The 144179-nt window shown below is 33.7% G+C and overlaps 6 protein-coding genes and 2 long non-coding RNA genes across 9 annotated transcripts; 5 read left to right on the top strand and 3 right to left on the bottom strand.

The window, feature by feature from the left end:
• The first annotated feature begins 2344 nt into the window (after positions 1-2344).
• Positions 2345-3918, top strand: LOC135119436 (uncharacterized). 2 transcript variants are annotated; one of them, XR_010278221.1, is made up of 4 exons: positions 2345-2652; positions 2703-2841; positions 2893-3327; positions 3378-3917. It is a non-coding gene; the product is annotated as an uncharacterized LOC135119436 (long non-coding RNA). The 2 variants fall into 2 exon arrangements; XR_010278220.1 differs by having other exon boundaries at positions 2703-3327; positions 3378-3918.
• Positions 3919-6788: 2870 nt separating this feature from the next.
• LOC135119441 (uncharacterized) lies at positions 6789-7871 on the bottom strand. Its single transcript, XM_064043857.1, has one exon. The coding sequence runs from the start codon at positions 7869-7871 to the stop codon at positions 6789-6791; it is 1083 nt and encodes a 360-aa protein (XP_063899927.1).
• A 7317-nt stretch (positions 7872-15188) lies between these two features.
• On the bottom strand, positions 15189-17143 carry LOC135119442 (uncharacterized). Its single transcript, XM_064043858.1, has 4 exons — positions 17116-17143; positions 16002-16075; positions 15928-15949; positions 15189-15712 (listed from the first exon to the last, which is right to left on the bottom strand). Exons 1-4 carry the CDS (start codon positions 17141-17143, stop codon positions 15189-15191), a joined length of 648 nt encoding a protein of 215 aa, XP_063899928.1.
• Positions 17144-36963: 19820 nt separating this feature from the next.
• LOC135119439 (uncharacterized) lies at positions 36964-49507 on the top strand. The gene is made up of 11 exons (XM_064043854.1): positions 36964-37120; positions 38139-38290; positions 39333-39395; positions 41348-41512; positions 41564-43105; positions 43165-43408; positions 43461-44818; positions 48581-48673; positions 49093-49179; positions 49232-49436; positions 49489-49507. The coding sequence occupies exons 2-5, from the start codon at positions 38149-38151 to the stop codon at positions 42430-42432; spliced, it is 1239 nt and encodes a 412-aa protein (XP_063899924.1). The 5' UTR covers positions 36964-37120; positions 38139-38148; the 3' UTR covers positions 42433-43105; positions 43165-43408; positions 43461-44818; positions 48581-48673; positions 49093-49179; positions 49232-49436; positions 49489-49507.
• A 4274-nt stretch (positions 49508-53781) lies between these two features.
• Positions 53782-54813, top strand: LOC135119437 (uncharacterized). Its single transcript, XR_010278222.1, has 2 exons — positions 53782-54038; positions 54129-54813. It is a non-coding gene; the product is annotated as an uncharacterized LOC135119437 (long non-coding RNA).
• Positions 54814-78754: 23941 nt separating this feature from the next.
• Positions 78755-81769, top strand: LOC135119444 (uncharacterized protein K02A2.6-like). The gene is made up of 4 exons (XM_064043859.1): positions 78755-79324; positions 79374-79523; positions 79679-79771; positions 79874-81769. The coding sequence occupies exons 1-4, from the start codon at positions 78755-78757 to the stop codon at positions 81767-81769; spliced, it is 2709 nt and encodes a 902-aa protein (XP_063899929.1).
• An 8911-nt stretch (positions 81770-90680) lies between these two features.
• Positions 90681-93587, top strand: LOC135119445 (SET and MYND domain-containing protein DDB_G0277331-like). Its single transcript, XM_064043860.1, has 3 exons — positions 90681-91052; positions 91103-92007; positions 93506-93587. Exons 1-3 carry the CDS (start codon positions 90723-90725, stop codon positions 93585-93587), a joined length of 1317 nt encoding a protein of 438 aa, XP_063899930.1. The 5' UTR covers positions 90681-90722.
• A 28188-nt stretch (positions 93588-121775) lies between these two features.
• On the bottom strand, positions 121776-123627 carry LOC135119446 (uncharacterized). The gene is made up of 4 exons (XM_064043861.1): positions 122952-123627; positions 122160-122804; positions 121855-121943; positions 121776-121811 (listed from the first exon to the last, which is right to left on the bottom strand). The coding sequence occupies exons 1-4, from the start codon at positions 123625-123627 to the stop codon at positions 121776-121778; spliced, it is 1446 nt and encodes a 481-aa protein (XP_063899931.1).
• Positions 123628-144179: the final 20552 nt, after the last annotated feature.

Here is a 144179-nt window from a genome sequence, read left to right on the forward strand (position 1 = left end):
CCGTCATCTTCTATGGCGCCACATCTAACTGCAAACATAAGTGATGCGTAGACATCTCTGCTAAAAATTTGCGTTGCAAGCTTCACTTTCATTTTTTGCCGTCCTTCTGGACGAATGTGATTTTCGGTAAGTTTTCTACATATTTTACTGTCTGGGTTTACACCATCTAATTCAAATAATTTAGTTAAAGTACTCCACTTTGCACATTTATTATCAAAATAAATATCTTTAACTAGGAAATGATTCCTGAAACATTTTACCAGGTGAGGGGGATCAAAAATGTGTACAATTTTTTGTTCACCAATGGTATAAACAAAGTCATCCCTAAAACCACATTCTTCACTTAAGGAATGAATTGCCGCAACGTTTGCTGAACCCTGATCGCATATAGTCGCCAATACGCGGAAGTCGGTTTGTTCATGAAGTTTACTAATAACTGTTCTAATAAGATGTTTTAAGTCATATGTTTTAGTTGCACTCTTCACAAAATAAAAAGCTATTGGTTGTTTCCACCGCTGATTAATGCCACGCAACATAAAAACAAGTGCATGATTAGCAATATTTTTGTTAAAACCAGTGCCCAAATTCTCCAGACCACTAATCGATTTTGTTTTCATATTAAGTGCTATATGTGGTGTAAGGTATACTTCATCAAACAAAAGAACACAAAATTTTTGCATTTGTTGCATTTGTTTTGATTTAGTGGCCAAGTATGAAAAAATGCTTTCATTTAAACCTGGCACAATTTCTATATTACCTAATTCACGCTGCAGTGTCCTCTGAGAAGGTAATTTGAAGATTTTACGCAAGAACCGGTAAGATCTAGGACCTGATTTATACATGGCTAGTGCAAGTGCTTTTTCCTCTTTGGACCACATAACTGACCTTTTTGGTTTGGCGCAATGTTTCAGTTGAGACGCTACAAATATTTTTGCAGCAGGTGATAGTTTATCCAACAAAGTGAATTCTGGATCTTGTAGAATCAGTTTTGCTTTTTCAGGTGACAAAATTAGTTTTTTTCGACACTTTAATTTTTTTTTCAAATTACCTGCCAACCTTTCATATTTTTTCAAATTTTTATACAACCGTTGTTTCTTTGGAGTAAGTTGGGTTGTTCTAGTTGCCCCAAGGTCCTGCAGTCTTATTGTCGGTGATGATGTTTCAGGAAGAGAGGCAATGGGCTGCAAATTTCTTCCATCAGTTGTAGAAGACACGCCATCAAGATGGATTTGCTTCGGACAGACCTGATGGGACTGTTGAGTAAATGATGTTGAAGCAACCGGAGATATATGTTCTGTGTCCATCAATACAGCTGCATCAGTTGGAATTTCGTCTGGAATGAAATGATGAATATTCCCAGTAGATGAAGTGGATGAAGTTGAAGCCACTGATGATACATCTGGTGATAAAAATCATAAGTGAATGTGAAGTTATTAATTAAATGTCATTACCTTGAAAATTATGCGTTGAAACTGTATCCTTTACTTCAGAAGTAACATCTGGGGAGTGAATTATTTGTAAGGATGGGATAGCTCCTCGGTTTAATTTTGCTCTCTCCATTGTTTGGAACTGACTTGTGTCGAAATGAATCCCACACACACAGTACTTGTACCTTATATTTTCATATGACACGCCCTGCAGTAGTGGATTGCCAATTGTTTTCAACCACACATCTCGTAGTGGTTTATTTCGAGGGAACATAAAATATCCCACTTTGGGATTATTGTGATAAGAGTTGTTGCATAAGGGCACTGCACACTTTTTATAGCTCATTGTGACCTACAATATAACACAATTTTATAATCATGCTTTAATATTTACAGTGAAATACATCATTTTATTTAAATAGGATTCAACTTATTTTTTAAAATGTTAGCCAGTAAGAGGAGAATAAGTCTCACAGCATTTCTGCAAGCTTAATTTTGTGTATTTGATTATTCTTTTTCTGAACCATTTGAAAAAAATTCACTTACCTTAAATTCTTAATAAAATGCACTGCACTAAATAATTCACAAATTAAAGTTCTAATAACACTCTAGTTCTAATTGTCAACACTATCATCTAATTCTCAACACTATCATAAAAGTTTTTCTACTAAAAATCAACTCTTAAATTCACTATTCTATCTCTAGTATCGCACGAAGAATTTTTTAAACTGAAATTTTCGAATAGTTTAAAATTTGCTGATCTGTTTTTTACCGGTCTAGTGTGGGTAAAGTAGGTATCTAAATCAGTTTATTAAGGCAACTGCAATCTCGTATGCTCTCAGCGCCACCTACTATTGGTGAATGTAACTATATTGGTGATTTTTATTGGCGGTAAGGTTGTCATAGACGTGGTGTATCCACATAACCTGTAATAAGTTTTTGTTCGGTGCAGAAACAACCATGGAAAACATTATATGGAGAATATCTCATTTTGCATACGAGTATTTCGCTGAAAAAGAAAATTCTGTGAAATCAACATTTTGGGCTACATAGTCGTTGTTAAAGTCAACTCTGTTAATATAAAACAGCATAGGTATAATCTAAGTACACCAAGTTCTCAAGCAAAAAATATAGGTTATGTTTCCCAGAAATCAAATATATTTACAAGAGAAAACTTACGAAAATTTTTAACAGAGGCCCGTGATTAATGTACCTAATGTCAAAGGTAATCTCAAAGAAGGTCAATCACATTGTCTATAAAACATAATGTTTTAGGTATATTTTTTATTCGAAGTTGTAGGAGTATGCGGAAAGGAAGAATTTGAACAATTTTCTTGTATCTACATAACCTATAATAAGCTTTTATTATTATTACAGAACAGATTATTAGCTTACATGCCCATTTTAAATGAAAGTATGAAGCATACCTCTTATTTTTCGGCACTTTTAATATTTTTGCTTGCAGAAAGATCTGCAGCAATTGCAAAATAGAGATGGATAGCAATAATAACAAGCAGTTTACATGCATTCGACCGAACTTGCAAAAACTGGCAGATAATATATCAAATTTATTACCTAAAAACTCAGCCACAGTTTATGAAAAGCGGTATGAATTTTTTTTTTGCGCAGAAACAACCATGCAAAATATATGGAGAACACCTCATTGCATACGAGTATTTCGCTGAAAAAGCAAATTCTGTGAAATCTTTAACACTTTGGGCTGCATAGTCGTAGTTAAAGTCAACTCTGTTAATAAGAAACAGCATAGATATATCTAAGTACACCAAGTTTTCAAGCAAAAAATATAGGTTACATTGCCAAGAAATCAAATATATTTACAAGAGAAGACTTACCAAAATTTTTAACAGAAGCCCGTGATTAAATGTACCTGATGTTAAAGGTGATCTCAAACAAGGTCAATCACATTGTCTATAAATCATTATGTTTTAGGTTTATTTTTTATTAGAAGTTGTAGGAGCATGTGGAATGGATAAATTGAAAAATAATGACGGCATTCAAGACAAAAACGATACGCTAATAATTAAAATTCCAACGTCTAAAACTGGCAAAGCACGAGAATTTACAAATATGTGTAAAAATATTTATCCAATTGAAATATAGTAAAAATACCTAATTTTAAGACTGCACCATACACCAGACAAATCATTATTTATACATTACATTTGGATAGTCAATGCAGCAGCTGCTGCATTGTACAAATATACCTGCAAACACACTGTAACAAATTATGCAGACACCTCTTTTGACTAAAAGATATATATTTAACTTTATCCATACGTTGTCAACTTTGTTAATAATTGCAATCTCTAACTTCATAAGAAATATGAATAATCTACTTTGGTGTTTTATAGTAGTATTAAATGTTCATAGAATATAATTGCACTTACTACGAAGTAAGCTTTCCTAGTTTTAAGTTGTTTTCTTTTCTCTTTGATTATCTTAATTTCTTCAGCCTCTATGTGGCTGTTTTAATTCCAAAAAATTATTTCTGAATAAACTGATTCATACCACCTTTTCTTTCTTTTACTCGAAAACAGTGTAAACTATAACTCCAAATATTTACCTACTTTAAAACGTGTCAAGCATTCGCTTGTTGTAAATGATGCAACCATAAATACAAATTTGAACACTGATATGACAGGTTTGAGGCTAGGATGTGGTTTTCATATTCTCCCATTACTTGTTGCCTAAATCTGGCGCGAGGCCAAAAGTTATTATTGACGTATATATATATATATAAAATATATATATATATATATATATATAGTATACTGTTTGTTTTCATGGATAATCTCTTATCCATCCAATTCCGGGAACACAACTACCATGGCCGCATATCTTGAAAACGGCTAGAAATTTTGAAATTCCATAAATGCCAATCGTATTTAGAATGGAATAGAATATGTTTATTGGTACTTTACATGAAAGGAAATGTTTGTACAAGTTAAAAGATAATACAACAACAATTTAACAATATTCGTACATTACATGAATAAAAATGTTTGTACAGGTGGTATGATAACAACTTAACAATAAACAATAAAGATAGTATAACCGAAACAGTGCAATGAAAGTTAACAATTTAAAACTTGAACGCAAAGACTTTTTTGGATTTGCATATACAGGGTGACTCAAAAAAATTAATGAATGCATAAATTTATTTTATTGATTTACTCAGGAACTACAAAACCGAATGCTTTGAAATCTTGCAGATGTTTTAAGGTTATAAAGAGCATAATAAATGTTTAGTCAAAATATATTTGCTTATCCCCTCCAAAAAATTGATGACGTCAGCTCGAAAGTTTGCCGAATAAATCCTATCTAAACTGTAAAAATATGATGAGTCTGTACTTGTAATTTATCACTCCATTCATATTCTTTGGATTTGCATATACAGGGCGACTCAAAAAAATTAATGAATGCGTAAATATATTTTATTGATTTAATTAGGAACTACAAAACCGAATGCTCTGAAATCTTGCAGATGTTTTAAGGTCATAAAGAGCATAATAAATGTTTAGTCAAAATATATTTGCTTATCCCCTCCAAAAACTTGATGACGTCAGCTCGAAAGTTTGCCGAATAAATCATATCTAAAATGTACAAAATTTGATGAGTCTGTACTTGTCATTTATCACTCCATTCATAATAAATTTTTAGTCAAAATATATTTGGTTATCTTCTACAAAAAACTGATGACGTCAGCTCAAAAGTTTGCCGAATAAATCGTATCTAAAATGTACAAAATATGATGAGTCTGTACTTGTGATTTATCATTCCATTCATACAGACAAGAATTAAAATAAAACCCAATGTTTTATATAATAAGCGGAAGTCGAAGTAATAAAACCGATGGTCGTTTTGTTTACAGTTTCACTGTTTGACTCTCACGTATGCTGTTACGCTTGTCATCTTAAATTAAGAATGTTTATACATAAACGATTTTCAGTTGCCTTTCATATTACTAGACAGCGGATTTTTGTCGGGCTACGTCACGATTATAGGTGGGGACGCGCTGGATCGCCGGGACTCAGTAGCGGGTGATAGCTAATCACTGAATTTAATCGGTACTAATTCCATAAATATAATTAACGATTTATTAATCAAACGGCTAAGTAAATGAGAACGGGAATTAACAGCAGAGTGCAACGAAACAGCGTTATTCTAATCTCAAATAAACGAAGTGCAGTCCGCAACCGCAATGAATTCGCATCCCGTACATACGAGCCGGACCGAGTTTGGCCTTGCCTAGCGCGACAGAAATCCGCTCTCTAGATATTACACACCGGCGCCGTATACGTGAGTAAATTGTTTCGTTATTTTATTGATTATAAGAAATCAATATTCAAAACGACCCAATTCATTTTCCCGAAAATTTGGGAATACAATAATTTTATTCTTAGTATTACACTACATCTATCCCAACTGATATACGTGTCCTTGCAAAAATGTTGATGACGTCATCACAATTTTTTTTTAAATTCCCACTACAAAAATGTAATGAGAAAAAAAAACACAATAGGCATGCAGTCGTCAAGTTTCCGACAGCGAGGGAAGTACTGTCTAAACTCTTTAGACCAATTTTTTATTCTTCCGCCAACTCTGATAATGTTATTTTGATCTAGAAATGGACTTAAACTTAACAGTTTACTTTTTTTACTAACCTCACCACCTGCTTTCAAGTCGCTAAATTCGTTACTAAAAGCTTGTTTTTGAACAAATCTGACGATTTTGATGCGCGCCTCATCGAAGTCTTGTGGATGTAATGATCTTTTGTTAAAATTATTTTTTGACGGCGAGGTAATGAATTCAATAAACCGAAAAAAATACGCTACACACTTAATGAGTCTATTGTAATTAGAGAAAGATTCAATTAACGTGAACGATCAATTATTATTTGTTATCGTTGTTGTTACTCTTTTACGTGTTTCGGGAACATCTTGTAGCATAACATCGAGTTGAAATTTACCTGGCCAATTGTTTGAGTTTTTTGTTAACCAATGTGGCCCGTGCCACCATAGAGTACATTTTGACAATTGTTCTGGGGACATGCCTCGTGAAACTATATCGGCGGGATTATCGACACCGTTAACAAGACGCCACTGGTCAATGTTGCAATTAGATTGTATTTGCGCTACTCGATTACCTACAAAAATTTGCCAGTGTGTAGCCGGTTTAGACAACCAATGTAAAACTATGGTCGAGTCCGTCCAAAAGAATTTAGCTGATATAGTGATGTCTAATATTTGAGAAATGCGATAAAAGTACTGTCGCCATTAGCTCCAATCTTGGAATTGTCACTCTTTTGATTGGCGCGACGCGCGATTTTGAGGTCAATAATTAAATTTGAACATTTCCGTCAATGCCGACAGTTCGTAAATAGATAGCTGCACCGTAAGCCTTTTCGGAAGTGTCCGAAAATCCATGTAACTCTATATTAGTGACGTTTGGAGGTATTGTTTTGCGACTGATACGAATTTTATCCAGATGTGTTAAATCGTGAATGAGATTTAGCCATTCACCATGAATGTTTTGGGCAACCCTCTGATCCAAGCTTAAATTTGCCGACCAACATTGTTGTAATAGCAATTTTGCCTTTACTACAATGGGACTTATTAGACCCAAGGGGTCAAACACCTTTGAGATGGTTGACAAAATGTGTTTTTTTGTTATGTTTGTAGAAGATGTGTTGGTGTTAATATTGAATTTATACCCTAATGTATCTTGACTAAAATTCCAATATAAACCTAGTGTTTTATTTGTGTCATGCTTGTCGAAATTAAAATTGTCGGTAAAGATGCGATCAACTTCAGGTATTAAATTTATGTCATTAAATGCCCATTTTGTTAAATGAAAACCTCCTGAGCGTAAAATGTTGTCAATTTGTGATTGTAATTCCATGGCTTGTGGCAGGGAATCAGCACCTGATAGTAAGTCACCAACATAAAAATCTCGAATGATTTTGGCACTTGCATTTGGAAATGACTCCCGGTTTTCGTGTGCTAATTGTTGAAGTGATCGTATTGCTAAAAATGGGGCACTGGTGGTCCCATATGTGACTGTTGTCAAACGGTAGACTTGCATGGGATCTTCCCTGTTTTCACGCCAAAATATTCGGTGGTAATCGCGATCGGGTGTATTTAAATAAATTTGCCGATACATTTTAGCAATGTCAGCGTTGATAACGTATTGAAATGTTCTGAACCTAAGTGTTATGTCGAAAATGTCCTGCTGAATAACTGGACCCGCAAGTAAATTTTGATTTAAGGCCAAACCGTTGTCGGACTTCATGCTACCATCAAAAACTACCCGAATTTTTGTTCCCTTGAAGACCGAATGATGTGGTATGTAATATGTATTTGGATTATGTAATTGATCATTTGGAACCTTTTCCATGTGACCAAGTTCCTCGTATTCACGCATGAACTCAACGTATTTTCATTTTAAATTTGGATCCTTATTTAGTTTCTTTTCTAAACTGAGAAATCGTTTGCGAGCCATTTCGGAGGAAGACCCTAATTGCATGCAATTGTCTTTTATGGGCAGGGAAACCCAAAAACGACCGTTGGCGTCCCTTTTTGTGTTTGCCTTGAAATGTGATTCACAAATAATATCTTGCTGGACGGGTACTGGTTTATTAGTGTGATAATCCTCTGTTTCCCAAAATTTTGCTACCTGTTTAGATAAATTTTCGAGATCAGAATTTATGGTCACTGTATTGTTATTGCAGGAAGTATTATTAGAAGCTGGGAATTCCTTAGAAAATCCTACACTCAAAGGCCCCGACAAAATCCATCCGAGGGTGGTATTATGCAGATAAAGTAACGGTTTTAATAGGATTTTACCGGATGTTAATATATCCAAGAATAATTCCGAACCAATGAGTAAATCGATAGGACCGCTAATGTTAAATGTGGGGTCGGCTAGATTCAAGGTATTTGGAATACTTAATTGTTGAGCGGAGAATCAATTTAGGGGTAGTGGTTCTGTTATTGTTTCTAGAATTAAACAATTAATGTTGGCTGTATAGTCACTCAACCTTGTTTTTAAACTTACGCTTGTCATTTCTGTAACCTTGGATTCAGACTGATTGACAAAAGTTAGTTTGTGATTAGTGAAGCCTGTTTTTAGTCCTAGTTTCTTGGAAAATGCTCTAGTTATTAGATTATATTGCGAACCACTGTCTAATAGTATTCTGCATTTGTGAAAATAACCAAGGTTGTCCATAATAAATACCACTGCCGTGGACAGCAAATTTTCAATATTGTTAATAAATGATGACACATGATTACTAGTTGATTGAACTATCACTTGATCTTGATGGAGTAAGGTATTATGACGTGAATTACATGTGCGACAATTATGTGATGATCTACAGTCTGAGATATTGTGTTTTCCAGTGGCGGCTCCTCAGAGGAGGCAGGGGAGGCTGAGCCTCCTCTATTTTTTGGAGCTGAGCTTCCTCTAATTTTTTTCGATGAAAGAATTTATATTTTTGTAGACATTTGTTATTTTTCAGAATATTTTCTTGGATTTCATTTACTTTCATCATATATCAGGTTAAAATGTCGGAAAAATTTATATTTGCGCCCTCACAATCATAATTCACATTCACACCACTCCGCGTTTGGTTTCAGCGGCAGAGGCTTGCTAGCCGCTAGCCTCCGAACGACGATGCATCTGAATAATGAGACCGTAACCTTGACGCACCGTCAGTGGGTATTGCATTGGCTAAAACGTTGCTGGGACTGCCGCTCCAAGCCGCTAGCCTCCGGCTGTTCATCTCTTTTCAGATCAAGTCGTACAGATAACTTTATCTCTTTCTTATTAGTTGGAGCAATCGGGTGTAAGTAGGAAAAACATTGAGGTGGTTTCGCGAGCTCCCTGTTCAGTGGTGGTGGTGTTTAGGCTTTACGTAGGTAAGGGTATAAAAGGGAAGACCAACACCATCACTCCCATTAATGGTATTGACAGTTACAATTAGAAACAAAACAGAGCATTTCATGAAAATAATTATAATAAAACTAAATAGTTAACGTCTTCGGTTTTAAGAAACAAATTATACTGCTGGAATTGTGTATTATTTATAAGTGATAAATTGATAAATCTTCCCCTTGGGGTAAAACAGGCTATAATAATTTACAAAATTTGTCACTATAGAAAGGCATGAAAAATCACAGGAACACATATTTTCTTCGATTAAATTAGAAATACAATGCAAAATATTGCCAATAATTTAGATTCGGCTCATAAAAGGGAGAACTATTACGAGAAAGTTGGTGAAAATTGGGCAATTTTGAAAAGACTAATCAATGCAATATAATTTATCTGTCAACGCAAGAGTGTTCTTTTCGTAGGCATGACGAAAAAAATTATTCAGATAATAAAAGATATAAAAAGTAGTGCTTTTCAAATTTGAGCCTCCTCTGAAGAAAACTTCACGAGCCGCCACTGGTGTTTTCTGAGACAATTAGAACAAAGTTTCAACTGTTTTGTTTTTTCAATGCGATTGTTAATATTCATCTGCAGAAATTCATTACACTGATGCATAAAATGATTCCCCTTGCAAACAAAACATGAATTGTTTTTTACGGTAACATGTACTGAAGAATGTGTCTGATTTGTATGTTTAATATTGAATTTGTTTGATTTGAACATAACTGGAATATTTGGACGTGCTTTGCTATTAACAGATTCAAGATAACGACAACGAGTCTCCAAAAATTCTATTAATTCGTCAAATGTGGGAAGGTTAGTTGTTAATTTACCTTGCCAATCTCGATTCGATTGAAAATCTAATTTATCACCCAAGCATGTTACTAAAATTGCATCCCATTCATGAGTAGGAAGTTGTAAAACCTTAAGAGCTTCCAAGTTAATTTTTACGTCGTCAATTAATTTACGTAAAGAGTCATAAAAACCTTTTGTTATTGTGGGAGCATTTAAAATATTTCGTATATGTGCCTCTATCAACAGATGATGATTTTCAAAGCGTTTTGTTATAAGATCCCAAGCCGAATCGTAATTAGCACTTGATATTGTAAGCGCCTCGATAGCACGGAGCGCTTCGCCTTTTAATGTTGAGCGTAAATAGTGCATTTTTTCAAGATTGCTGAGATTTTCATTATTATGAACGAGAGATTCGAAAACATCTCGGAAGGACAACCAGTCTGCGTAATTACCGTTGAACTCAGGTAATTCAATTGTGGGTAGGTTGATTTTTAATTTTGGATTCGTTTGTCGTTCCGATTTGCTTCCAGAACTGACCCTTGCATTTTTGGCCTCATTAAGTTGTTCAATTAATAATTCCATTTTGGCGATAGTTGAAAAGTAAGTATCTTCAAATTTAACTCTTTCCAAATTCTGTGCAGCAAAACTGTCCAATGGTACTAGTTCTTCAATGTTGTCCTGAAGAACATTAAATTCTTTGAATGTATCTAGAGGTATTTGATACCTAGCCTTAATTAAACTAATGTCATTACTTGTAGAAACAAATGAAGCGATTCGCTCGAGACGATTGATAATTTGTGCCCGTTTGTTTATATATGATTCTGACATGATTACGATTTGAAGAGATTATGAATGCGTTTGTTGACACCAAAAGAAAGGTACACCGTGTAAAATAAGGATGATGAAAAAAGGATCTGACCTGTGTTGTTTCTGTTGACCTGATGCTGGCCTCGTGGAACTGTTGTTGATATTGCGGTAACGCGAACTTGCTTTTGCAGATGTTGGGGTAACGCGAACTTGCTGTTGCTGATGTTGCGGTAACGCGAACTTGCTGTTGCTGATGTCGTGGTTACGCGCACTTGAATTTTGCAGAATTGATTAATTACACTAACACGTGAAACTTGCACGTTCGGCTTGCATATCCGGCTCGAAGGACCAAAATGATGTTAGCGCAATAATCACGAAAACGATGGAATGTGCTTTTATATGTTTATTTACAACATCAACAACTATTTGCTATATACAAGTGCACTCGTCGTACTGTTCTCGTCGGTTGTTCGGAGACGACTCTGGTCACACCCTGGTCACTTCCCCGAAGCATTGATTAAATACATATAGATAGACCCATGCTATTATTTGGAGCGAACAGGCCAACGGCCGGCGAACAAGAGATGGCGCACCAACAGTCAGCCGTCAAACGCCGGCGAAAAGCTTGGACACCAATCGCGCGCGTAGATAACCCAAATCACAGCAACAATACATTTAATAAAGCTACCACTCGACAGAGGGCGACGAAAACAATGTGTAAAAATCTCATAGTAAGCATTTATATAATTTGCAACGTTGCCAGATGAGCCTAGCACAACTTTGCCGTTATTTCTAGTCGATTAGATTTTATTTCGTTTAAAAGTTTCTGGTGAATAAATGGAATTATTATAATGAATAAACAATACAAACAAATTATTACTTGTTATTTTAAATACTTGTTAGTGTTGATGAAAACATAAATGGTAATTAAAGTTATTCTAAATACGGTCCGGTCCGGTAGCTCAAATTTTACAGTACGAGTGATATGTTTCAGGACGAGTAGGTAGCCGAGTCTTTAATTTCGAAACGAGTACTGCGAAAAGAGTTACCGGACGTATGTTGTTATGTATTTTATTTCATACTGTCAACATACTTTTTTATTCGATAATATTATTATTATTTTGAGAAAAAATCCAAATCGAGTCACTTTTTCTGACATCGTTAGCAACCGCTCTTTGGTAAATGTTTTAATTTGTTTATTCGTGCAAATCAGCATCATATGTTTAAACACATAGTACTTATAACACTTTACAGGACTTATTGTTTTGTATAATCCGACTCGATGGACGAATGTTTTGTGCAATCCGTCTCGAAGGACCAATGTTTGTGCAACTCGGCTCGTCCTACCAGTATTTTTTGTAATCTGGTTGATACGACAATGTGATACCGAATTGTACTTTGATATTGCTCCAAGGACCTTTGTTTTCTTGCGTGCGAGATAATAGACAGCGTTTGGTTTCGATGTTTAATACAGGACGGTTGCAGAAATACTAAATTTACATTTGTATTTACAATAACAGGTAAAGCAAAAGAGACCCAAAAGGGTCAGTGGCCGCTTCCGGAAATGGAACACTTGTCCTTTTTGGCTCAATTTTATGGGACTTGTCCGTTTTTTTGATTTTACCGGAATCGTTCGATCCAGTAAAACGTCAAACTTGACATAGTATAAAGTAAAATAAATAAATTTTATTCAATTTTGACATGTAAACAAACGTTTATTTTGCCGTCAGTAGGCCACTAAAGCTTTGGTTTATCCGGTAGCACCATAAAATTTTTAAACCGCTAGCGAAATAAAATTTTTATTTTACTGTTTTAAAACCATGGTTACCATTTCTGTAATTTCTCTAATGCCTTGCTGCTCTTTCCATCTAAGGAACTTTTGATACACTTTCTGATTTGCTCTTTTTTGGTAGCAAGTTTAGTTTTGCCGTTGGAATCTTGCATGATTTTGCAATTTTTCGATAATTTTAGTTTGTTTAAAATAAACAAACACCGTCGCCAGAGTCACATACTACACACACACACCTGATATTGTAACCTAAATTCTACGCATATAAAACTTTTATTTGGTCGCTGTCAATTCTGACTTTTCTCGAATGTGAACTTTGAATCACCAATTTTTTCACAATTTGGGACTTGGGGTTGTCAAAATTGAATAAAAATTACACTCGCGGTTAAAATGAATGTGTAATTCGTGGTCTTAAGGCGCTCGCGGCATACGGCGCTCTCGCCTTAAACTGGCCGCTCATTAAACATTCACTTTAACCGCTTGTATAATAAATAACTATTATGATGTAAATACAATTAAGTATATCGATAATTCGCTACTGAAAATTTATTGAAATATAATTTGTGTTAAAAAAAGATTTTTGTGGTTTTATGGTTTATTGACATAATTTACTTATTTGAAATTAAATATTTTTAATACATATCACAAGTTCTTGATATTCTTTATTTTTATTCCAAGTAATAATTGTGTTTCCTTTAGTTTTAATCAAGAAAATTTTTCGGTTATTATCTAACATATTTTTGTACATTAAGAAACTCCATTCCACGTCACAGGACGTTACAGGACAATATTTAAATAAATAAAGAAGTCGTTTTATGTGTTTTAAAATTCACTCTGATTTCCGGACTTTAGACTTTTTGGTGTTTCACTTCGGCACAAGAACTAGTCGTATCTCAAAGAAAACAAACAGTGGAATATACCGTATTGTACCTATATTTCATAGTAAAAATGTCTAAATTTTTTTATGAAGAGACAGACTGTTCTAGGAAACTTTACTAAATCTTTTCATTTACGAGCCATTGAAAGTCCGCCGGTCTCACTGATACTTCTTACTTGGCTCCTACGAATGAAGCGAAAAATGCACAGATTGAAAATATAGTAAATGGGGTAGTATGTATGCGTGATATGTCGTTAGACATTAGGTATTTTGCAAATAAAATTTATTTCATTGAAAACAGAAACAATAAAAAACATATCTGTACAAGTTTGGAATCGATATGGCCAGTTGTTTAGAATATGCAAATATGCTTTTGTTCGAAACAGGTTATCAAATAATCTATTTTCACATGGCGAGACTTTCAAGCGGCCGAAGAATTAAAAACCATAAATTTTCATTGAAGAAACAAACTCTTCCAAGAAAATTACCAAATCTTTTAGTTTACGCACTATTGGACGAGCACTCCTTAAAACGGTCAGTATATCTAATCGCATTATTCCATTGATACCTACCTACCGAAAACGTTGCCAGATGAGCCTAACACAAATTTGCGGATATTTCTCGTCAACCAGATATTATTTCATTTAGAAGTTTCTGGTAAATAAATGAGATTATTGTAATGAACACATAAAACAAATAAATTGTGATTATTATTTGTTGTTTTAACCCATTAGACGCTTATAGGCTTATAAGCATACTTTTCTTGAAAAATCGGTAATAAATTCAGTGAAACATCTTTGTGCCTTAATTCCTATTGGTAAACTGGGATTTTGAATAGAGGTCGCAGGAAAATTTTGTATGGTTTTATGGTTTATTTACATAATTTTCTTATTTACAATGAATGTTTTTGATATATAATACAAGTTCTTGATATTATTTATTTTAATTACATTTAATAAACCATAAAACCACAAAAATCTTTTTTTAACACAAATTATATTTCAATAAATTTTCAGTAGCGAATTATCGATACACTTAATTGTATTTACATCATAAAATTTATTTATTTTACTTCATACTATGTCAAGTTTGACGTTTTACTGGATCGAACTATTCCGGTAAAATCAAAAAAACGGACAAGTCCGATAAAATTGAGCCAAAAACACGGAGGTAGAAGAGACACTCTTCTAAAGTCGTCCAGGTCGTACCCCGTTTTTATGGCACTGCAATAACAATTACCGCAAGCATTTGGTGGTCTATTGAAAGTGTGAACAGCCGTCTCATAAATCGTCTTAAAGGTTTTCGAGAGCTACCTATGCAGGACCGGATCCGCTTTCATTCACAGAAGTGTGGGATGTGGACAAAAATCAGCCTAATGGTGAAATAAATATATTTATTCAGTTTTTCATATAATATAAACAAAATATTTTAAACAGAAGAGAACAAATTAACAATATTAATAAGTAAATAAATAATTTACATACTATTTTCAGATCCACATATAGTGTTATTTTATAACAAAAAATGTAGTTGCAAATCAGTCGTTATCACTATCAAAAAAATAGTCTACTAAATCGTCGTCATTGTCTTCGTCCTCTAAATGGACAACAAACTCTTGAAAATTAGGTGAAACATAGCTGTTTTCAATGTCTATTACATGCTTTACACAATTTTTCCACAAATCTATTGTTATGTTATTAACCTCTTGTCTAATCAGATCCACCACTTGAGCGCTTAAATTAGGGGTTGTGTTATTTCGTCGAATTGATCTTTTCAGACTACTCCATATTAATTCAATGGGATTCATAACACAGTAATGCGGCGGAAGTCTCAACACAATGTGTCCATGTTCTTTGGCTATTTGATCGATTCGATATTGTTTTGGCATATTCAGTTGTTTTATACAATTTAAAAGATCTTTTTTTGTTGCTTTACCTGCCGGGATGTCTATGTCATTGTGCCTCATAAAATGTATAATATCATCTTTTTTTGTGGACGTTGTTGGTATTTTGTTTAATAGTTTTGAATGATAGCTGGCATTGTCCATAACTATCACCGTTCCTGCAGGAAGATTGGGAATTAATTGTTGTCTAACTCAAGATTCGTACAACGTCGCATCCATATCACAATGATAGTCAGCTGAACAATTCTATAAGTAATAATAGTAAGATAAGGTACATATTTTAACAACATGCTGGGGGAAAGTACGGCCCTGTGTAGTGTAGACAGTTGGTCTGTTGATGGTTTATGAGCGCTGGATCACTTGCGGCACGGACCCATTGTGAAGGGATTTAACTCCTACACAATAGGGTGCAGTCATAAAAACGAAGTACGATCTGGACGACTATACCTCCGTGGCCAAAAAGGACAAGTCTTCCATTTCCGGAAGCGGCCACTGACCCTTTTGGGTCTCTTTTGCTTTACCTGTTATTGTAAATACAAATGTAAATTTAGTACTTCTGTAACCGTCCTGTATTAAACATCGAAACCGAACGCTGTCTATTATCTCGCACGCAAGAAAACAAAGGTCCTTGGAGCAATATCAAAGTACAATTCGGTATCACATTGTCGTATCAACCAGATTACAAAAAATACTGGTAGGACGAGCCGAGTTGCACAAACATTGGTCCTTCGAGACGGATTGCACAAAACATTCGTCCATCGAGTCGGATTATACAAAACAATAAGTCCTGTAAAGTGTTATAAGTACTATGTGTTTAAACATATGATGCTATTTGCACGAATAAACAAATTAAAACATTTACCAAAGAGCGGTTGCTAACGATGTCAGAAAAAGTGACTCGATTTGGATTTTTTCTCAAAATAATAATAATTTTATCGAATAAAAAAGTATGTTGACAGTATGAAATAAAATACATAACAACATACGTCCGGTAACTCTTTTCGCAGTACTCGTTTCGAAATTAAAGACTCGGCTACCTACTCGTCCTGAAACATATCACTCGTACTGTAAAATTTGAGCTACCGGACCGGACCGTATTTAGAATAACTTTAATTACCATTTATGTTTTCATCAACACTAACAAGTATTTAAAATAACAAGTAATAATTTGTTTGTATTGTTTATTCATTTTAATAATTCCATTTATTCACCAGAAACTTTCAAACGAAATAAAATCTAATCGACTAGAAATAACGGCAAAGTTGTGCTAGGCTCATCTGGCAACGTTGCAAATTATATAAATGCTTACTAGAGATTTTTACACATTGTTTTCGTCGCCCTCTGTCGAGTGGTAGCTTTATTAAATGTATTGTTGCTGCGATTTGGGTTATCTACGCGCGCGATTGGTGTCCAAGCTTTTCGCCGGCGTTTGACGGCCGACTGTTGGTGCGCCATCTCTTGTTCGCCGGGCGTTGGCCTGTTCGCTCCAAACAATAGCATGGGTCTATCTATATGTATTTAATCAATGCCCGAAGGAAGGGGTAGGTTAGCGGGCGATTACCTGGTTGGTCGTAAAAGCGGTACCACATGGTAAATTTTTTATCAAAATGTATTTGCTCTTCCCCCCTAAAAAATGTTGACGTCACTCCAAAATTTTGCTGAATAAATACTATCTAAAATGTACAAAATATGATGAGTCTGTACTTGTGATTTATCATTCCAATAATATTTTTTGGATTTGCATATACAGGGTGACTCAAAAAAATTAATGAAAACGTCAATTTATTTTATTGAATTAATCAGGAATTACAGAACCGAATGCTGTGAAATCTTGGAGATATTTTAAAGTTATCATAAGCATCTTAAATTTTTTATCAAAATTTATTTGCTCATCCCCCCCTAAAAAAATTGATGACGCCACCCTAAAATTTGGTGAATAAATCCTATCTAAAATGTGAAAAACATGATGAGTCTGTACTTGTGATTTATCATTCCATTCAAATTTATTCGATTTCCATATACAGAGTCACCCAAAAAATTAATGAATGCGTGAATTTATTTTATTGAGTTAATCAAGAACTACGAAACCGAATGCTCTGAAATCTTGCAGATGTTTTAAGGTTATAAAGAGCATAATAAATATTTAGTCAAAATATATTTGCTTATCCCCTCCAAAAACTTGATGACGTCAGCTAAAAAGTTTGCCGAATAAATCATATCTAAAATGTACAAAATATGATGGGTCTGTACTGTGATCTATCACTCCATTCATATTGTTTGGATTTGCATGTACAGGGTGACTCAAAAAAATTCATGAATGCGAAAATTTATATTTATTTTATTTATACAAAACCGAATTCTTTGAAATCCACTGCGAAAAAAATTGGTCTAAAGAGTTTAGACAGTACTTCCCTCGCTGCAGGAAACGTGACGACTGCATGTCTATTATGTTTTTTTTTCGCAATAGATTTCATTATTTTTTTGAGTCACCCTGTATATGCAAATCCAAAAAATATTAATGGAGTGATATATCACAAGCACAGACTCATCATATTTTGTACATGTTACATAGGATTTATTTGGCAAACTTTTTGAGCTGACGTTATCAAGTTTTTGGAGGGGATAACCAAATATATTTTGAGTAAAGATTTATGATGCTCTTTATAGCCTTAAAACATCTGCAACATTTCAAAACATTCGGATTAGCAGATTCAAAATTAAATTGCATAATGTTGTTTTATAATTTTGATTTTTTTTCCAAAAATCTGGACGTTTCGGGTAAAAACTCAATTCGGAGTCGTAAACTACATGTTTAGGACTATATTATTTTGTACAATTTAAAACCCATTTACTATGTACAATTTTGAAGTGACGTCATCACATTAGTGGTGGGGATGATTAGACAAATTTTGGTTAGCGTTTAACCATCTAAATACATGATATTCCTAATATAACTAGAAAATTTCACAACAATCGGTCCAGTACTTTCGGAGATTATCTGTCTAATAAAAATCCGGGACGGCAGACAGACGGACAGACGGACGGACAGACGGACAGACAGACGGAAATGGGAGACCTATTTCCTCGTCTTCTAGGGGTCATGAAAGATCGAGAAAACGTAAAAGTAGAGAGTCGGCCGACGGAATCGATTACAATACTTGCTTACGCTCGGGAAGTAATAAAACCCAATGTCTTATATGATAAGCGGAAGTCGAAACAATAAATATCTCTAGACGACTATCGGTTTTGTTTACAGTTTCTCTGTTTGACTCTCACGTATACAGTCTCAGCAAGAGTTACGCTTGTCGTCTTAAATTAAGAATGCTTATACATAAACGATTTTCAGTTGCCTCTCCTAGTACACGCCGTATACGTGAGTAAATTACACTACATCTATCCCAACTGATATACGTGTCCTTGCAAAAATGGGAAGTAAAAAAAACACAATAGGCATGCAGTTGACAAGTTTCCGACAGCGAGGGAAGTACTGTCTAAATTCTTTAGACCAATTTTTTGGTATAAGAATATTACCATTGAAAATGTGATTTTTGTGTTAGTGAGATGTAAAAAAACACTTTATAATGCGAATTATGTATCTTTCATGACCCCTAGAAGGCGAAAAAATATCTCTCCCATTTCCGTCTGTCTGTACGTCTTACCGTCAGTTCGTCTGTCTGCCGTCCCGGAGTTTTATTAGACAGAGAATCTCCGAAAGTACTAGACCGATTGTTGTCAAATTTTGTACTTACAGTAGCGGTCATTTCTACGGAACCACTCGATAAAAAGTCAAGTTGATAGCCCTGTCATCTAGTACTTTACGCCGAACGCGGTTGGTAGCGGTAGTTGATATGGCAATCGAAACTAGCACAACACGAATGTTTCGGTTGCCCTCAAATATGCCGCACTGTATCCCGTGCAGACTGTATGTTCTGTTCATCTATTTATTAAAATAAAATATCTACATTAACAATGGGGCCATCTAACCTGTCAAATTTTTGACACATATGTTTTCCCCCAGAAACCCGTCAAGGTCACTTACACCAAACAAATTTTGAAAATTTACACTAGGGAGTGGTTCTATAGAAAAGATCGCGACTTTATATTAGGAATATCATCTTGATGGTAAAACGCTAACGAAAATGTCTCTGGTCATTATCTCTGAGTCAATTTATTTTATTGATTAAATCAAGAATTGCAAAACTGAATACTTGAAATCTTGCAGACGTTTTGAAATTATTGCAAGAATCTTAACTTTTTAATCAAAATGTATCTATTTATCAACCCCAAAAAGTTGGTTACGTCATCTCAGAATTTTTCTGAATAAATTCTTTCGAAAATGTGCAAAAGATGATCAGACTATACTTGTAATTTATCATTGCATTAATTTATTTTAGGTCTGCTTATACAGGGTGACTCAAAAAAATTAATGAATCAGTCAAGTTATTATTATTGATCAAATTACGAACGAGCCGTGACTTTCAGTGTGAAAGCGAATTTATTGAAATATCCCATCACAGAACTCTAATGAGAAGAATCTATGACATACATAAAGATTCGGTTCTGAAAGCGAGGGAAGAACTGTCTAAACTGTTTAGACCAATTTTTTTTACCAAGTAGTAAGCTGAACTTTCAATGAAATGGTAATTATGTGCATTAGTATATATTAGTATATATGGCTGCCATTTCGTCTTATGTTTAAAGGGAGTAGGGACTTTGCTATTCACTCTCCCTCTCCAGTTATACTATTACAGCTCAATTAGCCAATAACACGTGACGTCACGCTGTGGCGGGAACTCAGCGTTTGACAAGCGCCGTGAAACTCCATAAGTGACAATGTTAACATTTTCGTAATTTATTTAAAAATTTGGGTATTTATCTAGAAAATAAACACGTGAATAGCTTCTTTCATATCTTTTCTGTGTATCAGGGTGCTTTTTTTGGCGATTTGAGTTTAAAAATACATAATAAAAATAAAAATACAGAACGCTGTTTTGGTCTGAATTCCTCGTCACCCAAAATACATCCGTGTTTTAAGCGGTAAATCGGAAATTAATATTTTCGTTTGAGGTTAATGTGACGGGTTTAATTGAAGGTGTGTGATTTGTTTTTAAATTATGGATAATTTAAGTGATTATGCGCGGTGTCTTTCCCTCAAAGAGAAAAACAGATATGTACAAAAGTTCAACAATTTAAACGGCGTAGATCCTTATATAATGAGTGCAAGTGATTTTAATTTGTGTTTAGACGATATCCCTACCATAACAATGAATACCATTCTAAACTTTTTCATTTTTGGAATAAGTAAAATAACCCACAATGAAATTCGTGCATTCAAAAGTCTAGAGGCATTTATTCAGTTTTCTCTTTTTTAAACGACTGTGTCTTTCAACATTACAAGTATTATGAGTGGATTTATTTTGATATCCTAAATTTTGTGATGGAACATAATCAGGGTGGTCCACATCCGACAAATCTGCAGGTTTACCTAAAAGAGTACCAATGTAGTAATTTATTAGAAGCTGTAAATCTAATAGGTAGTTACTGTACCTAAAATAAAATGATCCGAACAAATATAGGAATACTTTACTTTGGCTTCGTTAATTCCACTTGTTTCAAGGCTTTTAACCAAAGCTTCCGCCTTTTCTCCCCATCCTGTATATATTTACCTTTATTGTTGCTAGTTGCTGGGAAAGGAAAATAAAATTTGTCCGCATTTCTGGTGCTTCGATTCGCGCAATCCACAACAGCACAAAATTTAGGCATTTTCTCCTAAAATACAAAATATTATACCTAATATTAAGATGCTAGTGTATTTAAAAAACATTGATGTACATTAACACAGAATTAATTTGCAAAACAAATAATATAAGATGCAGCGAAGTTAACCTTACATCACATTGGAAAACATTATTTTTTACGGATATTCAAACGTTATGGTGCGTTTTACAGATATCTACACAGTCGAGAAACTGTAACAAACTTACCAAACTACAAAAACACAGTTGACACACTCTCAGATTTAAATGAATTCCGAAAATATTAGCATTGACTCTTATGAGAAAACCGCCTATTTGTCAAACGCTGCCATTTTGATGACCTCGGATGACGTCAGTGTATTTGGCTAATGTTACGTAACCGTATCTAACTCGGTTTTACCCATTTATGCTGGTTTCACGCAAAAATTTCCTTTTTGTTACTCTTTTTTTTAACGTTTGACGTTGACAAATGTTGGCGACCCTGATTTTGGGAAATAATCAGAATTTACAGCAACAGTTGTGGAATATTTCAAACCTTTATAAAAAAAAAAACGGGTTTTTATGTAAATTTTCCATCACATGATCAAAACGACCATAATTAACCATAGTTGAATTTATCAATACCCCCAAAATGGATGAGATGGAAACTATCTTCCAACAAGTAAAATATAGTTTCGAAAAGTGTGCATGTAACCTCCAAAGGGTAAACTTATTGCTCAACCAGAATATCCAGTGGGAAATGTACGAAGAGACAATGCTGACGAGCAACAAAAACTATTCAAATTCGACAGAAATACGAAAATGTGGCAACGTTCATTTCAAACAGTATAGGTATGTAGAAGCGCTTGCGAGCTATACCACAGCCATGGCCTGGGCCAAAAGCAAAAGAATCACAGCCTTAGCTTATTCTGGTCGATCCGCAGTATTGGCAAAAGTTGGCTTGTATCAAGAAAGTTTAGTTGTGAGTACCTAGTAATTGTTCTGTTTTCACACTTCATCCAAATATTCTAGGACATTGAAAGAGCGTTTTATAACGACCATTCGCAGGAATTTACCCACAAACTGGCATTTCGACGCTCACAAGTCATCAAAAAACAAAACTCCAACCATAAAACGCAAGTACTTGCATACCCAAACTATCATGAACAGGCAACTGCATGTGATAATACTTCCTTCAAAATCCACACTGACAACAAGTTTGGTAGACACGTAACGACCACACGAGATATTGAAATCAGCGAAGTAGTACTCGTCGATAAACCGTACACTGCAGTATTGACACAAGACAACTACATTTACTGCTCAGAATGTTTAAAAGTATGCTATAACTTAATATCGTGCGACGCATGTGCTAAAGCTCTCTACTGTAGCACATATTGCAAATTTGTAGCTAGTAAAACGCACAAATATGAATGTTGCCTGTCTGACGTACTTGATCGCCTAAAATCCATCAAAGACGGCCTCGCCTTGGGCCTTAAAATAACTTGATTAGTATTAATCCAGTTCCGTCAGAACAAATCACATGACCTTGAAGAAATTATAAAAATGGAGGCCTACACTAATTCGCTGTTATTGAGGATGCACTTTACTATTGCATGGGTTTCTAGTATAATTTATGTTCTACTGAAAAAACACACGGATTTGTTTAATGATTTGGAGGGCATGGAGGAGATGTTTAAGGGTTTGTTGCCCTTGATCATACAAGTTGTTCATATTAATGAGGTTGTAATAAATCGACTAGAGCCTACAGTGGAGGGATACGAAATGATTACGTACGCACGCGGATTATACTTTTTGTTCAGTGTATTTAATCATTCTTGTTACCCTAACGCTTTTTTCTATCAAGAAGGACCGAGACTTGTCGTGAGGGCACTGGGAACCATAAAAAAGGAAGAGCAATGTTGTATTTCTTATGGGTGAGTTCAGTTTTGTATGAGTAATTAAACTTACATGTTTTCTCGAATTTTCATGACCGCTAGAGTATGAAAAAGTGGTCTCCCGTTTTCATTTGTCTGTCTGTCTGTGCCCATTTTTATTTGATCAATAATTTCCGAAAATCCTGAACAGATTGTTGAAAAATTTTGTATGTATATTAGAAAGATCATGTAGACGTTAAATCGCTAATCAAAATTTGGCTAATCATTCCTATCAACAATTTGATGACATTATCTCAAAAGATTCTACTTCAAAATGATTTAATTTTTGTACAATAATATATTCACTCCTATACTTGTGATGTACGAATCCGCTTTGAGTTTTTCCCGTAAGGGTTTTACAAAATGGAGAATAGGTTCTAGAAATTTTTACAAAAAAAATTTCACAGTGTAGTAATCTCGTAAGAGTAAAGGTGAATATCAAGTTTTGTGGCTGAGTGGGCTTCAGACGAGCACGCGGCCCTGCCCTTATCTGTTCAATGCCAAACGTAGCCGTTTATTTTTTTCTCAATGTGTTGGGCTGTGACTAGTATTTTATTATCTCTATATTTCTATTACCCGAGCGTAAGCTGAGGAAGTATTGTAATCGAATCTATCGGGCCACTGACTACTTTCATATTTACGAGTATGAAAAAATAGGTTTCCCGTTTCCGTCTGTCTGTCCGTCTAACTGTCTGTCTATCTGTCCACCGTCTGTATCAATTTTTGTTAGACAGATAATCGCCGAAACTACTGGATCGATTGTTGTCAAATTGTATATATGTGTAATGTATATCATGTAGATGGTAAAAAGCTAACGAAACTTTTTGTAATCATCCTCATTGACAGTTTAATGACGATACCTCAGAGCAAACTTTTAATTTATAACCTTCAGTTCGTCATTAAACAGTTACTTTACGAGAGCGCCGATTAATGAAACATTTTGTTAAGACAGGATCTACTAACTGGGGGAATGAAAATTACATCTAATTTAAATGTGTAGTGTCCCGGTTCAATTTAAATTTAGCGCCATGAAGAATGACAGTTTTGTAAGGGCCTTCTTTGTGGAGTGGGCAGCTTTTGTTACTCACTCTAGATTCACATCAGAGACATTCAAGCACTGTTAGCGAAAGAGGCTGCAATTCTACAATGTGTCGAAGTCACATGTGTTTGAAATTTGTATTCCATTTTATTTGTAAAATTTAACCAAAGGGCAAATCTGTTATAAATCAAAATCTTAGAATAAAATTTTACGGTATAGAAACCGAACTCATAGTTTTCCCTTAATTGACAGTTTAGTATGAAATCAAGATCCCTTTATAGTGATTAGGTTAGGGTATATCATGACCCTGAAGAGACATCTTGATGACGTAGAAAGTCCCTCCTACGCGGTTAATTTTAAATCTAGTTACTTTTCCAAGAGCGATTTTGTTGAAACTGGTATTGTGTTTACAAAACGTTTGTAGCCAGGACGTAATCACGGTCAGGGAAGTTCACAAAGATCCCAAAAATCCTAGCGAGGTACTTTCTACGTCACAACCGAGTGGTGGCCCCCCTTCCCCCTGTAACAGGTCTGTCCACAAACTCGCTGTATACACTAACATAGTCACTATTAAGGATCCTCGGTATGAAACAGACTGTTTTAAGTGAATGCTCGTTCAAAGTAACAATATTATAATCAATGTTCGCACACAGTAACCGTAATATTGTCCATGCTTGCGTAAAGTAACCGTAAAATGGCCAGTCATACCAATATTCATTACATGTTATATTCATTCTAACCAATTTGCAGGACATGTCTTAATCAAAGGTTTTGCTATTATATGTGTAAAGTGTATAAAAATGGGCGAAACGCTCGAGAAACCTCTGTGCTGTTACTGCAGTAATCCTGCTGTAAAAAAATTGGTCTAAAGAGTTTAGACAGTACTTCCCTCGCTGTCGGAAATTTGACGACTGCATGCCTATTATATGTCAACATTTTTGCAAGGACACGCATATCAGTTGGGATAGATGTAGTGTAATACTAAGAATAACGAAACAATTTACTCACGTATACGGCGCCGGTGTGTAATATGTAGAGAGCGGATTTCTGTCGGGCTAGGCAAGGCCAAACTCGGTACGGCTCGTACGGGATGCGAATTCATTGCGGTTACGGACTGCACTTCGTTTATTTGAAATTAGAATAACGCTGTTTCGTTGCACTCTGCTGTTAATTCCCGTTCTCATTAACTTCGCCGTTTGATTAATAAATCGTTAATTATATTTATGGAATTAGTATCGATTAAATTCAGTGATTATCTATCACCCGCTACTGAGTCTCGGCGATCCAGCGCGTCCCCACCTATAATCGTGACGTAGCCCGACAGAAATCCGCTGTCTAGTAATATGAGAGGCAACTGAAAATCGTTTATGTATAAACATTCTTAATTTAAGATGACAAGCGTAACAGCATACGTGGGAGTCAAACAGAGAAACTGTAAACAAAACGACCATCGGTTTTATTGCTTCGACTCCCGCTTATTATATAAAACATTGGGTTTTATTTTAATTTTTGACGGTGGAATTCACAATTGGTTGATTATAAACATGTCTATTCCACATTCGCGGAACCTAGTGAGCGCATAAAACAAATGCAGGTCTGTAATGTTAAAGTCGATGTAAATAAGCGTGCTACCTTAATGTTTCAACCGAGTTTTTACTTTAAAAAATTTTGTGTCTACCAAACTGGGTTGGTCCAATGTAATACTAATAATAAGTGTTGCCTTTAATTTAATCAATAAAATAAATTGACTTCATTAATTTTTTTGAGCAACCTCTTAAGAAAATCTAAAAAATATGAATGGAATGATAAATCACAAGTACAAACTCATATTTTTTGCATTTTAGATAGGATTTATTCAGCAAAATTTAAGGGTGACGTCATCAATTTTTTTAGGAGGGATGAACAAATATATTTTGAACAAAAGTTTACCATACTTATAATAACTTTAAAATATCTCCAAGATTTCAAAGCATTCGGTTTTGTAATTCCTGATTAAATCGATAAAATAAATTGAAGCATTCATTAATTTTTTTGAGTCACCCTGTATTTGAAAATCCAAAAATATGAATGGAATGATAAATCACAAGTACAGACTCATCATATTTTGTACATTTTAGATAGGATTTATTCAGCAAAATTTTGGGGTGACGTCATCAATTTTTTAGGGGGGATGAGCAAATACATTTTGATAAAAAATTTACCATGCTTATAATAACTTTAAAACATCTCCAAGATTTCAAAGCATTCGGTTCTGTAATTCCTGATTAAATCAATAAAATAAATTGACGCATTCATTAATTTTTTTGAGTCACCCTGTATATGCAAATCCAAGAAATATGATTGGAATGATAAATCACAAGTACAGACTCATCATATTTTTCACATTTTAGATAGGATTTATTCAGCAAAATTTTGGAGTGACGTCATCAATTTTTTAGAGGGGAAGAGCAAATACATTTTGATAAAAAAATTACCATGCTTATGATAACTTTAAAACATCTCCAAGATTTCAAAGCATTCGGTTCTGTAATTCCTGATTAAATCAATAAAATCAATTGACGCATTCATTAATTTTTTTCAGTCACCTGTATATGCATGGTTTTAGGAAAAATTTAGGTGTGGACACAGCCCTAAGTAAATTTATTGACACCATCCACTCGTCCATGGATAACAAATTGGTTACCCTAGGTCTATTCATTGACTACTCAAAGGCATTTGACACTATGTCGCATCAAATTTTACTCCAGAAACTGCAAAGGCTCGGTTTCCATGGCGTGGCCCTTCAATGGTTTACCTCTTACCTTTCTAATCGTACACACAAAGTATTATATGATAATTCATCTGTATCTGACTCAAGAACGGTCAATATCGGTGTCCCGCAAGGGTCCATTTTAGGACCTACTCTTTTTATTTTATTCACGAATGATCTGGCACGATATATAGAAACAGGCTGTAAAGCACTGCAGGTGTACTATGCGGATGATGCTAATTACTTAATAACCGAGTCGGATGTCGTCACAGTTATTAGTACGCTTCAAACTTTATATGAAAGAGTCCTTTTCTGGTCGGTAAAAAATAAGCTAATTGTAAACAACGATAAAACTGCATGTGTTTTGTTTGATAAGAGTAGCCATAGTAAAATATTGATCGATGATGCACTCAAATCTATTAATCATAATCTTCAAGCACAAGCTTCTACAAAAATACTTGGTGTTTACATTGATTACAAACTTTCCTGGGCACCTCATATTGATATCATCTGTGGAAAGCTTTCTCATGTTTGCTATATGTTAAAAAATGCATCGCTGCACTGCAGTAAAGAAATCTTAAAATCCTTGTACTTTGGTTGTTTTCAGAGTATCATTATGTATGGAGTAGAATACTGGTTTAGATCTTCAGAAGCCGAAACAGTCAGAGTATTTAAGCTTCAAAAATGGGCAATAAGAATTCTAGTTAATATAAGGAAACGAGACTCCTGCCGACATCATTTTAAAAATCAGAAAATTTTGACGCTTCCTAGTCTGTATATTTTCAAAGTGTTGTGCTTTGCTTTTAAAAATAAAAGCCTTTTTACTACGTGTGGGGATAACCACAATTACGAAACACGTAACAGAGATCGTTTATTACCAGAGAAACACTCTACTGCTTTGTATCAGAAAAGTTTGCATTATAATGCCTGTAAGTTCTTTAATGCATTGCCTCAGGTAATTAAGGATGTAAAAAATGTGCACACCTATAAGAGAAATGTAAAGCAATTACTCTTTGAAAAAAACTGCTACTGTTTATCTGACTACTTTTTGTAATGTATGTAACTATACGTAAATCGTCTTTCTTTTTTTCGTTATTCTGTATTGTATTGTTTTGACGCATATTAGCATATATATCTGTTGTATATGTTTTTTATTAAATATATTATTATTATTATTATTATTATGCAAATCGAAAAAATTTGAATGGAATGATAAATCACAAGAAGAGACTCACCATATTTTGTACATTTTAGATAGGATTTATTCAGCAAAATTTTGTGGTGACGTCATAAACTTTTTAGGGGGGACGACCAAATACATTATGGAAGTCACAAAGTAAAAAAATCGCTCAGAATGATTTTCAACACAATCGTTTTTTGTTTATGACTATGTATCTCAGAAGATACATTGCCCAGTTTAGGGGGTACTGGACTGTATCTGTGGAGATACATTGCCAGATTTTAAGGATACAGCATAAATTCATCGAAACCTGGCAGTGTGTACTGTGGGATACAACCACAATTTTAAGCAATCTTGGCGATGTATCTCCTAAGATACAACTAAATTTTTATGTTGCTGTGATCTAATTGTACTAAAATAGCAACAAAATCTGAGTAAATATAGATAAAAAATAATCAAACTAGATCCAGAACACCAAATTGAAACAACTCACGAATTTTTTACAAATATACTTATATTCATTATTTGACAGAATAAAAAAAAAAAACATAAATAACATATAACAGATAAAATATAACATAATTTAAATAATAATTCATTGTTTTTATTATTATTTGGCTTTATGATGAAAATCAAAAAAACAATTTCTTTTCTCAACAAAACAAAGTCTAACATTACACTTCACGCAGAGAACACTTGTTTGTCCCGTGGTGCAAAATCTGCAACGACCTTTGTTTCCAAAAACAGGGTAATGACTCATATCATCATGACGCACGTCGTTTAGTGGCTTAGGAACAACCGGATTTTTAATCATCCTGGGACTTCTTGACTCTTCAGATTCGGAGTGCGAGGGTCGTCCAGGTCTTCTTAGCTATATTTCAAAGAATATTAAGTAACATAATAAGAAAACATAAATTATCAGATTTTGCAGTCAATTATATAGACGACATACTGATTTTTTCAAAAACCTTCGAAGAACACATTAATCATTTGTCGCAATTACTAGAAGCAATAATGAATGAAGGTTTCCGATTAAAATTTTCTAAATGTACCTTTGCCTTGGATTCCGTGCAATATTTAGGACATGTAATAGGGTACAAATCAATTTCTCCCCTAAAGGATAATTTGATTTCAATACGAAATTTTCCGGTTCCAAGAAATCAGAAAAATGTTCGACAATTCTTGGGGAAGATAAATTTTTATAATGAATATGTACCGAAAATTTCTATTATTCTGGAACCTCTACATAATTTATTAAGAAAAGGTCAAAAATTCACCTGGTCTACAGAATGTCAAAAAGCCTTTGAATATATGAAAAATTTCCTCTGCCAGCAGCCGGTCTTAGCTATTTTTGATCCGGAATTACCAATACACATTTACACAGATGCAAGCTTACAAGGTATAGCAGCTGTGATGAAACAACCACAACTAAATAATAATTCGGAAATAGAAAAACCAGTAGCATACTTCTCCAAGAAACTTAATGAATCTCAGAAAAGAAAGAAAGCTATTTACCTAGAATGCCTAGCAATAAAGGAAGCAGTACAGTATTGGCAACACTTGCTCATAGGAAAACACTTGAAAATGTTTTCGGATCATAAGCCACTAGAAAAATTGAATATTAAAGCTAGAACGGACGAAGAATTAGGGGATCTCACTTTCTACTTAGAACAATATGACATGGAAATAATATACCGCCCAGGCAGAGATAACTTGGAAGCAGACTGCTTAAGCAGAAACCCAGTATTGGAGCCCCAAGAAGACGAAGAAGATCAATTAAAAATTGTCAATCTAATAAAAATAGAGGATATCATACAAGACCAAGAGGGTAACGAAAATTTAACAAATAATAAAAATAATCTAATATTTGAAGATAATATATATTATAGAAAAGAAAGGAAGGAGAAGAAAATTGTATTATCAGAAGAGTTTTGTAAAAAACTAAAAAAAAATATCCATAAGGAATTTTGCCACATAGGCATAAAACAAATGCAAAGCAAAATACTACCTTACTATACGGCAGAAGATATATCAAAAAATATCGAAAAAGCTTGCAAAAATTGCGAAATTTGCATACAAAATAAATCAAGAAGACATAGTAAAATTGGCCTAATGTCACATCTCGGTCCTGCAAAAAAGCCGTTTGGAGTGGTTTCCATAGATACAATCGGTGCATTCGGTGGTTCACGATCCACTAAAAAATACTTACACCTTCTAGTTGATCATTTTACTAGATTTGCATACATAGTAACATCAAAGACACAAAGCGCGAGGGATTTCATTAAACTGACAGAAAATGTGCTAAGAAACCATAACATCGAAATACTTTTAACTGACCAATACCCAGGCATAAATTCTAAAGATTTCAAAAATTTCCTAGAAGAAAAAAATATCACAATGATCTTTACAGCAGTTAACGCACCATTCTCGAATGGTTTGAATGAAAGACTCAATCAAACTTTAGTAAATAAAACTAGATGTGTACTAAATGAAAAAAAGAACAAATGTGCACGGACAAGCATAGCACATAACTGTGTAAATAAATACAATGAAACAGAGCATACAGTAACAGGGTTTAGTCCAAAATATTTATTACTAGGTAAAGATACATCAGTATTACCAGAGGAATTGAAAAAAAAGAAAGATAGTAATGATCTAGAGAATGATAGAGCAATTGCCATTGAAAACAGTAAAAAAAATCACGACTACAATAAAAAACTGTATGACAAAAATAGGATAGATTATAATTTCAAGGTCGGAGAACTAGTATATGTTGAAAATGGTAACCGATTGAACCGAAAAAAATTAGATGTATTAAGAATTGGACCTTACAAAATCCTAAGGAAAATATCAAATTCTATATACGAAATAGATACCACACATAGAAAATCAGAATCAAATTTATTTCATATCTCCAAACTCATTCCGGCTCCAAGTACTTCAAAGGAAGAAACCACCACAGGCACTTAGCTATTAACTGCTTTTGCTTATGTATTATAATTTGTACCAAAACTTTTGTACCAAAATTTTTATCTAAGGGGGGGAGATGTAAGGATAAGGATTAATTATCCTCACTCTTATTGAATCTAACGCGCAATTAGGTCGGTAAGTTAGATCTCTGAATGCGATGATTAATTATGGCATGTCGCAATGAGTGACGAAGCAAGTTAGATTTCATGCAATAATATAAAAGATTGTGAATAATAACTTTGAATGTTGTTTCGTTGTTACAGGTAGGATTAGGAATTAGATTGAGTACATTAATAAAAACGTTGTTACAGTTACAGAGAAACAATTCAAGTTTTATTCCCTTCTAAAGAAAAGAAAGAAAAAACGGAAATAACCTCGCATTACATACATACATGTAATATAATAAGAAATATATATATATGTATGTACAACGAACAGTTTGACTTCAAAAAATAAGTCTAACATACAGTTTGGATTCATATTTTCAGTTCCACCTCATGAAGCTGAAGTGGAAACGTGTCTAACATACATTTTGGACTCATCAATTATTCCCTCCAAAATAATCCCTACTACCATTTCCGGTTTATTAAACTATGAGATTAAGAATATGAAATGTTGTTTGCCTATAATACAACGCAATGTTTTACACGAGCAGTGTGCTGATGACATGCATTAAAGGCGCTAACTTATTTAATTTTAATGATAAGTACTAGGGATACTTAGCGATGAGAAAAGGACTTTTATTAGACATAAATGTAGAATTGCATAATCATAAAACAGTAACAATAATAGTAAAATTTGATCAAATTTGACCCTTGACGCGAAATTGCACTATGCAGTTGACTACAATTTGGCATCATAAAATTCGAAAAGTGTTTTATTAACAAATTTATATTTCTTGGAGAGGGGGAGGGGAAGAGAGAGGAAGAGCAGAGAAAGTTACGGTTTATAAAAATCATAAACATTCTTAATTTGTGAATCTGAATTTCAAAACGAAGTATTTTCAGTGGGTAATAGAGTTGACGTTATGAATCGGAACAGAACACTTTTTGATAAATTCCGTCATATTTGTAATTCTTAAGTTCTGTGTATGTGATTTTGTCCATTTGAGTTCAAAATGTAAATTTTGATAAATATATTTTCGAAGTAGTAGATAGGTACAGTTTGGCGTCATGAATCGAAATTAACAAGTAACAAAATTTCATTCGTTTTTGTGTTTAAAGTTTATCTAAATATTTAACGATATTATCAAAGTTTTTATATTTAGAGGCTGCTATGATTCGTGCTATAATTCATATGAAATCAATTTGAAAGTACTTACTATGAAATTGATTTTTGTAAAGTGCTATATCTATACTAATGGTTTTAAAGGGCTGAAAAAATTAGACAAACCCGCGACAGTGATATACTCTTCATATGATTTTTAGCAATACACCACCCAAAACAATTTTTTAAATATTCTCAAAAAATTTAAATACAGTTTGGCGTCAGATATCAAATTAACAAACATGCAAATAATTTACGTTCTTTTTGTCCCTGGTATCTCAAATTTAGCAGAATCTTCCCTAAAAAATTGACATATACTATACACATTTTCTTTAGAAACCGCAATTGTTGCTTTCGTAACCTCACTTCCATCAAATGAATTTGGAACGACTGTCTAATAGAACGGTTCTCGTACGATGCAATATTTGCAGAAAAAGTGTTAGAATGTTGATAAATTTATAAAAATCCACGAGAGAGAATTTTGCACATGTGATTTCTGCTACCATAATATAAACAATTTGAATATTAAAAAAAAAAGTCAAAAATCTAAACACAGTTTGGCATCATCAATCGAAACTAACAAATAACCAAATTTACCCCTGCCGTTCCTTGTACTTGACATTTCGAATACTTTTGCTAATTTTGAGATATTTAACGATCTGGTGAACATTTTACTTCCTGAGAGTAAGGTAAGAAAGTATTGTAATCGAATCCATTCGACGCATTGCTAGTTTTATATCTTCTCGACGTTTCATGACACTTAAGAATACGAAAAAGCGGGTCTGCCGTTTCCATCTGACTGTTGTCTGGCGTTTGTTGTCTGTCGTCTGTTGTCTGTCGTCTGTTCTCTGTCGTCTGTTGTCTGTCGCCTGTTGTCTGCCGTCTGTTGTCTTGTTGTCTATCGTCTGTCGTCTGTCATCTGTCGTCTATCGTCTGTTGTCTGTCGTTTGTGTCAATTTTTATTAGACCCGTAGTCTCCGAAACTACTGGACCGATTGTTCTTAACAGTTTGGCATCATGAATCGAAATTAACAAATATAAAATTTGTTGAATTTATATTTTTCGAAGATGTAGGATTTGTTGAACTGTACTCCAGGGACGAGAAAAGTTTTGTCTGATTAATTTTAAACTTTTTATACTTATTGCAAATATAATACTTAACTTAAATAAAAAATTTGTGGTATCGATTTAGACTATTTATAATATTTTGAAATTATTGAAATTTTGTCAGTTCATCTACAGTAATTCACGAAATTCGCATTAGTAGGTTAAATCCTAATTTTTAAGGAAAAGATAGTTTAAGGCAATAAACGAAAGGAATTGAAATAAATATTCTTTTAAGTTTAAGCACAAAAAAAAACAAATTATACCTACATCTGTTTGTAAATTTTCATAAATGATGCCCAACTTGGTAAGTAATACTTCGTATTTAAATCTTTAGTATTGCGTTGTCACCCTTTACTTTACTTCTGTGAAATTCTGTGAAATTTTGAACAAAAAAAGAAATGTAAATGAATTATATGGATATTAGTCACTTTCGATTCATGATGCCAAACTGTACCTAAATATTTGAAAAAAAATTGAAACTATCTAAATGTTTGGTATTGTGTTGTTAGGAAGAATATCTACAGTGTTTACTCCCGGGAATTAGATGGATTTATCAACATTTTTAAACAGAAAATAGCATTTTACAACAACCGATCTCCTAGTGAAGCCTTTTAAATTCATTTGGTGTGAATGAGTTCATACAAGTAAGAATTGCGGTTCTTAAAATAATATTCATAACGTAGTTCTACTTTAGCATTTATGGTGAATAATTTAGAAGTACTGTGTATTTGATTTTCGCCAATTGAAGTTCAAAATATAATTTTCACAAATACATTGTCAAATTTGTGGATACAATTTGACGTCATGAATCGAAAGTGACCAATTTTAAATGTATGCTGTTTGTATAGAAAAATTTGAAGGTACTATTGAATTTAGTCAAATTCAGAAGTACTGTATATGTGATTTCTTTCAACTAACAGCTCAAAATGTAAATTTGGCATGTATATTATAAAAATTGTGTATACACTTTGGTGTCATGAATCGAAATTGACAAATTTTCAATTTATGCTATTATTTAAGAAAAATCTAAAAGTATTGATAAATTTTGTAAAATTCGTGATTCAGGAGTGGCAGTCCAAAATGTAAATGTGACAAATGTATTCTCAAACTTGTACATGCACTTTGGTTACGATGCGAAAGTAGCTAGAATTTTTGAAAAAAATTAAAAATAAGTATTTAAATCTTTAGTATTGCGCAGGTATCCTCTCCTGTACTTTTGTGAAATTTTGTGAAATTTTAAACAAAAGAAATATATAAATGAATTATATGGATATTAGTTAGTTTAGATTGAGATGCCAAACTGTATCTAAATTAAAAAAACAAAAATTAAACTATATACATTTTTAGTAGTGTGTTGGTAGGAAGGGCATCTGCAGTACTTACTCTCGTGCATTGTATGAATTTATCAACCGTTTTAAATAGAAAATTAGCATTTTACAAGAACCAATTTCCTAGTGTGTTCTTTCAAATTCATTTGATGTTAATGAGGTCACAGAAGTAAAAATTGCGGCTCCGAAAATTAATATCCACAACACAGTGCCATTTTAGCATTTATGGTGCGTAATTCAGAAGTACTGTGTATTTGATTTTCGTCAATTGAAGTTCAAAATGTAAATGTGACAAATAAGTACATTGTTAAAACTATAGATACAGTCATGAACAGAAACTGACAAATTTTAAATTTACATTAATTTTACACTGATGTTCAATTTAGTCAACTTTATCATGCAGAAGTACATCAGTATATGTGATTTACGTCAACTAACAGTTCAGAATGTAAATTTGGCATGTATATCGTATAAAAATTGTGTATACAGTTTGGCGTCATGAATCGAAATTCGCAAATTTTCAATGTATGTTATCATTTAATAAAAATTTTAAAGTATTGATAAATTTAGTAAAATTCATAATTCAGAAGTGACAGTTCAAAATGTAAATTTGATAAATGTATTCTCAAAATTGTAGATACAGTTTGGCATCATGAATTGAAAATGCCAAATCTTCAATACAGGTTATGTGTGCAAAATAAATTTAATAATACTAGAGGAGTATCAATTTTTTTCAAATTCGTGATTTGGAAGTAATGTGTATGTGACTTCCGTCAATTGACAATTAAAAATATAAATATGTCTAATATATTCTGAAAATTGGAGATAGAGGTATTTGGTATTATTTTTGGCGCCATGAATCGTAATTAATAAATATCAAATTAATTTATTACCAATTTCTTTGTTTTTTTTTTGTTTCAATTTTCACAGAATCCTCTCTAAACATTGAGGTTTTAAGGATACCTACTATGAATATCATTATTTTCTTAGTTAGGACTGTGATTCTTTCACACAGGTTTAGCTGAAAAAAATGTTAAAGGATTAAAATATTTAGGTAAATCATCAAAGCGAAAATTTGAATGTTTACATAATCATCTCAAAATGCATAAGCTACAGTTTGCCTTCATGGATCGAAACTGCCAAATTTTTAATTTGTTCTAATATTTTAAAAAAATAATTAGAAGGACTGATAATTTTGTTAAATCTGGGATTTGGAGGTACCTACATATTATACAACTGCCGTTTTTAACGATGGCCTTAGGGATTTACGTGCTAAAAACTTTGGTTTATGTTAATTAGTTTTCTAGTAAAATTTGGCAGAATCTTAGACAAGTAATTTATAAATCAGCTTAGTACATTTCATTACATACAGCAAAATAATTACGAAATTTCAGCAAAAATGAATGCATTAAATTCGCCACAAATTCACGAAGTAGTTTCTTCACGTATGTAACTAAACTAATTAATGTTCTTTTTTTGTTATAATTCTGTAATTATTTTGTTCTGTACACTAAAATGAACTGAAGTCGATTTATAAAATACTAGTTCAACATTCAGCAAAATTTCACTTGAAAATTACGGCTACAAAACTTACTTAACACGACCCACAATTTTTTTTAATACAAATCACTGTAGTCTGCTTTAAAAAAGGCACTGTACATGTGATTTCAACAAACTGACTACTTACTGAAAATTTTGCGCAAATATCAGATATTCCTAAAATTGTAAAGACAGTTGTTGGGCATCACGTATCGAAACGAAGAGTACGAATCTTTTCATTTAACTGATTTATTTTTTTGTAAAAATTGAGCCTACCAATTGAGAAACCAGTGATATTTTATAATTTTGCCGGATCGTGCCAAATTGTTAAAAATTTAACTTCATCTTTTAAATATCTACTTATAATTGTTTTTTCCATTTTTTACTCACAATTCGTTTTTAAAGCCAACCTAATGATTCTCTATTAAGAATTATACCTAATAGATGAATTGATAATACTGCAAGGTTGTAGTTGATTTCAATTTCGCTCGTTTTTATGACGCATGCACTATGCAATAATATGCATTTCTCTGTCTAAATTCCGCTGTTTTGTGTCGCAATAACACCTTCGTTTCCCGCGTAAAATATTATTTGGACTACAATACGGTGGCTAAGTTCGTGGTCCATTATTGGGTTTATACTCTGTTTATAGTGTGCTGTTTAATTAATTTGTTACAAGATTGTGTGATTCGTGACGGCATCGGCAGTTTCTTCAAGTAAGTTGATTTCATTTAGTGTCGGTACTGATAGAGAATTTACGATATCCTAACCAAAACAAAACAAAAGCCGCCTAATTTTGCTTTTGCAGTAAAATCACAGGTCGTTCACAAGTACATATATGGCAATTTTGATTAAATGAAACTCTTGTCCTTAAAATACTTTTTTCTGCTTTATTTCTTATTCTGCTCATCCGGTATCCAGTGGCGTGGTTAATTTCAGAACGCATTAATTTTTATATATTTTTTAATTAGTAATTTTTTAACGGTTCACTGTACTAATGCTTCGTGATATGTTATCTTACGTAAATATACAGGGTGATTTTTTTGAACCTGAAACTTTCAAATATCTAGAAAAATAAACACTCCAAAAAAATGTCCATAATCAAAATTTAATTATGCCCCGGGGGAAATACATTAGTGGTAAATTTAGCCCCCCGCTTCCTCTCCTTATAGGTGGGGGAGGGGTTTCGAAACTTTAAACAGGAACTGCTGTTTGTTATTGCAGATTCGGAGTCTACGGCAAAAAATACATATGATTTGTTTGAAAAATTTTTTTTTCGATTCGTGGTAGATGGCGCTGAATCGACGAAATTCAAACTTTCTCGATTTCTCCCACTGAGAACCTATGCATACGATTTTGCAATACATTGGCACTAAAAAATACAACATTTTATGGAAATACTCGAAATTCGTCTTCAAAAAAGTTGTACCTTTACCCGTAGATTTCGATTCTGTAATAAAAACTGGTAGTTCCTATTTAACATTTTTTTGTAGAGTACTTATTTTCCGAAATATTTGAAACTTTCAGGTTAAAAAATTACTCTGTATAGTAAACGTCTTCTTATTAGTACGGTATTTTAAGATTTATTTGTGAATGTATGGTACTTCATAAAAAGTCTAAATCTATTTAATAACCTTTCCAAATAGATCATTTAAATATTTGTCCAGTTTGATTACATTTTAAATGTATTGTTGAAAATGAATGTTTATTAATAATTTTAATTCTCCTTTTTAGCCGTGGTATTATGTGTATAAGGTTTGCCCTTATTCGTTACTCCAATGGGGTATTCGATGTATGCGACGAAAAAATTATTAAGAAAAACCAGAGAAGAATAGAGAAAGGATCAAGTAAAGCATTTTACAATGTTAAGGTTATATGTATTGATGGTAAGTATGAAAATCGAATTTACGTAACCACCTATAGTTAAAAATTTAAATTAAAGTAACGTTTCTATCTTTGACTTTCAAGCAATAATACTTAATTTATTCAACTGGTCTAGTGCAATGATTGCAGGGTTATAAAAGTTACCTAGTGTTAAGTCTTATATTCTTGATGCATTACATCCGTATCCTGATATATATAAATAGGGCTGTATTTTCATAAGTGACAGTGGTTGTGAGCTTCGATCCCGAGTAGGTAAAAAGGCAAGGACGTATTATTTCAAATTGAGTAAAATTTCAAGCAGAAAAATTTTCATGATAACGAAATGACTTTATTAATTATAAACACGTCGCTACATGTTTAAATAAAAATTAATTAAACATAAAATTATTATAACAACGCCCAGTATAATTTCATTATATATTATTATTACTTGTGCTTATAAACTTGCAAAAATAAAAATCTGCACAAATGAATATTTTTTTAACTGTTGCTGTCAGAACTATTTACAGAATTACTGTCACTTATTTCGCTGTCAGAATCGCTGCTTCCGGTATTTGCAGTGATAATAACATTTTATTGTTGTTTTTTTTTAATGGATTTCTCCACCTTTTAAACGTGCAGCATACACACCTGATGTGTTTCATAACGAGAAGGGAAAACCGCTTCGTACAATTTTAAATTTAATGTGAAATTTTAGATATATGATCCATCTAACCCTTTGAGAGTACGGAATGCCTAGCTGCTGCTGATATCCGCACAACAATAATAACAGCATGCTTGATAACGACTATTGAATATAATTTTGAACAAATCTTTATTTTTTAAATATCCAGAGATTGAAACACTCTTAAATCTGAACCCTCTCTGTGGGCCAATTTTTAAAATTACCCAGAACAGATGTGACAAGAATCCACAGAAGCCGACCACATTTACGGGGTTGTTAAAAATCATAAAATATTATTTGGTTACAAATGAAATGCACCAAGTACATATATCTTTATAAGGACAAAGTAAATATAATTTTTGTTTTTTTTTATCTTTCAGGAAACTTTGAAGCCTTAGAAGACTTGAAACAACAACTAAATAAAGAAAAAAAACTACTAATTGGTAAGAACGAAATAATTTTATTTCTCCAGCCTGAACTAGTGAAGTAATGAAATAGGGTCCATTTGACAAATGACTGCTTTTATGTTTTCTCGACGTTTCATGACCTCTGAGGCATAAAAAAGGTCCCACGTTTCCGTCTGTCTGTCGTCTTCGTCGATTTTTATTAGACTCGTCGAGCCATATTATAGGTACACGTTGAAATTATTTTTCGCATTTTTGACTTTATTTTTGAATCCACATGCTTGCCACGTAGACATAGCGTAATCGTATTAGGTATTTAATGTATAATGTGGGTGTGTAATTTTAAAAATATGCAATTTTTAGAAATAATGTGTCTTTATGTAAAAATTACTCTTTTAATTTAAGTAGGGCATGCTGATATTTCAAGCAATAGAACAAATAATGTGGAATATCTATCTAGCACACAGGCTCAAAGTGAATGTAATCATCTTGTTTTTAAATTCTTTATACTGAATTCTTGCTCTATAAATGGCTTGAAATAACATTTACACAATGGAATACCTCCATTGTTAACAGGCTTATTTTTATGAAATTTTAATATAATATGTCTACAATTTTCTATACATTACACAAGGGTAGTTTTTTTAAACAGGTTATCATCACTTTTAAACAAAAGCGATGTTTGACTGAAAACATTTCATTAGTTAATGAAAGTGGCAACACAGAATTATTTATAAAAATTAGTATAAAAAAAACACTAACAAATTTTCTTTTGAAAAGTAGTACATACTAATGTTTTGTGCTCAATTTTGCTTATTAAAAATATTTGTACCCCTAATTCTAACACTTCAACGATCTTAGTGTATAATATGTTTAATTGTGTGCGCAGTCATTTGGAATGGAGATAATCTTCGCGTTGTAAAAATTATTCTTTACTATTTCATTCTCTGTGATTCCAAATAAAATAAAGCCCTTTACCAACGGTCGAAGATTATTTTGCCACAACTTCACTCGCCCGTGAAGTACTGTCGAACAAATACGGCTTCTTCAAAATTTAATTTGCAAATTTTATTTCTTTATGATAACCGCTATAAATTAAATCAAAAATATGTGTGAACTGTTACAGTACAGGTAAAGGAGCATATTGTGCGTGTGTTTTAAGTGAGTTTGTCCATCACAAAATGTTTGTGATAACGTCATCAACGTTTTAGGAAACATACGTATATCAATTTGAATAGGTGCAATCTAATATTAATAATAACGGTGCTGTATACTCAAATTTTCGAGAACATAAAGTGAGTCGTGCTTACTGTGATCAATAAAATAAATTCCCTCATTTATAAATTTTTTTAAGCCAGCGTTTATAAGTAATTCTAAAAACTATTAATGCATTGCTAAATCACAAAAATAGAGGCATAGGATATTGCGCATTTTAGATAAGATTTATTTGACAAAATTTTGAAATGTCATCAATTTTTTGGGAGGGGGTAAATGGATAAGTTTAATATTGATTACCGATTTATATTGCTTCCGATAAACGTAATACGTTTGTAACATTTTAGATCGTACGGTTTTGCAGTTTCAAAGTTCAATTACAAAATGTTATAAGATTTTGTTTGTGGAGGAGTATGTTATTTTATAAATTTTAAAGATGACGTAATCCTATTGTTGGTGGAGATGATTAGACAAATTTTGGTTAGCGCTGTACCCTCTACATCATAAATTAACTATGTGCTAAGAATATTATGTTAAACGTGATATTTTTAACAAACATACAAAATTTGACAACAATCGGTCTAGTAGTTTCGGACATTATCTATCTCATAAAACTCTTCATAGAAGACAGACAGGCAGACGGAAACGTGGACCACTCGTACTCAGGTGTCATGAAACGTCGAGAAAAGTTCAAAGTAACAAGTCGATCAATGGAGGCAATTAATGCACTAAATAATACAATGTAAAATATGTTTGTCATTATTGTTTTATTTCAGTATTCGAACGTCTAGCAACAAAAAATTATGGAACAAACTCACGCTATTCGTGCAAGCAGAAGTTTTGCATTTTTTGCAAAACTCTCAAAACTAATTTAGCACGTCATTTTGAAATTTGTCACTCAGAAGAGGCAGAAGTAAGAAAATTCTTAAGTTTCAATAAAGGTTAGTTATCAAGTTAGTTGGAATGTGTAATTAAGTAAGTTTAAATTGCAGGTAGTCCTGAACGTTGTGAAATTATAGCAAATCTACGAAAAAGTGGCAATTATAATTACAACAAGAGCAATAAAGAGAATCCCATTCTTATCAGACGAGTGCAAAAAGGTTCACGAGACTCTTTACCATGCCCTAATTGCAAAGGATTTTATTCACAGATAACACTATCTCGTCATTATGCCTACTGCTGCAAAGATCTGAAAGATGAAAATGCTAGTAGATCTGTTTTAAGAGCTGCTCGTGCCGTGGTTAGTAAAATTCATCCGGCGGCATATTTGCAACTAAAAGAGAAAATTTTGCCGCCAATGAAACAGAATATAATATTGGATACTGTCAAAAAAGATATGCTGTTAATTTTGATTGGCAAATATTTAGTCCCCAAATATAGAGAACACCAGGAGTATATGATACGGAACAAATTGAGGTTTCTAGCGACATATTTTTTAACTGTGAAAAAAATTGATAATAACATTGACGAATTTCATAAGTTGTTCTACCCTCAACATTTTGATTTGGCACTTGAAGCAGTAAAACAGATGGGAGAAATTGATAATAATTCATCAGTGTACAGTAAATCAACATCCGCATTGACCATAACACATTATCTAAAAATTTGTTGTAATATTTTGCAAAGTCATTATATTCGAGGAGGAGACGATGGAAACGAACAAGCTGTTAAAAGATTTTTTAAACTCCTGAAAACAGAAGTTCCTGGTAAAATAAATAAACCAGCCCATAGAGATCTGTGTGAAATGAAAAGAAAAAAAATGATGACGAAAAGAAGTATCATTCCAACGACAAAAAATGTTGAAAATTTTAAAATTTACATTTTAAAAAATGCAGCAAAAACTTACAAGACTCATGACTGAAGAATTTTATTTTACACACTGGAAGACTTTAGCGGAACTCACACTGATGTATATCAGTGTTTATAATAGAAAACGAGCTAGTGAAGCCCAAAGAATACTTGTGGAGGATTTTCGAAATATACAGACTTTGCGTGATACAGTACTCCCAGAACTGCTCAACAATTTAGGTGACAATAGAATAAAGAAGTTGATTGCACATACAAATTAATGATCAGAGGAAAACTTCACAGAACGGTGGCAGTTATAATTCCCCATTATATAAAGAAATATTTAACATTTATTAATGACTATAGAAGTCAGGCTGGAGTATCGGACGATAACCCTTATATCTTTGGCTTGCCGGGGAAAATGGTAGGACAGCGATACAGAACTTTAGAAACGTGTCGAATAATTAGAAAGTATACAGCTATGGCAAAATTACAAAATCCATGTTCTATAAGAACAACCCTTCTACGAAAACAGTTTGCAACAAAGACCTCAACAATGAACCTTCAGGATTATCAAAAAGAAACCGTCGTTAATTTTATGGGTCATCAACGAAATATACACGACGAGTATTACAGGCAGCAGATAGTTGTAGGTGATTTAATGATAAAGAAAATCTTAGATCAAGAAAGCCAAATGACCATGGACGAAATTTGTGAAAGAAATGAAGACAAAACTATTGATCCAGGTATTTTTGGAAAAGAAATAGGCATTTTGTTATAACACTTATGTTTTTTTTTTTTTTAGATATAGAATGACCTCTTGTCACAAATTGTTCTGTTAGGACTTGCACTGAAGGTAATCACTTAATACTAAATTCACAAAATATTGCTAAGTTTTTTAATAAAGAACTTAGGAGAGAACTTTTTAATTCCTGAGCATACGCTGGGGTTCATTCTGATGGCTGATTTTATTTTCTCGATGTTTTATTTTTGTTCAAGAGGAAAAAGTCTCTGGCTCGTTTCTGGCTGTCTATCAGCGACTTTATTAGGTAAGTGATCTCCAAAACTACCAGAAAGATTGTTGTGTAGATGATATTTTAGCAACCAAACTTTATTCTTTTATTCCCACCAACAATTTGAAGACATTCACATTTTTGGGAAAAAATCACTATTGTGTAACAATATAACTTTAAAGCTGCAATTCCTAATGCTTCTGAAATCTTGCAAAGATTGTAAAATTATCATAGCCAAGATAAGCTGTTAATCAAAATGTATCTGCTTATCCCCTTTCAAAGAATTGATGACGTACTTTCATAATTTTGACAAATAAATCCTATCTCAAACATGCAAAATATTATGAATCTATACTTTCACAGGCTCTTGTAAAAATTATGAATGCCTTGGTAAACTACTTACAAGTGTAATAGTGATATCTGACAAGAACGCACGTGTTATATGTGCTGTCTGCGATTCGGCCGAAGACGACACTAAGGCCTTAATTACGTGCTCTGTGTGTACCAAAAGCTTCCACCCCCGCTGCGTTAATGTGAATCTACGAGGTTTCCATAAGAAGAAGAACTGGATATGTAACACCGCTGTTTGCCGTGAAACCTCCGAAGATTCCGAGGATATGGAATTCAAAAGTGACATTTTCCTGGACGCAGATGACAAAGTAGTAGATTATAAACTTTTCCATTACATTTTGAAACAGAAAGATGAGTTAATCCTCGAATTAAGAGGTGTTATCAAATTAATGAAGAGTCACATTGACCTACTACACTATAAAAACCCTGAAAACACCGACAAGAAGGTCGGTAAGAAACCTGATAACGATATCGCCAACAGCGCTGAAGGCGAACCATCAAGAGAGACAGCAGCTATGGTCGACACGATTGAACACATAAAAACGAGAAGCGACACTACAATCAAAACAAACTCGAAATTGCCAAAATCGACCTTAAACAACACAAAAAAGGACGCTAAACATCATCAGACCCAAGATACGTGAACGACTTCCCGGAAATGATCTGTGAACTACTTGAAAACAAACACGAAGAAAACCACGCCAGATTCAAAGTAACCATTAATTTTGAAAACCTTGAAAAAATTAACAAACCGGAATATTGGCCAAGCGGAGTTTTAATATCAAGATATTTTCACCCAAAGAAGCCACCGCAGCACCACAAATGACCTCGATAACAAGTGAGAGGAAACGTAGCAAATTGTCCCAGGAACGTTTAACAACTGACAATTGGTTGAATATTTTCTACATTAACATTCAGTCATTGAGATGTTAAATTAACGCAATAGAATTATTTTTTCTAGACAACCCTTTTGACATTATCTGTTTTAGCGAACACTGGCTGAAGATGGAGCAAATGGAGATTCTAACAATACTCAAATATAAGGTCGCTGGTAGTTTTTGCCGTAGCAACGGATATGGAGGATGCGCGATATTGGTAAATACTAGCATAAGATACTCGGTTGTAAATTTAACATCGGTTTGTAAAGAAAGAGTTTTGGAAGCAGCCGGAATATACTTAGTCGGCAAGGGGGTTTATATCATTACCATTTACCGACCGACAAAATGTAATTTTGAAGAATTTTTATACTTATTTAACAACCTTCTTTTAAAGTTGGGCGATAAGGACGCAATAATAATAGGCGATTTTAATATTACGTTTAATTCACCAGATCATAAGGTAATGACTTTCCTAGATCTTATTCACAGTTACCAAATGAGAGTTCTAGTTAAGGAAAACACGAGAAAGCTAAACTGCATTGACAACATTATAACTAATATAAATACACCATACAGAACTAAAATTATTGAGACTAGACTATCAGATCATGATGCCATCAGTATCGACGTGAGCGTGCCAAAGTCCGAAACAAATTGTGGGAGTAAAATATCGTGCAGACCTTTTACAAAACACGGATTATATATGTTCTATAACTATGTATCTGAAATTAACTGGTTCTTTGTTGAGGATGTCAGCCTCAGTCTAGAACAAAAATGGCTACAATTTGTAACTTCACTATCAAATGCAGCAAAAAAATCATTCCCACTAAAGACTTTCAAAAAGGAGAAGTCTGCTAGTACCGCATTCCTAAAAAAAAACACAGAAGTATTACAGTTAAAGGAGTATGTAGAATTATTTCATAGTTTAAAATCACATTTCCCGGGGAATGAATATTTTAAAATTGCATGCAAAGAGTACAAGAAACTTCTTAATGACAAAGTCAGAGACTTTAATACATAGACTGGCTGTGTCAGGAAAAACGTGAAGTTCTTCGACCGCCATATTGCTTATAACCGTAAGTGCGCGAAATTTGAATTTTCCGGTCACAAAATGCAATTTAAAATGTTAAATAAAAAAGACAACAAATTGTAATTATTTATTTAGCATAATAATATCTATTATGTATATGTAAATTCCTTTAAAAATATTAATGTCCTTGAAACAAAATTAATTTCGTGAATTTTTGTTTTAAAGAGATAGCTTTTTCACGCTCAGTACTTAAGCGGCACTCATAACCTATTCCGAGAGTCAAATAATTTCTCAAAATTAATTTAAGCAATAAATTAAAATAAGAATTATTTACGTCCAACTAATCCATACTAAACAAATGTTCATTATGTAGAAAAAAAATGTATGGTCCTACTTTGCAAAGTTAAGGCAAACATTTTAGTTACCAAATCATTTTTAATGGCCATATTTACAAACAATCTCGTAAGTCCCGACACACAACCACTTTTATTTCGAGGTCTAGAAACGTTCTGTGCTAGAAACTACTGCTGCTAACCACCACAACCTCACTTAATTTGACATAAAAGTTATAGCAATGGCGTCCATACTACCATGCGCCGTGGCTTCACCAAAATGCATTAGAAATGTTACTAACAGCCAGTCTATGTATTTAAAGTCTCTGGACAAAGTAAACTACCTCAAAAAGAAAAATATAGAACACGTACTCAAAAGCTCGCCCAACTTACCTGGGGACGCGTGGAAAATAAGTAATACCAGCAGAAATAGTAATAAAAATAATAATTGTTCTGAGGTACTCAATGCGGAGGATTTTAATAGCCACTTTGTTAATGTTGTTCATGACTTAAAAGTAAAAATGGCGAATGACCCGGAAATTCTAGCGGACCTAGCTGACACACAAACAAATAAACATTGCCCTACAAAGTTCACTTTTAAAGAAATAAGTTTTAATGAACTTAGAGATGCAGTAACTAAAATAAAAAACAAAAATAGTAGGGACTTGGATGAACTTGACATTATCATGGTTAAATATATAATAAACTTAATAATTTCGCCGTTGACAAAACTAATAAATCTGAGTATAAAGCATGCATTTTTTCCACAATGTTTAAAATATTCCAAACTACTCCCAGTTCATAAAAAAAAACAGTGGGGACAGCTACAGTAATTACCGCCCAATTTCAATAATCCTAACATTATCAAAAATTGTAGAAAAACTTTTACACAAACAACTAACGGAATTTGCCTATAGCAAGGATTTGTTATGTTCTTCACAATTTGGGTTTAGGGCTAAGAGATCGACAACTTTGGCGATTCAGGAATTGATAACGTATATATCTGAAGGATTTGAAGAAAAAATGTATATTGGGGTCGCGTTTTGGGATTTGTCTAGGGCATTCGATTATGTGGACCATAATTTACTGCTCAGCAAATTAATAGAAATTGGAATTACGGATCAATCTCTCACACTACTAGAAAGTTATCTATTAGATCGTTATCAAGTCACAGTATATAATTCCGCCACATCTACTCCTTGCAAGATCGCGTACAGCGTGCCTGAAGGCTCCATTTTGGGACCCTTACTTTTCCTAATATACGTAAATAATTTACCGGCAGATGTAGATGTTAAAATGATCCTATACGCGGATGATACAACTCTGCTATTAAAAGATGACGAACCAAATAAACTAGTAGACAGGCTTAACTCAGCACAAACAAAGGTGGCGGATTGGTTTCTGAAAAACGGTCTCTTCTTAAACAAAGACAAAACGGCCTCAATGATCTTCTCAACAAAAACAATAACTTCAGAGAATCTTGAAAATATAAAATTCCTTGGAGTAATAGTGGATTCAAAGTTATCCTGGGACGCTCACGTTGATGCTGTTTGCCGTAAGCTCAATAAAACAATATATTTACTACGCAAGATCGGCAGACAAGTCCCAATAACTATTACTAAATTAGTTTACTATAGCCTTTTCGAAAGTCACTATGCTTATGCCATCCTAGCATGGGGACACACAGCGCATCTTTGTAGAATATTTAAGTTACAAAGAAAAGCGGTCAGAATAATACTGAACTTGAACTATCAAGCGGATGTGAGACATTTTTTTCCTGAACTAAACATACTCACGGTACCGGCATCATATGTCTACCAGTGTCTAATACATACAAAAAAATGTTTAGACAACTATACAAAAATTAGTGATAGACATCTATATAACACTCGGAGTGGTAATGGTATATACCTCATTATCTCAGAATATATAAAAGCCGTAATTCAATTAATTACTACGGCCCTAAATACTTTAACAGCTTACCTTGCAATATCGCAGCACTTCCGGAGCCACAGTTTAGGAACACTGTGAGACAAAAATTGTTAGAATCTCCACTTTACGACCTAAATATGAGATCTATAAGCCAGGTTTTTAATTAATTCTACTGATGTACAATATACTAAGGTGTAATTGTTTTGTATACGATATATGTGTATTTATGTTCTTTTATTTTGACCTTACTTAATGTCTGTGTACATTTTTAAAGTATAATAAATATTATTTTATTATTATTATTAATATTATTACAAGTATAGACTCAATATTTCGACGTTCGCAAGATTTTAGAGAATTTGGTTACAAACAATTTTGTGTTTTTTTTTCTAAAAATTTGGGTTTCTAAGGTTAAAAAACAATGCGGATCCAGAAAGTATACATTTAGGAGTATGTTACTTTATAAAATTTGAATAACACCTACTATACACAGTTTTAAGGGTGACCTCATCACATTGTTGGTGGCGATAATTAGATTGGTTGGCATTCCAGCATGTTTCGGAGATCATCTGTTATAATAAAAGTCGATACAGTCATGAAACGTTGAGAACACATTAAAGTAGCCATTCGCCCCATGACATGAATGGTTGCGATGATTGACAAATTTTAAATTATATATTTTTAGTTGGGAATTTAACTCCTCCGCCAAGTACCAGTCAGGAACCAGTTTTTACGACTCCAAAAAGTAAAATAAAAGTTGTTAGAAAATTTAATTATTGTAAGTATTAGTTTCATACTAAATTGAAAAGTCTTTTCTGCAGACACTTAACGAATATTGGCACCAAAAAGCGTTATGTAACAATTTTTATAACATTATAAACTTTATAATTTAACGTTTCATACGAATATATGTATTTAAACCTTTTAAAAACATTATGATGGTTCAGAAAATATTAAACAATTGATTTTACCAGGATTTTAGTTATTCCGTAAAAGGACATTGACAACATATATTCCGTAATAAATCCGATTCACTTGTAGAAATTAACTTTTAAAATTTTAGTTTCTGTATTCCTAACAGATTGCAATAATTATTCACGTAATTTTTTAAGAAAAAAAATTTGTTAAATCATAGTTCCGCTAGTTTAGGCTTATAAGACTAATAAGCTGCCTATATTTTGAATCTTAACATTTTAGCTCCATCATCCGAACCATACAGCGGTGGAAGTAGTGATGAGTGGGACCCCGGAAATGTTTCCCACATTCAAAAAACCCTTGGTCCAAGTAAGTATACAGTAATACTTATATCCTAAAAATCAGAAACTTTAATTTCTAGTGACTACAAAACGCCGTGTGTGGTTGACACCAAAAAAGTCGACAGCAAAAGTTCTGTTTAAAAACTGCATAGAAAAATTAACAGTACCTAGTCTGGCAGAATGTTCAGAAGCTATTGCTCACTCAAAAACTCTGCAAACCCGAACGGCGCAGCAAGTAAGGCAGTGGGTGCAACACTATATTAAAACCAATTACTTCAAATGTAGGTATAATGATTTTATTTATTAAAACATTTCAAATCTGAGGAAAAAATTCTAGGTGATACTGCAAAAATTCGACGTCCCTGGAGTACACCAGAAAAGCAGCTTGTTCGTAAAGCTTTTGGCACCTACATTGCGGAAAAATTGTATCCATCAGGATTTGAAATAAGCGAATTAATTAAAAAACATCCCATCCTCAGAAGGCGCTCCACAGCTTCTATAAAAAGTTTTCTGCAACATGAAAGATCAAAAATGTAATCATTGTGTTTGCTTTTATATGTACCCGTAATAAATAATTATAAATAAAGATAATAACCTAATTCAAATTCTGTTTTATGTTTTATTAGAAATAAAGTGAAAATAATGTCTTTAATTTGAAACTAAATTTTCTTAAAGTGCTATATTAGAATGCTGTACCACGAAGTACATACATAAATGAATTCAATCCCATTTCCCCCTAAGTTAGGCACCCAGTAAAACACGATCGTAGCGAATTTCCGGTGCATACAGTTTGGCTTCACGTAAGAGTGCACATAATACTTGAGGTCAAACTGTTTGTTAGACATACATATATGTATGCACGGTATGTTGTTACCTCCGAAGTATATACTAATAGCAGGGCTATGAAAGTCTCAGCTGACTCCATAAGAAATACATGGGGAGCTTACGGAACGACATAAAGAGGTCACTGGCGTCACTAAAGGTGCTCCGACCTTGAAGAACATAGTTTCTTTTTCATTTTAAGGTTTTCGGTGAACGTTTTGTCTGGTTTTGTCAACAAGAAATGTCATATTATTTACGGAATCATACGGGATGTTGGGTTATGGGGTTAAAAACAAACGTTTTATTGTAACAAAGTAATAGATACTTACGACGTAGTCTTGCGATACATGTAAAAAATACTAGAAAATTCCAGGCTAAAGAGGTCAACAAACTGCAGGTTAAACGAAATAGTTTAATTTTCGATGTGTGCGTGTTTGAGCGGTCCAAGATTTATTTTTAAATTTTAGTGTGTAAAAAATTCTAACTCTAATAAAAACTGAGACGAGGTAATCAAGAGGAAAGTCTTTGCAGGGGTGGTGGAATGGTATTTTTGTATGGTTCGTTTTTTAGCCGCAAACCAGTTAACGAATACAGTGCATAAATTGGGAAAAACTCACAAAATGTATTACCCACTACCGGAGTATAAACTGCAAAATGTGCAGGTGGCATCATTAAATCGCCAAAAATCACATCTTCATTGAAAACTTTAAAATGTCACAATTAAAACAGGATGTACCACTTCGTAAGAATGTGCAAAGTTCTCACAAACTTCGCAGAAGTGGTGATGTAAGAATTTTCGTATTAATGAATATCCACAAACATACCATAAACAGTTGTGTTCTTTCAAGGTGAGTTTCCGGTAACTCACATCACTTAATGATTGTTGAAGAGACCGGAATACAGGGAAGATGTGTTGTGGAAGTTTATTTAAAAGAACACCTTGGCAAATTTTTCATTTCAAATAAAATAGTGTTTCACAGTTGGTTCTTGCACTTGTATCGAAATAATCTGTAGTAAATAGTTTCTGAAACGTTCTTTGGAATTCTATTGGTGTGGGATTTATACAATTCCCAAATTGACGCCTCACAGAGCCAAAGAAATATGTCAAACAATACTGATTTAGTTGCAGCAACCTTTTAGTGAAAATTGTAAACAAATTGTATTCTGTGAAAACTATTAAAAATAATAAGCAAAATGTTTATGTTCCTGAAGTTGTTTTTTATTTTTTTGTGAGTGATTTAAAAATATTAAGAGTGAATTAAAAATTTTGCAATTCACTTGTGGATAACAACTTATTTGTCAAACTTGTTAAGGTTTTAATAAACGCAGTTTAAAACGTCAAAATTGAATAAAAATGTTTTGCTTGAATATATTAATAATTTATAGAAAAGAAAAAAATGACCAATGTCACTAGTACATGCCAACCATTTTTATTTTTGTGTACAATTATTAGTATTATATGAATCACATACGAATGCTACGAAATATTTGAATCTTCGTGTTTCCCGGGAACGGGCTCCCAAGGTCACACCCGTTCCGCAAATATTGCTGAAGTTTCGTTACTGATCTACTGTGCTAATAGTACGTTGTCACCTCATCTACAACGTTCTGACCTCCGGTTTCGGAGGTAGAAACGTTTTGCCTTGTAAATAATTTATTAATCATCCAGGGGGCGCTAGGAGCTTGATTTTCAATTTTCGTCTGGAGGTCATAACGTGCATCCCATAGTCGCAACTTTTTATTTTAGTTTAGCTGTAGACCGTTGGCGCTGGCGTCGCTTACCTTTATACACTGCTAGTATGTTGTTACCTCCGGCATATAAACTGTACGTTCTGACCTCTGAAACTTGGCAACGTCGCCGTCATACATATATCCAACGCATGGTAGAAGGAAACATGGTATACGCATACGTATCGACTGTTACGTCCAATGGCATCAAATTAGCGGCAAATTTAAAATACATTAATTTGCAATCACCCCGAAGTCTAGACAACGTGTTGGAAAACTGTAGCCGGCAGTTTCGATCTTGTTTGATATCATCAGTACAGCACATTCCATCGAGTTGTCTAGCATTCATTGTGCTTAAGATTTTAAACTTGCTAATTTCACACAACTTTTTTTGTTAATCTTTATGCTCTTTGCCTAATAATTGGAGTTTTCACTCTGTTGAGGCATTGTATCAGTAATAATAAGATTAGCAACCAGCTAAACAGCTTTAAATTGAAAATTTTATTTGTGATTATACAGTTATTGCAGTCGTATGTAATATGGGATCGCAAAATTTAGGTTTTTGTGTAACCACTAACCAACATTAGTGTAGAGTGCACATGTTTCTCCAAAATGTTGACCAGTACCAATTTACTGTTACTTTATTTGTCGAAATTACTGTTGGTTCTGAAAAGAGCCGATTTGATGCTAGTTTATAGTAACAACACAAGATTTTCGAGATCTGGCCCTCCATTCTGGACACAGTCCGAGCCCTTCTTTTTTCTTCTTCTTTTTTTATGTAAGACATTCCAAGCTCGATTTCCTCAATTAGCCTTAATTATTGTATTTAAAATTTCGGTATCCTCGAATTCTTTGACTTACGTCATTAGTTGTTTATAAAAGTCCTATGTGTTAAACCTGTGTTTCATTAAACATTCTATCACAAATGGTGTTTGAATCGTCTCAAAATCGTCTTCAAATTCGAATTTAAGTTACTACTATTGCTAAAAGCAACGTTTTGTGATGACGTCATCAACATTTTTGCAAATACACGTATATCAACTTGGATTGATGCAGTATAATACTAAAAATAACAGTATTGTATTCCCAAAATTTTCTGGGAAAATGGAGTGAGGCGTTCCTAATTTAATCAACAAAATAAATTGACCCATTCATTAATTTTTTGAGTCCCCTGCTTTAGAAAATCTAAAAAATGTGAGTGCAATGATGGATTACAAATAAGAACACATTTGCACATTTTGGGTGGTATATATTCTACAAAAGGGAGCAGTACGGCTCAGATAGACCCTAGCGCGGCACAGCGATAATGTTCATGAATATATATATATATACAGGGTGCCGCATCCAAGTCTGGATATAGGGAATTAACATGCGAATTGGTTTTTATTTTATAATATCTCCCCAGATCACTTTAAAGCTATTATTGAGTGATGGCTTTGTGGAGGTCGAAGAGGGCTATCGGCCAGTATTTTTTTCAAATCGTTGCATCGCGCTCATTCACTGTAAAAAGGTTTTAAAAATCGTATTTTGAAATTCGCGCCCGATCCGAATTGTCGCGAAGTGTTCCGTCGTATTGTCGAAGTTCGGCGATCGCGTATTTTCATTATCCATGCAAAATTCAAATGTCAAAGTGAAATTAGAAATTATTCTCATCAGAAATCAACGAACAAGTCAAACTGAATTATTTTATCCAGTGTGATGATTATTGTAGGACAAATTAAACGGAATAAATGCACAAATTGATCCATTCATTCGTCATAGTGCGCGACCCCGTCAAACGAGCCATTTCGAACTACACTCAGACCGTATCCAAAAAGCCCGAGATGAAGACTTCGAGCAGCTGGTCTTCCTCAAAACCCCATCAAAGCCCATCGGCAGTATTGTGACATTTTCTGGGAGCCATCAAGCTAGGAATGTACTCGCGCTGCCTCACTCAGTAATCACTGAACGACTCAAATTGAATTATTTTATCCAATATGACGATTATTGTAGGTCCATTTAAACGAAATAAATGCACAAACTGCACAAAATATTTTATTAGGTTATGTTGCTGGTGCTGATCGAGTCGTTATTACTAAAATCTCATTAAAATGCCATGTTCTACTGCGATTAGATGAAAAAGCGAGGGCCCGCTTTTCTTATTGTGTGATGATAAGATTTACCATCAAAATAGCTGGCGCTTTTGAAGAGGACCTTTTAATGAACCATTTAGATAACTACAAATAACAAAACTTAACAATTGTTGATGAATGAAGTAATGAAATATTGTACGAATCTGGAGAAGTATTGCACTATTTTCAAGAATTGCTCAAAAAGACTGCTCTCAGCAGCTGTACAGTAAGTAAGCCAATCTTCAAAACTCCTACGCGTGTTGATCAGCATTTTAGTTGAAATCTGAAGACAATATTGCTGGATTGCTTGTTTCAGCGCTTCTCTGTTTGTATAGCTTGTCTGAATGCAGATGGTCGTGAAGAAATCTCCAAAGAAAAAATTCTCAGGGGTTTATATCCGGCGATTGCACAGGCCAATGGGGCGGTGCAAACTTTCCATTCCAACATTGCGGAAAAATACTGGTTCAAATAAACAACATTTATGCGAACTGTATGGCTGGAGATTTGGTCCTGGATGTAAAAGACCTGCTGCAGATGCCGCACCCTTCGAGTCCCAGGAAGTATTTGCTGAGCTAGCATATTATCCTACTTCTGAGCATTCAATCCGGATTCGATGAAAAAAGGTGCAATGACATGATGTCCTAGAAGCCCCAGTCATACACTGACAATTGCACGCCATTGATAACGAAGGTCATGGACCACGTGAGGGTTGTGTAATGCTCAAATTTGATCGTTCTGACGATTATAACTTCCCTTAAGACCAAATGAACGTCAGTAAAACAAATTTTCCTCAAAAACTCTCCATCAGCCTAGATTCTCTCAAGCGTTCCTTCGTAAAACTCTATATGTGAGAAGTAGTCCTCAGGCTTCAATTTTTTGTCATGATGCTTTTTGAAATTCTTCTATCTCATCTGTTTAAGACCCCTAGAAAACGTCGTGCCCACCTGATTTTATGTAATTTTTATCACCTTTGAAAATAAATGTAACTTTATTTTGCGAAATATTATTTTTATTTTTGTTGTTGTTAACACAATAAACAAATAAAACAGTAATACAAAAGTTTCTGAATCCCAAAACACATTCGTAGAGAAAAATACTTTAAAATGTTGATGAGTCAATGTTCTACATTTCTCTCTCAAAAATTTCCTGTAATGAAGATGCTTCCTGGAGGCAAAAAATCCATCCCTGTGTAATAACCCAAACCTCCCGCCTTTTATTTGGCATTGAACAAAATTTGAAAAAGCCCGCTAAAATTTAAAATTTGACCTTGGCTGTGATCGTCTACAAAAGTGGGACCCTACATTGTGTTTTGAAAACTGGCGGGAGGCGTTCGTTCATACAAATTGGCGCACTGCGGAGCGGGAAGAGTGACGGATTTAAAAAACTTATATTTGGAAAAAAAAAACTATGAAAAATAAATCCAATAAGAGCCCAAGAGACCTTGGCCAAGGGTCCCAGAAGAGCTTAAAGAATTTATTCCTCAAAGAAAAAAAAACCTTTATTTTCACTCGAACCTGAGAACATAGAATAAATATTAGCAACCTTACAAGTACAACAAAAAAAGCAAAATAAAAAGTCGCGGAATTCTCAGAAAGTAAATGGATGGCAACGTTCCAGATATTATGGTAGTGTGGCCTCTACAAACAAAATGGGGGGGGGACGCACAGCGGGTGCAGGACGACGGCCACACTCCCCGTGAAGGTCCACATAGTCCTACCTCACCACTTCACGTGCGTGGTCTTACGCACCCACCTGACATAGGTTGACCTTCCTGTTTCCCGCGTCCAAGTAGCTGTGTAAACTCCGAGTCCGCTAGGGCCGGAAGTCTAGCAAGACCCGCAGACACTCGCACGGAGACGCCGACGCCACCGCGTCCACGCCACACGACCCCCGAGTTAACTAGCGTTATCAAAATGAGTATTTGGATTTCAGACAAGCAATAAGCGTAATTTAATTGGCCACACTCCATCAACACTTGTTTTAAATAACAAAGAAATTGAAATGAGATTAAATTATGCACGTGTGATCAACAATCTTATGCAATAAAGAAAATGAAGTGAGAAATTATTCATGTTTTTATCAATAACTTTAAAGAACAAGAATTTTTGAAAGAGATTAAATTATTCACATTTTGGCAATGATTTTAATGAAATATTTATCTGACATTAAACAACGAAGTTACGACTGCATTAAAATGATCTGGGCAAAGTTACGTTGTTGACCGAATTAAACAAACAAACCCCCCTCCCTTCAACACATCCCCAAACAAAAGACACATAAATAAAAACACATACGAAATAAACAAGACAACACATAAAAATACGACATATAAAATATGCAAAATAAATAAAATATAGGTAATCGTGGGTGCACATTCGTTTTGAATTGTACCTTCCTTTCAATAACATTAATTTTCAAATTCATCGACAAAACTTTCGGTCAACAACAAATCCCCGATGACTAATACAAAAGCTCACAAAGGACGCCCTTGCAATTCCCCGGCCAACATCCCGTACCCCCACCCTAACACTTTCTCTTTCTATTTTTAACGGTTGAATATTTGAAAACTTACATGAAATTTTCCAGAATTAGAGTTTACAACAAACGGTTAATAAATCGAGGAAAAGCCATTGAAATATCTTAGATTTTATAATGTCAGCCAAATTGATGTGCCTAATTAATTGATGTTACGAACACAAAGAAAATCCCCCGTCCCCCAGACTCTGACATTATTAATTTTCTAATGCCGTTCTCAGCGTTAATTTTTGTTAAAGATTCATTTGTTCAGATTACGTTTGAATTTACTTTACTCACACGTGCTGAAATTATGCAACGCAAATAATACCTCGAAAATTGCCATCCAACTTTCCGCATAACATTCGCTAAATAAAACTGCCCTAGCTAACGTAACTCCCTGAAAGGCCCTACTAAAACGGATTGAAATTATATTGAAAGATTAGTACGAAAATTAACGGCCATGGCGTCATCCGGAAGTGCCGCCATTTTTGTTAGCGTCCGTTCGCGTATGTGACGCCCGCGAAGCTCACAGGTGTGGTTCCCGCGTCTCATCTACTCCGTAACCATCGAGAAGCAACGCCGCTTCTTCCACCAGCACACACGGAATCACGTGGAAAACATACCTCTCGGATCTTCAAACCAAATACGTGCTCACCACCGAAATAACCTCTCTGTGTTCGAACGTAGCAGAGAATTCTTACGTTCGCTGGTTCGTCAGGGGGGTGGAACTCCGTTAGAAGAAACCAGCACTAGAACCGGAAACAAACAGCGCACAGACATTTGAAAAAAACACAGAGAGCACCAACCTGACGTCTTACTCGAAAGAAAGACCAAGTCGAACTGACCGCGACTCACCCCGCTCAAACACACCCTTCTGCGCATCTCTCTCTTAGTGGTTTTCGTTTCTTTCCATTTCCATCCCTTTTCTTACCAAAAGTTTGGCGCGCGGAAATTTGGTTCGAAACGGCTTACTACACCTGCTTAACGAATGTAAAATCAATTGACTTCCAATCTTTAGTGATTCCAAAAAAAAGGGTGAAATTTATCCAAATTACCTACTAATTAAATTAACTGTTGAAGAACATGCAGGCCCCCGCTTTTTCATCTAATCGCAGTAGAACATAGCATAACCTAATAAAATATTTTGTGCAGTTTGTGCATTTATTCCGTTTAAATTGACCAACAATAATCGTCATATTGGATAAAATAATTCAATTTGAGTCGTTCAGTGATTACTGAGTGAAGCAGCCCGAGTACATTCCTAGCTTGAGGGCTCCCAGAAAATGTCGCAATGCTGCCGATGGGCTTTGATGGGGTTTTGAGGAAGACCAGCTCTCGAAGTCTTGAAGTCTTGATCTTGGGCTTTTTGGATACGGTCTGATTGTAGTTCGAGATGGCTCGTTTGACGGGGTCGCGCACTATGACGAATGAATGGATCAATTTGTGCATTTATTCCGTTTAATTTGTCCTACAATAATCATCACACTGGATAAAATAATTCAGTTTGACTTGTTCGTTGATTTCTGATGAGAATAATTGCTAATTTCACTTTGACATTTGAATTTTGCATGGATAATGAAAATACGCGATCGCCGAACTTCGACAGTACGACGGAACACTTCGCGACAATTCGGATCGGGCGCGAATTTCAAAATACGATTTTTAAAACCTTTTTACAGTGAATGAGCGCGATGCAACGATTTGAAAAAAATACTGGCCGATAGCCCTCTTCGACCTCCACAAAGCCATCACTCAATAATAGCTTTAAAGTGATCTGGGGAGATATTATAAAATAAAAACCAATTCGCATGTTAATTCCCTATATCCAGACTTGGATGCGGCACCCTGTATATATATATATATATATAGACATGTAATCGTCCATTACGAAGCCCACAATGCTATATTCCACAGCTTATACTAAACCCGACACCGACTTACGAAGCCCGAAACCGGGCTTCGTAAAAATCATGTGTATTAAAATTTATTTCTTGCGGTTGGGTTGGTATTGATAAAATATGATATGCTGGAAAGATCCTAGTTGAAGTGGGCTTCGTAAAAATCACGCGTATATCGTCGTAGTTTTTACCGTTAAGTTGGTATTAACAAAAATGTAGAATTAATGCGGGCTCAGTAATGATGCCTTGTATCTGCAAATACACGGGGTATAGTTCACACCATCTTTCTGTAGGGGGCGTCCCAGTTTTATTCTGTATATAAAATATACAGAGTGCAGGGACATGGCGGATTATAAGAACCAACTATTTGCTGCGAATAATGCAAAGCCCTAAATTTGTCAACACTGTTTATGTCTGATTGGGAGCGCTTAGGGAAGAATTACTTTAGTTGCGCTAGGTACCCAATATTGAACTTTGTACATATACCTAACTAAATACCTATGAAGTGAAGTTATTTACCTACATTGATTAAAAACAAAATACCTATTGAATTAGTTATATTTTCTTTAATAAATAAATTATTTATGGTCTTTTCGGTACTGCACCATTTTTTTTTAACTGCCAGTTCTTTGCCGAATTTTATCAGTTGTAAAACTGTGGCAATTCCTTTTTGTTAATTCTTTTAGAAACTTTAGCAGTACATTTTAAAACTACCAATTCTTTTAAGAACCTTTTTCACAAATACGTCAGTATTTTATACTACTGAAACAATTCTTTTATCAATAGGGCAGCTGTTTTTAAAACTGAAACATTTCTTTTCTTTGCTTCAAAACAACATTTTCAGAGTTGTGTACAAACATTTTTTTTTCTCAATTGCAGCAGCTGTTTTCAGCACAAGTTTATGTCCTTCACCACATTTTCCAAAACCAAAGTAAAAACAAATTTTACTATTTTAAAGTGGTTGTAAGTAATTAAACCATTTTTTTTTAGAATTTTAAAGTTAGTCTTTCCAAAACGTTAGCATTTACTTTGATAAATACAAAAAAAATCCATATCCATTTGTTTTTTATTGCAAAAAAGAGTTATGTCAATTTATTCTGTATTAGAATAGCTTTGTCAAATGCAGTATGTTTTTTTGTATTGTCTTTTCTTTGTAAAAAGACACTAGCTTTTTCAGAAGTATGGGAGCTATACACATTATTTCATTTTTGGAATTAAAATGGTTGCTCTGGAGTTGTAAAAATAAACGCTTAAATGATTCAGACCAACTGATTGTAGTTTTTTATTTTACTGTTTCTCAATAAAAAAACATAGACCGAATAATAATTGCTGTTTTCTCTGAGTAACAAATAGTATATTATTTTATGAGGAGCTAAAACATTATTTTTTCTGGCGAGTTTGTAGGTTTGCCAGACGAACGTAGTGAGTTCAGAAATAACAGACGAGCAAAAAAAAATGTTTAGCTCCGAATAAAATATGCTATTTTTTGTCCAAATGAGCTCCAAATTTGCTTTAAGACCGAATTTGCCCATGAAAATTACGTTTACGCTTGCGATTTGTTAGTTTGCTGTGGCCATTTGCTGTAACATCATTGTCAATATAAAAAAGATTCCAATTTTTCGCAATTTCTTACGTGTTTTTACGAATATTGGTAAGTATTTCTCTATAATTATAATCATTTTAGATATTACAGCATTATTTTTGTAGCAGGTAGAGGCTAGAAAATGGCAGAAGAAGTAAACAGACCTTTTGAAATTGTTCAGGCTGCAGCAAAAGCTGTAAACAATTTACTCCCAACAAAATCAAGTGCATTATATGAAGCCACATACAGCAAATTTATTAAATGGTGCAAGAAAAAAAACGCTGAAAATTATTCGGAAATTGTTTTATTGCCGTATTTTCGTGAACTCTCCACAAAAAGTGTAAGTTTATTTAAGTTAGTTTAGTTTAGTTATTTTGTATTATTCTTATATTTTTGTTTTTCTGTAATATCATGAGGGTTCTCGTAAATAAACTATTATTATTATTATAAAAATTAAATGTTCGTCGTTATGGTCTCAATACTCAATGATACGATCTGTGGCGAGCAAGTTGCCTGCGCTATAGGCAACCAACCGTACGCCTGCAAAGAACACCGCTAATTGGCTGGCGTACCACGCAGAAGCGAAAACGAGAAGCGAGACTAGAAAAGGCCTGATGGAAGCACAACTCGCTCTCTCCGCCATCGTCCACAAAAGCAGCAAGATCACAAGGACACCGCGCTCCTCGTCGCCGCAGAGTTCCAACACAACCACGTTGCTTAAATGTCATTCGTTGTAAATATGTGTACATAAATAAATCCATACCAAAAATAACCACAACTGGTGACCCTCGACGAAAGAAGAAAACGCAACAACACAGAACAGACACCGATTGACAAGCAACATCATGACGAACGCTGAACGAATCGCCCAACTTGAAAAGGAACTCGCAGACGCCAAGGCCGCCCTGGAATTGGAAGCCATGCAAAAGCAGATCGCGACATTGACGGCAACAGTAGAGCGCCTAGTTACCGACAGAGGACGCGGCTATAATACAAACAAATATGGCCGCTACGGACGTCACCGCTCGAACTCGAGAAGCCGGACACGTGTCAACGAGAATAAGGGGTTATGTTATTACCACGACACGTTCGGCGAAAAAGCCCGGAAGTGCCACCAGCCCTGCAACTATTCGGGAAACTGATTTCCCCGTCGGCACTCGAGGCGGTGCACGACGGTACAACACAGCAGCAATATCGCCTTTTTGTAACGGACCCGAGCAGCGGAATCCAATTCCTAATCGACACCGGAGCCGAGATTTCAGTCATTCCAAAAGCCTTTTCAGGTAAGCAACGTCCATGCCCCACTGAAACGGTGCTTTTTGCAGCAAACAACAGCCAAATTCGGACGTACGGCCACAAGCTAATGTTGCTCGACTTCAAACTCCGAAGACCGCTAAAATGGGTATTCGTAATCGCAGACGTCAGCAAACCCATTATCGGCGCGGACTTTCTCAACCATTACCATTTACTCCCCGATCTACGCAATCGAAAACTTATTGATGCATCGACACTGCTGTCCACATCAGGAATTCTTGCACCGTGCACACCACCCAATATTTCAACCGTGGCCAAAACTTCGCCGTACCACGAGTTGCTAGCGAAATTCCCCGAAATCACACGCCCTCGACCACCAGGCACAATTCCTGGAACGAATACGGCCCACCACATTTTCACTTCGGGACCTCCAATCGCCGAAACTCCCCGACGACTGTCGCCAGACAAATTAAAAGTGGCAAAAATGGAGTTCCAATTCATGATGGAGCAAGGTTGGTGCCGACCGTCAAAAAGCCCTTGGGCCAGTCCACTACACTTGGTGAAGAAAAAGCAGCCTGGCGAATGGCGCCCCTGTGGGGATTACAGGCGCCTGAACAGTGTCACTGTGCCAGACAGCTACCCGATTCCTCACATTCAGGATTTCTCGTTCCGACTCGAGGGAAAACGAGTCTTTTCGACCATCGATTTAGTACGGGCCTACCACCAAATCCCAGTAGCTGAGGAGGATATACCAAAGACCGCAGTGTGCACCCCGTTTGGATTGTTTGAGTTTACCGTAATGACATTCGGTCTGCGAAATGCGGCTCAGACTTTCCAACGACACTTAAATTCCGTTCTAAGTGATTTGGATTTCTGTTTCAGTTACATTGACGACATTCTGGTATATTCAAGTGACGAAACTGAACACTTACAACATTTAGAAATCCTTTTCCGGCGTTTACAACAGCATCACATTGTAGTCAATCCGGCAAAGTGTGTGCTGGGCGCCCCCGAGGTTGAATATTTAGGGCACACCATCACGGCAAGAGGAACTCAGCCCCTAGCAAGCAAAATATCAGCCATGCAACAGTTTCCAAAACCAAAAACTGTCAAAGATCTTCGACGTTTTCTGGGTATGCTAAATTTCTATCGAAGATTTCTAAAGAAGGCGGCTGAAGCACAGGCACCCCTGCACGCGTACCTGAAGGGCGACAAGAAGAACGACAAGACGCCGATACAATGGACTCCAGAAACAGAAGCGGTTTTTGAGCGATGCAAAGGAGAGTTAGCTAGAGCTACACTGTTGGTACACCCCGCCGATTACGCTCCCTTGAGACTAACCACCGACGCGTCAGACGTAGCTATTGGAGCTGTACTTGAACAGGAAGTAGAGCAAACATGGCAGCCATTAGGGTTTTTCTCAAAAAAACTGAACCCAGCTCAACGAAACTACAGCACCTACGACCGCGAACTACTGGCAGTTTATGAAGCGATCAAATTTTTCCGGCATATGGTTGAAGGCAGAAATTTCTCAATTAGAACTGACCACAAACCGCTGGTGTACGCATTTCACCAAAAATCCAGCAAGGCGTCACCCCGACAACTGCGACATTTGGATTTTATTGGACAATTTTCGACTGAGATCACTCACGTGACAGGTGACCAGAACCTTGTCGCGGATTCCCTGTCCCGAATCGACGAAATCACCACTCCAACGATAATAGAACCTCGAGACCTAGAGAACGAACAAGAGACTGACCCAGAATTCCTCGAGTTACGAAAAACTCCAACGACAGGCCTCCAGCTTAGGAAGCTCACTCCCACAGATTCTGAGGTACCCATATGGTGCGACATATCAACCACGAACATTCGGCCATACATACCACCCCGTTTTCGCCGAAGGGTTTTCGACAAGTACCACAGTTTTTCCCACCCAAGCGGAAAAGCCACGTACAAAGCCATCAAAACCAAGTTCGTATGGCCCCGGATGGAGCGAGACATTAAACAGTGGGCTCGAACATGCCTAGCTTGCCAAAAATCCAAGGTAAGCCGTCATGTAAAAACTCCTTTTAATTCCTTTGACCCGACAGACCAACGATTCGAACACATCCACGTAGACATCGTCGGTCCACTGCCTACATGCCAGGGATATCGATACTGTCTGACCATGTCCGACCGATTTACTCGATGGCCCGAAGTCGCCCCCATGGAAGACATGACTGCTGACACCGTGGTCAAGACGCTATACGCATCCTGGATCGCGCGTTTTGGATGTCCGCGACGAATAACGACAGACCAAGGAAGGCAGTTCGAGGCAGCCAACACGACGAGTTTGATGAACCTGTTGGGAATCAAACGTTGCCGAACAACACCATACCGGCCACAGAGTAATGGCCTCATCGAGAGGTGGCACAGGACAATGAAAGCTGCGATAATGTGCCAAGAGAATGAGAACTGGGTTGACTCACTTCCAACTGTACTCCTGGGCCTACGTACCGCCATTAAGGACGACCTGAAATGTTCGCCAGCAGAGATGACGTACGGTACCCAGCTTAGTATTCCGGGAGAGTTCTTCTTTACGACAAACGATGTCTCAGCTGAACCATTCACATTCGTAGAGAAGTTGAAGCTACAAATGGAACAACTACGACCAGTCCCAGCTTCACACCATGACAGGCGACGCACATTTGTCCACCCAGAGCTGGATACATGCACCCACGTATTTCTACGCGACGACGCAGTACGAAGACCGCTGCAACAACCATACAGCGGACCACACCCAGTAACATCTCGAAGGGGAAAAACGCTAACCATTGTTGTACGAGGCAAGCCAACAACTGTCAACATCGAGAGAGTCAAACCAGCATTCCTTCCACAAGAAGCCGAACCGCCAATTTTACAAACAACAACGCAGCCAGAACCCACAATCAGTCGCAGAACAACAAGAGCAGGACGACAAACTAAAACACCAGTCCGTTTTAGAGACCAATGACCCGTGACGACGTCACTGGAGAGGGGGTACTGTGGCGAGCAAGTTGCCTGCGCTATAGGCAACCAACCGTACGCCTGCAAAGAACACCGCTAATTGGCTGGCGTACCACGCAGAAGCGAAAACGAGAAGCGAGACTAGAAAAGGCCTGATGGAAGCACAACTCGCTCTCTCCGCCATCGTCCACAAAAGCAGCAAGATCACAAGAACACCGCGCTCCTCGTCGCCGCAGAGTTCCAACACAACCACGTTGCTTAAATGTCATTCGTTGTAAATATGTGTACATAAATAAATCCATACCAAAAACATCCACAGATCTTTGTTGAACATTAAAGAAGGAGTATACATCAGCAAGTACCTACTTAAAACTGCGTGCGTACCTAAAAAAAAAAACAGAGTGAAGGCTATGTTCCGAAAAAGTCGAAGGTGTTCACCAATTTGAAAAGTTCTTGAATGAAGCTTCGGATGACGAATATTTGGCAATAAAGTTTAGTTTTCAGTATTTCGAAATTTCGATATAAGTAAACTAGATAATATTCATGTTTAGGTAATTTTGATGATTGGAAAAGCGGCTGGTTGCCGTTGTGATGAAATGATAAAAATGGGAACCAGCGATGTCCAGGATCGTTTACAGTAATTGGAGAACCTTACACAAGCATCTGTAGAAAATATGTTTCGCTGAGACTAGAAAATATTCCGGAACGACGTTTTTTCTTAAAATATTGCAAAGGAAAATGTCATCGTGCTGTAATGGGATTACAGAGTACACAGGACACTGTCTTCGGCGCACTTCAGCTACACTGCTTGTGGATAGTGGAGCCAATCTTACATGCTTAAAAAGACATGGAGGTTGGAAGCCCAGCAGTGTAGCTGACGGCTATATTGAAGACTCTTTAGCCAACAAGAAAGAAATAGCAACTAAAATTTGATCAACAAAGAGCATTGCAAGTACGTCTGCTATAAAAACCTTCCGAGGAACCTTCCCAGGGATTTTCAATGAATTGTGTCAATACTGTTTGACTATAAGTATAGCTGATGATGTATAGGACTCGGCTTTTTCTAGTGCTTGTAATTTTCAAAATGCAAATATTAGTAACTGTACTTTCAATTTACATTTCAATAAATAATAATTATAATTTGCCAGTTTTTTATTTTAACTCCAGTCATGAGCGGCATTAAAGTATTTTAAAGCCGCTGACCCGTTGCAAAAATCAAATTAGAAACAAAAATCATGAAAATAGGTTTTATTAAAGAACTTTTTGTCTAAACACATTGTACACAAAAGTTTTAATGCGCACCCAATCCTTGTTTAATATACGGATTACTTCAAACTGCATATTCAAAAGAAAATCACACCAAAAAAATATGAATGTGATGAACTGCTAGCTAAGCATGCTGATGTTTTTTTTATAACAATTGTCTTTTCAGTTTCTGTCCAACGAACGCGGCCACATGGTTTTATTTTCTTCCCTCCTAAAATTAATACTCCGTAACAACTTATTATGGATCTTAACTGAACAATTAGGCACCTTTTTAAACTGCAGCTTCCATGCTTGAAGGACCTGGTTCAGCATTAAGTTGAGAAGTGCTCTCCGTGCATTCTGCATTTTCCGGCCCAAACTGTGAAATTTCTTCACTTTCAACATTTTCAAAACTAGCTGTATTACGAAAAGAGTCTTCGTCATCAGAATTTAAATACATATCCTTGTCTATTTTTATTTCATCGAGGCTTTTTCCTATAAATTGTCTTCCTCTGCCTTTTTCTAACAACATTAATACTTTGGCCACCTTTGCAGTTTGAAAAATATCTTGGGGTAACCTGTTAAAAAATTGTATTTAGAGTAACTTTTTTAAGCATAAGTTTAAAAAATTGGTCGAAAGTTGTTCCGATAGAGCATTTTCGAGTCGTTTTACACAATTTTGTGATGACGTCATCAACATTTTTACAAGGACACGTGTATGTATAAACTTGGACTGGTGTAGGGTAATACTATCACAAGTAAAAACTCATCATATTTCGCACATTTTAGGTAGAATTTTTTTGGGGAGAACAAATAGATATACTTGGATTAACAATTTACTATGCTTACAATAACTTCAAAATGTCTGCAAGATTTCAAAGCATTTGGTTTTGCAGTGTCTGAATTAATCAATAAAATAAATTGACTCAGTGTCATTAAATTTTTTGAAACATCCCGTATATGGAAATTTAAAAAGTATTAATGGAATAGTACATCACATGTACAGACTCATCATATTTTATACATTTTAGATAGGACTTATTCAGCTAAATTTTGGGGTGACGTCAGCAATTTTTTAGGGGGATGACCAAATAGATTTTGATTAAAAATTTACCATGCTTATCATAACTTTAATACATCTGCAAGATTTCAAAACATTCGGTTTTGCAGATTCCAAATTAAATTGCAAAATGTTGTTTCATAATTTTGATTTTTTTTCTAAAAAATTTAAATTTTTTATTTTCTCTCAAAAAAACACATTAACATGTGATGCAGATTGCTTTTATTATCCCAACTACTTAAATATTGCAAGATACTTACCAATTTCGTTTTGAGTAGCCAAACTAACCAAAAACTTAAAGTGGTCCATGCTAGCACCTCGTACGTGCACTTCGATCACAAGAATTAAAATGATCTCATCAGAAGGCTGAGAAACAATAGCAAAATGGCAACGCAGCATGGTTGCATTTCACATGTGAAATATCTGCATTTTATACAGCCGGGCTTCGCATTTCATGTTGTATATCAATGGCTTCGTTAAAACAGCAAAGTAAGGCTTTTGGTGTATGTAAATAATTTCTACCCCTCTCAAGTTGCCCCCACTAAACATTTTACAATAAAGCGATATATTCGACTTATAGATCGGTATTGCATGTAGAAAGCCCGGGCTTCTGAGAGCCTGCATTACATACCGGGCTTCGTATCATCCGTCATACATGTATATATATATATATATATATATATTTTGATAATTCTACCTATTTTACGTAATTTATTATTTCCTAAAATACTGAATTTCCTAAATATTTTCCTGTACTTAAATAAAAACTAATCAGCAAAATTTAAGAGAAAAATCAAGAAAACCTACATAAAATTGAGCACGTTTTTTTTTGCAAATTGTGTCGATTCTACATTAACCGAAGGAACTTTGTTCCTACCTGGTGTCCCACGACACCACATTTTCTTTTTTTTTTTTTATTGTTTATAAAAAGATTTGGATTTCAATTAAATATGGCGGAAAATTGTTGACCTAAACAAAATTAAACGGAAATGATGAAACGTGTTTCAGTTATCCCACCCCTATCTACGAAACAATTTTATTCTTAGGAAATCATATTTCAGTGAATCCGTACTTGTCTACGCAGCAAAAATTGTAAACGGCGTATTTAGGAATATGTTGAATTTTATGTGAAAACACACAAAAAAAAAGAAACGTAATTAATTAGATGCGTCCAGAGATACAGATTATTTCCAAGTATGTTTCATTAAAATTGATCTATTGTTATTCGGGATATTTAATTTCATTCACCTAAAATGCACGGCCCTGATTAACATGAAATTACTCATGCTTTTTTAGGCGAACACTTGTTGGTACGTTTTTTTACCTGATCAATGCTAGCCAGAGGCGTATTTAAGAATATGTTCAATTTTATGTGAAAACACACAAAAAAAAAATGTTTGATGGTTTATTGACCAAAACAAAAAACCATCAAAAAACATCCAAAAAACATCAAAAGCCATCAAAAAGCATAATAAAAGTTTCTAATGGTTTTTTTTGGTGAGTTGTGATGTCCATTTGCAGCTTTTAAATATAAATCGGAATTTTCTCCAAATGTATCAAATTGCTAATCTAAGCAAAATTATTCTTGCAAGTCATCATTTCCTTAGAACGGAAATGTTTGTTGGTTTTTGATGTTTTTTTTTTTTGGTGTCTTTTGATGGTTTTTTCTGTTGGTTTTTTATGACTTTTTGGTGTCTTTTGATGGTTTTTTGTTGGTGTTTGATAGTTTTTTGGTGTTTTTTGATGGATTTTTGTTGGTTTTTAAAGATTTTTTGATGTTTCTTATTTTGTGTGTTTTCATACAAAATTCAACAAAAAGCTGTTCTCGTTCAGCATGGCGAGACGTGTTTGGGTACAAGTCATCATTTCCTTAGAACGGAAATTATGACTTGCAAGAAACAGAATCAGATAAAAAATAGTTGATTACACATATATTTTTATATTGTTTATAAAAAGAATTGGATTTCAATTAAATATGGAGGAAAATTGTTGACCTAAACAAAATTAAACGGAAATGATGAAACGTGTTTCAGTTATCCCGCCCCTGTTTACGAAACAATTTTATTCTTAGGAAATCATATTTCAGTGAATCCGTACTTGTCGACGCAGCAAAAATTGTAAACGGCGTATTTAGGAATATGTTGAATTTTATGTGAAAACACACAAAAAAAAGAAACGTAATTAATTAGATGCGTCCAGAGATACAGATTATTTCCAAGTATGTTTCATTAAAATTGATCTATTGTTATTCGGGATATTTAATTTCATTCAACTAAAATGCACGGCCCTGATTAACATGAAATTACTCATGCTTTTTTTTTTTTTTTGGCGAACACTTGTTGGTACGTTTTTTTACCTGATCAATGCTAGCCAGAGGCGTATTTAAGAATATGTTCAATTTTATGTGAAAACACACAAAAAGAAAATGTTTGATGGTTTATTGACCAAAACAAAAAAGCATCCAAAAAACATGAAAAGCCATCAAAAAGCATAATAAAACTTTCTAATGGTTTTTTGGAGAGTTGTGATGGCCATTTGCAACTTTTAAATATAAATCGGAATTTTCTCCAAATGTTTCAAATTGCTAATCTAAGCAAAATTATTCTTGCAAGTCATCATTTCCGTTCTACACAATTAAATATGGAGGAAAATTGTTGACTTAAACAAAATTAAAAGGAAATGATGAAACGTGTTTCAGTTATCCCACCCCTGTCTACGAAATAATTTTATTCTTAAGAAATCATGTTTCAGTGAACCCGTACTTGTCTACGCAGCAAAAATTGTAAACTTCCTGCCCTTTGACACCCTCAAGCGATAATTCTTCTTTTTTCGAATACGTCCCTGACTAATGAGATAAAAGCGTTCAATTCCGTAAGAATTTGCTGAAACAGCATCGCGTTCGCTAGCCAGAGGCGTATTTAGGTATATGTTGAATTTTATATGAAAACACAAAAAACGTTTTTTGATGGTTTTTTGATCAAAACAAAAAACCATCAAAAAGCATAAAAAAAAACATCAGAAGCCATTAAAAAGCATAAAAAAAGTTTTTAATGGTTTTTTAATGAGTTTTGATGTCTTTGCAGATTTTAAATATAAATCGGAATATTCTTCATAAAGTTTTATGTGGGTATATCTCGAATGAATTTTGTATACCTGTCTACGCAGCAAAAATTGTTAATCTAAGCAAAATTTATCCTTACAAGTCATCATTTCCTTATAACGGAAATGATGACTTGCAAGAAATAGAATCAAATAAAAAAGATGTAGTGTCGTGGGACACCAGGTAGAAACGAAGTTCCTTCGGTTAATGTAGAATCGACACAATTTGCAAAAAAAAACGTGCTCAATTTTATGTGGGTTTTCTTGATTTTTCTCTTAAATTTTGCTGATTAGTTTTTATTTAAGTACAGGAAAATATTTAGGAAATTCAGTATTTTAGGAAATAATAAATTACGTAAAATAGGTAGAATTATCAAAATATATATATATTTAAATGTTTGGAATTGAAGGGAGAATTTGTTTTAATTATTTAAAAAAATAATCAATAAACTTTTTAAATATTGTCACTAGTTTAGAGGATATCTTTGCTTTATATCGTAACTTTCTTGCTTATTTTCATTTTTTTTTTAGCTTTTTCGCTTTCCCTATACGCTTTTTGATACTCTGCTTTGTCATTGTTACTATATTTATTATTGTTTTGACGATTTGAAATTGTATGAAAATAAACGTGGCTACTCACGAGTAAAATGTATCTATAATGTGCGTATTCGCCACGTGCTTGTCCATGAATTCATGAGTATATACTATGCATTGGCGGGGTGGAGTGGTAATAGAGAGAGAAGGGATGAGAGAACGAAAAGTGTTTAGGACATTTTTTATATTTTGTCGGTGCGGTCTCCACGTGTTGGCGGTGTCTTTGTAAGGCAGCTGCACGTGTGCGGACATTCAATCTTGTGTGGCGGCACAATAACACGTCGGTAAGCAGAGTATAAATAAGTCGTTTCGTGGTGCAGTGGTTAGCATACCTGCCCGGAGAGCAAGGAAACGTGGGTTCGAATCCCACCGAGGCACAACATTTTTTCTCTGCTTACCTACACTTGTAAGGCGGCCGCCGTCTGAAGTGCGGCTCGCACCACTTCTGGTCGCGCCTGCGCACGTATCATTTAACGGTTTTATTCCACGGAGTTTTCGTTACGGTTTTAGGATCACATTTGTTTCAGTTCGGTCGTGCAGCAAAATTCCTATCTCCTCCAAGCCTGCCGTAAGGAACTTCGTTCCAATATATATATATATATATTTAAATGTTTGGAATTGAAGGGAGAATTTGTTTTAATTATTTAAAAAAATAATCAATAAACTTTTTAAATATTGTCACTAGTTTAGAGGATATCTTTGCTTTATATCGTAACTTTCTTGCTTATTTTCATTTTTTTTAGCTTTTTCGCGTTCCCTATACGCTTTTTGATACTCTGCTTTGCCATTGTTACTATATTTATTATTGTTTTGACGATTTGAAATTGTATGAAAATAAACGTGGCTACTCACGAGTAAAATGTATCTATAATGTGCGTATTCGCCACGTGCTTGACCATGAATTCATGAGTATATACTATGCATTGGCGGGGTGGAGTGGTAATAGAGAGAGAAGGGATGAGAGAACGAAAAGTGTTTAGGACATTTTTTATATTTTGTCGGTGCGGTCTCCACGTGTTGGCGGTGTCTTTGTAAGGCAGCTGCACGTGTGCGGACCTTCAATCTTGTGTGGCGGCACAATAACACGTCGGTAAGCAGAGTATAAATAAGTCGTTTCGTGGTGCAGTGGTCAGCATACCTGCCCGGAGAGCAAGGAAACGTGGGTTCGAATCCCATCGAGGCACAACATTTTTTCTCTGCTTACCTACACTTGTAAGGCGGCCGCCGTCTGAAGTGCGGCTCGCACCACCTCTGGTCGCGCCTGCGCACGTATCATTTAACGGTTTTATTCCACGGAGTTTTCGTTACGGTTTTAGGATCACATTTGTTTTAGTTCGGTCGTGCAGCAAAATTCCTATCTCCTCCAAGCCTGCCGTAAGGAACTTCGTTCCAAAAAAATAGAAATAATTACAAAAATAAACTTTTATTATTATTATAAGTAATTCTTTTTAATCAGTCTCGTCATTAAATTCCATTGCTGAAACTATTGGCTTGTGGTAACTAAAATATGATACATATGTTTGTGATTCTATTTTATGCAAATACCTCGAAAAAACAGCATCAATAGTAGTACCGTATCTCGTTGTCGATTCTTTTGGATTGTTATTTATATGTAATTTAAATTTTTCTAAAAGAAATGTTCTTAGTGGTTCTGATTTTTCATCTGCAAAATTGATATTAAAGTCTCCAGATAAAACCATCGGAAGCTGATGGAAGTTTCCACCAAGTATATCAGGAACCTCATCAGTATATTCTATCAGCGCTCGATGGATGAAATGTTTCACATCTTCAATTTTTGTATTTGGTGAAATGTAGACTATTACCATGACAATTTCAACTCCGTTGTTCGTTTTACATATAGCTGAACAAATGTCTCCAACTCCTGTACGTCTAACATTCACATCGCCAGTATTTTTTAAGATTATGTCCATATTTGGTGTTAAAATATTAGTAGTGTCATTGCTATTTTGATAGATAGCAACTCCACCTGTACGTACGTAATCTCGCTTGAAATGGGCAATGCAGTTGAAATTAGGAATATCAAACTGTTCGTCATTGCTCATCCACGTTTCGGAAAGAAGTAAGAAATTAGTTTTTTGAATTACAGAATCCGACAAATCCAATCTATGGCTTTGTAGACTTTGACAATTTAATGTGGTTATGGAAATGCCATTTTTAGTTTGAAGAAAATCCAAGATCGTTTGGGCTTTAGTGTGTAAAGGATTTAACGACAATCTCTGAAATTCTTGCAGCAAACCTTTCGTTGATGATGCTTGCACTCGATTGTGGTGGAATCTGAAGTTAGTTGGATCGTTATCGGGTGTTACAATAAATAAACCTTCGATGTTTGTTACACGAGATAGCGCAACATAAACAAGCTCTTGTGGATGTCCCTTATTGTATTCGTAAACAATTTCATCGAATGTTCCACCTTGTGATTTGTGGATGGTCATCGCAGCAGCCGAAACTAAAGGAAAGTGCTTCCGTTTCGCAGTAACTTTCTTATCTGATGTCAATGGGATGTTCGCTGAACGTAATTCAATTGGTACAGCAAGATTACTGATACCACATTGAATTGCTAGTCGAGCAGCTTTTTTTCTTTTTTTTTGACCTATCTTTTTCGAACCACAAAATTCTAACCAAACTCTGCATACGGTGTTGTTTTCATCAAAATCCATATGTACTAACTTTCCCACTGAACCATTACATAAGCCATCAGTTACATCGATGTTAGTGGTAATAAGATAATACATAGATTTAACAAAAGTAATTTGGTATGGTAACCCACCGACTTCATTGAGATTCTTTTTATGCAGTTTCTGACGATAATTAGTCTCTTGTTCACGACTTTTTGAACCAATGATCACATCGTCAGCTGTAGAAATTATTTTTTCTTCAAATTTTTGCAAAACATAATTGTTGTAAGCGTCAACACGAACGTTTTCATAAAACAAACGAACTCCATGAGGACACAATCTTTCGGCATCTTCTTTGGTAAAAAATCTGGATTCAATAATTTGAAATTCAGCCTTATCCAATGGATCTCCGTTGCGTATCTTAGTTAGAATATTAGAAAATTGAACATTAGTCTGTCTCACTACTTCAGTCAGTTGATAAAATTTTAATGTTCTCCACAAATAAGGTCCAAAAATATTTGTTTTAACTGGCTTATATATGGCTGTTGCCCTTACTGGTGGTGCTTGTCGTAAATCCCCAATTAAAATAACATCTATGCCACCAAAGTCAGCTTTACCTCTTCCGGTAATCTGTTTTAAACGCATGTTAATTTTGCCTAATAGTTCTGCGCTGATCATGCTTATTTCATCAATGATCAATACTTTAACATATCTAAAAAGTGATCTGTACAAATGTAACGTTTCAAATGGTAAAGGTAACATTTTTGAAATTGGAATTTTAAGAGCTGTATGAACTGTTGTACCATCAATTGCCATAGCAGCTTTACCAGTTGAAGCGCAAGTTATGTAAGCATTGCAGTAACCATCATTGTCAGTAAATCTGTTGTAAATTTCCATTATAAGTTTGATGACAAAAGTCTTACCACTATCAGCTGGACCAGTGAAGAAAACTTGAAACGGCACTTGATTTGGAGTTAGTAAATGATGAATAATGTTCATTAATAGGTCTTTTTGTTTTGTATTTGCCGATCTCATTAATTCGCAGAATTCTTGAGTGTCCATCAAGTTTTCTCTTTTTTTGGAACGAAGTTCCTTACGGCAGGCTTGGAGGAGATAGGAATTTTGCTGCACGACCGAACTGAAACAAATGTGATCCTAAAACCGTAACAAAAACTCCGTGGAATAAAACCGTTAAATGATACGTGCGCAGGCGCGACCAGAGGTGGTGCGAGCCGCACTTCAGACGGCGGCCGCCTTACAAGTGTAGGTAAGCAGAGAAAAAATGTTGTGCCTCGATGGGATTCGAACCCACGTTTCCTTGCTCTCCGGGCAGGTATGCTGACCACTGCACCACGAAACGACTTATTTATACTCTGCTTACCGACGTGTTATTGTGCCGCCACACAATGCATAAGGATCATTTTCGAAGACTATATTGGCATGTTCTTGTTCATCTTCTCCATCATTCTCTTCGTCTTCTTTTTCTCTGCACAACTGTCTGCAAATTTCAAGGGTTTTTTCTATATCTAAGTTGGACTCAAACTCTTTTCTGCGTTTTAAGATTAAATCTTTGTTATCTTCAAATATTTGGATATATTTATTATCAGCAAGAACGTCGTTGTTTTCACTTTTAAAAGGAATATGCAGCAATACCATTTCTCTTCTGTAGTCGTTGAAGTTATCAGCCATATCATAATTACGGTAACGGATCACTTTTGGAATTTTCCTTTTCACATATTCTCCTTTATTATTGATGTAATAATTAGCTACGAACTGTGCTAATGTAACGTTGTCCAAATCATCGGGTCTTTTTTCATACTTATCAAACCAGTTTTCTTTCCATATATTTGTGCAATCATCCTCCAATACCTCTAATTCTTTCATAGTTTTCCTTATTCTTTGACGTTCAGTGGAATATATTGTCGGTATATAAACAGTCACTACCGATGATTTTGCCATAGGCTGTCGTAACAAATACCAAGCAGCTTCTTGTGCTGACATTTCAACAGCATGAAGAACGTCAACACTCAATTTCTTTGTGATATCTACAAGATCAAATTCTGGATTTTCGTCCATAACCTGAAGTATTTGTCGTTGTAGATTGCTGATACCTCTGTTGTGTTTGTTAACATACTCAACAACGTAAGCAGCACATGAATATTCATCTTGGATCATTTGGAAATCCATATTAGACTTTAGATGGTGAAGTACAAATGGATTAAAAGAATTATGCCACTTTTCTGATGGTGTTCGACGTTAGAATAACCTTGGTCGATTGATACCTGCACGAATAATGTTGTAATAATGTTCATCGGATTCAATATTATTGTCTTTATAAAAGTGATCAAAATCTGTGTATTCAAAACTTTCTAAATTTGAACGAATCAGTTTATAGTGATTTTTATATTCCTTAAATTTTTCTTCAGAAAAATATGGATCAGTATCTCTCATATGTAACAATGTTATTGTATTTCGAGATGGCATAAAAGGTGCACCAAATCGACAGTTTTCTTTTTTATTAGGGTCCATTTTTTTATAACACGTAAAAGTGTGTTTGTGAGTTTGGAGTTTTATATTTCCAGACGCTTCTAACTCTGATACGGAAATTAATTCATCAATTATTTGAATTAAATCTTTGTTGTTATCTAATAAATCTCCCGGTATATTATCCAACCATAACAGAATGTGAGCGTGAGGACAGGCTATGAAAGTCTCAGCTGACTCCATAAGAAATACATGGGGAGCTTACGGAACGACATAAAGAGGTCACTAGCGTCACTAAAGGTGCTCCGACCTTGAAGAACATAGTTTCTTTTTCATTTTCAGGTTTTCGGTGAACGTTTTGTCTGGTTTTGTCAACAAGAAATGTCATATTAATTACGGAATCATAGGGGATGTTGGGTTATGGGGTTAAAAACAAACGTAAAATTTATGTTAACAAAGTAATAGATACTTACGATACATGTAAAAAATACTAGAAAATTCCAGGCTAAAGAGGTCAACAAACTGCAGGTTAAACGAAATAGTTTAATTTTCGATGTGTGCGTGTTTGAGCTGTCCAAGATTTATTTTTAAATTTTAGTGTGTAAAAAATTCTAACTAATAAAAACTGAAACGAGGTCACAGTAGATCAGTAACGAAACTTCAGCAATATTTGCGGAACGGATGTGACCTTGGGAGCCCGTTCCCGGGAAACACGAAGATTCAAATATTTCGTAGCATTCGTATGTGATTCATATAATACTAATAATTGTACATAAAAATAAAAATGGGTGGCATGTACTAGGTAGTGACATTGGCCATTTTTTTCTTTCTTATAAATTATTAATATATTCAAGCAAAACATTTTTATTCAATTTTGACGTTTTAAACTGCGTTTATTAAATCCTTAACAAGTCTGACAAATAAGTTGTTATCCATAAGTGAATTGCAAAATTTTTATTTCACTCTTAATATTTTTAAATCACTCACAAAAAAATAAAAAACAACTTCAGGAACATAAACATTTTGCTTATTATTTTTAATAGTTTTCACAGAATACAATTTGTTTACAATTTTCACTAAAAGGTTGCTGCAACTAAATCAGTATTGTTTGACATATTTGTTTGGCTCTGTGAGACGTCAATTTGGAATTGTATAAATCCCACACCAATACAATTCCAAAGTGTGTTTCGGAAACTATTTACTACAGATTATTTCGATATGAGTGCAAGAACCAACTGTGAAACACTATTTTATTTGAAATGAAAAATTTGCTAAGGTGTTCTTTTAAACAAACTTCCACAACACATCTCCCCTGTATTCCAGCCTCTTCAACAATCATTAAGTGATGTGAGTTACCGAAAACTCACCTTGAAAGAACACAACTGTTTATGGTATGTTTGTGGATACTCATTAATACGAAAATTCTTACACCACCACTTCTGCGAAGTTTGTTGTGAACTTTGCACATTCTTACGAAGTGGTACATCCTGTTTTAATTGTGTGACATTTTAAAGTCTTCAATGAAGATGTGATTTTTGGCGATTTAATGATGCCACCTAAACATTTTGCAGTTTATACTCTGGTAATGGGTAATACATTTTGTGAGTTTTTCCCAATTTATGCACCGTAGTCGTTAACTGGTTTGCGGCTAAAAAACGAACCACACAAAAATACCATTCCATCACCCCTGCAAAGACTTTCCTCTTGACTACCTCGTTTCAGTTTTTATTAGTTAGATTTTTTTACACACTAAAATTTAAAAATAAATCTTGGACCGCTCAAACACGCACACAACGAAAATTAAACTATTTCGTTTAACCTGCAGTTTGTTGACCTCTTTAGCCTGGAATTTTCTAGTATTTTTTACATGTATCATAAGTATCTATTACTTTGTTAACATAAATTTTACGTTTGTTTTTAACCCCATAACCCAACATCCCCTATGATTCCGTAAATAATATGACATTTCTTGTTGACAAAACCAGACAAAACGTTCACCGAAAACCTGAAAATGAAAAAGAAACTATGTTCTTCAAGGTCGGAGCACCTTTAGTGACGCTAGTGACCTCTTTATGTCGTTCCGTAAGCTCCCCATGTATTTCTTATGGAATCAGCTGAGACTTTCATAGCCCTGACGAGGTAGTCAAGAGGAAAGTCTTTGCAGGGGTGATGGAATGGTATTTTTGTGTGGTTCGTTTTTTAGCCGCAAACCAGTTAACGACTACGGTGCATAAATTGGGAAAAACTCACAAAATGTATTACCCATTACCGGAATATAAACTGCAAAATGTTTAGGTGGCATCATTAAATCGCCAAAAATCACATCTTCATTGAAGACTTTAAAATGTCACACAATTAAAACAGGATGTACCACTTCGTAAGAATGTGCAAAGTTCACAACAAACTTCGCAGAAGTGGTGGTGTAAGAATTTTCGTATTAATGAGTATCCACAAACATACCATAAACAGTTGTGTTCTTTCAAGGTGAGTTTCCGGTAACTCACATCACTTAATGATTGTTGACGAGGCTGGAATACAGGGGGGATGTGTTGTGGAAGTTTGTTTAAAAGAACACCTTAGCAAATTTTTCATTTCAAATAAAATAGTGTTTCACAGTTGGTTCTTGCACTCGTATCGAAATAATCTGTAGTAAATAGTTTCCGAAACACACTTTGGAATTGTACTGGTGTGGGATTTATACAATTCCAAATTGACGTCTCACAGAGCCAAACAAATATGTCAAACAATACTGATTTAGTTGCAGCAACCTTTTAGTGAAAATTGTAAACAAATTGTATTCTGCGAAAACTATTAAAAATAATAAGCAAAATGTTTATGTTCCTGAAGTTGTTTTTTATTTTTTTGTGAGTGATTTAAAAATATTAAGAGTGAAATAAAAATTTTGCAATTCACTTGTGGATAACAACTTATTTGTCAGACTTGTTAAGGATTTAATAAACGCAGTTTAAAACGTCAAAATTGAATAAAATCTTTTGCTTGAATATATTAATAATTTATAAGAAAGAAAAAAATGGCCAATGACACTAGTACATGCTACCCATTTTTATTTTTGTGTACAATTATTAGTATTATATGAATCACATACGAATGCTACGAAATATTTAAATCTTCGTGTTTCCCGGGAACGGGCTCCCAAGGTCACACCCGTTCCGCAAATATTGCTGAAGTTTCGTTACTGATCTACTGTGGTGAGGACTTCCACGATGTTGAAATTCGATTCTTTTAAAGTAATTGTCATAGTAATAGGTTTGATGCCACACAGATAGGTAGTGTGGGTGGCGTACGTGTCACGAGATGGTGGGGAGAAGAAGTTTTAAGTTAGAGATAGAGAGAGCATTGTACAGAACTGTAATGAAGAATATTAAGATTTGTTAGTTAAATAAATGAGTTATATAGTTTATGGAGTATTTAATACCATAACATGGCGCAGTCGGAAGTCAAAATAGAGTGGGTGAATAAAGGGAACAAGTAAGCCCGCCCAAGCAAGTAATCCAGGGAAGAAAGGAAAGCGCGTGGAAAGATTGAGGTTAAGCAGCACAGAACACGTGAAAAAAAGGCATTGACAAAATGGAGTTTTTGAAGCAACCACAGGCTATGAAATTTGAGGGGAACATTCCTGCAAATTGGAAGAGATTTAGAAGCAATTTCGAAATATATGCGGAAGCCACCGGATGTTACGCAAAAGGTGACTCAGTTGCAGTAGCCACTTTTTTACATATTGTAGGCGAAGAGGCACGAGAGATTTTTGAGACGTTCGAATTTGAAAAGGACGACGAGCGAAAGGACATAAAGAAGGTTATAGCCAAATTTGAGGATTATTTTGTGCCAAAAGTAAACCCGAGTGTCGAGAGAAATAAATTTTATAACAGAGTACAGGAAAAGGAAGAACCATTTGATACGTTTGTAACAGATCTAAAAAGAATAGCTGCAGACTGTGCATTTGGAGAATTTAAGCAGGAAATGCTGCGAGATAGGATAGTGTGTGGAGTCACAGATGCAAGAGTAAAAGACAGACTGCTAAGGGAGAAGAATCTGACTCTTGGAAAAGCTATTGAAATTGGTAGAGCAGCAGAAGTAACGGAACAACATATGAAGAAGATGTCAGAAACTCCACAAAAAATGGTGGAAGAGGTGAAAGTAAATAGAAAAACACCGTCTGCAACAAAACAAGAATGGGGAAATTTAGGAAACTCAAGGAAAGGTCAAATCCAATGGGGACATCAACGGGTCAGCTACCAGGGTAAAAAGGAGCATCAGAATGGAAATAGGACAACTGTGGACTGTTATCGATGTGGTCGCCAACACCAACCACGTCGTGAGGAATGCCCAGCCTCAGGTAAACAGTGTAAAAAGTGCAATAAAACAGGTCATTTTGCGCGGATGTGCAAGTCTAAAATGGGAGACACAGCAAACTCAGTACATAGGAGTGTGCATGTAGTAGATAATTCTAAAACTGCTAGTTCTTACAGTTATGTAATTGATTCTTTACAGGAGCAGTATCAAAAACCTAGAGACTGGTATCAAAAGCTTGGTATTAAAGAATTTGACTGTGAAATTAACTTTAAACTTGATACTGGTGCTCAGGTAAATGTAATACCGAAATATTTGTTTGATAGAAATAACATAAATTGTCTACTGAGTAAAGTGAATGTTAGCATAAATAATTATGACGGGTTTCCACTACAGGTATTTGGATCTTGTAATCTGACAATTGTTCACCAGGGTCAAAGCTACACTCTTGAATTTGTAGTAGTAGAAACAAAGTCAAGTGCAATTTTAGGGCTTTCAGCACTCATTGAGCTTAATTTAGTTAAAAGAATACAAACACATTCGACTGTAAATAACGTGGAAGTTAATAAATCGGTATTATTGTCAGAATATAGTGACGTGTTTGAGGGTTTAGGTCAAATTAAAAAGAACCCATGCGATTTCACATTAAAAAGTAATTATGAGCCGAAAATAGTACCTTGCAGGAAAGTACCTTTTAGACTCATGGATAAGCTAGAAAATACATTAAAGAGAATGATCAAAGACGAAGTAATTGTGGAAGTTCGTGAACCGACTGAATATGTTCATCCTATTGTACTTGTAAATAAGCCAGACAACGAAGTTCGTATTTGTCTAGATCCACAAAATCTTAACAATGCGTTGGCCAGAGAGCACTATGAAATACCGACATTTGAAGAAGTTACAAGTGATATGTCAGGTTCAAAAATATTTTCAATTCTAGATGCAAACAAAGGATTTTGGCAAATCACTTTGACTGAACAAGCATCTAAATTGACAACATTTGCAACCCCATTTGGCAGGTTTAAATTTTTACGTCTTCCCTATGGAATATCCAACGCTCCAGAGATATTTCACCGCACGTTCACGGAAATTTTTCAGGGTATACCCAATATTAAAATCTACATTGATGATATAATTTTATATGCTAAAGATGAAAGGGAACATGATAAAATTCTCAAGTTAGTTTTAAAAAGAGCTAGAGAGTTTGGAGTTAAATTTAACAAAAGTAAGAGTAAATTTAATCAGAAAGAAATAAAATATGTGGGACACATACTTAGTCGAGATGGAATCAGAGTTGATCCGAGTAAAATAGAAGCAATTAAACAAATCAAACCTCCGAAAAATTGTAAAGAATTGTCTCGATTTTTAGGTATGATAACCTATGTCGCGAAATTCATTCCGAATTTGACTCAAAAAACTAGTAATTTACGTCAATTGCTTAGAAAGGATACCCATTTTGATTGGAATGAGACGCATGAACAAGATTTTAATAGTTTGAAAGATATCCTAACTAGTACTCCAGTATTACAATTTTATGATAATAAAAAAGAGATTGTACTGTCAGTAGATAGCAGTAAAGATGGATTAGGGGCAGTAATATTACAGGATGGATCTCCAATCGCTTATGCTTCCAAGTCCTTAAATGAAACTCAGCAAAACTATGCCCAAATAGAAAAAGAAACATTGGCAATAGCCTTTGGATGTCAAAGGTTCCACCAATATCTATATGGGAAATCTTTTGTGGTAGAAAGCGATCATAGACCACTAGAAACGATTTTCAAAAAACCACTAAATAAATGTCCTCTAAGAATCCAAAGATTGAGAATAACTTTGCAAATGTACGATCTAGTTGTAAAATATAAGTCTGGTGCTAAATTATACTTTGCAGACACACTGTTTAGAACCCATTATGATGATAAGAATTTTGAAGTCATAGAAAATAACGTAGAGTTACAAGTCAACTTTATTAAATATGCGGAAATTAGCCCAGAGAAGTTTGAAACGTTGCGAAATGAAACAGCCAAAGATTTTGAGTTACAAATACTGAAAGAATTCATTATAGACGGATGGCCGACAGGGAAAGGAAATTTACCGGATGTAATTAAACCATACTATAAGTTTCGACACGAATTAACAGTAATGACGGATTTAATATTTAAGAATGATCAGATCGTGATTCCTAAATCCATGCGTAAAGAAATTATTGAGAAACTGCATTATGTGCATTTAGGAATAGAAAAAACATGTAATAAAGCTCGTGAATTAGTGTATTGGCCATTAATGATCACATAAATAACTGACAAAATAAAAAATTGTTCTGCATGTCTCAAATACAGTAAATCGAATCAGAGAGAAACACTGTGGGAAAAAAGTGTGCCAACCAGACCATGGCAGAATGTTTCAGCTGACATGTTCTATTTTGATAACGAAGATTACTTATTAGTTGTAGATGAATTTACAAAATACCCGGAAGTCATATGCATGCAAAGAAATACTACATCTAAGCGTGTAATTAATGAAGTCAAGTCAATTTTTGCTAGACATGGGAAGCCAGACATTTTGTTTTCGGATAATGGCTCACAGTTTATTAACAGCCATTTTCAGAAATTCTTAAAAGATTGGGAAATTTTGCACAAGACAAGTTCGCCCAAATATCCACAATCTAACGGGCTAGTGGAAAGGCACATACAAACAATAAAGAAGTTATTTTTAAAAAATTTGCATGATGGTAAAGATCTTTATCTAACGCTACTAGAATACAGGAACACACCAATTAGCAAACATTTACCATCCCCAGCAGAATTGTTGTTTGGTCGTAAAATCAAAGGATTAGTACCTATTAAACAGTCACTCCTAATACCCAAACATAGTATAAAGCAACACCATCAAAATCTTTGCAGTCAGAAACAAACTCAGAAATACTATTACAACAAGTCCAAGAAAGCAATGTCAGAATTAAAATGTGGTGATAAGGTGGTGGTGCAGGATCCAGTTACCAAGCGGTGGGAGCCTGGTGAAATTATAAAACAAGATAGTTACAGGCCAAGAGCGTACCATGTTAAATTTCGTAGTAATGGCAATGTATTAGTCCGAAATAGAAAGTATTTAAAACGGGTAGATAGGAACACTTTTCAAACTAATGTACAAGCAGGTGATCAAAACAGGCTATTTGACCAACTGCTAGAAGACAATTTAGAGGACAATTGGGAGGTTACACAATCGGTTCCAGCTCATGTACCTGAAACTGAAACCGTGAGTAATAGTCCTCAAGCAACCATAGCGCAACCCAAGGTCAACCAAAGACCTCAGCGGAACAGGCGAGCACCATTAAGGTTTCGCGACTACTATGTATAAATTGTAAATAGTTATAAGTAGTTGTAGTTATTTTTTTATATAGAAAGGGGGATGTCATAGTAATAGGTTTGATGCCACACAGATAGGTAGTGTGGGTGGCGTACGTGTCACGAGATGGTGGGGAGAAGAAGTTTTAAGTTAGAGATAGAGAGAACAAATCTTAATATTCTTCATTACAGAACTGTAATGAAGAATATTAAGATTTGTTAGTTAAATAAATGAGTTATATAGTTTATGGAGTATTTAATACCATAACAGTAATTATTTACCCTATGTTTACCAAATGGACTTCTTTTTTTAGATTGTAAAATCTTCAATAAACAATCTACTAATTTGTTAAAGTATATGGCACAAGTAACAGCATCTTCATTAACTAGAGTTGCTTTATCAATATAACTCATTTCAGCTAAAAGTTCATTGGATATATCTGCTCCATTATTCTTTAATTTATACAATAATTTAAGCAAATCTGTCCAACCCGTTTCATTAGCACTGACAGTCATAAAAGCAGTCGGTGCTCCTAATTGTCGAATCATGGCGAAAAGATCTCTTTTTCGATCGGACCAGTACCAAGCGGAATTCGGAATACAACGAAGAAAAGCAAGGTTACTTTCAATACAGTTATTAATACATATAAGGGTTAATATTGTTGTTGGCTTAATTTCTACACTTTCTGCTCGCATTAGTTTACCATGCGGTTCTTTGGAAGAAGACATGTTATCATATCTATAATACATTATCACAGCGTTGTCTAAATATCCGTAGGAGTTGTTGTTGAAGTTACCTTAAAGTTGGCAAGCCTGTAATACAATTCGTAAAGGTAGCTAAAAATTTGCTTTAGGCAACCAATAATACAGTTTGGGTTATATCCCTACGAGAGCAGAGAATGAGGGTATATTGTGTACATATCATTGATCTAATAAAGGAGTGGATGGAGCCTTGTATACGTTTCCATACGCGAGCGAGTGTAATCAACACAAGAAAGAAATAGCAAGAGTTGTTATGGCATCAGTGGGAAAAGGACGGCTGACCACTAGCACGTGCTGGGTGGCAAAAAACGCTTCATTTGAACGGGAATTAATACGTTTTCTTACGAATTTGTTCAAACAATCAATTATAACAAACTTTTGTTAATGAAAACTATATTTTTACAGTTTACATTAAAATTATGTGAAATATTAAACAACAAAAATCATGTTAAGTGGTGGAGATAGTCTTTTAATAAAATAAAATGTATACACAATCTACAATATATTACGAATTCAGTTAATACAATAATCTTCTACAAGTTAACTAATTTTGTAGTGTATGTTCATTGGTAAATCTGAAATTTTTAGGATAAAATTAATTAAACTTTCGATAAAAGTGACAGGGTGCCTAATTAAATTGAACATATTAAAGAGGGTGGAATTTTCTAGCAAAATCTATTTTCTAAATCCACGTACAAATAACTAAAACAATAATCAATAGATATAAAATTCCCTCTTTTTGTAGCAACAATCCATTTTTTTCGTAATTCGGAATGTTTAGGAAATCTAACAAAATTTTTAAATTATAATTACGAAATCCTTCGTCTCTATATGTGATTATTGCCTATGAAATGAAACAGGATTGCTTTCTTTGCACGTTCTTTGCAATTATACGCACAACACGATTTCACGATGTTTAACAAATAGTTCGATAAAATACAACTTAAGAAGACTGTAGTCATTTAAATACGGTAACTTGAGCCTAAAAAGCGTAAATTTGCAAAAATACACCTTTAAACACCATGCGACAGCACGAAAGAAACCGCCAGAAACACAGTGCTCTGCAGCTTCGCGTCAATGTTTTGCCACCCAGAGAGCCCTATCTCTGTCCCACTGTGTTGGCAACGCGCGTCTCTCTCTAAGTTACTTCCATATAATATTATTTCTATGGTACATATCATCAAAAATGACAGATGTCAGAAATTATTGACTTATAAACGTTAAATTTGCTAGTAATGCAAGTGTGAAATGAGAAATACGGAATGCGTAGCAAAATGGGCAATGAGAAATGTAAAATGAGTAATGAGAAATGATCAATGCGAAATAAGAAATGATTTATGAGAAACGAGAAATGCGAAAAGTGAAATGTGGAATGCGAAGCGAAATAGGAAATAAAAAATGCGTAATGAGAAATTCGAACTGCGAAATGGGAAATGCGGAATGCAAAATGAGAAATGAGAAATCGAGAATGTGAAAGGTAAAGCAAAATGTGAAATGAGGGATTCGAAAAAGAAATCCGAAATCCGAAATGTAAAATGAGAAATGCGAAGTGCCAGCTGCGAAACTGGAAATGGGAAATGTAGAATGTGAAGCGAAATGGGAAATGCTAAATGAGAAATTCAGATGTGAAATAAGAAATGAGAAGAAAGAGGAAATGATAAATGAAAAATGTGAGAAATGTTTGGATTGAGAAATATGGATTATGAAATGAGAAATATAAAATAGGAAATTGTAATGCAAAATGTGAGAATTATGAAATAAGAAATGAGGAATGTGGAATGAGAAATATGAGTCATGAAACGAGAAAAGTGAGGAATCAGAAGAAATAAAAAATATGGGAAACAACAAATCTGAGAAATGAGAGAGATGAAATGAGAAGTAACACGAAGTGAGAAATGCGATATGTGAAATGAGAAATGAAAAATATGGACAATGAGAAATGGGAAATGATAAATGAGAAATATGAGAAATTAGGATGGTGAGAAATGTGAGAAACGATGAATGTGAGAAATGAGAAAGGTGAAATGAGAAGAAATGAAAAATGACACGAAATGAGGAATGAGATATGTGAAATGGGAACTGAAGAATGAGAAGAAATGAAAAATGAGACACGACACGAAGTGAGAAATGTGAACTATGAAATGAGAAATGAGAACTGCGAAATGAATAATAAACGAGAAATAAGAAATATGAGAAAGATGAAATGAGAAGAAATGAAAAATGAGAAATATGAATTATGAAATGAGAAATAACACGAAGTGAGAAATAAGAACTGAGAAATGAATAATAAACGAAAAATGAGAAATACGAGATGTTAGGATGATGAGAAATGCTAGAAACGATAAATGTGAGAAATGAGAACTGAGAAATGAATAATAAATGAAAAATGAGAAATATGAATTATGAAATAAGAAATGACACGAAGTGAGAAATAAGAAATGTGAAATATGAAATATAAAATGAGAAATAAGAACTGTGAAATGAATAATAAACGAAATATGAGAAATACGAGATGTTAGGATGATGAGAAATGTTAGAAACGACAAATGTGAGAAATGAGGACTGAGAAATGAATAATAAATGAAAAATGAGAAATATGAATTATGAAATGAGAAATGACACGAAGTGAGAAATGAGAAATGTGAAATATGAAATCAGAGCTGGAAAATGAATAATAAATGAAAAATGAGAAATATGAGAAATAAGAAAGATACAATGAGGGGGAATGAAAAATGAGAAATGTGAAATGAGAACTGAGAAATGAATAATAAATGAAAAATGAGAAATATGAATTATGAAATGGGAAATGACACATTGTGAAAAATGAGAAATGTGAAATATGACACGAAGTGAAAATGAGATATGTTAAATGAGAAACGGGAAATGTGATGTGAGAACTGAGAAATGAATAATAAATGAAAAATGAGAAATATGAATTGTGAAATGAGAAATGACACTATGTGAGAAATGAGAAATGTGAAATATGACACGAAGTGAAAGTGAGATATGTTAAATGAGAAATGGGAAATGAATAATGAGAAAAAATGAAAAATGAGAAATGTGAAATATCGAATGAGTAATGTGAAATATGAAATGAGAAATGAGAACTGGGAAATGAATAATAAATGAAAAATGAGAAATATGAAATGAGAAACATGAGAAACGAGAAAGATACAATGAGAAGGAATGAAAAATGAGAAATATGAATTATGAAATGAGAAATGACACGATGTGAGAAATGAGAAATGTGAAATATGACACGAAGTGAAAATGAGATATCTTAAATGAGAAATGAAAAATGGGAAATGTGAAATGAGAACTGAGAAATGAATAATAACTGAAAAATGAGAAATATGAGTTATCAAATGAGAAATGACACGTTGTGAAAAATGAGAGATGTGAAATATAACACGAAGTGAAAATGAGATATGTTAAATGAGAAATGAGAAATGGGAAATAAATAATGAGAAAAAATGAAAAATGAGAAATGTAAATTATGAAATGAGAAATAACACGAAGTGAGAAATGAGAAATGAGAACTGGGAAATGAATAATAAATGAAAAATGAGAAATGTGAGAAATGAGAAAGATACAGTGAGAAGGAATGAAAAATGGAAATATGAATTATGAAATGAGAAATGACACGATGTGAGAAATGACAAATGTGAAATGAGAACTGAGAAATGAATAAAAAATGAAAAATGAGAAATATGAATTATGAAATGGGAAATGATACATTGTGAGAAATGAGAAATGTGAAATATGACACGAAGTGAAAATGAGATATGTTAATTGAGAAATGGGAAATGTGAAATGAGAACTGAGAAATGAATTATAAATGAAAAATAAGAAATATGAATTATGAAATGAGAAATGACGGTATGTGAGAAATGAGAAATATGAAATATGACACGAAGTGAAAATGAGATATGTTAAATGAAAAATGAGAAATGGGAAATAAATAATGAGAAAAAATGAAAAATGAGAAATGTAAATTATGAAATGAGAAATAACACGAAGTGAGAAATGATGAATGTGAAATATCAAATGAGTAATGTGAAATATGAAATGAGAAATGAGAACTGGGAAATGAATAATAAATGAAAAATGAGAAATATGAAATGAGAAATATGAGAAATGAGAAAGATACAATGAGGGGGAATGAAAAATGAGAAATGAAAAATGAGAAATGTGAAATGAGAACTGAGAAATGAATAATAAATGAAAAATGAGAAATATGAATTATGAAATGGGAAATGACACATTGTAAGAAATGAGAAATATGAAATATGACACGAAGTGAAAATGAGATATGTTAAATGAGAAATGAGAAATGGGAAATGAATAATGAGAAAAAATGAAAAATGAGAAATGTAAATTATGAAATGAGAAATGACACGAAGTGAGAAATGATAAATGTGAAATATCAAACGAGAAATGTGAAATGTGAAATGAGCACTGAGAAATGACAGGAAGTGAAAACGAGATATGTTAACTGAAAAATGGTACGCCAGGTATCAAAAAATGACTAATTTTAAATGCATTTGACCATGTCTGCCATTTGGAAATTTTAAAATATATGTTTATTTTTGTTAAAAAATAATCATGGCAGACAATTATCACGCGTCTAACATCGTGGCAGACAATTTTGAAAGTGCCAAAAAATATAAAATTTTCAAACTAATTTTGACCAAGTCTGCCATTAATATATTTTGTTGATTGTAGTCTTAAAATATTATATTTATCACGGCAGACGTTTTTATTGAGTACCTATACACTTCAGCAGATAACAAAATCTTAACTACTACCCGAGCAGATATATAAAAATGACGCATTATATCTTACATTTATTTCGTCTGCTTGAAATTAAATTTATTGTTGTTTTTAAAAATTGATATTTGATTGTATAATATCATTAACAGTTCGATAAGAATGACAGTTTCGAAAGTTCAAATGTATCAGTTGATTACCGACAAATGATACATACCAGTTCATCACTACACCAATGTTTAATAAAGAAATCAATGAGAGCTTCTTTAAATTTCGTATTTTTTATCTCTTTTGTAAAATCTGATGGTCGTACCTGGTCAGGAGCGAGGGAAGTACTGTATAAACTCTTTAGACCAATTTTTATATATCTATATACGTACATATCCAAGAGAGAGAGAGAGAGAGAGAGAGAGAGAGAGAGATCAAGTATTTTAAATAAATAAAATAAAATCGTTTTCACAACTTGTTAATTGTCATTTGCCGTTAGTTGATGCATGTGAAAGAGCAACTCTCTCCCTCATGTATATATAAATAATAATAATAATTAGAGAGCGGATTTTATGAAATTTGCGTATCCGTTATTTTTTCCATTTAAGTCTTGATATTTAATATGTGAACGAATCATGCTGATTAAAAAAGAATACAGCTATAAAAAAATTGCATATTTGCATATATTTGCCTTCTGTTGCATATTTCACGTAACAGGTGCATATTTTGCATTTTTATCAATTTTTTTGCTAATTTGAAAAAAAATTATTGTCATCTATCGGCATTTGTCTAGAATGACAAAATTTGATTAATGTTGCTATTGCAAATATTGTCCTGAGCTTCAAATAACTAGTAAAGGTTTGGGTTTTATGATAGTTTGGAGGTAAAATCGGTCCTTAATTACTCTTGGAAATACCGTTCATTCCCAATATTTTTGTTCGTTACTTAAGTATATTAATGGTATATTTTATCGTGGTCGAAGGGCCGTTATCCTATTATTTTTCATCGTAAGTTTGCATTGAAAGCATTTAAAGCGATCCAGGTCTGTCAAAATGTCGAAGATAACTCAAATTAATTTATGGATTAAACCTTTTCCTGAACTTATTCCTCAAGAAGGAACTGTGTTTTTTCGCGCCTGCTCTAAACTGCTAAGTATTTTTACATCTGTGGACGTAGTACGCAGTTTTTCTATTAACAAATAATACTTTAGAATCACCCGAAAAAATTTTTGTTAGTATATTTCGAACAATATTTAAAAATAAATTGTTACCAAAATAGTAATTAAATAGTCGATTACTACCATTTTTACTTCCCGAGCGTAAGCAAAGGAAGTATTGTAATCGAGTCCGTCGACCGACTCTCTACTTTTACGTTTTCTCGATCTGTCATGACCCCTAGAAGACGTCTGTCTGTCCGTCTGTCTGCCGTCCCGGATTTTTATTAGACAGATAATCTCCGAGAGTACTGGACCGATTGTTGTGAAATTGTGTACTTATATTAGGAATAAATGTCTCTGGTCATTATGTCTGAGTCAATTTATTTTATTGATTAAATCAAGAGTTGCAAAACTGAATACTTGAAATCTTGCAGACGTTTTGAAATTATTGTAAGAATCTTAACTTTTTAATCAAAATGTATCTGTTTATCAACACCAAAAAGTTGGTTACGTCACCTCAGAATTTTGCTGAATAAATTCTTTCAAAATGTGCAAAAGATGATCAGACTATACTTGTAATTTGTCATTGCATTCATTTTTTTTAGATCTGCTTATACAGGGTGACTCAAAAAAAATAATCAATCAGTCAAGTTATTATTGATCAAATTACGAACGAGCCGTGACTTCCAGTGTGAAAGCGAATTTATTGAAATATCTCATTACAGAACTCTAATGAGAAGAATCTATGACAGACATAAAGACTCGGTTCTAAAAGCGAGGGAAGTACTGTCTAAACTCTTTAGACCAATTTTTTTTACCAAGTAGTAAGTTGAACTTTCAATGAAATGGTAATTATGTGCATTAGTATATATTAGTATATATGGCTGCCATTTCGTCTTATGTTTAAAGGGAGTAGGGACTTTGCTATTCCCTCTCCCTCTCCAGTTATACTATTACAGCTCAATGTTACGTAACCGTATCTAACTCGGTCTAACCTTACCCATTTATGCTGGTTTCACGCAAAAATTTCCTTTTTGTTACTCCTGTTTTTAACGTCTGACGTTGACAACTGTTGGCGATCCTGCTTTTGGAAAATAATCAGAATTAACAGCCACAGTTGTGGAATATTTCAAACCATTATAAAAAAAACGCGTTGTTATGTAAATTTTCCATCACATGATCAAAACGACCATAATTAACCATAGTTGAATTTATCATTACCCCCAAAATGGATGAGATGGAAACTATCTTCCAACAAGTAAAATATAGTTTCGAAAAGTGTACATGTAACCTCCAAAGGGTAAACTTATTGCTCAACCAGAATATCCAGTGGGAAGTGTACGAAGAGGCAGTGCTGACAAGCAACAAAAACGATTCAAATTCGACAGAAATACGAAAACGTGGCAACGTTCATTTCAAACAGAATAGGTATGTAGAAGCGCTTGAGAGCTATACCGCAGCCATAGCCTCGGCCAAAAGCAAAAGAATCACAGCCTTAGCTTATTCTGGTCGATCCGCAGTATTGGCAAAAGTTGGCTTGTATCAAGAAAGTTTAGTTGTGAGTACCTAGTAATTGTTCTGTTTTCACACTTCATCCAAATATTCTAGGACCTTGAAAGAGCGTTTTATAACGACTATTCGCAGGAATTTACCCACCAACTGGCACTTCGACGCTCACAAGTCATCAAAAAACAAAACTCCAACAGTAAAACGCAAGTACTTGCATACCCAAACTATCATGTACAGGCAACTGCATGTGATAATACTTCCTTCAAAATCCACACTGACAACAAGTTTGGTAGACACGTAACGACCACACGAGATATTGAAATCGGCGAAGTCGTACTCGTCGATAAACCGTACACTGCAGTACTGCTACAAGACAACTACATTTACTGCTCAGAATGTTTAAAAGTATGCTATAACTTAATATCGTGCGACGCATGTGCTAAAGCTCTCTACTGTAGCACATACTGCAAATTTTTAGCTAGTAAAACGCACAAATATGAATGTTGCCTGTCTGACGTACTTGATCGCCTAGAATCCATCAAAGACGGCCTCGCCTTGGGCCTTAAAATAACTTTATTAGTATTAATCCAGTTCCGTCAGAACAAGTCACATGACCTTGAAGAAATTATAAAAATGGAGGCCCACACTAATTCGCTGTCATTGAGGATGCACTTTACTATTGCATGGGTTTCTAGTATAATTTATGTTCTACTGAAAAAACACACGGATTTGTTTAATGATTTGGAGGGCATGGAGGAGATGTTTAAGGGTTTGTTGCCCTTGATCATACAAGTTGTTCATATTAATGGGGTTGTAATAAATCGACTAGAGCCTACAGTGGAGGGATACGAAATGATTACTTACGCACGCGGATTATACTTTTTGTTCGGTGGATTTAATCATTCTTGTTACCCTAACGCTTTTTTCTATCAAGAAGGACCGAGACTTGTCGTGAGGGCACTGGGAACCGTAAAAAAGGAAGAGCAATGTTGTATTTCTTATGGGTGAGTTCAGTTTTGTATGAGTAATTAAACTTACATGTTTTCTCGAATTTTCATGACCGCTAGAGTATGAAAAAGTGGTCTCCCGTTTTCATTTGTCTGTCTATCTGTCTGGGCCCATTTTTATTTGATCAATAATTTCCGAAAATCCTGAACAGATTGTTGAAAAATTTTGTATGTATATCAGAAATATCATGTAGACGTTAAATCGCTAATCAAAATTTGGCTAATCATTCCTATCAACAATTTGATGACATTATCTCAAAAAATTCTACTTCAAAATGATTTAATTGTTGTACAATAATATATTCACTCCTATACTTGTGATGTACGAATCCGCTTTGAGTTTTTCCCGTAAGGGTTTTACAAAATGGAGAATAGGTTCTACAAATTTTTACAAAAAAAAATTACAAGGTGTAGTAATCTCGTACGAGTAAAGTTAAATATCAAGTTTTGTGGCTGAGTGAGCTTCAGACGAGCAAGCGACCCTGCACTTATCTGTTCAATGCCAAACGTAGCCGTTTATTTTTTTCTCAATGTGTTGGGCTGTGACTAGTATTTTATTATCTCTATATTTCTATTACCCGAGCGTAAGCTGAGAAAGTATTGTAAACGAATCTATCGGGCGACTGACTACTTTCATATTTACGAGTACGAAAAAATTGGTTTCCCGTTTCCGTCTGTCTGTCCGTCTAACTGTCTGTCTATCTACCTGTCTATCTGTCCACCGTCTGTATCAATTTTTGTTAGACAGATAATCTCCGAAACTACTGGACCGATTGTTCTCAAATTGTATATATGTATAATGTATATCACGTAGATGGTAAAAAGCTAACGAAACTTTTTGTAATCATCCTCATTGACAGTTTTATGACGATACCTCAGAGCAGATGCTGTAAAACTTTTAATTTATAACCTTCAGTTCGTCTTTAAACAGTTACTTTACGAGAGCGCCGATTAATGAAACATTTTGTTAAGACATGATCTACTAGCTGGGGGAATGAAAATGACATCTAATTTAAATGTGTAGTGTCCCGGTTCAATTTAAATTTAGCGCCAGAAAGAATGACAGTTTTGTAACGTAGATTTGCCTTCTTTGTGGAGTGGGCAGCTTTTGTTACTCACTCTAGATTCACATCAGAGACATTCAAGCACTGTTAGCGAAAGAGGCTGCAAGTCTACAATGTGTCGAAGTCACATGTGTTTGAAATTTGTATTCCATTTTATTTGTAAAATTTAACTAAAGGGCAAATCTGTTATAAATCAAAATCTTAGAATAAAATTTTACGGTATAGAAACCGAACTCATAGTTTTCCCTTAATTGACAGTTTAGTATGAAACCAAGGTCCCTTTATAGTGATTAGGTTAGGGTGTATCATGACCTTGAAGAGACATGTTGATGACGTAGAAAGTCCCTCCTACGCGGTTAATTTTAAATCTAGTCACTTTTTCCACGAGCGATTTTGTTGAAACTGGCATTGTGTTGACAAAACGTTTGTAGCCAGGACGTAACCACGGCTATACGAGTGGTGGCCCCCCTTCCCTCTGTAACAAACACAAACTCGCTGTATGCACTAACCTAGTCACTATTAAGGAACCTTGGTATGAAACAGAATGTTTTAAGTGAATGCTCGTTAAAAGTAACAATATTATAATCATTGTTCGCTCACAGTAACTGTAATATTGTCCATGCTTGCGAAAAGTAACCGTAACACCAATATTCATTACATGTTGTATTCATTCCCACCAATTCGCAGGACATGTCTTAATCGTTTTGCTACTATATGTGTAAAGTGTATAATAATAATAATAATAATAATAATTTTATTCATACATTACATCCCAGACGGGATATTTGTACATGTCGGGAAAAGTATATTATATAATTAAATATAATGTAAAATTTATAAAATACGATAAATACAACGTGAATAAATACCAACAACATAAAAACAAAACATTTTACTACACAATAGATTTGTCTTCCAGAAATTCGTCGTAACTGTAGTAGGCACTGCTTATTAACAATTTTTTTATTGCTTTATTAAAATTCTTTGAGTTATATTTTTTAAGGTAATGTGGAATCTTATTATAAAACTTTATAATGAAATAATTAACCGCATTCTGGGACTTCCTTAGTCTTATTTCTTTCGGGCACAAATTGTTTTTATGTCTTGTGTTGTATTCATGAAAGTCACTATGGGCAGAAAATTCATTTTCATGTTTTTTATAGTAGTTTAGGCAAGTAAAAATGTACAAAGAAGGTAGCGTCATTATATTTAGCTTCCTAAATTGTTCTCGGCAATCTTCTCTGTACTTTGAGTTTGAAACAATTGGAATTGCTATTCTTTGCAATTGAAAGAGTCTATGACGTATACTAGTATGTCCCCATAATAATATTCCATATATCAAGTGTGACTCACATAAAGGGAAGTAAATGTTGCGTAAATATTCTCTGGGTAAATTTTCTTTCAAATGTCGCAATAGGAAGATATTTTTGCTGACTTTCTTTGCAGTATTTTCTCCATGACTAACCCATGAGAGTTTAGAGTCCAAACTAAAGCCCAGAAAGTTAGTGTTCGATTGAAAGCTGCGAGGGATATCTACCCCAGTAAACACAGTTACGTTGTAGCGATGTTAATGCCACTTAACTCTGTCTACGATCTTGTTAGCTGTTACATCCCAAACTGCGTACATTTGCTTTCCCTGTGCTATGTAATGTAATCAACAGTGACCCATGCTTGTAACATACTGGTGATATCCACATTGTTTCAGACTTGAGACGTGCTCGCTGGTACATCATCATAACGTTGTGTTAGTATGTCGCTAGATTCTCTATATTTTGATGTATCTGTTACGTTCTATTTTAAACGCCACTATAACGTATTAGATGGACATAGACGTTACGTATATATCGCAACATCGCAAACATATGACTCTCAGTATATTTTATTAACATGATCTATGCGATATGAATAGGCATTTCAGAAAGTCTAGTTACCATTTAGGGATATGGATATGGAGAGTAAAATTTAGAGCTTACAGTAAATTATTATTTTATTCAATGTTTGAAAAAATATAATATGTAATAAGTAATAAAATACAAAAATTAATATAAATTCATAATATAAATAAATAAATATAATAAATATATATATATGATTTCCTAATTCGAAAATAATACAATATAGTAATTTACACTTAAAAAAAGACACAGAAACTATAAACTGTCGTTGTTTTTTCTTTCTTCAGGCGTTGACTAGAATGCCGTAACCACTCGAGCAGCGTTGTTCTACTTCTTTTTCTATTGCGGAATGGGTCTTCATTGTAATTTCTTCAAAAAAAAAATTATAATAATTATATTTATTGCAAAAAAAAATACCTTTCATAATATTCATTGTTTTTGTCCCAGCCATTTTGGAATTTTCCTACCGAACAAACAAGCTACAGCAAATTCGCTGTTTTTTTTTTTTAATATACGCCCCACATTGTTCTTTTTCCCATTACCACCTATCTGGGACAATAGCAGTTCCTGAAATAAGAAAAGAAGAAAATATTTTTATGTGTATATATCGAGTGACTCTGAAATAAGTTCGGAAAATAAAATCACAACATCACGAAGTAGAGAAAATTTTAAGTAATTTCTTTTATCTAGTCCTAATTCAGGGGAAAAAATATCAAGATCTACACCTCATTCAGTGCCATTTGTTTTCATCTAAACAACACACAGCAAAAATAAAGAAAAAATTTAGTCACAATGGAAACTGAATAAATCATTGCCGCATCATTTACATTTAACAAGATGTTCCGTATTTGTTTCATGAAACTGGAGCAGCAATTTAATTACTTTGAATCCGTGTGACAATTAAAGGATTTTTTTTTCCGAATCTATTTGGAAGTCACCGCGTATGTATAACATACAGGGTGCTTCACTATAAGACTTTTCTGCAACCCACTATGTATGTAACGTGTTAAGCGAAATGTGTCATGTTTAGTAGGTTCCTAAAAAGTGTTATAGTATTACAGGCATCTACCTGTATATAATATCCAAAATTATGTTATATGTAAGTACATATAAATATATTTAGTCCAGTCATTTTAGCATAAAAAAGGGATCAACCTCGGAATGAGAGACAATAAGCTGAATTTTTGTATACGCCTTAATTTTGGCGTTCTAAAAGTTGTCTCAAAAGTCTCATAAAATCTCGTGTCTGCGTCGTAAGTTATTCAAGGTCAAAGGTCAAGAAACAGTTTTTTGCAATTATCTCAGTTTCTATTGCTCCAATGATGTTAACAATTATTATCATAATCGTAGAGCACAAAATTTGGGACAAATTTTATTTGAAATATTTTTTCATGCGGTCAATCGTTTTTGAGATAGAGGACAGTGAGCGCGCAGCGCTCGTCCATACGTACTGTAATGCAATCAACCGTGAATATCTGTGAATACTACCTTGAATTTTGAATAATTTGTATTATTAATCAATTAATACATTGTATTTAATAACATTTTACATATTTTCAATATATTCATAGAATAATACTTACCTACTTTGTGTAATTAAAAACTCATTTAATGAAATATTTATTGTATATCTCAATTTATTTATATCGTTAAAATGTGTAAGTTTTTAAATACTTATTTTTCTATCATGATTATAACTGGAAGGTCTGGAAGCAACAATTCAGGGCACCGAAGATGACGACGATGAAACAGAAATTCCCGAACGTCAAGAAGATGACGGTGAAGAAGAAGAAAATTGATACTTTTGTTCTTTAAATTATTAAAAATTTATAGATTTTCACTGCAATTCAATTTCAATCGTAAGAAATGTACAGCTGCTGAATAAAGATAAAATTAAAATATATTAACTCGTTTTACTTCCTTAAAATTTACTTTGAAAACATTAATATAACTTTAAGATATATAATAATCTAACCTAAGATATACACCTACAATAAATATGTCATTTAAAGAGTTTTTAATTACACAAAGTAGGTAAGTATCATTAAATAAATGTATTGAAAATATGCAAAATGTTATTAAATGCAATGTATTAACTGATAAATAATACAAATTTTTCAAAATTCAAGGTAGTATTCACAGATATTCACGGTTGATTGCATTACAGTATGTATGGATGAACGCTGCGCGCCCACTGCCCTCTATCTCAAAAACGATTAAGTGTATCAAAAAATGTTTCAAATAAAATTTGTCCCAAATTTTGTGGTCTACAATTATGATAATAAGTGTTAACATCATTAGAGCAATAGAAACCGAGATAATCGCAAAATAATGTTTTTCTTGACCTTTAACCTTGAATAACTTACGACGCAGACACGAGATTTTATGAGACTTTTGAGACAACTTTTAGAACGCTAAAGTGAAGGTATATACGAAAATTCAGCTTATTATCTCTCATTCCGAGGTTGATCGCTAATTTGACTGGACTAATTGTATTTTTTTAACTTACAAAGAAACCTGCTTGTTGTAGTAGGCAGAGATAATCTTCCAATTCCTCAAAATTTGTTTACCTATGGTCTTGGCGGCATATCTTCTATTACTGTTTTCTTTTTGATTTGTCACATTTGATGACGTTTTCATATTGGAGATTTGTTCACTCGTTTCCTTTAGAATTTTTTTTGTTTCGCACATATTTTTTGTATTTGTTTCAAGTCTAGAGTAAAATTATGTTCATTAGCACCTAGTTCATAAAAAATTGCAGTAACATACCTTTGCAACATGTTATGGCAAAGCGGCTCACTTTCAAAAACAATCACCGTAAGTTCATCAAAATCAGCGGGAGTATCGTCAGTGATTAATGGTGGTATTTCCAGCTTGTCTGAAAAAACTGTTGTTGTTATTTACGTACAGTTATCAAAAACAACAGAAGCATGTAAAAATTAAAATGATTACTTCATTAGAATTATATTAACTTACCTAGTGTAAATTCAACCCACACTGAATGGCACAATTTCACAAAACTGCATTAAAAATGAAGTGAGTTACGGATTCACGAGAAAGGTTCGGTGGTTGTGAACCAAATGGCTAAATGGAATTCGACAGCTTCACTGTGAGTGTGAAGTGCAATAACCATAAATACGGAAAAAAGGGATCGTCCGACTCATAGACAAACCAAACCAACAAAGGTCCGACTGCACCCCCCAAACATCTGGTGGATAGTAAATGCAGAAGTTGAGCGTTATTTTTTCGTTAGATAAAATAAATTTAATAAAATCAAAATTAACCACTCTCTAGTTTTTTTGCTACCCATCATCGCTTTATAAACGTCTTTATAAAATCAAAATTCGACGAATGAACTCTTCAAAACCTTGTCCCGTTTCAGGGACAATGGGCAAAGAATTTTTATGGCTTTGTTTGTGTCGTTGGGTCTTCCCTATATTACCCCAGATGTTTAAGGTGACCAGACGTTCCGATTTGATCGGAACTGTACCGATTTCAATACTTTAATAATTCCGATTTCAAATTTCGTCCAATAAATGTTCCGATTAAAACATTCGTTCCGTGAATGTTCCGATTTCTATAAATCTGATAAGAATAAAGATAAATCCTCGGATAAATCACTAATTTTCATGAATAGTAATTTTATTTTGTGAAAAATTGCGAACAAAACTTGTATCGATACGGTTGTCAGCACTGTTTTAAATGTCAGCAGATGTCAGTACTGTTAGTATATTACACCTAAAAATTTTTAAAGCAGTTATATATCAGATGAAGATGGAAATGGAAACTAATGTTCCGATTTCGGACTTTTGAAATCTGGTCACCTTACAGATGTTCTATTTATAATTTGCCAAGCAGGTACTTACAAAATAACATTTCAAGTGAACAAGTTTACAGAAATAATTCTTAGAAATTATTACAATGAAAAAAACTTGTCTTTGGTGTATTTCTAATAAAGTCGTTGTATTTTTCGCTCTGAATATAATTATTAATTAAGCATTACGAACTCACTGACGAAGGTCACTTTTTAAAGAATACGACGACCCACATCTAATTGACCATATAATCTTTAACAATAAATTTCAAATAATACCATAGTGGTTTATTTAAATTTTGATAAGGTGTTGTAAAACTATTTCTGTTTCTGTTTTCATTCCAGGTACTGTATTTACGTGGGCAAAGGATGCCGTACGTGGGATTTTAGGGGCGGAAACGTATACCTGCTTAAATACTGTAAATACAGTGGTGTCGAACGAAGACAACAACAGAAACATACCCGATGTATTGGTTATTATTAGAGAGCGGATTTTATGAAATTTGCATATCCGTTATTTTTTGTATATAAGTCTTGATATTTAATATGTAGACAGCGGATTTCTGTCGGGCTACGTCACGATTATAGGTGGGGACGCGCTGCATCGCCGGGACTCAGTAGCGGGTGATAGGTAATCACTGAATTTAATTGTCACTTTATTCCATAAATACAATTAACGATTTATTAATCAAACGGTTAAGTAAATGAGAACTGGAATTAACAGCAGAGTGCAACGAAGCAGCGTTATTCTAATCTCAAATAAACGAAGTGCAGCCGGTAACTGCAATGAATTCCCATCCCGTACGAGCCGTACCGAGTTTGGCCTTGTCTAGCTCGACAGAAATCCGCTCTCTATTAATATGTGAACGAATCATGCTAATTAAAAATGAATACAGCTATAAAAAAAAATTGCATATTTGCATATATTTGCCTTCTGCTGCATATTTCACGTAACGGGTGCATATTTTGCATTTTTATCAATTTTTGTGCTACTTTGAAAAAAAAAATACCATTCGATCGGCATTTTTCTAGAAAAACGAAATTTCATGAATCATATTGCAAATATTGTCCTGAGCTTCAAATAACTGGGAAAGGTTTGGGTTTTATAGTAGTTTGGGTGTTAAGCCATCCTTCCAGGTAAATTCGGCTCCTAATTACTTTTGGAAATACCATTCATTTCAATATTTTTGTTCGTTACTTAAGTGTATTAATGATATATTTTATGGTGGTCGAAGGGACGTTATCCTATTATTTTTCATCGTGAGTTTGCATTTAGGTATTTAAAGCGATAGAGATGTGTGTCAATATGTAGATAACTCAAATTAATTTATGAATTAAACCTTTTCCTGAACTTAGTCTTCAAGAAGGAACTGTGTTTTGTTGTGCCTACTCTAATCCGATAAGTATTTTTACATCTGTGGACGCAGTACGCAGTTTTTCTATACAAATACATACTTTAGAATCACCGGAAAAATTTTTGTTAGAATATTTCGAAAAATATTTAAAAATATATTGTTACCAAAATAGTAATTAAATAGTCGATTACTACTATTTTTTAATTCGTTCTGTTTACCTATATTTATTTTTGAGTATAAGAATATGATCTTAAAAAATGTCATTTATTTGTCAGTGAGATCTAATTAAACATTTTGCAATGTGATTTATGTATTTTTTTGTAATAAAAGCTAAGGTGTTTTTGCAATTTGTAAATAAATTTAGTTCGGTTATTACGCTTTTTTTAATTTTTGGAGCATGTACAACTGCATATCTCTGCATATATTAAGAAAGTTATTGCATATTTGCATAAATTTGATGCATGTCATATGATCATATTTCCCAAAATTTTGCTGCATATTTTCCGCTCTCTAGTTATTATACATACACTCTATTACCGACATTAAAAAAAGTCTACACTATTTCGTCATATCTGCTGCTTTATTATCAGTTTTCAGTTAGTTACATATTGGATATGAAATTAAGTGAATTTTTTGAATAAATAATAATTTAAAGATCAACCATGAAAATACTCAATTAATTATACATTACCAGTTTATTTTAGAGCCCAAGATTAAATTTTCAAAAGTTTAGATTTTTCCAATGTAATGTTAAACAGATATACCTATAACTGAGTGCGAAAGTCAATACACAAAACTCGATGATCAATTATTGTTTCGTATTCAAATTATTATTTATTTTCCTTACGATCAAAGTGAAGAAATTATTTAATTCATTTTTATTTAAGAACGATATCGCTGACCTTGAAATAGATTAGTTTTTTAATTTCGATTTTATTCTTTTTGTTGCTTTTGTTGCCGATCAACATATTTCGCATTAGAATTAATAAAATAATGAAATCTATCATTTTATTTTTCGAGCTCATTTCAAAATTCTGTATATGTATAATTGTTCCTTTTTGGCAGTGACGCATACGCAGAGGTTAAAAAATAATGTCCCATTACTAGTCTTAATTCGTATTACCTGGTAGATGGGACATTTTTTAATTCTGATCATAAACTATGTGCATTAAGTCTCTTGTTCTGTTTTATAAAGCGCAGGTCGTTATGGACATATAAAAATAAAATTATAAATAAATATAATTACAGGAAATATAATATGAAAAAAAAAATTAAGAGCAACTCACTATTGGCGTCATCTCGCTTGTGCAAGATTTAAGACAGAGAAGAAATTTCTTTTTTTAAGACTCAGCATCTTTTGTTTATGAATATACTATTTACTTGCAACACAAACATAAATAATAAATATAAAATAGAGCTATATAATACTCGATATTTGTGTTTTTAAATGTTTTTTGCTGTTGCCCTGTCAGAAACGTTAATTTTCGATTTAACATGCCATTTTGTAAAATCAACTGAAAAACACTTTGCATAATTAACTAATAAAAATAAAACATTTCGAAGCATGTATATATATATATAACTGCAGTTAACATTATTTATTGGTTACATAACCGTAGTACTCCATTGTGATGTTACAAGGCTTACCTGCCAACTATATCGCTGCGACACAATAATGAGATATCTAGTAAATGCAGTTAACACTAGGTGTTAGTTACATAACAGGAGTACCACAGTGTGATGTTTAAATGCTTACACGCAAGCTATATCGCTGCGACATAATAATGACATATCTAGTAAATGTAGTCAACATTACGTGTTTGTTACATAGCATGAGTGCTCCATTGTGATGTTATATAGCTTACGTTCCAGGTATATCGTTAAGACATAATCATGCGATGTACTTATTGTTCTTTTGTGAGTACGTACCTGTCACGTCAACATCACAACTGTGTTTACTGGGACTTTCTTCAAAGTAAAAAAAAATCATCGTAGTTGATTTGTCAACATTCAGAACAAGATTGTTCGCTGTGAACCAATCAAAGGCTTCCGACTGCGCTTCAGCACTGACCGTTTCTGGTGCTACGTCCGATATTAATTTGTTCAACAATGTTGTATCGTCTGCGTATAATACTGAATCCGAGTTTATGTTAGTTGGAAGATCGTTCACAAAAATTAAAAATAGGAGAGGTCCTAAAATGGAACCTTGGGGTACTTCTTGATTAATCGGCAGATGTTCCGAAAATGTTTTGTTAAATTTAACTAACTGTTGACGATTCCCTAGATATGATTTTAGTAATTTGCAACTTTCTTCATCAATCTTATACGCAGATAATTTTTCCAGAAGGATGTTATGTGACACGCAATCGAAAGCCTTCGACCGATCAAGAAATGTCACGACTGCTGTTTCTTCTGTTTCGAAGCAGGATGTCATATACTTTTGTAACTTAAGAACAGCGTCTACCGTGGACAAGCTTTTTCGATATCCGTCTATTTATATATATATAATATATATATGTCTATTTCACATTCGCGGAATCAAGTGAACGCATAAAACAAATGCAGGTCTGTAATGTTAAAGTCGATGTAAATAAACGTGCTACCCTATGTTTCAACCGAGTTTTTCCTTTAACAAATTTTGTGTCTACCAAATTGGGTTGGTTGGGGTGTAACACTAATAATAAGTGTTGCCTTTAATTTAATCAATAAAATAAATTGACTTCATTAATTTTTTTGAACCACCTCTTAAGAAAATCTAAAAAATATGAATGGAATGATAAATCACAAGTACAAACTCATCATATTTTTTGCATTTTAGATAGGATTTATTCAGCAAAATTTAAGGGTGACGTCATCAATTTTTTTAGGAGGGATGAACAAATACATTTTGAACAAAAGTTTACCATGCTTATAATAACTTTAAAATATTCCCAAGATTTCAAAGCATTCGGTTTTGTAATTCCTGATTAAATCGATAAAATAAATTCACGCTTTCATTAATTTTTTTGAGTCACCCTGCATATGCAAATCCAAAAATATGAATGGAATGATAAATCACAAGTACAGACTCATCATATTTTGTACATTTTAGATACGATTTATTCGGCAAACTTTTGAGCTGACGTCATCAGTTTTTTGTAGAAGATAACCAAATATATTTTGACTAAAAATTTATTATGCTCTTTATAACCTTAAAACATCTGCAAGATTTCAAAGCATCCGGTTTTGTAGTTCCTGATTAAATCAATAAAATAAATTTACGCATTCATTAATTTTTTTGAGTCACTCTGTATATGCAAATCCAAAAAATATGAATGGAGTGATAAATGACAAGTACAGGCTCATCATATTTTGTACATTTTAGATATGATTTATTCGGCAAACTTTCGAGCTGACGTCATCAAGTTTTTGGAGGGGATAAGCAAATATATTTTGACTAAACATTTATTATGCTCTTTATGACCTTAAAACATCTGCAAGATTTCAGAGCATTCGGTTTTGTAGTTCCTGATTAAATCAATAAAATATATTTACGCATTCATTAATTTTTTTGAGTCACCCTGTATATGCAAATCCAAAAAATATTAATGGAGTGATAGTTCACAAGTACAGACTCATCATATTTTGTACATTTTAGATATGATTTATTCCACAAACTTTTGAGCTGACGTCATCAAGTTTTTGGAGGGGATAAGCAAATATTTTTTGACTAAAGATTTATGATGCTCTTTATAGCCTTAAAACATCTGCAACATTTCAAAGCATTCTGGTTAGCAGATTAAAAATTAAATTTCAAAATGTTGTTTTATAATTTTGATTTTTTTTCCAAAAATCTGGACGTTTCGAGTGAAAAGTCGATTCAGAGTTGTAAACTACATGTGTAGGACTATGTTATTTTATACAATTGAAAACCCATTTACTATGTACAATTTTGAAGTGACGTCATCGCTTTAGTGGTGGGGATGATTCGACAAATTTTGGTTAGCGTTTTACCATCTACATGATATTCTTAATATAAGTACAAAATTTCACAACAATCGGTCGAGTACTTTCGGAGATTATCTGTCTAATAAAAATCCGTGACAACAGACGGACAGACGGACAGACGGACAGACGGACAGACGGACGGACAGACGGACAGACGGACAGACGGACAGACGGACAGACGGACAGAGAGACGGAAATGGGAGACCTATTTCTTCGTCTTCTAGGGGTCATGAAAGATCGAGAAAACGTAAAAGTAGAGAGTCGGCCGACGGACTCGATTACAATACTTCCTTTGCTTACGCTCGGGAAGTAAAAAAACAACTGTAATTTGTGCAACTCTTTTTCTGTTGTTATAGATATTACAAATTTTAAGAAAGATTGAGTTTCAAATTATTAGATTCGAAATTTTACAAATTTAAATTTCAAATAGATTTGTTGCTCGTTAAACAAATAATTTAATTTTTTACTTAACAGTAACATTTTTATTTAATGATTTCTTGGAAATGATTGAACTTATTTTCTCTAAAATTTTAGTCAACAAAATTCATCAATAATTACAGATAATAATAGATACATTTTTCAGAGATAATTGACATTAAGATTTCTTAAACAACTTCACGCGCAGAACAAGTACTACGGCAAGGACTAATAATGTGAAATAAATAAAAAATTGAAACCATATTAGAAATCGCGTGGTGAAGTAGTTAACTAAGTATAACGAACAATGAATGTTAAGTTATTGAAGTTTTGATTCGATTTTTTCTAAATATTTTTAAAATAAAGAGACTTATTTTTCTTTATTTTTATATAAAATCTACATTTGATAAAACTCATTGCAGTCATTCATTTTACCTAAAAATTGTAGAATCCAAATATTGCATTGTTAATTTCCATTGTTAAATGGTGAATTGTGAACGAAATACGGAGTACCAAATTTAAATGTGTTTTACAGAAAGGAATTATTTTTACAAAGGATAATAAAATGATATTTTCTTTGCATTGGCGGAGTAATGGCGGCTCGTTGACTCGCTGCAGTCCTACGAAAATTGCAGCTTAATATGTAATTTTTTATATAAAATATTCAAACTGATAAAGAACACTCGGGTAAAAATAGGTTGTTGTCTCAAACAATTAGATTCCAGTATTTTATTACATTACGTGGATATTGACTACAAGTAGCTATTGTCGGGCAACCAGAGAAAATTAGCACTGATATCATTCGTTTCCATGTCTTATGTATCAGTGACAATTATGTTGACTGCAACCCAAATCTATTTGATTACCCCTAACTCCATAATATCTAGTACTTAATATAGTTATACGCTTTTCAGTTGAAAATGAAAGAATTATTTGTACTGGTAGTTGTAAACAATTGTATAAATATTTCCGTTGGATTCCTTTGCGAACTATTTGTCAATTATTATTTATGATACTATGGTATGATCCCAAACTGTTTAGAGAAGAAAGGGAGGCTGTGATGTGCGCACGTAAACTTGTCCTATTTCTTTCCAATACATTAGCTCTATATATTAGCTCTCTGTCTATCATCTCCTACGTGCGCTTATCATAGACTCCTTTTATCTAAAAAGTATGCAGTATTTCCCGCGCAAACCAGCAGTCAGATCTCTAGATTGCCTGGCCTCGTGATTTGTCACGTATTTTTAAATAACATACAGTTTTCTAAATTTGCTGAAGTACTACTAAACTACAAAAATAAACGGGTAAATTATATTCTCAAATTATAACTCCGAATTAAACATGCAATGTGAAAAGTTAATGCCGTGAACCCTACTAAGTATAAATTAAACGTCATTGTTTGCTAACTACATAATTGATTAAACTTATTATTTTAATAAGGTAAGGTATTAAACTAGACAGAGACTTGAATACTTTTTTTACTAATTTTAATAATTCTTGTAAATGAGTAGATATTTAATAATAAAGCAATACATATTATTATACGCAAAAAATGTATTTGCATGCTTTTGCATAAACTTCCTGCACTTATAATTTATGAACAGTATTTTGGACGATGCCCAATTAATTGATAAATAATAGTATGTTGATGTAAAAAGAGTATCATTACATTACTTCAAATTCTTTTAACTTTCTTTATGTAGTATGTAGTATCTCCTGTTTTAAAAATCTCAAGAAATTAGGGTTATGGTAATTCAATTAAATCTGGGTGCTTAGCAGTGGCGGCTCGTCAGGGGAGGCAGGGGAGGCAGTGCCTCCCTTGGAAAAATTGACTATTAGTTTTTGTTTTAATATCTGTCAACTTCAAATATATTTTAACGATATGGCAAATAATTTTTATTTATAGAACACTGTGATTTTTTAAAACGCGTCTTGGTAACATATTTTGAAGTGCGCGCTTTCGACAGGAATAAGCGCTGATCATCACCGTGTAGGCCAGCTTCAGACAGAGGCATGCCTCAGATAGACGGATGTCTTCAGTATAATTAGTCAGTGGTGATAATATGTTTTTGAGAAAGACAATAGTCAACAGTGCTTTATCAAAGCGCCAGCGGAGGCACCAACGCCTACCGTCCTTAAACCAATCAGATCGAATTTTTTAATCTCACGGTGAAACTGCGCAATGCTGAACAGGGATCCTGAATGCATTTAGTGTGCATTAATTAGACGCGAGAAAAGGTGTTCACTGCATCTGCATTGCCAAGGTTATGTATTAAAACTTTTAAGTTAACTTGAAAACATTAGGACAATGAAAATGTCAGTTTTGCAATGCTGATAGGAACATAAGAATCTCTAATTCTCTAACGACATTGTAGAATTTCTTATAAAGTTTAAATATTTAAGCACGGTTTTCTTACGACGAACAGTTGTATGTTAAAGATTTAGGAATCTCTCATCCCAGATTTGAGCAGAACTTTATTAATTAATTGATTAATAGGTATATTTAAATCAGCTCTAGATCATATGAATTAAAATTTATGCTAATAAAGCAAATTCTGTGGTTTTTTTTGCACCTTTTCGTTGGTTTGTGGGAAGCAATTAAATATTTTTTATTCGAAAAGTGTAGAGACTCAGAGTTATTTGTATTCTTTTCATAAAAATGGATAAATAATCTGTATTTTAACAAAAGTAATTGCGAACATGTTAATTAATACCTGCTAATTTTGAAACGAAAATGTTGCCTCCCCTAACGAAAAGACCACGAGCCGCTACTGGTTCTTAGGGTAAAAACTCAATAAACAACAAATGAAAAAGTATGTTATTTTTTTAAATTTATGTAACATTTATTGCTGTAAAAGTTGGAGATGACGTTATATGATGGGGAGGATGATTACAAATGTTGGTCAGCGTTTTATCAACCGGAAACGAGAGACCTATGTTTTCGTATTATAGGAGTCATGAAACGTTGAGAAGCCATAAAAGTAGCCAGTCGCCCGATGAACTTGATTACAATACTTCCTTAGCTTACGCTCGAGACATAAAAAAAATAAACAATAACATTTGGATTTAATAGCTTTTGATATCTGGTATACCTAAACAGTGAGTGAATTTTATGCGGCTATTATTACCATTACATATAACCATTCACTTAAATTAATTGGTAAAAAAATGTACCCATAAATAAGTTATTGTAAAGTTATTTTTATTAACACGCGTATAATTGCACAACAATAATTGTTAGACAAATAGAATGATAAAGAAAGGCAATGTCATATTAAAAAACAAATTACTGGTTTCGATGTAAGGTACCTTATATAAGTTAACAACATACATCTATTTAGTTATTATAGGTACAATTCTAATACGGAATTTATTCTTGAAGTAAGTCGTAAATTGTAAATAGCTATAAATTCGGAAATAATTCTTTTTAAAAGATACAAGTCAAAAATGTATTAGGCATGATTGTCAAGAAACATTCCAATTCTGTTTCAAATTTGCAAGCATTTTATGTCAAAAACTGATTTTTGTAAACGTTCCAGTAATAAATACCAAAGCAAAATCCACCTGAACAGATTTTGCTTCGAAATTTAAATTTTCATATTACTTTTACAACATTTTAATTTAAAAAATTAAAAATGTATCTATTATTTGCGATTATTGATGTAGAAATATCGTTTCTACAAATAAGAATACTACAAAAAATTGTGAACTCTTTTACTGGTATGCAGTGTTATAAATCTTGTTCACTAAAACTTTAGAGAAAATAAGTTCAATCATTATTCCCGAGAAAAAATTAAAGAAAAATGTTACTGTTTAGTAAAAAATTAAATTATTTGTTTATCGAACAACAAATCTATTTGAAATTTAAATTTGTAAAATTTCGAATCTAATAATTTGAAAATATTTGTAACATCTATAACAGAAAAAGAGTTGCACAAATTACAGTTGCTTTTTTTTAATTTCACATTCATCAAAATTGTTAAGTCTCTTTTTTATTTATTTCATATTATTCTTATTGTTCTGCGCGTGAAGTTGAATACGATTTCTTTCCCAACCCCAAACCTAACGCTGAAAAGCAAAACAGCAAGGAAGTACGTAAAAACGGATAACGGTACTGTATCGATTTCTGCTTGGACATGGGGCAAATCAGCACTGAATCTAAACTATGTTTCGCTTCGCCCAAGTGCGACATGCGGCAAATCTGCACCAAACAGTAGAGGCGAAAATCCCTCGGACGCGATCTGGATATGCGGCAAACCAGTTCTAAGGTGACGATTGATTTCCCGTGAATAGATTTTTACTTTCGAAATAGCGGCTCAATTGAAGAAATAGTACCTTTTCTATTACCTTCGAAAAAATTGGCAGTAGTGCAATTGGGCGGAAATTACTTGGGTTATTCAAGTCACCTTTTTTATATATCGGAACTACAACCGCCATTTTTAAACAATCAGGAAAAATAGATTCCCAAATGCAGATATTTATTAACTTTGTTAGGGGGGAAATTAGTACGTTTTTAACTGTACTCAACAGGTTAGTATTAAGGTTATAGAAATCATTCGAATTGTTTTTCTTTAAACTATTTATGACATCTCTGGTTGTTATGCAAGAAATTTCACTAAAACTAAAAGTTTCTGAATTGGATAGTGGGACTTTTTGTGCTAGTAAGTTTAAAGCATCTATTTTTGATATTGTTGCAGGAGGTTGGGGTGCCAGATTTGTAAAGTAATTATTAAATTCATTACTAGTAATTGAGCAATCTAGATTGTTTATTGCTTGTGAGTATTTACTACGTTTTCCACATTGCCTTGTTCTTATTATTAGAGTTTTCGATAGCTTTTTTATTATAGTAAGTTTTCTTGGACTTTAGCTTACTTTTGTATAGAGTACGAAACTCGTTTCTTGCTTTTCTAGTTTGTTCGGTTTTTAAAACAGAATCCATTGTGTTTAAAGAATTCAACGTGTTTCTCATTTCAAATAATTCTTTATCAAACCAATTTATTTTATTAAAGCTTTTGCTGTTATTAATTTTTTTGTGAACTTCTGGAAAAGCAAGATTTGCGTAATACGTAACGATTTCAGTAAACCTAGAAAATTTAATGTTAATATCTAAGCTAGTGTCATCGACAAAACTCCAGTCAACGGTTGTTAGTGAATTATGTAAGTTATTTTTACCAAGTTCAGTAATCGGTCTTATGGTTTTTTGTGTTAACAATTTTCTATTTGAAGATGTAGAAAGCTTCAAATTTAGTTTTATTGCTGATTGATGATCAGATATTTGTACTTTGACTGGACTTATCTCGTAGTGTGATGAATCTATATTGGTAAAAATATTGTCTAAACACGAGTCTTTCCGAGTTGGAAAGTTTACAATATATTCTAACCCGTGACAGCGCATAAAGTCGCACAACAAATTTTTTTGCTGATTGTCGTAGTCGAACCTGACGTTGTAGTCACCTGCTAATACAACATTTAATTCAAGTGAGTTACTTATGCCGAATAATTTGGACAAAACATTCAAAAATAAGTCAAAATCACCAGATGGTGGCCTGTACAAGTTTATAAACACTACTCCAATGATACTAACACTTACTGCTGACACTTCACAGTGATTCTCTACGGAGAGTTGAGTTAGTTGTTCAATACTCTTACAGTTTACGTCATTTCTGGAAAGTATTAGAGAGCCTCCGTGCTTCGAGGGTTTTCTGGAATAGTACGATTTTGTAGAGAAGTTCTGTATAGTCAGAGTTTCCGGTTCTTGGTCATACAACAAATGTTCTGATACTCCAACTAGTGAGCAGTTTTCTTCCGCCAAAAGAACTTCAAATTCTGATAATTTCGAACGAATTGACACTATATTAAGAACAAGTATAGTTATGTTAGTTTGCGAATGTTGCGGGGCGTTTGTGACGAAAAAATTCAAATTTTGCTCTCTTCTCGTCCGACGAGATCATAGATAATATGTTAAAAAAGAAAATTAAAAAAGTCACATCAACATTAATATATCCTTTAATTAAAGAAACCAATCAGTATAACATTATAACTCATTTTGGAAAACTTTCTATTAAAACTGCAAAAATACTGCAAAATGCAGGCTATAAAATTTCCTTCCGTACCAACAATTCTTTACATAAATTGATAAACAATAGTAAAGACAAGTCACCTAAGAAATCGAATTCTGGAGTTTACATGTTAAGTTGTAGTGACTGCCCCTTAGTATACATCGGACAAACAGGGAGAAAATTTGAGGAAAGGATAAAAGAATGGGTCTTAAATTGTATAAAATAACATAGTCCTACACATGTAGTTTACGACTCCGAATTCAATTTTTACCCGAAACGTCCAGATTTTTGGAAAAAAAATCAAAATCATAAAACAACATTTTGCAATTTAATTTTGAATCTGCTAACCAGAATGTTTTAAAATGTTGCAGATGTTTTAAGGCTCTAAAGAGAATCATAAATCTTTAGTCAAAATATATTTGGTTATCCCCTCCAAAAACTTGATGACTTCAGCTCAAAAGTTTGCCGAATAAATCCTATCTAAAATGTACAAAATATGATGCGTCTGTACTTGTGATATATCACTCCATTCATATTTTTTGGATTTGCATATACAGGGTGACTCAAAAAAAATAATGAATGCGCAAAATTTATTTTACTGATTTACTCAGGAACTACAAAACCGAATGCTTTGAAATTTTGAAGATGTTTTAAAATTATCATAAGCATGGTAAATTTTTGATCAAAATGTATTTGGTCGTCCCCTCCTAAAAAATTTATGACGTCACCACAAAATTTTGCTGAATAAATCCTATCTAAAATGTACAAAATATGGCGAGTCTCTTGTTGTGATTTATCATTCCATTCAAATTTTTTCGATTTGCATATACAGGGTGACTCAGAAAAATTAATGAATGCGTCAATTTATTTTATTGATTTAATCAGGAATTACAGAACCGAATGCTTTGAAATCTTGGAGATGTTTTAAAGTTATCATAAGCATGGTAAATTTTTTATCAAAATGTATTTGCTCATCCCCCCTAAAAAATTGATGACGTCACCCCAAAATTTTGCTGAATAAATCCTATCTAAAATGTACAAAATATGGTGAGTCTCTTCTTGTGATTTATCATTCCATTCAAATTTTTTCGATTTGCATATACAGGGTGACCGAAAAAAATTAATGAATGCGTCAATTTATTTTATTGATTTAATCAGGAATTACAGAACCGGATGCTTTGAAATCTTGGAGATGTTTTAAAGTTATCATAAGCATGGTAAATTTTTTATCAAAATGTATTTGCTCATCTCCCCTAAAAAATTGATGACGTCACCCCAAAATTTTGCTGAATAAATCCTATCTAAAATGTACAAAATATGATGAGTCTGTACTTGTGATTTATCATTCCATTCAAATTTTTTCGATTTGCATATACAGAGTGACTCAAAAAATTAAAGAATGCGTGAATTTATTTTATTGAGTTAATCAGGAACTACAAAACCGAATGCTTTGTAACATAGGAGATGTATTAAAGTTATCATAAGCACATCACCTTTTTTATCAAAATGTATTTGCTAATCCCCCCTCGAAAAATTTGAAGACGTCAGCTCGAAAGTTTACCGAATAAATCCTATCTAAAGCGTAAAAATATGATGAGTCTGTACTTGTGATTTATCACTTCATTCATATTTTTTAGATTTTCTTAAGAGGTGGCTCAAAAAAATTAATGAAGTCAATTTATTTTATTGATTAAATTAAAGGCAACACTTATTATTAGTATTACATTGGACCAACCCAATTTGGTAGACACAAAATTTTTTAAAGTAAAAACTCGGTTGAAACATAAGAGTAGCACGCTTATTTACATCGACTTTAACATTACAGACGTGTGCGCTGTCTAGGTTCCGCGAATGTGGAATAGACATGTTTATAATCAACCAATTGTGAATTCCACTGTCAAAAATTAAAATAAAACTCAATGTTTTATATAATAAGCGGAAGTCGAAGCAATAAAACCGATGGTCGTTTTGTTTACAGTTTCTCTGTTTGACTCTCACGTATGCTGTTACGCTTGTCATCTTAAATTAAGAATGTTTATACATAAACGATTTTCAGTTGCCTCTCATATTACTAGACAGCGGATTTCTGTCGGGCTACGTCACGATTATAGGTGGGGACGCGCTGGATCGCGGGGACTCAATAGCGGGTGATAGATAATCACTGAATTTAATCGGTACTAATTCCATAAATATAATTAACGATTTATTAATCAAACGGCTAAGTAAATGAGAACGGGAATTAACAGCAGAGTGCAACGAAACAGCGTTATTCTAATCTCAAATAAACGAAGTGCAGTCCGTAACCGCAATGAATTCGCATCCCGTACGAGCCGTACCGAGTTTGGCCTTGCCTAGCCCGACAGAAATCCGCTCTCTACATATTACACACCGGCGCCGTATACGTGAGTAAATTGTTTCGTTATTTTATTGATTATAACAAATCAATATTCAAAACGACCCAATTCATTTTCCCGAAAATTTGGGAATACAATAATTTTATTCTTAGTATTACACTACATCTATCCCAACTGATATACGTGTCCTTGCAAAAATGTTGATGACGTCATCGCATTTTTTTTTTAAATTCCCACTTCAAAAATGTAATGAGAAAAAAATACAATAGGCATGCAGTCGTCAAGTTTCCGACAGCGAGGGAAGTACAGTCTAAACTCTTTAGACCAATTTTTTTAATTCCACAATTGTTTATTTACAGTTCTGTCATAGTAACTGCCGCAAACTACATATTTTTATTTCGAATATATTTACATTTTATGAAGGAAATTAAAGAATGTAAGGAGGTATAAGAGAAAATTTAATATTATACACGTGACAAAAATGCCAGTATAGGCTCGTGAGTCAGTATAACACTCGCACTATCATGCTCGTGTCATACATACTCACTCACTTATACTGGCTTATTTTTGTCACTTGTATAATACATAACTATTATTGTATTCAATATGATGAAACCACCAATGCAGAAAGTAAGAAAAATTTATATCAAAATTTAGTTTTCGGTTTAGTAAAAAAGTTCTTTGGAATTAATAGTTCATAAACAAAACTGCAAGTTGCTGTTCGATTTCTCTCTAGAAACGTTTTTTATGGGTCATGGTACTGCTGAGGTTCTTTTTAATAATATTCTAACAGCAATTAATAATGCTGGCCTGCCACAAAAAAAATGTATATCTCTTAGAAGCGACGGTCCCAATACAAATAAAAAGATATTTAAACTTTTTAATGAAGAGTTAATTCTCGTCAATTGGTGTATATTGGAACTTGTGCAATACATACAATTCATAATAGTTTCTGCAAGGGGTTAGCAGAGTTTGAAAATGTTAATGAAATTGTCATCAAGTTGTATTATTATTTTCATGGTAAGTAAAGTTAAATATTTTGTAGAAAATATTGAGTAAGAAGATGATTTCTAGGCTGGCCTACAAGATTAGAGGATTTTGAAAATATACAAAAGAAATTTAAAATACCCCCTAAAAGATTTCTTAAACATATAAAAAACAGATGGCTAATTATTGGTCCAGCAATATCTCGAATACTTGAAATGTGGAATGTCCTAGAAGAATATTTTTTTCGATATATTCCAAAAAAGCATCAAAGCACAACAGATAGTACGAGTTACAGAGATATCGTAAAGTTATTAAAACAACCCACTATGAAAGCAGAATTGCAATTTACACAGTTGTTTGTTTGCAAATATTTCACCAGTTTTACTCTAGTGCAGTGGTTCGCAAACTGGGTGCCGCGGCACACTAGGGTGCCGCGGATCCCCCAAGAGGGTGCCGCGAAAATTTTATAATGATGTTTATAAATATAAGCACAGAACCAACTTTAAAAAATAATAATTGATGATCTGATTTTATTAATATGGTACAACTGTTCAGTAATGGAAAATGTGTTCTGAACATGTTAATTTTCTTCATACTGAAGTAAGATGGCTAACAAATATTTATAAAATAATCTTAACATCAATTACATATTATACAAACATGTGATAAAGTGTTTTTGATAATAAATTAGTTACAATTAAAACTGTTCTTGGTGGGGTGCCGCCAAATTTTGTTTAAAATTTTAGGGTGTCATCAATAATAAAAGTTTGCGAACCACTGCTCTAGTATTTAAAAAGCAACAGCCATCGGTCCACGTCTTGCGGGATGAAATTAAAAATCTAATAGTATCACTTTTAATGAACTTTTGCAAGCAAGATGTTACCGTTACTTTCAATAATTTTGATATCAACGAATTTTTTGTACGCCAAACCTATTTACCTTTCACAGAGATTATTTGTGGATCTGATGCTCAAGATGAAATTTCTAAGTTATCCGAGAAATATCGTCTCTTGCTTTTAAAACAGATTTAGAAATTCTATATAAATTCCAGCAAATATTTGATCCAAAAATCTCTAATTCAGATACAAGAGTTAAAATATTTTAGTTGTTTAAATGTTGCCAATATTACTCATCATAGGGAAGTCTATAACTTGTCCAAGTTGACAAAATTTATAAATATTGCAAAAATTGATACTGATATGCTAATTACCGAATACAAGTTGTTACAGTCAAAAACATGTTTTCGAGAAGTTTTAAACCAAAAACCGCAACGTGTTGATCACGTTTGGTTTAAAGTTTTTGATTTAAAAAAATCATTATTAACATTACCAAAGTATCCAGAACTGAAAAAGTTTGTTAATGCTGTCTTGTCAATTCCCCATGGCAGCGCTGATATAGAAAGAGGTTTTTCTCAATCAGCATTAGTATTAACAGATGATAAATGTCGTATGTCTGAAAAAATGTTAAATGCCCGATTAAATATAAAAAGTGGCATGGTGGCTTACTCAAATAAACCTTATTTGTTTCCTATAGATAAAAGACTTATATCAATGGCATGTAATGCATATCGTTCATACATAACTTATTTAGAAGAAAGCCGAAAAGTTGAAGAGAAGAAAAGAAGAGATGACGAAGAACAACAAAAATTGAAGTTTGAACCGAGGGAATTGGAACCAAAAAAAAATCAAATAAAAGCGAAACAAAAAACTGTGTGCTGAAGACAATAAACTACTGGCTGATGCCTTGAAAGCAAAAGACCTAACTAGTGCGGCTGTAGGACCAACGATTTTACAGAGCACAAGCGAATACCGTCTAAAAGAGGAAAGTCTTAAAAATGAATGTTGTAAAATAGAAAAGTCCATCTAAAAAAAGAAAGAGTGATTTAATTAGTTTTTTAAACAAAAGAAGAAAACTTGATTAGAATTAATATTTACAATAATTTATAATATGTTCTCACTTTCCAGAGTTTAATGTTTATTTTATTATATTTTTATACATATTTAATAATTAAAATTGCACGAAAAGTCGTCCCTTTTCTTTACCTTTTAGCGCTAAGAAATAGCTATTTTAGCTACTTTTGACATTCACAACTGCTCTGAAACCTGATGTGAGCAAATTCATCGACAGAGTCTAGCCACTCTTCGATATTATGACAACATGGGTTAAATTCTCTAAGCACTAACTTATAATCTTTTGTCAGGTCTTTATTCCACTTCTGATATTACCTTATGTTTCTCTAAAACACAGCGTCACAACAAATTATTAAATCGCCGCTCCTTTTTTACAACGTATCCCGTACAATCTCAGATATTGAATGACGCATCCACCAGTCAATGCTAGTTTCCTTGCACGCCTCCTGACCTCGCCCCGCTTCCAACCACACGATGCTCAACTCAAGCTCAGCTTTGAGTCGCGACATCCATCACAAGCGGCGCTAACATATCCGTGCAAATTTAATCTAACAATAATGGTACAATAAAATTACCCATTTAACTTAAAAAAATTGGTCTAAAGGGTTCAGACAGTACTTCCCTCTAGTCGGAAACGTGACGACTGCATGATTATTTTGTTTTTTTTTAGCATTACATTTTTGTAGTGGGGCATTTTAAAATAAATTGAGTATTAATTTTTTCGATTTTGTCATTATTTGGCGTTGACATCTTTGTAATTTTTTTTGCGATTGCTATGATTGCTTATTAAATTGGTCGAAGTGTATAATATGTAGCCTATGCAAACATTGTCAGGCGTGAACAGATAACAGGCACACAGTTATAGTACTTGTAATTTAAGACAAATACGTCTGCAAAATTTCAAAGTATCCAGTTTTGCAATTCTTGATTTAATCAATAAAATAATTGATTAAGTAATTCTTTTTTCAGACACCCCGTATAAGCACATCTAAAAAATATTAATGCAGTGATAAATCACCAGTATAGACTCATCATTCTTTACACATTTAAGATAGCATTTTTTCAGCAAAATTTTGTTGCGGCGTCATCAAATTTTTAGGGGGGATAAGCAAATACATTTTGATCAAAATTTTACCATGCTTATAAATTTAAAACATTTCCAAGATTTCAATGCATTCGGTTTACTAGTTCCTGATTAAATCAATAGAATAAATTTACGCATTCATTATTGTTTTTGAGTCACCTGTATATGCAAATCAAAAAAATATGAATGGAATGATAAATCACAACTACAGACTCATCATATTTTGCACATTTAAGATAGCATTTATTCACCAAAATTTTGAGGCGACATCATCAATTTTTTAGGGGGGAGGAGCAAATACATTTTGACTAAAAATTTACCATGCCTATGATAACTTTAAAATATCTCCAAGATTTCAAGGCATTCAGTTTTGTAGTTCTTGATTAAATCAATAAAATACATTCACGCATTCATTATTGTTTTTGAGTCACCCTGTATCTGCAAATCCAAAAAATATGATTGGAATGATAAATCACAAGTACAAACTCATCATATTTTGTACATTTTAGATAGGATTTATTCGGCAAAATTTTGAGGTGACGTCATCAATTTTTTAGGGAGGATGAGCAATTACATTTTGACTAAAAATTTAATATGCCTATGATAACTTTAAAACATCTCCAAGATTTCAAAGCATTTGGTTTTGTAGTTCCTAATTAAATCAATAAAATAAATTCACGCATTCATTAATTTTGTTGAGTCACCCTGTATATGTGAATTCAAAAAATATGAATGGAATGATAAATCACAAGTACAGACTCATCAAATTTTGTACATTTTAGATAGGATTTACTCAGCAAAATTTTGGGGTGACGTCATCAATTTTTTAGGGGGGATGAGCAAATACATTTTGATCAAAAATTTACCATGCTTATGATAACTTTAAAATATTTCCAAGATTTGAAAGCATTTAGTTTTGTAGTTTCTGATTTAATCAATAAAATACATTGATGCATTCATTAATTTTTTTGAGTCACCCGGGATATGCTAATCCAAAAAATATGAATTGAAAGATTAATAACAAGTACAGACTCATCATATTTTGTACATTTTAGGTAGGATTTATTCGGGAAACTTTTGAGCTGACGTCATCAATTTTTTGGAGGGGATAAGTAAATATATTTTGATTAAAATTTTATCATGCTTATCATAACTATAAACCATCTGCAAGATTTCAAAGCACTCGGTTTTGTCGATTCCAAATTAAATGTCAAAATGTTGTTACCTAATTTTGATTTTTTTTCCAAAAATCTGGACGTTTCGGGTAAAAACTCAATTCGGAGTCATAAACTACATGTGTAGGACTATGTTATTTTATACAATTTAAAACCCATTTACTATGTACAATTTTGAAGTGACGTCATCGCATTAGTGGTGGAGATGATTAGACAAATTTTTGTTAGCGTTTTACCATCTACATGGTATTCCTAATATAAGTACAAAATTTCACAACACTTGGTCCAGTACTTTCGGAGATTATCTGTCTAATAAAAATCCGGGACGGCAGGCAGACGGACAGACCGACAGACAGACGGAAACGGGAGACCTATTTCTTCGTCCTCTAGGGGTCATGGAAGATCGTGAATACGTAAAAGTACAGAGTCGGCCGACGTACTCGATTACAATACTTCCTTTGCTTACGCTCGGGAAGTAATAAAATATAGAGATAATGAGACGACTAATTACACTTGTATCTCCATCACTTCTTTTATTCTTTTACTATCCAATTGGTTTTTCACAAATTCAAGTACCTATTTATTAAGCTGCTCATTTCAAGATATGTTACTCCCTGGACCCGTTTTATTTATTACTCATATTTTATCGCCCAATATGTTATTGAACATACAATTTGCATTTTCATACTGACCGAAATTGTAATATATTCAGTACTACCCTTTTAAATTACAGCCTGATTTTTCTAGCACATTATACATCTTATATACTCGTATACTTCATTCAGATAATTACCTTCCAGAATTTGTTCTAGATGTACCTTCAGCACAACCTCCAAACGAAGACGTCAAATCGAACTCCAGGAACAATTTTACTTTACTTGCACGTGCCGAGCTTGTAGTGAAAACTGGCCCGAAGAAGACGAAGAAAGCGATAGCAGAGAATTCAGCGAATCCTTTGATTTAGTAGAGATGGCTCTGTTAAGAAACGATCGAAGAGCGCTAGAAGATCTTGGGACAGCCTTTGCGCGCAAACTGAAATCCGTGGAAGTAACAGCCCCCACGAGGGGATTAACATGCCTAAGGAAGCTGGTCGTAGACTGCTACCAGGTCTACGAATCTCCTAGAAATATTACCAACGAATAAGTTCGCCTCTACGTTTTTTAAACGGTGATATTTTGGTTGCGTATTAATGTTTTTTTTCCATGTTTTTTTTTATTTTCGTTTTTTGCCCCCAAATATAAAGTATTATATATAAAATATATATATATATATATATATATATATATATATATATAGTATACTGTTTGTTTTCATGGATAATCTCTTATCCATCCAATTCCGGGAACACAACTACCATGGCCGCATATCTTGAAAACGGCTAGAAATTTTGAAATTCCATAAATGCCAATCGTATTTAGAATGGAATAGAATATGTTTATTGGTACTTTACATGAAAGGAAATGTTTGTACAAGTTAAAAGATAATACAACAACAATTTAACAATATTCGTACATTACATGAATAAAAATGTTTGTACAGGTGGTATGATAACAACTTAACAATAAACAATAAAGATAGTATAACCGAAACAGTGCAATGAAAGTTAACAATTTAAAACTTGAACGCAAGGACTTTTTTGGATTTGCATATACAGGGTGACTCAAAAAAATTAATGAATGCATAAATTTATTTTATTGATTTACTCAGGAACTACAAAACCGAATGCTTTGAAATCTTGCAGATGTTTTAAGGTTATAAAGAGCATAATAAATGTTTAGTCAAAATATATTTGTTTTTCCCCTCCAAAAAATTGATGACGTCAGCTCGAAAGTTTGCCGAATAAATCCTATCTAAACTGTAAAAATATGATGAGTCTGTACTTGTAATTTATCACTCCATTCATATTCTTTGGATTTGCATATACAGGGCGACTCAAAAAAATTAATGAATGCGTAAATTTATTTTATTGATTTAATCAGGAACTACAAAACCGAATGCTCTGAAATCTTGCAGATATTTTAAGGTCATAAAGAGCATAATAAATGTTTAGTCAAAATATATTTGCTTATCCCCTCCAAAAACTTGATGACGTCAGCTCGAAAGTTTGCCGAATAAATCATATCTAAAATGTACAAAATATGATGAGTCTGTACTTGTCATTTATCACTCCATTCATAATAAATTTTTAGTCAAAATATATTTGGTTATCTTCTACAAAAACCTGATGACGTCAGCTCAAAAGTTTGCCGAATAAATCGTATCTAAAATGTACAAAATATGATGAGTCTGTACTTGTGATTTATCATTCCATTCATATTTTTGGATTTGCATATGCAGGGTGACTCAAAAAAATTAATGAAGGCGTGAATTTATTTTATCGATTTAATCAGGAATTACAAAACCGAATGCTTTGAAATCTTGGGAATATTTTAAAGTTATTATAAGCATGGTAAACTTTTGTTCAAAATGTATTTGTTCATCCCTCCTAAAAAAATTGATGACGTCACCCTTAAATTTTGCTGAATAAATCCTATCTAAAATGCAAAAAATATGATGAGTTTGTACTTGTGATTTATCATTCCATTCATATTTTTTAGATTTTCTTAAGAGGTGGTTCAAAAAAATTAATGGAGTCAATTTATTTTATTGATTAAATTAAAGGCAACATTTATTATTAGTATTACACCCCAACCAACCCAATTTGGTAGACACAAAATTTGTTAAAGGAAAAACTCGGTTGAAACATCAGGGTAGCACGCTTATTTACATCGACTTTAACATTACAGACCTGCATTTGTTTTATGCGCTCACTTGGTTCCGCGAATGTGGAATAGATATGTTTATAATCAACCAATTGTGAATTTCACCGTCAAGAATTAAAATAAAACCCAATGTTTTATATAATAAGCGGAAGTCGAAGTAATAAAACCGATGGTCGTTTTGTTTACAGTTTCTCTGTTTGACTCTCACGTATGCTGTTACGCTTGTCATCTTAAATTAAGAATGTTTATACATAAACGATTTTCAGTTGCCTTTCATATTACTAGACAGCGGATTTTTGTCGGGCTACGTCACGATTATAGGTGGGGACGCGCTGGATCGCCGGGACTCAGTAGCGGGTGATAGATAATCACTGAATTTAATCGGTACTAATTCCATAAATATAATTAACGATTTATTAATCAAACGGCTAAGTAAATGAGAACGGGAATTAACAGCAGAGTGCAACGAAACAGCGTTATTCTAATCTCAAATAAACGAAGTGCAGTCCGCAACCGCAATGAATTCGCATCCCGTACATACGAGCCGTACCGAGTTTGGCCTTGCCTAGCCCGACAGAAATCCGCTCTCTAGATATTACACACCGGCGCCGTATATGTGAGTAAATTGTTTCGTTATTTTATTGATTATAAGAAATCAATATTCAAAACGACCCAATTCATTTTCCAGAAAATTTGGGAATACAATAATTTTATTCTTAGTATTACACTACATCTATCCCAACTGATATACGTGTCCTTGCAAAAATGTTGATGACGTCATCACAATTTTTTTTTAAATTCCCACTACAAAAATGTAATGAGAAAAAAAAACACAATAGGCATGCAGTCGTCAAGTTTCCGACAGCGAGGGAAGTACTGTCTAAACTCTTTAGACCAATTTTTTATTCTTCCGCCAACTCTGATAATGTTATTTTGATCTAGAAATGGACTTAAACTTAACAGTTTACTTTTTTTACTAACCTCACCACCTTCTTTCAAGTCGCTAAATTCGTTACTAAAAGCTTGTTTTTGAACAAATCTGACGATTTTGATGCGCGCCTCATCGAAGTCTTGTGGATGTAATGATCTTTTGTTAAAATTATTTTTTGACGGCGAGGTAATGAATTCAATAAACCGAAAAAAATACGCTACACACTTAATGAGTCTATTGTAATTAGAGAAAGATTCAATTAACGTGAACGATCAATTATTATTTGTTATCGTTGTTGTTACTCTTTTACGTGTTTCGGGAACATCTTGTAGCATAACATCGAGTTGAAATTTACCTGGCCAATTGTTTGAGTTTTTTGTTAACCAATGTGGCCCGTGCCACCGTAGAGTACATTTTGACAATTGTTCTGGGGACATGCCTCGTGAAACTATATCGGCGGGATTATCGACACCGTTAACAAGACGCCACTGGTCAATGTTGCAATTAGATTGTATTTGCGCTACTCGATTACCTACAAAAATTTGCCAGTGTGTAGCCGGTTTAGACAACCAATGTAAAACTATGGTCGAGTCCGTCCAAAAGAATTTAGCTGATATAGTGATGTCTAATATTTGAGAAATGCGAGTTGTTAAATCGGATAAAAGTACTGTCGCCATTAGCTCCAATCTTGGAATTGTCACTCTTTTGATTGGCGCGACGCGCGATTTTGAGGTCAATAATTGAATTTGAACATTTCCGTCAATGCCGACAGTTCGTAAATAGATAGCTGCACCGTAAGCCTTTTCGGAAGTGTCCGAAAATCCATGTAACTCTATATTAGTGACGTTTGGAGGTATTGTTTTGCGACTGATACGAATTTTATCCAGATGTGTTAAATCGTGAATGAGATTTAGCCATTCACCATGAATGTTTTGGGCAACCCTCTGATCCAAGCTTAAATTTGCCGACCAACATTGTTGTAATAGCAATTTTGCCTTTACTACAATGGGACTTATTAGACCCAAGGGGTCAAACACCTTTGAGATTGTTGACAAAATGTGTTTTTTTGTTATGTTTGTAGAAGATGTGTTGGTGTTAATATTGAATTTATACCCTAATGTATCTTGACTAAAATTCCAATATAAACCTAGTGTTTTATTTGTGTCATGCTTGTCGAAATTAAAATTGTCGGTAAAGATGCGATCAACTTCAGGTATTAAATTTATGTCATTAAATGCCCATTTTGTTAAATGAAAACCTCCTGAGCGTAAAATGTTGTCAATTTGTGATTGTAATTCCATGGCTTGTGGCAGGGAATCAGCACCTGATAGTAAGTCACCAACATAAAAATCTCGAATGATTTTGGCACTTGCATTTGGAAATGACTCCCGGTTTTCGTGTGCTAATTGTTGAAGTGATCGTATTGCTAAAAATGGGGCACTGGTGGTCCCATATGTGACTGTTGTCAAACGGTAGACTTGCATGGGATCTTCCCTGTTTTCACGCCAAAATATTCGGTGGTAATCGCGATCGGGTGTATTTAAATAAATTTGCCGATACATTTTAGCAATGTCAGCGTTGATAACGTATTGAAATGTTCTGAACCTAAGTGTTATGTCGAAAATGTCCTGCTGAATAACTGGACCCGCAAGTAAATTTTGATTTAAGGTCAAACCGTTGTCGGACTTCATGCTACCATCAAAAACTACCCGAATTTTTGTTCCCTTGAAGACCGAATGATGTGGTATGTAATATGTATTTGGATTATGTAATTGATCATTTGGAACCTTTTCCATGTGACCAAGTTCCTCGTATTCACGCATGAACTCAACGTATTTTCATTTTAAATTTGGATCCTTATTTAGTTTCTTTTCTAAACTGAGAAATCGTTTGCGAGCCATTTCGGAGGAAGACCCTAATTGCATGCAATTGTCTTTTATGGGCAGGGAAACCCAAAAACGACCGTTGGCGTCCCTTTTTGTGTTTGCCTTGAAATGTGATTCACAAATAATATCTTGCTGGACGGGTACTGGTTTATTAGTGTGATAATCCTCTGTTTCCCAAAATTTTGCTATAGTGAACCAAGAGTTATAAGGTTATATGGCCATCATAAAATCATCCCATTGTGTCGAAGTTAAGTTGTTTACAATAGAAAAGGTTTTAGGGTCGTAAACACTGCAGCTCGACCGGCTCTTGTGGTTTCGTTCAGGGGCGGCTTTCACTAAATATGAAAATCCACCACTCCACTATTTCTTTACTACCTGCAGCCGCTGAGGGTTCCGAAATAACCACTCGCTTTGAAAGCCGGCCCTGTTAAATATGAGCAAGAAATGTTTAGAAGATGATTTATTACCAACCGGTACGCTTAGTGCGAACCACACAAAGGGGGTATTTATTTGCAGTCAACTACTTTTATGATGGCCATATAACCTTATAGCTCTTGGTTCACTATACCTGTTTAGATAAATTTTCGAGATCAGAATTTATGGTCACTGTATTGTTATTGCAGGAAGTATTATTAGAAGCTGGGAATTCCTTAGAAAATCCTACACTCAAAGGCCCCGACAAAATCCATCCGAGGGTGGTATTATGCAGATAAAGTAACGGTTTTAATAGGATTTTACCGGATGTTAATATATCCAAGAATAATTCCGAACCAATGAGTAAATCGATAGGACCGCTAATGTTAAATGTGGGGTCGGCTAGATTCAAGGTATTTGGAATACTTAATTGTTGAGCGGAGAATGAATTTAGGGGTAGTGGTTCTGTTATTGTTTCTAGAATTAAACAATTAATGTTGGCTGTATAGTCATTCAACCTTGTTTTTAAACTTACGCTTGTCATTTCTGTAACCTTGGATTCAGACTGATTGACAAAAGTTAGTTTGTGATTAGTGAAGCCTGTTTTTAGTCCTAGTTTCTTGGAAAATGCTCTAGTTATTAGATTATATTGCGAACCACTGTCTAATAGTATTCTGCATTTGTGAAAATAACCAAGGTTGTCCATAATAAATACCACTGCCGTGGACAGCAAATTTTCAATATTGTTAATAAATGATGACACATGATTACTAGTTGATTGAACTATCACTTGATCTTGATGGAGTAAGGTATTATGACGTGAATTACATGTGCGACAATTATGTGATGATCTACAGTCTGAGATATTGTGTTTTCTGAGACAATTAGAACAAAGTTTCAACTGTTTTGTTTTTTCAATGCGATTGTTAATATTCATCTGCAGAAATTCATTACACTGATGCATAAAATGATTCCCCTTGCAAACAAAACATGAATTGTTTTTTACGGTAACATGTACTGAAGAATGTGTCTGATTTGTATGTTTAATATTGAATTTGTTTGATTTGAACATAACTGGAATATTTGGACGTGCTTTGCTATTAACAGATTCAAGATAACGACAACGAGTCTCCAAAAATTCTATTAATTCGTCAAATGTGGGAAGGTTAGTTGTTAATTTACCTTGCCAATCTCGATTCGATTGAAAATCTAATTTATCACCCAAGCATGTTACTAAAATTGCATCCCATTCATGAGTAGGAAGTTGTAAAACCTTAAGAGCTTCCAAGTTAATTTTTACGTCGTCAATTAATTTACGTAAAGAATCATAAAAACCTTTTGTTATTGTGGGAGCATTTAAAATATTTCGTATATGTGCCTCTATCAACAGATGATGATTTTCAAAGCGTTTTGTTATAAGATCCCAAGCCGAATCGTAATTAGCACTTGATATTGTAAGCGCCTCGATAGCACGGAGCGCTTCGCCTTTTAATGTTGAGCGTAAATAGTGCATTTTTTCAAGATTGCTGAGATTTTCATTATTATGAACGAGAGATTCGAAAACATCTCGGAAGGACAACCAGTCTGCGTAATTACCGTTGAACTCAGGTAATTCAATTGTGGGTAGGTTGATTTTTAATTTTGGATTCGTTTGTCGTTCCGATTTGCTTCCAGAACTGACCCTTGCATTTTTGGCCTCATTAAGTTGTTTAATTAATAATTCCATTTTGGCGATAGTTGAAAAGTAAGTATCTTCAAATTTAACTCTTTCCAAATTCTGTGCAGCAAAACTGTCCAATGGTACTAGTTCTTCAATGTTGTCCTGAAGAACATTAAATTCTTTGAATGTATCTAGAGGTATTTGATACCTAGCCTTAATTAAACTAATGTCATTACTTGTAGAAACAAATGAAGCGATTCGCTCGAGACGATTGATAATTTGTGCCCGTTTGTTTATATATGATTCTGACATGATTACGATTTGAAGAGATTATGAATGCGTTTGTTGACACCAAAAGAAAGGTACACCGTGTAAAATAAGGATGATGAAAAAAGGATCTGACCTGTGTTGTTTCTGTTGACCTGATGCTGGCCTCGTGGAACTGTTGTTGATATTGCGGTAACGCGAACTTGCTTTTGCAGATGTTGGGGTAACGCGAACTTGCTGTTGCTGATGTTGCGGTAACGCGAACTTGCTGTTGCTGATGTCGTGGTTACGCGCACTTGAATTTTGCAGAATTGATTAATTACACTAACACGTGAAACTTGCACGTTCGGCTTGCATATCCGGCTCGAAGGACCAAAATGATGTTAGCGCAATAATCACGAAAACGATGGAATGTGCTTTTATATGTTTATTTACAACATCAACAACTATTTGCTATATACAAGTGCACTCGTCGTACTGTTCTCGTCGGTTGTTCGGAGACGACTCTGGTCACACCCTGGTCACTTCCCCGAAGCATTGATTAAATACATATAGATAGACCCATGCTATTATTTGGAGCGAACAGGCCAACGGCCGGCGAACAAGAGATGGCGCACCAACAGTCAGCCGTCAAACGCCGGCGAAAAGCTTGGACACCAATCGCGCGCGTAGATAACCCAAATCACAGCAACAATACATTTAATAAAGCTACCACTCGACAGAGGGCGACGAAAACAATGTGTAAAAATCTCATAGTAAGCATTTATATAATTTGCAACGTTGCCAGATGAGCCTAGCACAACTTTGCCGTTATTTCTAGTCGATTAGATTTTATTTCGTTTAAAAGTTTCTGGTGAATAAATGGAATTATTATAATGAATAAACAATACAAACAAATTATTACTTGTTATTTTAAATACTTGTTAGTGTTGATGAAAACATAAATGGTAATTAAAGTTATTCTAAATACGGTCCGGTCCGGTAGCTCAAATTTTACAGTACGAGTGATATGTTTCAGGACGAGTAGGTAGCCGAGTCTTTAATTTCGAAACGAGTACTGCGAAAAGAGTTACCGGACGTATGTTGTTATGTATTTTATTTCATACTGTCAACATACTTTTTTATTCGATAATATTATTATTATTTTGAGAAAAAATCCAAATCGAGTCACTTTTTCTGACATCGTTAGCAACCGCTCTTTGGTAAATGTTTTAATTTGTTTATTCGTGCAAATCAGCATCATATGTTTAAACACATAGTACTTATAACAGTTTACAGGACTTATTGTTTTGTATAATCCGACTCGATGGACGAATGTTTTGTGCAATCCGTCTCGAAGGACCAATGTTTGTGCAACTCGGCTCGTCCTACCAGTATTTTTTGTAATCTGGTTGATACGACAATGTGATACCGAATTGTACTTTGATATTGCTCCAAGGACCTTTGTTTTCTTGCGTGCGAGATAATAGACAGCGTTTGGTTTCGATGTTTAATACAGGACGGTTACAGAAATACTAAATTTACATTTGTATTTACAATAACAGGTAAAGCAAAAGAGACCCAAAAGAGTAGTTATATAGTGGGGGTTCTAGACCAGGTCAAATGAGGTCAAACTGGTCCAGCTCCCCCATTACTTTTCATCGAGCGGTCATTGACCTTTCATTTGTTGTCGAGCTTGTCGGTGCACGTGGCTGACCTTGCCAGCTGGTCCAGCTCCCCCATTACTTTTCATCGGGCGATCATTGACCTAGTCGTTGCTCGACCTTGGTCGTTTATTGCCCTCGTTCATCTCGAGATCTATCCCCTCTTTTCGTTTAGGTCGGGGAGGGATCTCGGACGCAATCTCGCATCCCCACTTCCGTTTTATACTTGTATAAAAGTCGATGGATTCGTGTGTAAGAATTAATTAGTTTTTTGAATTCAATTATTTAACACTTAGAAATGTCATCTTTCATTTCTACCTTGAATAAAGAGTCTCACTTGCAAGCTTTTGTGAGTGCGAAAACTTTAGAAGAAAATAAAAAATTTTTAACAAAAAATTTTAGTAAACTGTCTACAAAGTACGGTGACAAGATATTTGTGCAACTTGAAGAGTCTAGAACGATACTTCCACAGAGATTTACCGAAAAATTCACCGACTCAGTGATCAGCGATCTGAACCAGAAGATCGTGAACGGCTTGAAATTGTACTTGGTAAATAGAGGTCCGATCGGTCGAACCATCAATATCGAATTTATCGAAGAATGAAGAAGGCATTGGTTCATGTGGAAAACAAATCAAGTGCAGTTAGACTGCTTCGTCGTAGATTAGAATTACATTTAAAACGAATTAGTTATTTAAAAGAAGCAATTAAAATGTATGAAATAAGAACTAAATTGAATAATCTTAAGCTGTAATAGAAATTATAATAAATATTATTTAATTCGTTCGGTGTATTATTTTCCCCAGTCTCATGTAAAAAATATTTGATTGCAAACTGTCATGAATAACAGACGTGTTTGTTTCGACAAAGTTCCGGTTATTTTCTTAATAAATGATAAAGAAAGCCGAATTAATACTTGGTTATACGATGTTAAAAGATTTCAAATGAATGTGGAACGTTTCGAATTGCAAATAAAGCCCTTAATCGAAAAAATGATGGAGAAGAAGCGAAAATTTAGAGAAACAATCGAAAAATTGGATTCAGAATTGAAAATTATTCAGCAAAGAAAATCAGTTAAATAACTGTGCACATTGCGGTTAAACCACTGCGTCGTAAATTAGATTTAAATTTAAAACTTATTAGTTTCTTAAAATGTATAAAATACGAACTAGTTTGTATAATCTTAAGCTGTAATTGAAATTATAATAAATATTGTTTATTTCGTTTGGTGTATTATTTTCCCCAGTCTCATCTAAAATTATTTAATTGGGAATAACAGCAACGAATAAAAGCCGTGTTTGCTCCGACAAAACTCCTGTTATTTTCTTAATAAATAAATGTTCATCAGCAACTTTCTGCCGATTTAAGCTTATTTGTCCGTGATTATTAGAATAAAATCTCAAATGTCAGAAGGCGAGTGTGTTGTTAAAAATTAAAAAAATTGTTACTTACGACATTGAAAACAGGCAATAAAATCATCCGTTCTCCCTCGAAAACATTCAAATACACGCACACTTCACAGAAGCCACCATTTAGTTCAACAAAACCACCTTTTTCCCAAATCTTTTCACGGTAAAATTCATAAACCGAAACACGCCGCCCGTCATTATTACAACACAGAATGAAATAACGCGATGCTGTTTCAGCAAATTCTTACGGAACTGGACGCTTTTGTCGCAATAGACAGGGACGTATTCGGAAATATTAAAAAAAAAAGAATTATCGCTTGAGGGTGATAAAGGGCAGAAAGTTTGTTAAAAAAATAAAAATGCATCCCTATAAACTAATGACACATTTGTGTAAAAATAAATGTGGGTTGGAGGTGCAATAATTGTTTAAATATAAAAAAAAAATGTTTTACTCGAAGACGGTAAGAGATACGAGGTTCGTGCAAAGAACAAAAAAGTTCCTAAAATACGAAACACATGCACCTGTGTCGACGGTTTTTAGTTTGAGTTTAGCATTTCGGAGAAAAGGGCAAAAGTTTGTGGTGACCAAACGGAATTAGTTAAAAATTTGTTTTTTGTGTCAAAATATTTTTGGATGAATAATCAATAGGTCCATGTAATTAAATATGTGAAAATTTGAGTTTGGGGCGCAACAATTTTTGGCAAAAAAGGTTGTCAAAATTCGAAAAAAAGTTTTCCTTGAGCAGTAGGAAAGTAAATTAGAAGTTTTGGTGAAAAAAAAAATTTAAAAAATTCAAAGAATCCAAAGAAAAATTAAAACAAAAAAAATCTCAAAAAAAAAATCCAAATTTTGAAAAGTTTGTTTTTCCACAAAATCAAATGCATATTCATGAAGTACTATCTAATCGTGTGTAAAAATGATTATGACTCATAGGTGTATCTACCGTTTAAATAGAAAAAATTTTTGTTACTCGAAAATGGTAAGAGATAGGAGGTTCGTGTATAGAGCAAAAAAGATTGACAAAAACAAATAATATCGACAGCCGTCAACGGTTTTTCGCTAACTTTTGACATGACTGTGAAAAGGGCAAAAGTTTGTGGCGCCCAAACGGTAAAACTTAAAAAATATATTTTTGTACCAAAATATTTCTGAGTGAACAGTCTATAGGTCCACTTAGCAAAATAAATATTTTTTGCTACCGTTTAGTAGTAATAACGAAAAAACGTCATAGTTCGTAAGCGGTAAGAGGTAGCATGTCGGCTCAGGGGAACGGGGAAAAGCTAAAAAAATTAAGCCATATGTTGAGCAAAAAAAATTTTCAAAAAAGTTGAAAATAAGGGAGAAAAGGGCAAAAGTTTCTAGTGTCCAAATGGTAAGAGATAGAATATCGGTTGTATACATCAAAACCTTCTTCTGGAACGAACGCATAAGTCTGCTCAAAAAAATCGATTCTGTCCACATCGACCTAGATACAGGAGCCATTTCTAGTTTTTTCGAGGTCGCTACGTAAAAATTTTTTCAGGTCGAAAAAAAGACCATCGAAAAAGGATTCGAATAAGCCCAACATGCAACACTTAAAAAAAAAAAAAAAAAAAAAAAAAGCGAAATAGGTTGTTCTTTATATGTATTGTTATATGACTACTACCATCACAACTAAATATACTAAGACATTAAAAAAAAAAATTTCAAGTTAACCAAAAACGGCTTTTTGTTGAATTTTATATGAAAACAACAAAACATCATTAAAAAACGAAAATCAAAAACCTATAAACAATCATCAAAAATCACTGCTGTGGTGGTAGATCGTGATGAGTCATATCGTGCTGCTGGACAAATAATTTAAAACATATTAAATAACTTATTGTTGTATTAAATCGTAGTACTGATGCTGTTAAATAAATATGTTAAAGGACATTAAATAAAACTATTAATAGTAACTAATTGTTTTATTGAATCATACATTTGTTTGAGTATTGTATTTACTAAAATAACTGAAACAAATTAGTACTAAATAAAGTAACAGACAAAATACGATTGCAAAAATAATTGCTCCTACTGAAGTAAATATCCATATCCATGGTTTTGCCAAACAATATTCTGTAACATTTGCACTTGTAGAATTCCTGTATCCACTATAATCGTTAAAGATGGTGTAATTCGGAGACTTGCATCGAGTGTTGTCTTTGAAGACTAATTCTAGCCGATATTGCAGTTGGTTCGAGGAAGATACATATTTTGAATAAAACATACGTAGTTGTTCATGCCCATTTTTAATTTCTAACATTTTTCTAACAGTACATTCTTTACTACTATCAATAGTTTGTAGATAGACATCAGTAACATTGCTATCAGTCAATAAATAAAAATCTTTCTGAATTAGAATGGTTGATAGAACAAGTGTGCAGTTTAAGCCGAACATTGTTTGGATGAAATGAATAGTTTGTTGTTGCGGAATTCTATATATATAGCAACAACCATCACCACCACCATTAACGAGCAGCCAGGTCCCAACATCCCACTATTACAGTCATTATCGTGAATATGACAAAAAATGAAGCAAACCATACACGATCGTTTCTTAAACAAAAATCAATGACCTCCTTTGAACTGCGACTGTTCTTAGTATTTTCTATTATTAACCAATTGGAAAATTGGTGATTTTCTTCTTCCGTTTTTATCTTGTACGTCAAATGATTCTGCATTGTTATATTTTTCGCATAGAAGAGGTGATAACTGGTTTCGATTAGATTGATCGGAGTCATTTTTTCCCAAAATTCTTTTTCGTACGTCTGAATATACAGCAGACTTATATTTGAAGTGGTGTAAATATACAAGTTGTTTTCAACTAGCACACTTAATAGTATTAACACATTGCTAGGCAGAAACATCTTAGACTTATCTTCTTGTACACAGACACAAATACTTAGTTGTGGTCGTTGATATTTGTAGGGAAGAAGTTTTTAGAGGTGGTAAATGATGGTGTGGTAAATGATGGTGGTGGGGTGATAGCGATAGAAATAACAAATTATTGTTTTCTTATATATTTGTTAAATGTCGCATGGTAGGCGTTTAAGGCTGTTCTATCTAAAAACAGGGATCTATCTAACTTTGGCACATAGGTCCCTGAGAATTCGTTGTCCCAGTTTTCCACTTGCGGTGGTGTTGGTGGTGGTTGGCTGAACCACTTTGATGGTGGTGGGGGTGGTGTAGATGGTCTTGGAAGTGCATTCTCCCAGAGTTTTCGCTCCCTTTCCCAGGCATCCCGGTGGCATTTGAAAATATGCTTTCTCAGCCTATTCTCTAAAAGCCTGTGGCTGACATCATAGGGGCAGATAACAAATTTCTCTATACAAAAAAAAAAAATTAAATACTACAAAAAATATATATATATATAAGCTTACCCATTTCTGTCGTTAATTAATTTTTATGATATGTACTTGCAGAACACTTATTAATCTGTTCTTTTGTGTGATCTTTAATTTATACACTATATTAATCCCCACCCCTACTTTTTTCCCTCCTTCAGTTGCTTTCCTCATGTTTCATTTTTCGCTGACTTGAATTTATTTTTTACGACCACGTTTTCAACTACGACTTGCAAGTTGTAACTTGCAAATTAATTCTCATATAAACAAGAAACTAGTCAACGGGAAATAGTAGTGTTTCTTTTTTTCTGCTGTGGTGAGCAAGTTTCACGACAAAAAATGAAATCACAAGAATCAGTGACGGCTATATGTAAAAACTCTCTTAAGCTAATTCATGAATACATAAGTAAAATCAAAACAATCGAAGAAACTAAACATTTTTTAGTTTATATCAATACCAGTATTAGAATAATTAGAAAAGCACTCAAATGTAAAATCCATCGAGAAAATATGTTGGAAAACGCAAATTCCTTAGAAACAAGTTTGGCGTATTTGAAATTTTATCGCCTAAAGCTTTTAAATAAGAAAAAACAATTATCTATAAAAACTGGTGAAGGCTATATTAAAACAGTCAAATTTAAACCGGTGACTAATGTAACATGGCAGGATGTCGAATCCTGTTTTCAACAACGAATTCGTACAGGATTTATAAGTAACCACCACATTAAAGATCCTCTTCAGTTTTTTCAACAATCTTTTAAATGCTTTATGTTTAGAATTAAAAAAGAACGGAAAAACTCAATGCTTAAGGTAAATGTAATTTTTTCGGCAAATTTTATTCAACCGCACTCTGGTGAAACAGACATTAAAACATTTTCAACAAAAAATCAGCACATTGATCAATACACAAATTTAAAGGAATGGTACGAAGAAAACGTCATTGATAAAATCATGAAAAAATTAGAGGAATTTGCAGAAAAGGATTCCGGTTGGGCGTTGTATGAAATTTTAGGATTGAAAATTAACATAAATAAATACGACCCAATTAAATTCGGCTATTCAACTTTTGTATCCACACCAGATTTTATAAAAAAAAAACATGCAATAATTAATGTACAAAATAATGATGAATATTGTTTTCTTTGGGCCATAGTTTCGGCTTTATTTCCTACCGATAAACATTCAGACCGAAAATCATCGTATCCTCATTTCAAAAATGTGTTGAAATATGATAATTTAGACTTCCCAATCACAATTAAAGACATTCAAAAATTTGAGGAACTCAACAATCTTGCCATTAATTTATACTGCATCGAGAAGAAAAAAATTTTACCTTGTCGTTTAAGCACTAGATTTTCAAATTCTTATAAAGCAATTAATTTGCTTATGCTACCCGCTGAAAGACAAATACAAAATACTAATAACAGTAATGATAACTTTGAAGATCAACAATTGCTCTATCATTTCGTATGGATCAAAAATTTGTCAGCTCTTTTAGCTACGCAACTTTCCCTCCATAAATGTAAATTTCATATATGCGAAAGATGCTTAAATCATTTCACCACAGAGGAATTGCTCCAAAAACATAAAACTTCATGCCAGAGTATTAATAAATATTCCATAAGACTGCCAACAGAAAACGAAAATTACTTGTATTTTCAAAATTATAGACATCAAGAAAAAGTACCTTTTACTATTTATGCAGATCTCGAGAGTATTCTTCTTGATTGTACCAAACAGCATATGTCCACCACGAATAAGACCGAAACTTATCAAAAACATATTGCGCACAGCATTGCTTACTATTTTCACTGCTCATATGATAATTCATTTTCTAAATTTCGTTTGTATCGAGGTAAAAATTGCATTCAATGGTTCGTTCAGGAGTTACATCGAATGGCTCATTTCTGCAACGATAAATTTCAGAACGTTATTTCTATGGAAACATTAACTACGGAAGAACGTGAGCAGTTTGAATCCTCCCAAATATGTCATATATGTAAAAAAGGATTTTCGGAAAAGAACATAAAAGTACGCGATCATAGTCATTTAACTGGAATGTATAGAGGCGCTGCCCATCAAAGTTGTAATTTAAATTATAAAGATATTTGTGTTATACCCGTGGTCTTTCATAATATGAGCGGATATGATGCCCATTTTTTTATTAAAGAACTTTCAAATTCAATAAAAGGTGATATTAAGTTACTTCCCATTAACAAAGAAAGATATATCTCGTTTACTAAATTTGTCGAAGACACGAAAGTTAGTTTACGGTTTATTGATTCTTTCAGATTTATGCCACATAGTTTAGACAAACTTTCCTCTAATTTAGATAATTCTCAGAAAATTATTACGTTGGCAAATTGTAATAATATGGAAGAATTTGATTTGTTAAACAGAAAGGGAGTTTTTCCTTACGATTATATAAACTCCTGGGAGAAACTACTTGAAACAAAATTGCCCGAAAAGGAGGATTTCTATAGTCGCTTATACGATGAAAATATTAAATATGAAGATTATTCCCATGCTACCAATGTATGGAATACTTTTAATATTCATACATTAGGAGAATATTCTGATTTATATTTAAAAACTGATGTGCTTCTTCTAGCCGATGTATTTGAAGCTTTTCGAAATTTTAAATACTTATCAACTTGATCCGTTGCATTATTATACTGCTCCGGGCCTAACATTTGATGCTATGTTAAAAACAACAGAAATTAAACTAGAACTTTTAACGGATATAGATAAAGTTCTATTTGTAGAAAGAGGTATTAGAGGTGGAGTTTCGCAGTGTTCCAATAGATACGGTAAAGCCAATAACAAATACATGCCAAAAGAAGAATATGATCCTTCGAAAGATAGTACCTATTTAATGTATTTTGATGTTAACAACCTTTACGGAGCGGCAATGTCTCAATATTTACCGTATGGAGAATTTGAGTTTGTAGAAAATTTCAATATAGCTGATATCTTAGATACCCCAGAAAATTCAGCAATCGGTTATATTATTGAATGCGATTTAGATTATCCAATAGATTTACATGAAATTCATAGTGATTTACCATTAGCTCCAGAGCATATGATACCGCCCATTTCAAGATCTAAACTTAAGAAGTTATTGTTGACTTTATATCCCAAGAAAAATTATATTATTCATTATCGGAATTTAAAAATGTATACAAAATTTGGTATGAAAATAAAATGTGTACATCGTGTTATGAAATTCAAACAATCTGCGTGGTTAAAGGAATATATAGATTTAAATACAAAACTTAGGCAGCAAGCAAAGAACGATTTTGAAAAAGATTTTTTTAAATTAATGATTAATGCTATTTATGGCAAATGCATGGAAAATGTAAGAAAACATCGCGATATTCGATTGGTTAGTAAATGGGAGGGAAGATGGGGAGTTCGTTCTCTTATATCTAAACCAAATTTTCACAGTTCTGTTGTATTTGACGATGATTCAGCAATAATCGAAATGAGTAAATTAGAAGTATTTTTGAATAAACCAATTTATGTTGGTTTTTGCATTTTAGATATTTCTAAAACTTTTCTCTATGAATTTCATTATGACTATATTAAAAAAACATTTAAAAATAATGCTAAGTTACTTTATACCGACACTGACAGCCTAATTTATGAATTTCACGTAGACGATATATACAAATATATTAAGAAAGACTCACATCGATTTGATACTTCTGACTATGATTTATATAATATTTATGATATAGAACTGAAAAATAAGAAAGTACCAGGTTTAATGAAAGATGAAAATAACGGTAAGATTATGCTAGAATTTGTGGGTCTCAGATCTAAAATGTATGCATATAGAATTGCAAGTGACGATTTCAATAAAAAATTAGTTAAAAAATCCAAAGGTAGTACAAAAGCATCACTTAAAACAATAACGTTTGAAAATTACAAAGAATGTTTATTTAATAATCGAAGTTACGAAAAATCACAAAGACTCATCAAGTCCAAACATCATACTGTTTACACAGTAAAACAAGAAAAAGTAGTTCTCAGCCCAAATGATGATAAAAGGATTGTCACAAGATTTGCAACGGATACGAAACCTTGGGGATATCATATTTCGCACGTAAGCTAAAAAAAGTGGGGATTACCATATATAAGCAATTAAATTTCACAGATGATTTATTCGATGTTGGTTATTTTATGATTACAACAATGTCTGACTTGAGACAATTTGTTGATTTACAAGCATTTTGTGCATCCGAAAATGTGTACAAAACATATCTTAAAGCCGCTGCGAGTGATCGAACGAAATTAAATTTATTCCTTCATCTCATCGATAAAAAAGATTTTATTGTACCGGACGAAGTGTTTAAATGGATTGCCGAAAGTGAAAGTGACTTTTATACACTTGATATTTGTATTCTGCTACAAAGAAAACAATGTGTCGATGGTTACATTGATGCATTTCTACATGTGTGCGAAAGAGACCAAATTGAAAATTTAAATTATGCTGCATTGGAGTTTTTGATGACCACCAACTATTTGGACAATACTCTAACGTATAAATGCTTTATTTATAAATTATTGAGTGATAATCGCTGGCAGAATCTTGGAGATATATTTTATCCTGTTGAGAATATCCGGAAAAATTACCGAAGGATCGACCAGTGCGTGGATGAATTTATGTGTCGGGCTGCGTATTTGGCAAACCATAAAGCGCTCAGTACTTTCTATGAGTCTTTAGAAATAATAAATTACGATTCTTTCGCATTTCAACCTTCTCAAAATCAGGAGCATCGAAGAATTTTCAACTGGATCAAAAAGAACATTGTCAAAGGAGAAGCCAATCCTGAAATACCATTAGGATGGACTGAGGGACCGGATTCAACAAAATGGCCCTCGATTAAGTTAGATGATTATAAGAAAACTTTAGATGTAATTTCTGGTAGCCATGAATAAAACACACAGAAATATGTTATATGTAGTTTTATTTACCCCCAAACATAATAATAATACAATAACAGGTTAAATTATTTACAACACTCTGACGACATCTTGTGCAGGGATGTATTTTACCATTCGGTCGTGAAGAATAAGACAGTAGGCTGTAGTGTCTGCAGGAATACCAGAGATCGTCTCAAACCACAAAGTGATTGTAACGGGGCCTCTCTTCAAAGCTTCCGTTTGTTTAGAACAGTCGATTACTATTATAGGCGTCTTTTCTTTAAATTCATCCTTATCGAATAATGGTTCGCTGGTTTGTTTGGATAAGAACGATGTCTGGAATTCTTTAAACATATCATAGAGAATTGCATACCGATTATTTGTGAAATCAACATTCAGGTTGTCGTAGGGATACATGGTATCATTAAGGTACAATTTTACATCTCTCAGATTACAATGATCAAACTGACTGTAGTTTTTCTTCAATTGGTTTTTTCTTCCTTGCTGTAATGCAAAAAGTATGTACTGAGGTTTTTCTAAGGAAGTTTTAATAGTCCAAGTATTTGTTATCGATTGTACTGGTGGAGCAAATTCATGTAATTCTTTACTTCTAAACATAATATCCAATTCCCTGTTGCTTCTTACAATATCGATTAATGCGATCCTTTCGGCATCGGACACGGACAAGTGATGCATTTTCCAGCATATTTTACTAAGTTCTACTTTAATTTTGTATTTATCATTTGAGGAAATTAAAGCATTCACATCGGTATTAGAACGAACCAAAACAAGCTCCTGTCTTACATTCAAAATGGTCTTTTTAAAATCTTCACAAAAACCAAAAATCATTTTTAATGGAATCGAAACTTCAAAAGTTCCATTTTCCTTAATTATATTCGAATCTTTTTTGGGAAACCATCCAGCATTCTCTAGAGCTACGCTTTCATTACTGTTATACGTTACATATCCTTTCATGGTAGACGCTAACCCAGGATTTCTAATACTATCCACAACGACTCCAGCAATTTCATATCTTATTTGATTAAACATCAGAAGAACGCCATTATTTACAAATTTGATTTCTGGTTTCTGTACAATTTCGTCGATTTCATTCTTCACAATAACCTTACCCTCTATATGCAATGTACTCAAATGTGGAAAAGTGTATAAATCTTGATGTTCAATAGGAATTCTTATTTCATCATCGTAGTTAAATGAACTGTTAGAATAAGGTAGGTGTGTATGTCTTTCTCCATAATAAATTGAATGATCATAGGCAGCTTTTTCGCTTACGTTTAATATTTCAAAATTCATTGCTGATTTATATATTCAATAAAAATATTATTTCAAGACCGTTAATCCTAGAGATTCAAGAAATTTACGATTGCCTAAAGTTAAACGTTTGACCCTTCTCAAAGGACTGACTGATCTCTTTTTCATTGCCCTACTTATATATACCGAATTTCGGTTTTTTAGATTTTCATTAAATATAATACCCATCACGTGACCTTCTTAAGATGCAACCGTACACCTACCTCTTCACCTCTGAAACTAACAATATTACCTTCTTGATCTGTTATTTTAACGATTATTTCATCTATTTGTTTCGTATTAATTGGTAGATATATCACATTTAATGGTCGTTCCACTATTTTGTAACCGGGTGGTACTGTTGGAAAAAATTGATGGATAACGTGAACGGGACTTCCGTTCTTGTATGAACCAGTTACTATATTGCAATAAACGCAAAGAGCATTTACCTTTAAAATTTTTGCTGGAAAATCTGATATATGAGTTTTATGCGCTTTCAGAATGGTATCCTTAAATCCCAATAAATTCCCTAACGAATCCTTTCTTGAAAAATTTATATCAAGAGTACATTTAACTTCCGATTTTAAAGTATTATTATTTCCTCTAATTATTAAGCTTGGTGTCAACATTTTAAATTTCTTTATTCTATTTCCGTGTTTGTCAATTTCGTATTGAAAATAATGTTCCATATAGTTTTTGATTTCTTTATTTAAATACGACTCAATGTCTTCTATCTCGTAAGAACCCTCGGGAATTTCTATGTAATGCTCTTTTTTGTCTGGTGTAAAAAAATAAAATTTGTTGTTATTGCTATCGATATTTGGAAAAGAATTCCAAGTAACCAAACTTTCTAATCCTAAAGCATAGTTATAATCTTCCAAGATAATTGGTGGATAGTATCTGCTCGAAAGTACAGAACTGTTTCCATCCAATGAGAATACGTTGGACATCGTGCAACTTACTTCGACGACACTAACAGTTCAACTAAAACGCTCGAATTTCAAACAATTTTATTTGTAGCAGTTATATAGGAATCTTAAACACAAATGTCCACAATTAATACTATTAAAAGTCTGTAAAGATTCATAATTATATACTATATTACAGAAACCGTTGCTTTGTAAATATTTGATCAGTTCAAGAGGTGGTCTCAAATCTCCATAACTATCAAAGTATATAACTTCGTTTCGAGTTTTTTTATAAGCTGTCCAATGTGTTCCAGGACCTTCCTTATTGTCTAAATTTAATATACCACACTCATTAAGGCGTACTTTATTTGGAAGTGAATTTTTCATAAAAACTCCTCTGAAGCGGGGAATTTTCAAACGCTTTACATATTTGTAAATGTCGATGTTGGTGAGAGCATGTTTTGGAATATTTATCGGGAGTTCTTTTGAAATTTTGATGGAGCTAAAAAAAGACCATATCCTCTTTTATATGGTTTCAAATATAATCCACTTCCTGACTTTCCTACAGCTATCGACTCCATTTTCTGATTGTGTCGTTGATTTTCTTTCAACTGTTCTTTAGCTGATTTAGCATCGTTAACAGCTTTTGCAATGGCTGCTGCGCCACCACCTAGAGATCCCAGAGCGCCTAAAGCGGCAAATATTGGTAGTAGAGGTAAAAATCCACCACTTTTCGGTATGGGTATTATACGTCTGTGACGAACAGGTCTCACTCTCTTTTTTCCTTTTGATGATTTTACTGCTCTCATGGCCACTTTTACAGCATCGTTCATATTCTTAAATTTCTTATTTTTTAAAGCAAGTCTGGCGGAATTTCTTAAATCATTAAAATTCAAGACTTTTCCACGTTTGCTAGTTTGTCTTTTGACTCGACAACCCATACCGAGTTTTATTTTAGCTTTCATCGCAGCCGCAACACCTAAAGCAGCAGCTTTTTCGCCCAAAGAAGCGTCCGAAGAACGTAGTCTAAGTTTCGCTTTATCTAACAGAACTTTATCGGCCTTATGTCGATTTTCCAAATCTTTATGTTCACCATAAGCTATATCGTGAAATTTGCAAGCTTCATCTAATTGATTCCGGCCTTTATCTCCTCTTGCTAATCGTTTTTCTAATTTAGTTCCTGGTCCACAAAAGTTATAACCGGGAATATGAAGTTCAAACGGTAATTTATTAATAACCGAATTTACGATCCCACGTCCACAATATCTCTTTCTGTAGGTCTCAATCCGACGACTGTTCCTTTTTCGCTTCGTAATCTTCATTTATACGCAAACTTTCGGATCAGCTAAACTACTAACGGAAACGTAGAAAAATTTAGTATTTATACCCCCCCACATGTCAGTTTCTTAATCAGATGTCGAAATGCGTTTGACACCTCAAAACCTCAAATTGCCGATAAATAATAACGATATCAAAATTAATAGTGGGAATAAAAGACATGGGGATCTTTTACCATCTACAGTAAGATGTATTATTGTCGGACCGTCTAACTGCGGAAAGACTAATGTTATGATAGGTTTAATCGAACATCCAAATGGTTTAAGATTTGAAAATGTCTATGTGTATTCTAAATCTCTTTTCCAACCAAAATATCAATATTTGGAAAATCTTCTAAAACCTATTAAAGGTATAAATTTTTATAGTTTCAGCAATTTCGACAATAACAACATACCACCACCGCACAAAGCTAAAACTAATTCTGTCTTTATTTTTGACGATGTGGCATGTGACAAGCAAAATTTAATGAAAGAATATTTTAGCATGGGACGACACAGAAATATAGATTGTTTTTATTTATGTCAAACCTACACATGTATTCCTAAGCATCTAATAAGAGACAACGCAAATTTTATCATTTTATTTAAGCAAGATAATTTAAACTTGCGCCATATCTATGATGATCATATCGGCACTGATATCTCATTTGATAAATTTAAAGAAATGTGTTCATTTTGCTGGCAAAACAGTTATGATTTTTTAGTAGTCGATAAAGAGAACGAAATTCGTAGTGGTCGGTTTAGAAAAGGATTTGATAATTTTATTGATCCATTTTCATAATTTCAGTCTATAGAAGTATGTTGAACATTCAACATGCCAGTTCCTGTAAAATATAAATGTCCAAAATGTGGAGGTGAAACAGATACTCCTAACTTACCATGTATATACTGCTACTATAAAGATCATATAAGAGATCATTACAAAACAAAACATGTGCATCTGTACTATTGAATAAAGTAATTTTATAGAATGTTTGTGAAATTTTGCATAGGTATATAAGCCTATCATTCAAATAAATAGATTCAGTTTATTTGTATTTTCGGAAGCCTTAGGAGACATGGATTCAAAAATATCAGATGTGGTTGATTTAAAAAGGAAACTGATTAAGAAAAGAAAAGATTTACAAAGAAAATTAGAACTAATTAAAGCAACTCAACGAAATGAAGAGAAAAAGTATGAACCCCTCACTAAACATTTGGAAACATTAATTGAGAGACGGAGTGAAAATCCAATAAAAAGTAATCAAGATGTGAAAACAAAAAATGTGTCGAACATTGAGCACAGTACACCTACAAAGCGAAAGTTAGAAAATACAATTCTGTCTCCTGTTCGTGAGAAAAAAACTATTGTTACTACACCAAAGCAAGCAGAAATTTTCACGCCAAGACAAAAAAGAATTGCTACAAAAGTTGCTAACCTTGTGAAAAGAATCGATGCCATCAAAAATGAAAAAGAAGATCGAATGAGTCCGATTAGTTCAAAATATGATGTTTTATCACAGGAAGATTTCGAAGAATCAATAAATAAAACAGATGCACAGGACAATGTGTTCCAATACATTCCCGAGGAAGACAATGATAATTATAACTTCAATGAGGTTCTTGAAAAATCTGTTCAGTTAAGTAAAAATTATATTAAAAACATCGTTGATACAGACGTTTACAACGAATATTTAAATGATTTTGATGAATTACCCAGAAAATATATTGACGAAATGCATCACGATGCAGAAAGTAAATTTGATCACAGAACAGGCGTAAGACATGACACTTTCTCAGAGAAATTTTATATTGGTTCGAAGGAGGTACAATTTATAGGTCCAGATATAAAAATAGACAATGAAATCTTTAAAGGGACTCCTGGAATTTATGAACTTATTTTTAAAAAGAAGCCTGTTCATTTTACTACGGAAGACAAGGAAATTTACAAAAAAATTTTAGAAAAAACCAATGCATATCGAAGAAATTTCGATGAAAATGATCGAATATTGGGTACAAGTTCGATGAAATACAAAAATATTATAGGACCATTATTCTCAACTCTCACGAAGTATAAAAAACCGAAGAAAGGTGGTCAAGTACTATTTAAAGAAGTAAACACAAATAAAGTTGATTATGTGTATTGGGAAGATCCAAATGAATTAGTTGAAAGACTGAAGTTGTTAGTCGCTTCCCAGACAGCAGGCCATTCGGGTCATCAAAACGAAATCGTTTCTATAATAGAAGAACTACGCGAAGCTAAAATTATTGCTTAATATGACTCTGGATAAATTCGGGCGTCATTTGTTAAAACATGCTAAACTTTCAGGTTCTATCGACAATGATATGATTACTATTTCAAACTATATGTTCTATAATCTGATATTTCGCTTCGAATCCGATAAAACCGTGGAAAACACGTATGTATTAAATTCTAAAGAAACGCACTATACGTTTCCTTTAGAAATTGGAACCCTTACAAAATTGAATATTACCATTAATGAAATAAATGTTTATGTAAATAACAAATTTTTTAGTAAAGAAGAATTGAAAGGATTTGTACTACGTAACGGTGATCGAATATCGTTCAAATATGCTGTAAATAAAACAGAAAATGTACCAAATTTGTTCGCAGAAATGATAATAAAATGTCCTGTTAATTTTGAAGAATCGTTAGTTAGTGCCGAGAAAGCACATTATATACATAAGACTGATAAAAATGAAACGCAAGAAGGTGTATGAGCCAACTCCCATTAAAAGAGATATTGTTGCAGAATTGCACAAACCTGTAAGAATTAATTTTAAACGACGCAAGGTTATAATAAAAGGTATTAATGAAACATTACAAGCAGATCTAGTGGAAATGATACCGTATGCTAAGATAAACAGAGGATACAAATATATACTTGTTGTTATTGACTGTTTCTCAAAATACGTGTGGGCTGTCCCTGTAAAGTCAAAAGATGCTCAACAAATCGCCACTGCAATGGAAACAATTTTATCCAAAATCGTACGGTTACCCAAAAATTTACAAACAGATCAAGGAAAAGAATTCTACAACGTAAAGTTTCAAAATCTTATGAAAAAATACAAAATTAATCATTACAATGTCTACAGTTTAAAAAAAGCCTCAATCGTCGAAAGAGTAAATCGCACATTAAAAAATTTAATGTGGAAAGAATTTAGTTTGCAAGGAAATTATAAATGGTTAGATTTATTGGCAAATGTGGTACATCGATATAATAATTCTTATCATCGTACTATAAA

This window comes from Zophobas morio, unplaced genomic scaffold (assembly GCF_036711695.1).
Source record: "Zophobas morio isolate AGI-343-1 ecotype UQ-CSIRO unplaced genomic scaffold, CSIRO_AGI_Zmor_V1 ptg000264l, whole genome shotgun sequence".
Lineage (NCBI taxonomy): Eukaryota > Metazoa > Arthropoda > Insecta > Coleoptera > Tenebrionidae > Zophobas > Zophobas morio.

Bases quoted from the DNA above. Each gene is read 5' to 3' on its own strand.
- LOC135119441 (XM_064043857.1), bottom strand. From the start codon at position 7,871: ATGCGTGAATACGAGGAACTTGGTCACATGGAAAAGGTTCCAAATGAT.
- LOC135119442 (XM_064043858.1), bottom strand. From the start codon at position 17,143: ATGTGGTACCGCTTTTACGACCAACCAG. The intron at 16,076-17,115 runs GTAATCGCCCGC...TTACAATAACAG, and splicing joins CCGCTTTTACGACCAACCAG to GTAAAGCAAAAGAGACCCAA. The intron at 15,713-15,927 runs GTCCGTGCCGCA...ATCTTCCTGCAG, and splicing joins GTTAAATCCCTTCACAATGG to GAACGGTGATAGTTATGGAC.
- LOC135119439 (XM_064043854.1), top strand. From the start codon at position 38,149: ATGTGTATAAGGTTTGCCCTTATTCGTTACTCCAATGGGGTATTCGAT. The intron at 38,291-39,332 runs GTAAGTATGAAA...TTTATCTTTCAG, and splicing joins TAAGGTTATATGTATTGATG to GAAACTTTGAAGCCTTAGAA. The intron at 39,396-41,347 runs GTAAGAACGAAA...GTTTTATTTCAG, and splicing joins AGAAAAAAAACTACTAATTG to TATTCGAACGTCTAGCAACA.
- LOC135119444 (XM_064043859.1), top strand. From the start codon at position 78,755: ATGGAGTTTTTGAAGCAACCACAGGCTATGAAATTTGAGGGGAACATT. The intron at 79,524-79,678 runs GTAAACAGTGTA...GATTCTTTACAG, and splicing joins TGAGGAATGCCCAGCCTCAG to GAGCAGTATCAAAAACCTAG. The intron at 79,772-79,873 runs GTAAATGTAATA...TTTCCACTACAG, and splicing joins AACTTGATACTGGTGCTCAG to GTATTTGGATCTTGTAATCT.
- LOC135119445 (XM_064043860.1), top strand. From the start codon at position 90,723: ATGGATGAGATGGAAACTATCTTCCAACAAGTAAAATATAGTTTCGAA. The intron at 91,053-91,102 runs GTGAGTACCTAG...CAAATATTCTAG, and splicing joins TGTATCAAGAAAGTTTAGTT to GACCTTGAAAGAGCGTTTTA. The intron at 92,008-93,505 runs GTGAGTTCAGTT...AAACGTTTGTAG, and splicing joins CAATGTTGTATTTCTTATGG to CCAGGACGTAACCACGGCTA.
- LOC135119446 (XM_064043861.1), bottom strand. From the start codon at position 123,627: ATGCGTGAATACGAGGAACTTGGTCACATGGAAAAGGTTCCAAATGAT. The intron at 122,805-122,951 runs GTTTATATTGGA...GTCCCATTGTAG, and splicing joins TGACACAAATAAAACACTAG to TAAAGGCAAAATTGCTATTA. The intron at 121,812-121,854 runs GTTAGTAAAAAA...GTCCATTTCTAG, and splicing joins ACTTGAAAGAAGGTGGTGAG to ATCAAAATAACATTATCAGA.